This window comes from Pantherophis guttatus, chromosome 5 (assembly GCF_059756535.1).
Source record: "Pantherophis guttatus breed Tessera chromosome 5, ASM5975653v1, whole genome shotgun sequence".
NCBI lineage: Eukaryota > Metazoa > Chordata > Lepidosauria > Squamata > Colubridae > Pantherophis > Pantherophis guttatus.
The window spans coordinates 56,217,505-56,328,599 of record NC_142067.1 but is presented as its reverse complement, the minus strand read 5'-3'; the positions used below and the strand labels follow the sequence as shown (position 1 = coordinate 56,328,599).

The 111,095-nt window shown below is 38.6% G+C and overlaps 3 protein-coding genes across 3 annotated transcripts; all 3 read right to left on the bottom strand.

Annotated features, from left to right (window-relative positions):
- Positions 1-5,655: 5,655 nt before the first annotated feature.
- MX1 (MX dynamin like GTPase 1) lies at positions 5,656-36,983 on the bottom strand. The gene is made up of 14 exons (XM_034423962.3): positions 36,825-36,983; positions 35,095-35,181; positions 34,055-34,247; positions 32,712-32,858; positions 27,456-27,610; positions 26,357-26,495; positions 24,035-24,233; positions 23,596-23,674; positions 23,043-23,165; positions 21,450-21,591; positions 12,404-12,553; positions 11,653-11,729; positions 10,759-10,980; positions 5,656-8,695 (listed from the first exon to the last, which is right to left on the bottom strand). Exons 2-14 carry the CDS (start codon positions 35,143-35,145, stop codon positions 8,465-8,467), a joined length of 1,908 nt encoding a protein of 635 aa, XP_034279853.2. The 5' UTR covers positions 35,146-35,181; positions 36,825-36,983; the 3' UTR covers positions 5,656-8,464.
- A 2,134-nt stretch (positions 36,984-39,117) lies between these two features.
- Positions 39,118-68,755, bottom strand: FAM3B (FAM3 metabolism regulating signaling molecule B). The gene is made up of 8 exons (XM_034423963.3): positions 68,412-68,755; positions 55,394-55,531; positions 53,532-53,655; positions 53,097-53,155; positions 48,609-48,659; positions 45,465-45,552; positions 42,045-42,177; positions 39,118-41,547 (listed from the first exon to the last, which is right to left on the bottom strand). Exons 1-8 carry the CDS (start codon positions 68,434-68,436, stop codon positions 41,455-41,457), a joined length of 711 nt encoding a protein of 236 aa, XP_034279854.1. The 5' UTR covers positions 68,437-68,755; the 3' UTR covers positions 39,118-41,454.
- A 5,528-nt stretch (positions 68,756-74,283) lies between these two features.
- BACE2 (beta-secretase 2) lies at positions 74,284-108,834 on the bottom strand. The gene is made up of 9 exons (XM_034423964.3): positions 108,064-108,834; positions 89,669-89,757; positions 87,236-87,452; positions 85,160-85,288; positions 82,471-82,605; positions 79,834-79,935; positions 79,095-79,244; positions 77,911-78,079; positions 74,284-76,596 (listed from the first exon to the last, which is right to left on the bottom strand). Exons 1-9 carry the CDS (start codon positions 108,379-108,381, stop codon positions 76,343-76,345), a joined length of 1,563 nt encoding a protein of 520 aa, XP_034279855.2. The 5' UTR covers positions 108,382-108,834; the 3' UTR covers positions 74,284-76,342.
- Between the last annotated feature and the right edge of the window lie 2,261 nt (positions 108,835-111,095).

Genomic DNA, 111,095 nt, shown 5'->3' with positions numbered 1-111,095 from the left:
TAAGGAAATGTGAGATAGAGCCGGCGAGGGCAGGTAGAGCCCTCTGCGAAGTCCCCAGAGTTTTTGTTTTACTCTTGGGGATGAAGCAGGATGAGCCTCCCTATTCAGCTCGCCGCTGCTCCGGGCTTCGGGAGAACTCTGCTTTTTGCAGAGCCAGGCGTTGGGACCAACCCAATCAACGAAAATTAATAGATTGCTTGAATAAATAGGATGAAATCCGGATTTGGGACCCTAAATCGCAAGTATTTCTAACAATTCTTTGAGTGATTTTAAAAGCGAAGAAAGAAAGTTTAAAATGGCGACTGGCTGAGGCTTGAGAAGAAGAAAGCTGAAAGTGAAAGTCCTTCCGCCTGAATAGTTCAATATTTTACAAAGTATCTGAAATAATAGCGCTGGTTAGAATTGAAGAGAAAAATTCTCATTTTATATTTCTTCCTTCTTAGAGACTTGATATTGTTTGGAGAGAAGTCTTTTCTTTAAAAAAAAAAGAGTTTGTGTGGCAGAATGATGTTAAAACTGACAAAGCCAGACAACCAAGCTGTGGGGGGGGGCTCTCCCATTTACAAATCATATGAGCAAGTTTTGAGCTTGCAGATCCAGGAGAATGGTTTTAAAGACCTAAAGGAATTTGTTTTGGAGGAGATGGCAAGACATGATGAGATTGTGAATCAGAATCTTGAAAAATTTAGGCAGGAAATTAAAGAGTTGGTACAACGAAAGTATGCTAATCTGAAACAACAGATTATAACAGCTTTGGAAACCTTCTCAGAAATATTTACAAAGATGGTTAAAGATACCAACTTAGAATTAGAGTCTAAAATGAAGGAAGCTGATGATAAGATTGATAATCTGGACAATAAAATACAAAGAATTGAAAATGATTTGATAAATATTCAAGATAATAGCTCAGAAGTAAAATCTAAAATAAAGGAAGCTGATTACAGGACCTATAATGCAGATAATATAAAACAAAGGATTGAAAAAGAAGTTACAATGATGCAATACAGGTCCATGGAATTTGCGGTCAGAATAAGGGGACTACAGGAAAATAACAGATGATTTGAGAAAGATGTCTGCTCAAGTTCTGGCTGGGATTTTAAAGGTTAGTCCTGAAGAGGTATCATGTAAGATTGATAAGGCCTACAGAGTAAACTCTTGGGTGGCAAAGCAAAAGCAGTTGCCTAGAGATGTGGTGATTTACTTTACTGATAAAGGAATAAGAAATAATATTGTGCAAAAGTCTTTTAACTCCACTCTAGAAATGAACGGAAGGAAGATTTGGATATATAAAGAGTTGCCGCCCAAGATATTAAAAGATAGAAAGGAATTTGGATTTTTTGTGACTGAGCTAAAGAAACAAAACATCCCATTTAGGTGGGACATTCCAGTTGGTATAATATTGAGATACCAACGAGAAAGTTATCAACTAAATACTGTTGAAAAAGTGGAAGAATTTTACTACAAGTTTCTTAAAATGGATCCAACATCTTTATGTATGCTTTCAGTGTTGGGAACACAGGAGGGGAATAAAGAAAAGCAAAATGAACAAGAGATTAAAACTCAGGCTAAGCAGATGGAGATGGAGGTGGTGGAAAAACAACAAGTTACAGAGGCCCTTCTGGACGAGCCACTTTTGGATTCTCCTTCAGAGGTTATAGTTGGATTACCTATAAATATGAGAGAGGCGGCTTTGGACTTTAATGAGATGTCTTATCAAGCTACAGACCAGCATGGAAATCAATCAGCTGATATACAAGTCCTAGAAAGACAACTAGGATGGAGATCTAAACCACAAAAAGCTAAGAAAAGAAGAAGCAGGTTCTACAAAACTAAAATTTTTTAAACTAAACAACAGTCTAATGCCAGTTACTTAAGAGACGATAATATAATAAGCAGGATTTATAGATGGCTGACACATGAAAATATAATTGAGGCAAATTATTGACTTATACTATTTTGAGAAGAATAACAGATCTCTGCAGTGCTGGTGCTTTCGGGATGTGGAAAATGGCCTTTGATTAAGTGGATTGGAACTCTTTGAAAAGTATTTTGGACTCTTTGAAAAATGGATTATGCATATGCTGAGTTATAAGGCAAGAGAACTATGGGATTGGGGCATGCAGAAGATCTGGCTGTTACCCCAAGGCGGTGGTTGGAATTAACAATCTAGATAAAACACTACAGAAGATATTACATGGAATATAAATATAAAGTCACTCGGGTGGTTTTTTATATACGAAAATACTTATTATTGATGGGGGCAGATGGTAATGGAAGATTGAATATACTGTTGGAAGCTGAACCTGATGTTACCCTAACATGGGTGATGGAATTAATAATCTAGTTGAAAGACATTACAGAAGATACTATATGGATTACAAATTTAAAGTCATTTGAGTATTTTATTTATATATGGAAATATTTTTTAGTTATGTGGTGTGGGCAGAAGAACAAAGATATTAAAAATAACATGTATGGTAGACCTGTAGGAAAATGGGTGGAGATAGGTTAGGTTACTGACTGTTTAGTTTAGGAAAAGGGATGTTATGTTTAGATATAAATATAAATATACGTAAAAGATGTGAATTAAGAGATATATGTATGGGGGTGGAAAAAATGAGTAGATTATGAGTTGAATAAATGTTAAATTAGGATTATTATATAGTTATATAGCTGAAGGTTGCTTCGAAAGGTATAGTATAGGGGGGATATAATAATAATGTTAGAAAAGAAATGGTTAGCATGTGGGGGGGGTGTAAAAGGATGGTAAAGTATTATATAATTTGATATTAATTTGGATTTTATTTTGGAGAAGCCATTGGGGGAGGGGAGGGGGAGGGGGGGTTAGCGAGGAGAGAGGGGGAAAAAAGTGGGGAAGAATCTGTATTTGAAAAACTTTTTCAATTAAAAATTTTTTTTGGTATGCTTACATACCAAATGCACATAAACATACAAATGCACATACAACATTTCAAAAGGCTCTTGTGGGTGGGAGGCACTTTGGATTTCAACTCTTGTGAAACCCTTCCCAATCAGAAAGGCAACTAGTGATGCTGCCTGAGGTGAGTAGTGGGAAGTTACTGTTCAACACATATGAAGGGAACCTAGGTATGAAAACTTCTAGAGGGTTCAAAGCCCTCACAAACTCTTATTTCTAGCTATTCTTATACTGGAGGGATTGCCTTTTTCCAAGAGTTTTTCTACCTGTTCAACCAGATTGAGCAGAGTGGGCATGCTGCAGATCCCACCAGCCAAAGAGTGTCAGCTGGCAGGGACCAGAAGATAAGCTTTTTCCTCAGTGGCCCCTGCTCTAGGCAACATCCTCCCTTGGGAAATTAGAACGCCCCCAACCCTGTTAGCTTTACATAAGGCCTTAAAAACCTGGCTATGTTCCCATGCTTGGAGTGCTGAATGTGTTAAAGGTCCCGTTTCATGGCTGATCTTACTCCTATGTACTGTATATTTAATCTGAATGTTCTTACTATTTAGTTTTTGTTTTAAAATGTTTTTAGCAATTTCTATGTCTGTCTATCATCTATCTATCATCTCTCTCTCTCTCTCTCTCTCTCTCTCTCTCTCTCTCTCTCTCTCTCTCTCTCTCTCTCTCTCTCTCTCTCTCTCTCTCTCTATATATATATATATATATATATATATATATATATATATATATCATCTATCTATCTATCTATCTATCTATCTATCTATCTATCTATCTATCCTTGTTTTCCCCAAAATAAGACCGGGTCTTATTTTCTTTTGGACCCCAAAATAATGGGAGGCCCACTTCTGCTTGCTTGCAGCAGGCAGGAGGCCACATGGTGTGCCAGTGCTGCTGCGAGGCAGGGGTGTGTGTGTTGAGCTGCCCCCCCCACGCCCCACACCAACTTACCTCAGGGCCCCCACAGCCAGGCCACCCATGCATACTACTTGGCCTCCTACTCTATTGTGGCCACAAGCAAGCAGAAGAAGTGGGTCAGCAGCTATGTGGACTCCTGCTGCACATGGCTGATGGTGCTGCCGCCGTGAGGCAGGTGTCAAGGCATGGATGGCCTGGCTGTGGGGGTGCTGAGATAAGCCAGTACAGGGTGCATGGGGCAGCTTCACCCCACCTCACCTCATGTCCATGGCACCGCAAGCAACCAGACAGAATGGGCGGGCAGCCAGCTATCCAGGCTCTTAAGTGGGGTTTATTTTGGGGGTAGGGTTTATATTTTACTAGAAGAGTACTCAAAACTTCTGCTCGAAATAAAATTCCCTATACCACCAGGCTTGAAATTTTAGGTCTGGATAGCCTCGAACTACGCTGTCTACCTATGCTTAGTTAATAAGATTATTTACCAAAATGTCCTACCTGTAAATGAGTACTTTAATTTCAACCGTAATAACCCAAGGGCTATCAGAATCAAACTCAATTTAATTTGCTCTAATCTTGATTGTAGGAAATATGACTTCTGCAATAGAGTAGTAAATGTCTGGAACACTCTACCTGATTTTGTAGTTAAGTCTCGCTAATCCCCATACCTTTTACCTTAAACTGTCTACTGTGGAACTTTCATGTTTCTTAAGAGGTCCCTAAGGAGGCGTGCATAAGCACACCAGCGGGCCTACCGTCCCTGTCCTACTGTCCCCATTTATATGTAATCATTCTATGTGTTTATGGCTATGTTTTGCCTATTTATATCCTTTTATTTGTGCCAATTTTTTTCATGTGTCCATGTCTATGTCTATACCGTTACTTGTTTCCTTGTATTTGTTGGCAAATAAATAAATAAATAAATAAATAAATAAATATTAGGTGCATGCATAAAAACATGCTAGGTTTTATTTTCAAGATAGGTCTTATTTTCAGGGAAATGGTATGTCTGCCTTCATCTTTATTATTATTACAATTACAACAATTAAAGTAATTGTAAGCCATCCAGCGTCATTGGCTGAAATGATGGCTATGCAAAATGAATGAATGAATGAATGAATGAATAGAATGAATGAATGAATATTTGAAACTTGCTATTCTACTGTTTAAAAAAACCTGAGTATTATTTATACTTGATGCTCACATAAAGTTTTAAAGATATTGTAATAAAATGGGATAAACATTATATCAAACCAGAATGCACAATAAAGACAGCATCCTTTATTCCTTCATTAAATGTTCAGATAAAGGGCTCTGACCTCCTGCCTTAAAGATAAAAACATCTTTACCCAGGATGTTCTGTGACTCTAGAGCTTCATTAAAGAAAAGTCTTCTCCCTGGTTGCCACTTAAAATTCCCTGGTTGCCATTTGCTTAGTCAGTGTTATTATTCTCAGGTTGCAGATTTGGACAGGGTGGGATGGTTGAGAGGAAATGGCTTAATTAAGGCTAATTACAAGGCAGCCACAGTGTTTCTAGCCACTGTGCAGCTCCAATTTACAAGCCCTGTCAAGTCCACAAACTCATATTGGCCACAGAATTTGCAATTCCTGTATCTGTTTTGATTATGTTCCTCCTTTGCTTGAACACGTGTTGGGTTGATATATATAACATGTGTCTTTCCTACTCTCCAATTCACATTCAGCTGGGAGATCTGAAGGAAAATTGTGCATATTCCCAGTTGGCCAAAAGCCTGGCTAGTTAGGGGATCCCATTGTGAAGAAGTCAATGTCCACACAAGACTGAGGAAAGACAAAACTTTATTTCTGTATTGAAGCAGAAGAGGGAGAAACCTCTGGGTTTCATACCCAACGAGCACACCAGAAATCAGGCAGAACTATTTTTAGATAATTTGCTACAGGAAACAAAAATAATTACATTAAAGAATTAAGAATTAAAAAGAATTAAAGTTACATGACAGTTACACATGTATATAAAGCAAAATCATTCCCATTATACCATTATTTATTTAATTTTGCTTTATTATCATATAAATTGACTACCTCTAGCTGTGTTTTTACTATGTTAATAATAAACTATATACACCAGCGGTTCTCAACCTTTTCACCATGGGCCCCCTTTAGATACCTTTTTATGGCATGGACTATGGCCACGGACCCCCCCCAAGATTTAAATCATAACGTTTTTTTCAAGTTTTTGGACCCCATGATGATATCACGGCTCCCCAGGGGTCCACAAACCACAGGTTGAGAACCACCAATACACACTACACATACTAATTTGCACACTGTTCAGGATTGCAAAGCATATTTCAAAGTCTCTACAATTTCAACATAGTATATTTTATTTTTGTTCTCCTAAATGTAACCTTAAATGAGATTAATGTACAGGTTTTATTTTTCACTGGAATAAACACATTTCATGCAAGAAATTGTTTAATTTCAGGTAATATCTTTGGTGGAAGTATGTTACAGATCTTACTGGAATGCTCATTAGAATAACTGAATTCAAAATACAAAGAATGATCTGGAATGTTCATATTGTTTCTAAGTGTATCTCTCAGATGTAATATCAATCTGTGATTTTTGTCACTTAATTCTGCTTAATGTTTTGTCCTGTATGAATTTTCATTACCAATCTGAAGACAGTGGTGAAGTTTAAATGTTGTTCCATATAGTAAGTTCTTGAAATAATGATATATCAGAGGTGTAAAGTGGTATTAGAGCTAGGGTGACATTATATGATACAAGCAACCTGAAGAGGGCACTGAAACCATTGAGATTTTTTATTTTTGCAATCTACAATATTGCACAAAAACAACATTGTAAGTCATTTCTTTTCTCTCTTCATACTTTTCTTTTTCTAATTTTTGTTCTATATTTTTATTTTATAATGAAACTTAATAAAATTTAACAAATAGAACTAGAATTATATTGTTGCTGATCTGCTAATCAAATGTAACTTAAAACTCCTACATGTGAGTACTGACAGGATCCACTGAAGTCAATAGGACTCCTCAGAGAAGCAAGTAGAGAACTGCAGTATTCTATTTCACTTGGTCCCTGTTGACCTGCTTAGCCTACATTTTAAAAGATTAAATCAGTTATACTTTGGTCTAGTGTCCTGATTTAACTTTTTAAAATACTTTTGGCCTGGATGATTGAGTCTTCACTGACATTTAGCCTACCTATTTACTTCCCAGGCTATATGCTAAAAAAATTAGATCCTGAAGATTAAGAAAATGTAATATATATTTTCATTTAGAAATCAGACTATGCATTGAGACAGATAACACAACCTTGTCAATAGATCTACTATGAAGAAATGAAAACTTATGGCCCTTCTCCGGGGTCCTACCATGATAAATGCATGCCTCAGCAGTGTGCTTTCCCCTCATGATATTGGCTTCAATTAGTCCCAATACCATGAGTGAGTCAAGTGTTAAAACATTCTTAGCAATACCAGTGTTAAAGTAGCATTTTCTCCTAGGATGCGTAACATGTTTTGCTTCACCAGTCATCACATAGAAATGAGCAGTGGCAGATTGTACCACAGAGATACTAACTGCCCTTTCAGGTAATAGACACACCAACTTCCCTTCAGTCTCAGGTCAACATTACCTGCTGTCCTTCTGCTACTTTGTCCTAAAATAGTAAAATACAGTGGCTCATGAAATAATCCATTTTCCAGGACTTGATAAATGTGAAATGATATAGTTATTAGGTTAATAGTTTATTTATTTAAACTACTTATATGGCCATCTGCCTTACATAGTGATCCTAGGTGGCCCACATTAAAGTAGAATAAAATGAAATTAACCCTTTTTACTTGACACATCAACCAGCTATCAGCCTCCTTAATCAACTTCCTCCTAACCCAATGCTTGGGGAAGAGCCAGATCTTCATGGCCTTCATGAAGGCTAAAAAGGTGGGGCCCTTTGAATTTGAAGTGGGAGGCTGTTCCAAAGTTGAATGATAGAACCAATACCTTTTCCCCACCCCACCTCTGTAATCACCTCCCATTTATATGAAGGAGCTTATCAATATTTGTTGGCTATATAATGAAAAAGGATGGGAAACCCTAGTTTATGATTTAGTTTTCTCTCTTTTAATCTTTCTTCAGCTTAGGTTACAATACAATACATAGACTACATACAAGGAGGAGTGTAAAAATGATAAGTGTGCTGAAGATAGCGTTATTCTTTACCTCCTACAACCTTGGAACTGGGGGAAGGAGGTTATTTCTGCGGTTTTGAACATAAAGCCAAGAATAGGCATTGGCATTGGGGACAGCGGACATTATGTTAGTATAGTTGTAGCACATGGACAGATAGCATATTGACTCAATAGCAATGAAAGGTTCACAGTAACTAACAGTGATTTTATAAGGTGCATGTAAAGTAGCAAATACAAATTCTAATTCTCAAAATTGGCCTTTCTTTGCCAATTGTGGTTCTAAATTCAAGTTGAGGAGCATCACTGAATAATTTTACAAATGTTAAACATAAGTTACAAATACCCTTAATACAGTCATCTAACAGAAGCAGAGCTGCTACCAGAAGTTTTTATACAGAAATATTAGCCATCCTATTTAAATAAAGAATTTTTTCAAAAGCAGTCGAGCTTTATGAAGTCGTCCAATCCTTTCCTTTAAAGAATTCCTTATGTTGACAACATCCTTTCCCTCATGAAAGAGAATTTCCAACTGATCTCCGCTTTGCAAAAGCTGCATCATTGCATTCTGTAACCTCTCAGCAAAATCCCTGAACATGTATAACTGTATGATCATAGGAATCTGACTACCAAGCCGGATTTTTGCACTCTGAAAGCAAAGTTAAGGAGAAAAAAATTATTCCAGGGTAATATAAATGGCTGGAAACATATCGATATCCCATAATCTCTCCCTACCAGTATGTTAAGGTTTATACTAAAGCCTTGTCTCCTGTGAAGCTGTATCCTATCACAAATGAAAATCAAGCAGTTTCTGTTGGGAGATGCCTACTGCCACCACCACACACCCCTGCCAGAAGATACAGCCTTTTGTTTTGTGTACATTTTACAACCATTTGTTAAGTGACCATTAAAGTTTCAACAGCACTGAAAAAATCCTCAATCAATCAACCCAGCATCCCCACAGTCACGTGATCAGAATTTGGCAATTGGCTTTTATTTACAACAATTGCAATGTCCTGGGATCATATAATGTGATATTCCATTTGTGAAGTTCCCAGCTAGTTTTTGGCAAGCAAAGTCAATAGGGGAAGCCGGATTCACTTAATCGCTGCAGTGATTTGCTTAACAATCATGGCAAAAGTCATAAAATTGGGTGTGAGTCACTTAACAACTGCCTCACTTAACAACTGAAATTGTGGTCATAAATCACTTAACAACTACCTCACTTAACGACACAGTTGTGGTCATAAGCCAAGGACTACCTATACTCTCCCATATTCAACTCTTTAATAGAGAACAGGAAGTTATACTCAAGTTTCTGGCAATGCTCTTGCAGATGCTCACTAAAATGCCCTGCTATCTTGCAGCTTCAAAATTGCAAAAATGGAATGTATTTAACAATATTTCTATACTGAGGGGTAGAGAAAAAAGAGTAAAGAGACCCTCATAAAACATTTATAAATGAGAGCCAAGGTGGTGCAGTAGTTAGAATGCAGTATTGCAAGCTACTTCTGCTTATCACTGACTGCCAGCAGTTTGGCAGTTCGGGTCTCACCGGCTCAAGGTTGACTCAGGCGTCCATCCTTCCAAGGTGGGTAAAATGAGGACTGAGATTGTTGGGGGCAATATGCTGACTCTGTAAACTGCTTAGAGAGGGCCGTGAAGCCCTGTGAAATGGTATCTAAGTCTAAGTGCTGTTGCTATTGCTCCAAGTACCACTTTTACAGAAGCTGCAAATCTGTTTACATGGACTTTCATGAAGCGGATGGAGCACAGCAAGTTTCTGCAAGCTAACTCACATGAATTCTTACAATATAATAGATATAAAGATTGTAGAGTTCCTTTGTCTTCAAATGTACTCTTCAAATACTTAAAGATTAATTACATTTTTGTTCAATTTTTTTTTGTTAGGTAAGCATACCCAACTATCATTTGATGTTCCTCATAGAGCTCTATTTTCAGGCACTTCACTGTATCAGTAGCCCCCTCTGACCTTGCTCTAATTCACCATAGTCTGTTTTGAACTCTGGTACCCAGACCTGACATAGTATTCCAAGTGGAGTCTCAACAGAGTAGAGGGGAAGAATTATTTCCCATAGTTCAAATAATTCTACTCTTCACATATACACTTTGTATTTTAGTGTCTGGAAAAATTGTGGCATAAAAATTTAATTTAACCTGAAGAGAGCCTCAAAAGCTGAAATCCTGTGTCTTTGCAGCATTCCACCCATGTCAGGAGGCCCCAAGTAAAGCAGTTCTTGATTAATGGTACACTATATCAGTATGTATGTGTGCATGGGGTAAATGTATATACTGTATGTGTTTCTGTGTATATGCCAACATATTTCAATGTCCACAGGTGTTATATGATTCATATGGACCTGTTAAGCTGACATTTACTAGCCCTACTTAGCCCTGTGCTAATGATTTGATCATGCAAATACTGCACCCTAACTACGTTTATGAAACCTTTGCATTTTTGCTCACTTAAACCTGTAAAAAAAGAATATCTTAATAAAAGTAAAAAGATACTTTTTACTTCAGTGAAATAATTAATAATAAGTATTGAATTTTGAGACCCATAGATATATCCGCAGGAAAGGTGATATATTTTAAAAATTACTAAATTATGCCTATTAATGGCTAAGTAAATGAAACACGCAAAGGGGATTTTAAAAGAGACAGAAATCACTCACAAACTATTGAACTTACTTTATAGTAGGCGGTGATATGGTAAATCATTTCCTCCACTGAGCACTTTTCTGTAAAATCAGCTAAATAAGGAACTGGAGTGATTTTTGTCGCTCTTACTGTTCTAAAATCTTCACTATATACACTGTCCTGGCAGTAAACCACATTTTCAAGTTTAAACTGAGTGTGTATCATATTTTTTGCTTTGTCTTCTTGTGTGAGCTTTAAATCTTCAATATTGTTCTGCATAACAGGAAAAAAAAAACGGTTTGCCACATTTGTGGGATTATGACAATTATATGGTTCCTTAGGTATTATATTATGTTTTTTCTTCTTTTTGCTAGTTTTACAGAGAATTTATTATAGGGTTTTTGTGGATCACTGTTAGTCATCTAGAATTTATGTGCATTTCTCTATCCCCAACTTTTATTTAAGTATATTAAACTTCCCCAGCACAATGCTTTTCAGGAGGTTTGAGAATTACAAAAATATCATTCTTATCCCTGATGGCTCATTTACAGTGTACAGAGTTAGAGCACAATTTCAGTTTAGCAGCATTACAATTGGGAGGTTTCCCCACAGTTCACTGTGCAATCTAGACTGTAGTTCTACTCTGCCCTGAAAACAGAAAATAAGTGTAATTGGAGAGCAGATAACTCAAGACAGTGAACCAAATTAACTCTATACCTCAAGTAACACCATCCATCATGTCATCAATGCAATTAACTGTGCAAGGACATAAATATAGATTTATTCTCCTTAGTCAGACATGCACATACACAACTACATCTGAAGTGGACAATGATCCATGAAATCTTCCAAAATAATGAATTTGTTTATTATAGTACTTTATTGTTTTCACTTTAAACTACATGGCTATGCTTTTGGAAATTCATTGCAAGTATGGCTAATTACCTGAGCAACTTTGCAGAGAGCACAGAAACTACTGAAGTGTTGTTTAGCAAGTTCAATAAATGCTTCCCGCACAAGCTCTAGAAAAAAAGAGGCAGCAATTTAATGACAGGATCAACTAAAAATATAGGTAGATCCCAACCATACACCATATAATAACTGGACATTCAACACTTGGATATTGGGATTAAAGCCTTCACACCCCCTTTGATCTACATAAATAAATATTAAAATCAGGAGAAGTGTGTGATATTAGGCATAAAAGAATTTTTTTCTACAGATTTCTATTTAAATCCAATATACTATATAAAACGTGTTTCAGAGAGGGACCCTGGAAAAATCTGAACAATTCTGTACAACATAGTTTAATGTAAAAGTGATTTATTAACTATACATCTTACATTTTAAGTTAAAGGCAGAGTCGTGCCAGTGTTCCTATGTCAAAACCAAGAACTCTAACACTCTCTCTCTCTCTCTCTCTCTCTCTCTCTCTCTCTCTCTCTCTCACACACACACACACACACACACAAACACACCATTCACTGAGATAACCCAGGTTCTGCTTCACACTCCTTGGGGGTCCCCAAAGCCACTTTACATAGCAGACATATCCAATACAACTGCCAACCCAAGAAGCACAAAAGCCCTTCATAAAATTATACATTTTTCTAAACAAAACAATGCACACCAAAAACTGCAGCTACTGGACAAAATATTCTTAAGAGTCATTCACAAAAGTAGAATTAGAATTTACCTGAAATGTCTTTCAACACTCCATATGCTGGATATTCTAATCGTTTAATTTGCCGTCTTACAGAGTTCTCAAAAGTTTTGAAATTGACAAACCCTGGAAGTTCTCTGCCACGGGATATATTTCCTAAATTTCCACTTCCTTGAAGATTTACTGCAAAATAGTTTTTTTCTTTATTTTACAAATATCTGTATCACTCACATGAAAAATTCTAAAATCTAAAATGTGTAAAACATCATATTGAAATAATACTCAACATCCCACAAATTCAACCCAAACAATCCAATGTATAAAAAGCAAAGCATATCCCACATCAACTTCCCCATATCTGATTATCAAATACCAACGAAAAAGAAGCCTTTCTATTGCTTTATGGAACTCCAGCAGCAATGGAATTAGGTAAGTCTCTGGACTAAAACCTTCCACAGATTTTAGACAGCTCCAAGAAAAGTCTGTTTCCTAGTCCATTTTCTTTCTCACAGTTTATCTCACAAAACAAGCAGAATAATTCTAAACTTCCTAATTTAACACAGCTGCATCATATAGGCCAGTGATGGCTAACCTTTTTGCCATCGCGTGCCAGGAAGGGGGGGCGGGGGAGGGTCGCACACGCACGTGCCCATGCGCATGCGTGCACAAGCCCCTCCCCCCCGCTCCTGGCACATGATGGCCTGGTAGGCCCGTTTTTCTTTCATACCTGGTTCCAGATCCTCTCTGTGTATCTGGGAAGGGAGAAAACAGCCTTTCCCACTTCCTTGGAGGCCCTACGAGGCTGAAAGTGCCCATTTCCCCAACTCTCGCTGGGACAGGAAGTGACTTTTTTTGCTGTCCCCAGCTTCCAGAACCTCTCTAGGAGTCTGTAGGAGCCTCTCTAGGAGCCTCTCTAGGAGTCTCTGGAGGCTGGGGACAGGAAAAAACATCACTTCCTGTCCCACCGGGAGTCGGGAAATGGGCCCTTTCAGCCTCCATAGGGCCTCCAAGAGGGTGGGAAAGGCTGTTTTCGCCCTTCCCAGATAAATAGAGAGGATCTGGAGCCAGGTAAGAAAGAAAAACGGGCCTTCCCCTCCCCCCCACAAGCCCTCCAGAGGCAGGAAACAGCCTGTTTCCCTACTTCTGGTGGGCCCAGAAGGCCCGAAAATCAGCTGGCCGGCACGCGCATGCGCCCCAAAGCTGAGCTGGCGTGCCCACTAATATGGCTCCGCGTGCCACCTGTGGCACGCGTGCCATAGGTTCACCATCACGTATATAGGCTTTATAAGTGACTTGTACTTTCAATTGGGCTTAAAAGCTTATTGGCAAAAAATATCAGGTATTGCAAATATTGCAGTTATAGTACAATAGCTGGATCCATGTGCCAGCAATCTGGCCACAGCATTTTGTACCAAAGCTATCTTCGGCAATTGTCTTGGGGATGATTCTGAATGTTAATATTCAAAAAGTATTTGGACAGTTAATTAAACTCTGGTCATAATAAGCACAGCAGCATTTTAAAATTGCTTCCTTATTTCTTTTATTGGCCATACCTCATCTATGGCTAGAAAGAGAATGGCCCTTTCTGCTTTTATTTATTTGTTTGTTTGTTTGGTTACGTATGTATGTATGTATGTATGTATGTATGTATGTATGTATGTATGTATGTGTTAAGTTGGGTGAATGAGGACGCAGCAAGCCAGGCAGTGTGTGACAACAACTCTTTTATTTAGGGTGTGAATCCAGCAACTGACCTGGGGAAACAGCTGCCCTTATATACCTTGCAGCTGTAGTGGTCAGCCAATCAGCTGATGGTCAGTTAGTTTAAACTTCCCACCAAGAAACCTATTTACATAACACTCCTCCCCTCCCAGAAGTCACTTGGGGTGAGTATTAACATACAAAGTCCCTCAGGTGATCAGGGCGTGTACGTATCCTGGTCGACCTGCGCAGTTCAGTCGGAGGGGAGGTGTCGAGCAGGTCGGAGGGACTCCCTGTCTCTCCCTGCTCTGCCAATGGAACCTCCGAGACTTCTTTGTGAGCGGCAACTTCTCCGGTCGGTCGACCCTCTTCGATGGGGCGGCACTGGATGCCCGAATTGACAGCTAAGTCCTCCACTGCACTCGGGCTTGATGTAGTTTGTGGTTCTGGTTGGTAGTCAGGGAACGGTTCCTTGAAGTTTTCCTCGGCATCTGCAGCTATTCGTTTCCTCAGTTGATCTATGTGTCTGTGCCAAACCTTCCCATCCCCCATGTCTATTCTGTATGATTTGGGCCCCGTGATTTCTGTGATTGTTCCTGTTTCCCAGAGTGGGCCCTTCCCATAGTTTCTGGCATAAACTGGAGTCCCTATGGTGAACTCCCTGAATTTCCTCTCGCCCCCCCCCCTTGAAACTGTTGGGGGAGTAGTTGGGGTTTAGCCTGTCCAGTACCCCTCGGAGCTTCCTTCCCATTAATAACTCCGCCGGGCTTCGGCCTGTAGTGGTACAAGGGGTGGTGTGCTGGGCCGTTAGAAATCGATCTATTCTTTCCTGCCAATCCCCGGGGCCTAGGCGTGAGAGGGCCTCCTTGGCCGTTCTTACGAATCTCTCAGCCTGTCCGTTACTGGCTAGATGAAATGGGGCAGAGAGTACGTGTCTGATCCCCAGGTCCGCTAGGTACCCCTTGAATTGTGTGGCCATGAATTGTGGGCCGTTGTCCGAAACGAGGACATCTGGTAACCCGTGGGTGGTGAACAACTGTCTCAGTTCTTTGATAACTGCGTCGCTGGTAGTGGCCCTCATGAGCTTGATCTCCAGCTACTTGGAGAATGCATCCACTATAACCATAAAGATCTGTCCATGAAATGGGCCGGCGAAGTCTATGTGAATCCTGGACCAGGGACCCTGGGGCCTTTTCCATTCCCACACCGGTACTGTCGGTGGATCTGGCCTAGACTCCTGGCAGGATTGACATCTCTCCACCCACTCGGTAATGTCTTTGTCCATGTTAGGCCACCAGACATAGCTCCTGGCTAGCCCCTTCATTCGAACGATCCCAGGGTGCCCCTCATGCAATAGAGTTAAGATCTTTTCCCTTAGGCACAAGGGAACAATAACTCGATCGCCCCATAACAGACATCCCTCTTGCATGGTTAGTTCCTCCAGTTTGCTAGCGTACTGTTTAAATTCCCCACCCTCAGTCTTTTCCGGCCACCCCCTCGTCACCCAACTTGTGACCTTCCGAATCACATGGTCCTTGGTTGATGCTCTCGCTACCTCTGCTGATGTAATGGGTCCCGAATCCAATACGTCTATCAGCAGGATTGGGATGCCGGGTGTGGGGTCTTCTAGCTTGTCTGGTAGTGGGCATCGGCTGAGTGCATTGGCGTTGCCCATGTCCACCCCTGGTCGATGTACCAGGCAATAAGAGTAGGCTGTGAGGAAGATGGCCCAGCATGTCATCCTGGGTGATAGGGCTGCCAGTGTTGGTCTGTCTCCTGCGATGAGACCCAGAAGCGGGCGATGGTCAGTGATTAGGTCGAAGTCCCTTCTGAATAGGTATTTGTGGAATTTCTTTACCCCAGAGATGGCGGCGAGGGCCTCTTTGTCCAGGTGGCTGTAGTTCCGCTCGGCGCTGGAGAGTGTCCGGGAGTAGTAGGCGATGGGTGCCTCTAGGCCGTTTGGAAATCTATGGCTTAGAACAGCTCCCACGCCGAAAGGGGACGCATCACAAGCTAAAACAAGGGGAAGCGTAGAGTTGTATGAAGAAGCTCTCGGCTGACAGCAGTTTTTTTATGTTTGCAAATGCAGTAGCCTCGGCCTTCCCCCATTTCCAAGTGGACTTCTTAGTTAACAGTCTGTGCAGGGGTTCAGCCACTGTTGCCTTGTCCTTCAAGAAGATTGTGTAAAAATTTAAAAGTCCCAGGAATGCCTGCAGTTCCACTTTGTCTTTTGGGGTGGGGGCCTCCTGGATTGCCCTGATCTTACTCTCGGTGGGGTGTATGCCGGTGCCGTCTACTCGGTACCCCAGGAACTCTACTGAGGGGACTGCGATCATATACTTGTTGCGTATGACTCTGAGTCCAGCACTCCTGAATTTTTCCAGGACTTGTCTGAGCCTTCCCCCTAGTTGTTGTTCGTCTTCTGCGGTGATGAGCACATCATCAAAATATGGGAACGTCTCCACAGCTGGCGCAGTCGTTCTGGGGTCCTTGTCGGTCCTGCCTAGACTGCTCGGTGCGGCAGACCCCCTCATCGGACTCCCCTTCGCTCTCGGTGCTTACGGCTTCACGGTGCACTGGCGCCAACCTCTGCGTTGCCCGGCCATGGATGGTCCCTTGCAATCTTTCGGCGGCCTTAACTGAAGATTCTTGGGCTCTGGCTTTGTCTAGTGCGATATGCAGGGTCAGGTTCGATCTTGCGAGTAGCCTCCTCTGTAGCTGGCCGTCCCTCACTCCGCAAATTAGTTGCTCTAGGAGTATTTCATCCAAGTCTCTGTATTTGCACTGATTTGCGGCCTTACGTAGGGCAGCGACGTACTCACTGATCGACTCTCCGTCCTGCTGCAGTCTTTGCCGGAACTCGTATCGCTGGACGTACTTTGAAGGCCTTGGGCCATAGTGGTCTTTCAGCAGGGTCTGAAGAGTTGGACCATGATATGGTGTGGACCGAATTCGGCTCCGATAAGGCTTCGGCCATGTCGAACACCCATGGTCCGCAGTGGCTCAGGAATAGAGCCTTCTTCCAAACGTCCAGTAGTCCTTGCAGGTCATTGGCCACCATGAAGCACTCGAAACGGGACATGTAGGATCCCCACTTCTCTTCCTTGGGGTTGAAAGGCGCTGGCGGTGTGTATGCAGACATCGTTTTGTGATTCTCCGGTGCTCCGCTCGCTCGCCTGGCTGGATTCGGGCATTCCGCTTCTCTCTCAGCTTGTGACTTCAGCTCTTCTCGTGGCCTCAGCTCTGTCTTGGCTGTGGCTTCAGCTCTTTCCTTGGCTTCTGGCCTCAAATCCCACCTTCGTCGCCAATGTTAAGTTGGGTGAATGAGGACGCAGCAAGCCAGGCAGTGTGTGACAACAGCTCTTTTATTTAGGGTGTGAATCCAGCAACTGACCTGGGGAAACAGCTCCCCTTATATACCTTGCAGCTGTGGTGGTCAGCCAATCAGCTGATGGTCAGTTAGTTTAAACTTCCCACCAAGAAACCTATTTACATAACAGTATGTATGTCGTATAGTGTAACAGTATACAACATTAATACATTAAATTCACAAAACAGCATATAAAATGTGTATGAAAATATAAAACACCAGAACTATAAATAGTGGTAACTGGGTACTTGTTGGTAATTCATTCTGGAAGATGCGCCGAATACTAAAACTGACGGGTACTGAGAAAACCATGTGACCTGCTATTTTTGCGGGAAGAAATAGTGAGTCATGAGGGAGCCAACATCAGTAAGTTCTTCCTTGTGCATCGACTACTGAGAAAGAAACTCTGGGACAAGATTTCTGCTCCAAAACATGTTGAATACTGAATTCAATGAGTTTTGAAGCAGTTGAGTGCTGATGTATGACTATATTTTAAAAATGCACAATACAAATAATGAATAAAATTAAATTATATATAAGCAGTTACTAGAGCGACTAAGCCTATGGCCAGATATCTAGATCATTTAGCTATCGTACAGCAGTGTCCTCAAGATGATGTAGTTCTTGCAGGGATTCAGTGAACCTTCTGAAGGGCAATATGCATTGCAATATGATGTAATGTTTGTGGGACATTTCCACAGTCAGTTAGAATTATCAACCAATCCCCCCATTTGTAATTTTAATATTGGCACCTGCTATAATTGATTTGAATCCAGTTGAGTGTTGTCCAGTTTTGTTTTGTTTTTTTGGAAGAGCAAAGCTGATGGCAGGTTATTCTGGATTAGACACTATATTAAACAGATTTGGGTTAGAAGTTGTCCATTCCTTGCACTATGCTATCTCAATGTCAAAGTCTTCTCTGACCAATTGCTGTTTCCACAGCAGGTTCTAAGATTGGAGCCTGATTTTTTGATCGCCACAATTTTAGAGTATAGGTAATAATTGATTTACCTCACATTTCTGCCCTTCCTTTTTTAAGGCCGATTGTCTTCTAAGTTGTCGAAGTGGCAGATTAGATAGTACCAGTAGCCATTCGGAAGGCATTGGTTTAATATTTCCTGATAGTAGCCTCATGGTGTGATTTATGCTGGGTGTCCACTCCTTTTGTGTGTGCACTTTTTAACAATACAGGGTTGCAATACTCAGCCACCAAACATACCAAAGCAAGAGCTGATGTCCTAAGAGCTGTAGTACTTGTTCCCCAGCTAGTTCCAGAAAGTTTATGTAGAATATTATTCCTGGATTTTATTTTATCCATGGTTTTTCTTAAATTCCTCGAAGGAATCACTGATTTTCTCAAGCTTGATTGTTCCTACTTCTCAGCTTTGGAAGAAACTTAATCCAGTTGAGTAATACTCTGGACTTGAAGAACCAATTTGCATGCCTGAAGGGATATCTTTTCCCTTTATTGAACAACACAGTCTACTACAAGTAAAAAAAAAAAAAAAGGTAGTGACTTACTTGACTCATGCTCAATTCCGAATTACCGTTTCCCCCCAAATAAGACATCCCCTGATAATAAGTCCAATTGGGCTTTTGAGTGTATGGCAATAAGGTCAAGCGCTTATTTCAGGGCTCAAAAAAAATATAAGACAGGGTCTTATTTTCGGGGAAACACGGTAGTACATGAATACTTCCATATAGTTTTCTTGGCAAATGAATGGAAATGATTTGCCTTCTAGGATGTTTCTCACTTCCTTTTCTACTATGTATCCTGGAGTCTCCTATTCAAAAAGAAACTAATCCGATCCTGTTTAGTTTCAAATTTGAGATAAAATTGGCTAGATACCACTATTTTTTTTTTTGAGATATAGCTATAAAATCAATTTCTTTTTCACACCTTATACACTTATGTGTTTAACAGTTCTTAAAACTCAAAGCTGTTCTTCTTTTATGTAATTTTGCTTGCGCCACATAAAGATTTTAGCAGATACTTTCCCATGAAAACAAATGCAATGGATTCAAAATTATGGCCTGTGTATACTGCTATGCAAGTAATGTTGCACAAAATCTACACACCCATTTTTTTAAGCAGACACAATTCTGATTTTCTAATTTTTTTTTAAATTTGATTTATATGCCGCCCTTCTCCGGAGACTCAGGGTGGCTTACAATGCATTAAGCAATAGCCTTCATACTTTTGTATATTTATACAAAGTCAGCTTATTGCCCCCACAAACTGGGTCCTCAATTTACCTACCTTAGAAAGGATGGAAGGCTGAGTCAACCTTGAGCCTGGTGAGATTCGAATTTACAGTAATTGCAGACAGCTGGTGTTAATCACAATGCTATCAGTCTGCTGAGCCACCAGACTCAGAAATCTTGCTAGATTTTAGGATACAGAATTCTTTTTCAAAATCCCAGGAACTTCACAAAATCATGTGAGATTTGGTAATCTCAACATTTTGATAATTAAAAATTTATATTTTTAAAAAATATTTAACTTGGGGTCCTCTTGACGCCTCCTATAAAATTATATGTGCCATGAATTCCTGAATTATATATGGTCCTCAAGTGTTTTGAATGACTATAGTGGCACAAATAAGGACAATATTTGGAAATCATTGCTCTAGAAAGTCTGAAGAATAAAGAGTAATTTTGCAATCTTTTCAGTTCGTATCTATCAAGAATTGGGTCCAGGCAAAAGGTCTATGACTCAAGATTGCTCTAAGTCGGGGATCGGGAACTCGTGGCTCTGGAGCCGCATGTGGCTCTTTAATTCCTCTGCTGCAGCTCTCTGCCAAATCAGTAAACTTCTGCAGTTCGGAGAACCGGCTGATCCCACCACTGGCTGGTCCCATCCCTCCCCTCTCTCCTCCCCATCACTCCTCGCCTGGCCTGAGAAGGTAAGGGCGACAGCGGGGGATGGAGAAGCAGCTGGATCCCATCTCTTGCTGGGTCTCACGGATACTTCTTCTTCGATTATGAATTACTTAGATATATCTAATTGGTTTTGATAAAAATGTTGAAATGTACTATTTGGAACAATTAGTAAAGGAAAAACTATCTGAGATTGGAACAAGAGAATTTAAGAAAATAATTATAAGATAAAGTAGGCAAAAAAATTAGATATAATACAGGTAGTCCTCGATTTATAACAGTTCATTTAGTGGCTGTTCAAAGTTACAACAGCACTGAAAAAGTTACTTATGACCATTTCTCAGAGTTACAACCTTTGCAACTTATTCATGTTTATGACTGTTTCTGTGTCCCAAGGTCCTGTAATCACCTTTTGCAACCTTTTGACAAGCAAAGTCAATGGGGAATCCAAATTCAGTTAACAATCATGTTACTAATTTAACAACTGCAGTGATTCACTTAACAACTGTGAAAGGTTGTAAAATGCAAGAAAGGTCGTAAAATGGGACAAAACTCACTTAACAAATGTCTCACTTAACAACAGAAAATTTGGGCTCATTGTGGTGGTAAATCGAGGATTACCTGCATACAGATTGAACAATAGGAAAATATATGCCTGAACTTGCTGAGATGTCTAAACTGACTGATCAGAGAAAAAATATCTATGTTTATTGCTGACTGGAAACCCCTTATGGCTTTTTTGCATAAAACAGAAAAAATGAAGTTATGATTTATAGTTTTAATGATTAAAGGATATATTATAAAAAGAAGAGAGTTAGATTGTAATTACATAGTAAATTTATTATTGTACTTGTTGTAAAGATTGACAGCTACTTCTTTGTACCCCCCTCTTTTTTTGCACTTTTAGCTCTTAGATTTTTTCTTACTTTATATTACTTTGTATTAGTTTTTAATTTTCCTTCTTATAGATTTTCAATAAAACTTATACAAAAGTTATATATAGAACCTCTCATACTAACAAGCCTACCTGAATGTGTAGCAATACAAGCATATCCAGAATTCAAACTTCTACTCATGCTGAAACTAAGCATCCACTAAGAGAAAAGCACATAACCAAACTGAGTTTACCTTTAGTGTTATCATTAATTGTATCTTGCCATTCATTAAATTCCTTTCGAATACGTGTAATTGTTCTACTTTTTTTTGAACATTTTTCATCCTCTTCTCCATGTAAAATTTTTAAGAGGTCTTCATTAAAAGCCTTGATTTTCTGGAAAAGATGCAAAATAACATAATTGCAAAAATAAAATTACCAGCTAAAATGGTAATGCAAGCTAAGTGTTCCAGGAGGATAGTAACTCTCCATGCAATTTCCAGGAACCTTAAATATAAAAACCTGGGTATAAAGTTCTGAGAGATCAGTCCTAAAGGAATTAGAATAGGTTGGGAAGTCCCAGATGCTTTGCTATAAGGCTGGCAAGCAAGTAAGTGGCTGCTGGTAGTTGGGGGTTTGTGAGAATTGTTGAGGTTAGTGTCTTGTTTTGTTTTGTAGCATTTTTAGCACTATCTTTTGTATTTATAATTTTATTAAGTTTCAAAAACATGACTAAAAGGAAACAAGGAAAAAGAATCAGGTAGCAAGCAAAATAAAACTGAAAAAAAGAAAAAAATGAAAAAATTGCTTCCAACTTTTTTCGTACAGATGTATAGTAGATAAAAAACATACTCAACTCATATACCCAAAACTAACAATGTTTACATTACTTATATAATTCCATATAATTCTAATCATCAAATCCCAAAATCAAAATTACATTTGATTTTCTCACAAAAAAATTCAAAAGTGGCTTCATTAACAACTCATCACTGTCTCTTACCATACAACTAGATGCTTCTTCATTTCACACGGTGCCACGTTTTCTATCAACTCATCTCTAAATCCTCAGCTATCTTTATTAATTAGCAAAGATGAATAAGAAATCATTTCCCTGTCACTCAACTCATCAGCTGATTGGGAAACCTCCATTTCCATAATATGCTCATGAAGAGAGAGAGCATGTGGATTGATTTCATGTTTCCTCCTTAAATCTGGAGAAAGAAAAAGCCACCCCACCCCCAAGTTATTGCTTCTGGTGCGAGAAATGGTGATTTAACCATCTCCAAAGGGAGACAGCGTCCAGCACCTTGTGTGTGTGTGTGTGTGTGTGTGTGTGTGTGTGTGTGTGTGTAAAGATAAGCACACAGAATGACACTTTTATTATTTGAATGGATTCAAAGATGTTTATGGACAATTAATGTCAATGTAAAGGAAAGAGGGTTTAGTAAAGGAAAGAGATTATGAAATCAGAAACATGTAATGCAAAATGTACAGAATAAAGAAGAATAAATTCAAATGGACAAGAACAAGCGGCCATTTTGCATTTTTAAATTGTGGTTTGGTCTTTCCCTGTACTCAGATATCAATAACTCCTCAGGTTCCATCCCCAATTGCCCCCCTCCCCCAAAATTCTATCATCCTTCAACGCCAAAAGCAAAGCAATAACAGAAAATATAGTGACAAGCTCCTGATGATACAGTTGTGTATTTTGGCCATTTTATACATATAACACAACAGTAAATGCCTAGCAACAATACTGACTAATTAACAAGGATACAATTTGCTTCATGATCAGATACAAACTCACTTCTGCCTTTATTTTTTAAATCTATAATTAACCTTACTTGCACAAAAAAATATTTCTTGTCCTCCAAGGATTCAGGAACACCTTCACCATACTTCTGAAGTTTTTCATGCGTTTTCTGGAGGCTGATTTCTATTTGATTTTCTAAAGTTGGCAGCGATCTCTGCAATAACAATAAAATTAACTAAAGGAAAAGTGTAAAACTGTAATCTTATGCAAATTCAGAAATTTTAAATATAGTGGATTGACAGATCCATCTGACATTTTGCAGTAGGAAGCTACCAATTTTAGCAGCTGCCAAGTGATATAACAATATTTACATGCACACAAACAAACCTGGTCCTAGGAATCTCTCTTACAGTATGAATCAGATGTCTAGGAATAGAAATATGTATACATAGCCATTATGTATTGATTTAAGAATTCAGTTTGAGTAGGATGCAAATTTGCTTCATCCTTTCTACAAAGAGAGCTAATTGGGATTCTGATGCATGTATCTCTATGCAGCACAATCAGAGTCATGGTATGAAAATGCACATGTAACACAAGGATATCTTTCCTATTCAACCTGAAATGAATTGAGAGTTCCTTACCTGAATGTGCTCAGTGAGCTCTTTTGTAAGTTTTTCTGCCAGAAATGGGATAGTAGCTCTGCCTTCTTCCAAAAGAAGACTGGGGGAGATCAGAGTGAATAAAATTCAAGAGTTACTCAATAATATTGAAGTTACCATTTGTATCATCTCAGTGTTCCTCAATGTCTTTCAGATGGACAGGGATTATATGCTCTATAGGCAAGCTGTGAGATCAAATAATTTGATGGTAATTTGAAACAAAGTGGGGAGTAAGCATCAGTCACTAACTAGAAGTGCTAAAGCACATGAGAGAAAAATATCTCTGCCCAGTTCACACATGAAACTTCACCAGACTTTAGTTTGTATACAGGCACATTCATAGAGACATACACACAAACTATGATGTATAAAGGAGCACATTTTGCTAAACCATGTTCTGGAATTATTTTCTAAATCCTACCTGAAAAACTTGTGCTCTTCAAAAAATTCTCTCTCTTTCTTGATTGCATCCTCCAAGCTCAGTTTATTAGTGAGGTCGCTCTGCCCACGACATTTAACAATCATGTATCCTTTTTTCAGAGGCACTCTTTGATTCCGGACAACATCAACGGTCTCATTCTCAGTTCCTTCATCGATCAAATCAGGCTTGGTTAGAATACCTATGAAATCATCGATGGAAAAGAAAGACATGCTCGTTTACTTGAGAAAGGCTGAGGCTTAATCTAATGAAGGCTGCTTCATTCCTGAACCACATTCAGTCTGAAAAAATGAGTGTCCCTAAACACGCACACCGCCAAGTAGCTATTCTTTCCTCACTCCTTGAGGAATAAATGTTGAATAAGTGGGCTTTCAAGTAGCTTTACCATTTCCAAGGCCACTGTAACTTTGAATGGTCATTAAATGACCAGCTGTAAGTCAAAAATTACCTGTGGGCAGAAATATTGAAAATTAAAGAGTTCACAAACTTTTAAGCACCACAATAGTTTTTCCCTCTAGAAATATCTGCTGTTATCCTTTTCCAACTCAAAGTGAATTTTGAATAATTCATTATTTTAAAAAAATAAATTCCCAAATATTTAATCTTTTTAATCATGTTAAAAACTTTTTTTTACTATATTTATTAAGTGACTGGTTTCTCCCATTGACTTGGAATGGGACTTTGCAACCATCCCAGCCATGTTGGTTGCCATGTTGGTTGCAAATACTGATCATATGACCCCAAGACACTGCAACTGTTGTAAATAGATGCATTGACAAGGGTTTGAATTTTGATCACATGACTGCGTGGACCCTGAAATAGTTGTAAATATAGAATAGAATAGAATTCTTTATTGGCCAAGTGTGATTGGACACACAAGGAATTTGTCTTGGTGCATACGTTTTCGGTGTACATAAAAGAAAAGATATATTCGTCAAGAATCATAAGCTACAACACTTAATGATAGTCATAGGGAAACAGTCAATATAAATCTTAAGAATACCAGCAACAAGGTTACAGTCATATGATAACAGGTCATAAGTCATTCTTTTCAATGCTGTCATAACTTCTTGTACAACTCAGAAAATAGCTACCCCGTAGTAGCATAGTAATGGGGGGGGGGGTGTAGAGGGAGGCTAGGTTTGCTCACATAACACCTTTGTTCTGTGGGCTGCTTTGACTTCCATTTTCCTTCCAGATGCAATTCAAGGTGCTGATCATTACCTTTAGCACCATGCATGGCACAGGGCCAGGTTATCTGCAGGGCCAGCTTTCCCTAATTATATCTACCTGTTCTACCAGGTTAAATAGGGCAGGAAGCACACTCCTAGTCCCTTCCCATAAATATTACCATCTTGTGGGAGCTCAGAAGTATGCCTTTTCCATGGCAGCCCCTGCCCTATGGAACTTTCTGCCTCCTGAAGTTCAGCCGCCCTTATCTTCCTAGCTTTTGGTAAACCTCTGAAGCCCTAGCTTTCCCCCTAAGCACTGGAATAAGATGAGGTGACAGCACATCAGAGGTCTGACTTAGCGCCATGTTTTTGTTATTTGTTGTTGTTAGTTCTTATCATTTTAATATGCTTTTATGCTCATTTAACCTTTAATTGGGAGGCAGCCAGGACTGGTTATAAGGAGGCAGCTATATAAATGTTTTAAATAGATAAATAAATATAAACTTCAAGTATTCACTAAACAAATGGTTGCAATTTCAGGATAATCTGTATGAGCATATTTGAAATATATAGCTGTCAACATCCAGCTTGAGTATCCAAACAAAAGTCCAGGATCATTTCATTTCTGAAAAGCTTATTGTTTATTGAATACATTGCATGATAATGGCGAGGTAAAACTAACTGAAATTCTCAGGCACCAGTTCACATATTAAACAATGAATTTCCCAGCCCAATCCTCATGCTTCCACGTAGACCATGTAAACAAGTTCTCTTTATTATGGGAACCATCTGCCTTCTTCTTCACACCTGTTAAGAAGTCCTTGAAAAGTTTCCAGACTCTCAAAAATTTCAGTGGAACTGTAGAAATTTCGTTTTTCCAACTAACCCATGTAATCAACATCTCCCGCTCCTTACTCTAATGACAAGTTGAAATGAAGAGACATGTAGCTGCCAATGTTTCATTCTTGACAACTGCATCGATAAACAGAAATTTAATAAAATCAGACTTCCAATAACTTTTAAGAATTTTTTTTGAAAAAAACCTTACATTTCCAATAAAAAAATATTTTACAATAGTATCCTACTGTATTTCATGAGTAGAAAAAATATTTTAATAATCTCATTAACTTACCAAGTGTTCTCTGTCCTTCGGGATCTACTGTTTGAGCCATTTTCAATGCCTCTGTAGTAGCAATATCAACATTACTTGGAACCACAACCAAATTTATGGTTTCTTGTTTGGTAATATAACTTTGAATTAATTTCATGATCTGTAATTAAATTGCATTTTATGTCAGGCATAGGTAGAGGATAAAATGATTTTCAATGAAGCTTGAAAGAAGAAATAATTTATTCTATCAAGGCTATCATAACTATGCATAAAATTATTATGTATTATGAAAGTATTATGTAATGTATAGTACATAATCTGCAACTTACTTTAACACCCACCCACCAAATTCTATTTCACAGATGCTGCTTCTATGTGGAGCATTCAATACCTGTGAAGGAGGAACAATGTGCCTGTCCACTTTATCCAGATATTAAGTATCCTCTGTCCATAGGCTTATATATGAAGAGCAGGAAGCCTATGCAGGGGAACACTGTAGGGTTCCATACATCTGGATATCATGATTACTAGGCTGGGGATATTATTCAGTTCCACTGGCATTCCAAGGTGTATTAAATAGACAGCATGAACTCAGCATAATTTCTGGAGTCCGTTTACTGAATAAAGATCAACCAAAGGAAAGATAAATTCTATAGATAGCCCTCACTTAAGGACCACAACTGGGACAGGCAACTCAGTCATTAAATGCCACCATCACTAAGCAGAAACTCATGTGATCACAACACTTAAAAACCTTAATTCTGATTTGGTCTGTCTGGGAAACGTCACCTGAACACAACTTAATTGTTTTACTTCTGCATCTCTGTTAACTCTGCTTGTCATAAGCCAGTTGCAGAGCACACAAATGGTAATCACGTAACTGCCGGATGCTGCAATAAATGCATCTGTAGCAAAGCTATCTGTTTTACACCATCGTAACTTCAAATGGTCACTAAATGAGGCAATCAGTAACAGACAACTATATGTACATTTCATTCCTGAAATATGTAAAGATCTTTCCTAGCAGAAATTAGGAGTAAACAATGCTGTCATATCTTCATGCCCCTAATTCAGTTGATAATCAGATACCTATCACTTTATAAAATCTTTTTTATTTTACCTGATTGCCAATGTCTTGTGGTTGATTACCTACTGCCACTCTTGTAATTCCTGGAAGATCAATTAAGGTGAGATCTGGAACATCTGGAGAACTAATTTCCAGGGTAATTAATTTGTTGCTAATACCCAGTCCTTCGCCAGCTATTGCATTCTGGGCTATGTTATGTGAGGCAAAACAAAGCAACAGACTCAGTTATGGGAAACTCCTTATATAGAGCAGTTTTATCAAACCATCATTTGTTCTAAAAGACCTCTGAAGAAAACAGACTAGCATATATTTTTAAACAGGCTTGTTTCCTGTAATAGTTTTAAGTATGTAGGTACTTCTGTGTACTCAAATGTAACTATTTATGCTAAAATTGTTTCATAACACATAACTTTTAAACTTTACAATTAGATACATAGATAATACAATACTATATTTTTAAAAAGTCAAGCTGGAAAGCTGTGCAAGCATTTAATAAATATTAGTAGAGGGGCCTCCTTACTGTGCTAGCTTTTTAGCTAGCAGTATTATTTCTGTTTTCATAGCTATAATAGATGATCTACACAGAATAACTTGGGAAAGCAATGCTAGCTAGCATTTATTTTATCATGATTCATAGCAAGGCTGAAACATACCCTAGCTTAATTTATTATTGAAAACCAGGATATTAGTGCCTGGTCAGCGAAAAAGCAGAATCAAAAATAAAGGATAATTGTGTGACAATTAAAAGGAATGACACAAGGAAAGTAACAAGAAAAAATACATCTTCTAATGTATAGAATATAAAAATATTCTATCTAAACTATTTCTCAATCAAATAATAATAAATAATTATTATTATTATTATTTTATTTCTATACCGCCCTTCTCCCGAAGGACTCAGGGCGGTGTACAGCCTATTTAAAAACAGAATAGACATCAATTTAAAATAATTTAAAAGTATTAAATAAATTTGGCTTAATTTAAAACCCCAAAAATTTAAAACATCCAATTTAAAATTATGTTGCTAACCCAGCCTGGCAGAACAATAGGGTCTTAAGTGCGCAGCGAAATACCCGGAGGTCAGAAATCTTACGAATTTCCGGGGGCAGTTCATTCCACAGGGCTGGGGCTCCCACAGAGAAGGCCCTCCCCCTGGGTGTCGCCAGCCGACATGACTTGGCCGATGGCACCCTGAGGAGACCCTCTCTGTGGGAGCGGACTGGCCGGTGGGAGGCTATTGGTGGCAGAAGACGGTCTTGAAGGTACCCGGGTCCTGTGCCATGGAGCACTTTAAAGGTGGTGACCAACACCTTGAATCGCACCCGGAAGACCACTGGGAGCCAGTGCAGCTCGCGCAGGAGGGGTGTCACGTGGGCGCAATGGGTTGCACCCATAACCACCCGCGCGGCCGCATTCTGGACCAGTTGGAGCCTCCGAGTGCTCTTCAAGGGGAGCCCCATGTAGAGAGCATTACAATAGTCCAACCGGGAGGTAACAAGGGCGTGAGTGACTGTGCGCAGGGCGTCCCGGTCCAGAAAGGGCTGCAACTGGCGAATCAGGCAGACCTGATAAAAGGCCCCCCTGGCCACGGCCGTCATATGCTATTCTAAAGACAGCCGTGCGTCCAGGAGGACACCCAGATTGCGAGCCCTCTCTGTGGGGGGCAAAGATTCACCCCCAATAGTCAGCGATGGCACCTGCTGACTATATCGGGACGCCGGAAGCCACAACCACTCGGTCTTGGAAGGGTTGACTCTGAGCCTGTTCCTCCCCATCCAGACCCGCACGGCCTCCAGGCCGTGAGACATCACATCAAGGGCATCGTTGGGGTGGTCTGGGGTGGAGATGTACAGCTGAGTGTCGTCAGCGTACAGGTGACACTTCACCCCAAAACCACGGATGATCTCACCCAGCGGCTTCACATAAATGTTGAACAGGAGGGGCGAGAGGACCAACCCTTGCGGCACTCCCCATGCGAGATGCCTCAAGGTCGACCTCTGTCCCCCTGCCAACACAAACTGCGAGCGGTCGGAGAGGAAGGAGGAGAACCACTGCAGAACGGTGCCCCCTATTCCTAACCCCCTCAACCGCCGCAGCATGATACCATGGTCGATGGTATCAAAAGCCGCTGAGAGATCTAATAGGACTAGGACAGAGGAGCAACCCCTGTCCCGAGCCCTCCAGAGATCATCCACCAACGCGACCAATGCCGTTTCTGTGCTGTACCCCTGCCTGAAGCCCGACTGGCACGGGTCCAGATAGATAGCTTCATCCAGGTGTCGGGGAAGCTGTCGTGCCACCACGCTCTCAACAACCTTCGCCACAAAACGAAGGTTGGAGACCGGACGGTAGTTGGCTAATTCAGCCGGGTCCAGGGAAGGCTTCTTGAGGAGGGGCCTCACTACCGCCTCTTTCAAGGCGGCAGGAAAGGCACCCTCGCTCAGAGAAGCAGTTATAATCCCCTGGAGCCAGCCTCGTGTAACCTCCCGGGAGGCCAGTACCAACCAGGAGGGACACGGGTCCAATAAACACGTGGCGGCACTAATCTTACCCAGAACCCTGTCCACATCCTCAGGAGCCACAGGATCAAACTCCTCCCAGATAACATTCTCAAGACCTGCCCTCGTCTCCTCCCGTGGACTCATCCAATCGGAGTCCATGCCATCCCGAATCCGAGCGACTTTATCATGCAGGAATTGCACAAAATCCTCAGCACGATCCTGCAAGGGATCTTCCCGCACTCCCCCCCCGAAGAAGGGAGTGGGTCACCCTAAACAGGGCGGCTGGGCGGTTCTCTGCAGATGTGATAAGTGCGGAAAAATGGTTAGATTTTGCCGCTTTTATCGCCACTAGGTAGGTCTTGATATAAGACCTCACCTGTGTCCGGTCGGAATCGGATTGACTAGTCCTCCAAATGCTCTCTAGGCATCTTTTCCGACGCTTCATCTCTCTCAGCTCCTCAGAGAACCAAGGAGCCAATTGAGATTGGCATCGGGTCAGAGGCCGCAAAGGCACGACGCGGTCCAAAGCTCCAGCGGCTGCCCTTTCCCAGACGGCCACCAGCTCTTCAGTCGAGTCGTGTGTCAGAGTCTCAGAAAACGGCCCAAGCTCCGTCAGGAACCTTTCGGGGTCCATCAGGCACCTGGGACGGAACCATCTGGTCGGTTCCGTCTCCCTGCGGTGGGGGAAAGCAGTAGGAAAGTCCAGGTGGAGGAGCGAATGATCTGTCTATGACAAGGGTTTGATGTCTAGATCCCCTCTATAAGATCATTCAACCACTGACCAGAGATAAAAATCAAGTCCAGAGTGTGTCCCCCTATGTGCGTGGGGCCTTGAACTACTTGGGTCAGGTCCATGGCCGTCATGGAAGCCATGAACTCCCGAACCACCACTGACGCCTCACCCGCAAATGGAAGGTTGAAATCCCCCATGACAATAAGTCTGGGGGTATCAACCGCCACCCCAGCAATGACGTCGAGTAGCTCGGGCAGGGTCGCTGCCATGTGGCAGGGAGCCAGGTACGTGGTCAGCAAACCCATCTGCACCCCACGGCCCCACTTCACACAAAGGGACTCACATCCAGCTATCTGAGGAACAGTGGTCTCCCTCGGACAAAGACTTTCCCTAATAATCACCGCCACTCCCCTACCCCTCCCCCGGGCCCTTGGCTGATGAAATGCATGGAAACCTGGCGGGCACATTTCGACGAGGGGGACCCCCCTCTTGGCCCAACCAGGTCTCTGTAATACCTGCCAGGTCCGCATCCCCCTCCGAAATAAGATCACAAATGAGGGGGGCTTTATTAACCACCGACCTGGCATTACACAACAGCAGCCGTGGACCCTGGGCCTGAAACTCTGCGCAACCCAGGACACGAGTTGCGCATTGGGGGCCGGAGTGTGCAATCGCTCGGAGACAGCGCATGCGCACCCCCGACACTTGATGTGCCCCCCTGCGTCCGCCATACCTGCCCCTCCCACTTATCACATTGATGGAACTGCCCCCGGTTAGGTTACCCTTCTCGCCTCCTCCGCTGCGCCCAACCAACCCACCACCCCGCACAGTAGCTATATGGACCCCCCCCGGTCCATCTCTACAACCCCCTCCCCCCTTCCCAGGTCCCCTTAAAAACCCCTCCTCCCTCCCAGACCCTTTTAAAATACAAGATGAAAATTTGACTAAAAAACCCCACAATCTCCTCCTCGCTGCATGCCTCATGTGTATACTCTCTCACAATGCTCTCACAATCTAAACATGCTTTTGGCAGCTTGATTAAACTTGACTCTAATCCAGGGGTGGGCTGCTGGGGGTTCAGGAAGACCTCTAGCTAAGATTCTGTGCAGTTTGGAGAACCCCCAAATCCCACTCCTGGCTGGCCATGCACACTCTACCCTGCCCCTCCCAGGAGTCCCCACATGGCCCATTTTGGGGTGTACAGGGTGAAAAATGGGCCTACTGGAAGTTCGGGAAGGCTGGAAACTGGCCCGTTTCCAGCCTCCAGAGGGCCCCCAGAGCCTGGGGAGGACAAAAATGCCCCTACCTCCGCTGTGGTGCAGGAGGCAGATTAGGCCATGCCCACCCAACAACTGGGCAGAGAACCCCTTGCTAAAAATTTTAAAACTCACCCCTGCTCTAATTATCTCAATTTCAATTTTGGTAATCTCTCATTTTACATTTTAAAAATTTCATACACTAGAATCTGTTACTTCTTAACCAACCCCCCCCCCCCCCCAAAAAAATACTATAGCAAATGTTTTCAAGGGAAAAATGATTGCAGCACAGGAAACCTGTGGGTCAGGTCCATGGCTGTTAGGGCGAAGAGAAACTCAGTATTCACTAAGGTGGATGTATAGATAATTTGTGGCATGTTCAACCATAGAAGTATGGTTGTCTGTCATAAATCAAGAACTACTTGTACTCTCATGGCTGTGAAGCAGAATTTGCTTATGGAATGTACAACATGAATCTGAGAGTAGAAAAGAAATATATACCCCCTTTCTTTTCTCAGTGAACATTTTAAAGTAAGATTGTGAAAATATAATACAATTTGAAATTTCTAACAGCAGCAAACATGATTAAATATTTAGATTAAAAGTCAAGGGAATTAAAATCAAATATCAAATGCAAGCAAAAATATGTTTAGAAGTGAAACCACTGTAAACTACTAGTGTAGACCTTCATTCTACTTCTATCCTTCACTACAATTACAGAACTATTGTAAGCTAAAATTCTATATATACTGATCATTTTAAGGAAAACAAAACCCCTTCTATTGTTACTGAATGTTACCTCTCCTAACTGCAGCTTCCACCTCTGATGGATCTTTCAGTTCCACTTCTGTTTCTAGATACACCATTTTCCCCTTCCATTCTTTATTATTATTATTATTATTACTTTTTTTCATCTTGAGCTCCAAGGGGCATCTGGTAACAATCCCTGCAATGTTAAAACATTGTTCTTAATTTTATAGATATCATCTATTTTATTAGATATTTAACAACATAAGAAGAGAAGCAGAAAGAAAAATAACTGCTAAATACTGTGCTGTCCATTTCTTGGTTTCTGGTTTGTTTTTTTGCATAGTTTTAATTTTTTTTAATTTGCATAGTTTTTATTTTAAAATTTAAATAATTTTAAATTTTAAAATGTAAATCTATTCTGAATGCAATTCAGCTGTGTGCTAGGTAGTAACTGTCTTTGGATATGATTACAGGTGTTTTTGATACACGCAGAAGCCATCTGGTTTGGAAAATTAGCACAAAAACTGATTTGGATTCAGTTGAAGCTAATATGAAAATAAGAATGAAAATAAGTAGAGAATGGCCTGATTTGCCGTATTTTTCAGAGTATAAGACCCTCCGAAGTGTAAGACGCACCTAGCTTTTGGGGAGGAAAACAAGAAAAAAAAATCTGCCTCTGCCTCCCAGCAAATTGCCTCCTAGCAGCAAACAGCCTAGTCAGCTTTTTTGGCCTCCGTGCATCACATTTTTGGCCCATTCCAGGTGGTGGGGGCTGCCGCCGCCACTGCCTATCCTCACTGCCTGGAACTGGCTGAAAACAGGATGCGTGGAGGCCGAAAATGGGGTGCATGGAGGCCAAAAATGGGGTGTGCAGAGGCGGTGATAGGCGGTGGCGGACAGTGACGATCCCTGCAGCCTGGAACAGCTGATTGGTGGTATTCCAGGAGGCAGATCCAACCACCAATCAGCTGCTCGTGCTAAATCAGGCTGTGCTGAAGCTGACCAGGCTGTTTGCTGCAAGGAGGCAGAGGCCAAAGGGTGGGGGCTGGCAGGTGGATGGGGCTTCAGCAACATAAGATGCACAGACATTTCCACACACTTTGTGGGGAGGGAGTGTGTCTTATACACTGAAAAATACGGTACATGTTTCAATTAGAAAAATATGGAAGTTCATATTTGTTCTAGGCTCCTGAAGTTCACAAAACTAATTGAGCATCTCTCAAAAGCTTCATTCCAATTGAAAATCTGTCTACAGCAGGTGGTTCTCAAGACGAACTATAAACCCCATTCCCCCAGTAGAGCAATAAGACTTGTAGGCCAACATAACGGAATAGTACCAGCTGGAGAAGTCTGTTTGCATGCAAAGAAGAAAAGCTTTGGGAAAATTCTCACCACTGCCTCTAGGAAGGGCAACTCCAGACAAGGCCTCTAGAACTGAACTTTTTCCAGAGCTCTGATCTCCAATCACAGCAATTGCTGGCAACGCCAAGTCCTTTTCCACTCCAAGGGCTCTTAGTGAATCAATGAGGTCAATACAGGGACGGACCTTCTCTTCATATTGGCTGCACAGATGATTTTCTGTTTCCTAAGGAAACAAAACAAAATACAAAGTTGCCTCCTCTACTGACCTTGGAATTTACTCTTCCTTAATTTGGAAATCTCATCCCAAATGAGCTGGAACGGTGTTTTCTGTGAAAGGAATTACTAATACAGAAGAGGTGATGAACATTTAAAAAAAAACCCTGCAAGATTGCACCTTAGTTTCCTTTTGCTTCATCAAAATAACTCTTGTCAATTCAGTTGAGGTACAGATTCCTAAACACTGTTTAGGAAGTTAAGCTGATGACTGAGAAGAAAGGTACAGATAGTCCTTGCATTCTGGCTGCCTTGGGCAGCAACTGTTCAAAGTTTCGGCAATGGAAAAAAACCACAACTTTGGGACCAATCTTTGCATTTACAACCACTGCAGCACCCCATGGTGATGCGATTGCCATCTGTATGCTTTACAGCTGGCTTGTGACAAGCAGAGTTAATAGTGAACATATAAATAAAATCATGTCATGGTCATGTGATTTTTCACTTAGCAACCACAGCCCTTCACTTAATCACCCAAGGGGAAATAAATCTATCATGGTCATGTGATTTTCCACTTTCAGTCCCAGTTGTGGTTGCTAAATACTGACTACAGGTATAGCTTTGCTGTCTTTACTGCTTTAGGATTGTTTATTTTTTCCAAATATGATTTTATACATATATACATACATTAAAGTAGTATGTAGACCTACTGCTGTCATCTCCAGTTTTCTCCATGACAAGAACCCTGTGAGTGTAATTTCGGCTGAGTGAGAGCAACTGCCTCCAAAATCACCCAATCAGCTTTCATGCCTAATTGACACCATAAAATATAATCTGGACATATGGCATAGCAGTACCTTTTTGAACCTTTTATTCGGAGAATACTCAGTATTTCTGGATTTCTTCATGTCAGACTTTGTAGTGTCTATGCAGCAAAAAATGTTCTGGAATAAAAACATTGTTAGTTCATAAAAGATGCTGCCATTCTTGGCAATAATATCAGTGACATCCCTCACTTGATCCTTAAGATTCTGTGGTTTTGATGTCCACTTTTAACTGCTTTTATCAGCAGCTAATTATAATTTAGAAAGTACACTACCAGAGTAAATTGCATAATCAAAGCATTAAATAAACATCTGTCAATATTTGTAGCATAAATAGTGCATTGCCTCAAACAAAAACAAAAAAAGCTCTGGTGCTAACCTGTTAAAAACTGAATTCTGAGTGAATTTTTATTTTATTTTATAAACAAACAAACATACAATGCATAATCAATTCTTCAGTGTATCATCTAGGTACATCCTTTATGTTGACTTCTTACTCCTCTGATCTTCTTAATATTTTCCATTCATTTGTTATAACATTCTCCCCACATTATTCATTTATTATAACATTCTCCCCATATTTCTTGCTTACTATTAATACATTTATCTATCTTCACTCTCCCCTTTCTTTTTCCATTGTTTCATTGCAACGTTACCCTATATATATCTCTTCTCTGACCAATGGTAAAATTGTCCCCATATCTTAAAATATTCTGATTCCTCTCTTTCATTAATTATCAAAGTCAATTTATTCATTTCTGCACAATCTAATATTTTTTAAATTACTTCTCCTTCTGAAGGGATTTTCTCTGCTTTCCATCTTTGCGCAAATACTATCCTTATGCATTGTATGTTTGTTTATAAAATAAAAAAAAATCATTCAAAAACAAAACAAAACTGGATTCTCTTCAGTAAAAGCATTTTTGTTGAAATAAGCAGCTACAAGCCACAGCTACAAGGTCTCTAAAGATTGTCTTTAGTAGTGCTAAAAAGCATCTCCAAACATTGGTCCTACTGACAGCTTCCCCTTCTTACATTCAGTTAAATGCCAGGCAATTAATTTAACGGCAGGCAAGCATCCTCAGAAATGCAATTTATATGAGATTATACAATTTATTTTCAAAGGGCTTGAATCCCTGCCTTCCTGCTAATTTATTTACTTCCTTCCTTCCTTTATTTATTTTATTATTTACTGCTAATTTATTTACTTCCTGCTATTTTATTTACTCCAAATCCCACCACTCCAAAAGTTCATTTGCTGCTTTCAAGATCAAGCAGAAACTCTTATACACTACAAGAACGTTCGCAGGTTTAATTCTAAGTAAGCTCCATCGCTGTGACTTTTGATCTACGGTTCTACCTTCGCTTGTTCTCTGAGATCAAGTATTGCGGCTTATTAAGCAAACCATGGTTTTACAAGGCACGTAGCTTGCACAGGAGCGCTCTCTACAATCTGCAAAGTCAGTGATTAGTTGGCAATTCAGTCTTGTTCCTGATGCTCAAAGGATCTCTGCGCTCATCAGTGGGGAAAACCCAGCAACTTCGGGACTCTCCTCTTCTTGTTATTCAAACACTTCGAGGCATATTATGTCGGACCCCCTTTCCCTGGCCCCCAAACCACCTAGATAATTGGGGGTCCTCCGGCAGTCTTATTTAATTCCCTTCGCTGAAACGAACTACATCCCGCCAAGAACAAGACTCTCAACGCCAGGAAAGGTCGTGCAATTTGAAATCCCTTTCATGCTGTAAGACCATATTCTTACCTTTCAGGCTCTGAGTAGGGAGCGTCGGAGAAGACGATGCTTTCCAAGCGCAGTTCGGGGGAAGACTACGGGATCGGCAACACAGGAATGACCCATCCCATTCAGTTTCTCGATGAGGAGAAATCGAAACTTACTCCGGAAACGAAAGAAATCGGCAATACCGAGAGCTTTCTGTTTCCCGGGAAACAGCGCTCGCTCCCTTCAAGGGCCAGTTTCGTTTCTGATTGCTAATGTGAATCAGTTTCCGAGATCTTGCGGAGAAGGAAGAAAACGAAACCCCAAAACCACTTCCCCCCCACCCCCAGACCTCAACTCCAATGATGATCACCTTCTCTCAAAAGGATTAGCAATAAATGACCCCATTCTTTGCTTTCCACATACTTTTTAAAGTATTTTAAAAACTGCTAAAGGTAAATACAGCAAATGATTAAATATTAAAAAGTGTGAAAATAATAAAGTAGCAGTTTGTGATGGGCTGGCTGCTAGAACAAAGCAAGGTTATGGCAGATACTTGAAAGGAGACTTGGAAGCTTGTAATTGTGGAGTCTGTCTGGCAAGAACAAAGAATGCTTATTCATAGAGAATATGCAGACTTAACACTTGTAGCAATTGTAGGTGGTTTGAGGACTGATAACAGTAGCAAAGAGTTAGACATCCTGCATAGTTTAGTTAAAAATTAGGAACAGAGATGGCCTGGAGTAAATAGAATGTGTATTAGATAACTCCTTGAGCATTCATTAGCCAAGGTTTAGGAATAGGGATGGCTACAGACCAATAGAACAAATTGTTAGATCATTACTAAAATGTTTATTAGATGATATTTCTCATTATCCTGCCTTGTCTCGCCTTCTGCTTTAGTGAAAATGTATAGAACTTTCTTAATTCTTTGTTCTGGGCTCTTGCCATTTTGGCCAGGACCCCTTTTCTTGGAGCACTCCAATAAAAGAAAAGAAAACCTGCACCTCAAGTTTGTGTCCTTTATTGGCCTCAGCACCAGGTTCAGACCCGAATTGGGAACATTTGTTTAGTCCACCACTGAATTCTTAAAGAGGCATAATTCATATTTTAGTTCCAGTAGTCCCTCTTCTAGTCTCTTGAAGAGACTAGAATCATTGGAAATGTGGATTTACAGACGGCTGTTACATATAAGTTGGGTTGACAAAATCAGAAATGAGGTGATAAGCCACCTGGGAAAGCCAAGGGAAATCATCAAAACCATAAAAAACGATCTCAAGGCAGAAGAAGAAGATCATAGCTTCAAAATCTAAGGAACTGCTTTGGACAAAACTCAACATCACTTTTTCATGTGGCTGTTGATAAAAATAGGATCACCAACATGATCACCAACATCCAATGATGGATATGGCACAAGAAGAAGATCGGCTTTTCAACTTTTCAAGAATGATCCTGCAGATTTAGTTATTCTTTATCCAGAGCAAAGCTGGCTTTTCAGAGCTGCAATCAGAATAAGAGAGTAATAGAGTTGGAAGGGACCTTGGAGGTCATCTAGTCCAACCTCCCCCCCTCAGGCAGGAGACCCTACACCATTTCTGACAGATGACAGTTCTTGGTTACCAACTGCTCATCCAGAGACCAAAGTTATGATGGAAATGAAAAAGTAGGTCCTCAAACCTGCACCCATCATTTTATCACAGTATCCCACAGTATGAGCACTTTGTAACCAGCATGCATTTATAATGACTGCTGTGTCCACACACTCACCTGATCACAAGATTTGTAAGCTTCACTGACAGCTGCGTGCAAGAAAAATCAATGAGGAAGCTGGCAGTAATTTGTAAATTGTGATCATACATTGTGCTTAACAATCTATTGTGTTTTGCTTAATAACTGCAGCTAAACTTACATAGTAAATCTGCTGCTGTCTTGTGATATTTCACTTAATAAACATGTAGTATATTGAAGGAGTTGCTGGGTCCATTTGCAGTTATTATGTGCGGACTTCATGTATTCTACTGTTGCCAGCTCTGACTTTTCCAAAAGAAATTCTGGCAAGAACTGGCATAAAGGGAGAAGTAATTGCAATCAGTCAAATTTATTCTGATTTAGCAGTCTAAAACCCACTCAAATGAATTGTTTCTTGTTACTCCTACAACCTATTTATGACTATTGTAGTTATTTCTGCTGTGGAGCCAAAGTCTTCTGGGCTAGGGATTCATGTCCAAATCCCACCAAGCAGAAGAAAACCATAAAGATCCTGAGGTCATTCTGCCACTACTCCAAATACTGTTAGCATCAATTGTATACGATAGTCACAAGTAAATGTATGACAAAATAGAATTTAAACATGAATAGTTTATTGTTCTTACCATATCTAAAGCAATTTTTTTTGGTCTTTTAATGATCCCCATAATCCCTTGCATGGGGTGGAGTTGGGGCAACAGAATGGAGTTGAGTGTTTACTGGCTGGATGCTCTTCCTGTCACCAATGCGGAGTTCGCGGCAGATATATTCTCATTGTGCCCAGAGAGAGAAATATCTGCCTCTACCTAGGATTGAACTCACAGCCTCCTGATTGTGAGGTGACAGCTCCACCACTAGGCCACTGCACCACTCCTTACCATATCTAATGCAATGCATATATTAAATATTGTAGCATACTGTGAGATTATGAAAGGTTCTTATAACTAGGTGTGAGGATAGGGCACTAAAACAGAAAGTGATTTTTTTTAAAGTGATTTTCAAACTAGCTTCATTGTTGATTTGTTGATTGCTAAATTGGCGACACATCCACATGTCTCTTAAATGCAGCTTAAATATGTTTCAGTAACCCTTACTTATTTATTTATTGCTTATTATACCTTATGATTCATCCGTGTCTCATTCCTACTTCATCACTGAGGTCTCCTCACTGCATATTCATTTGATGTGATGTGATGTTTTCCATCTTCTCCCTACCCAATCCTTGCTACCATGGCTTAGAGTGCTTCGGCAGCAACCATGATGTTGACACAGTCAGGGCTGGAATCTGTCCAGCTCCTCCTAGCTGCTTAATGCTGCAGTATATAAATCCATACTTTTCTGTCCTGGCAACTGCCTCTGCAATATTCAAAAGAGTACGCGGGGATTCCCTTGGCAAAAGTTGTTAAATTATTCCTTTAAAAATGCTATTTACATGAATTTGGAATAATGCAAGTCTGATATTTTTCAAAGTGACCAGGGCTACCATTTTTACTGCATTAAGGTTAGGGAGCAGCAGGGAAATCAAGCTAAATAAAAAAGAAAGGGGGGGGTTTCACCTGTCACTATTTATCAGCAGGCCAGCTATCAGCTGTTTTTAGATAGAGTAACAGAGATCGGGAGAAAGAGAACAAGCAAATGAGCAAGAGAGAGAGTGAGGCAAAGCAATAGAGCAAGTGATAAAATGTAAATGAGACCCAGAGGGCATCCACAGAGTTTTCCCATCAAATGACAAAAGCAGCATTGCACTATTGCAATATAAACTCTACATATTCTATACATGCATGCAATCTCACAGTGCACATCAAAAGGGCAGAGCTTGCATTGCAATGGCACAACACTGCTTTCATTATTTGCCTCTCTTTGAGCTCCTCCCACAGATGCCTGTGTTGCTTCTGACAGAGCACCAGAGAGACAGAATATGAGAGAAACAGAGGAATCCAAACAGTGAGAGAAAGAGCAAGACAGGGAGAGAGATGAGTGAGCAAAAGACAAAGCCTTTGTTTTCCTTTTCTTGGAAGAAAACCAGGAGAGCAAAGAGTTTTAGCAACAAGCCAAGAGAGAGAAAGGTAGTTTGTTGGATGGGATGGAATGCTTCAGCACCTCATCAATGAAACTAGTAATGATTTGGGGGTAAATCAGGAAAGGCAAAAAAGCCTCCACTTACCCTGCAGATCAGGTTCTGACAGATGGCTAAACCCAGAGGTCTAATGGTCTGTTAAAAATGACCTCCCTCCCCAAATCTGCTTATGCTGGGACAGCAGTTGGTGGATATTTTCCCTGCCATTAAGAAAGCCATCAATAATTTTTCTTTGCGCCAGAGGAAAGCTATCAAGAAAGTACCACCCCCCTCGTCTTGTTTCATGGTAGAGATCTGGTATTTTGAGACAGGGCAAATTACATGGGCACACTTTTGTGCCATCTCACAAGCCAGAGGCACTTAAACTGTGTGCATGGATGGGCCCCTTTTAGCTCTAGTGAGCTTTCTGGCATGTACACACACAGAGACAGCAATTTTACAAATGCACATTTGCAGGGCACTTCTTTGCCTTCAATGCATTGCTTTTCTAAGGGACAACATAAAACATCAATAGGAAAATACTTTTCTTTTTCACCTTTTCCAAGCCTGGTGTGTGTCAGATGACTAAGATCATAATTTCCAAAATTCTAGCTCTTTTGTGGTGGCTGGAAATGATAGGTGTTGCAACCCAACATCATGAAAGGAAAAGATAAAGCAGGTGTGGGGGAAGGGGATGCGTCTATAATTATTTACTATTCATGATAAAAATCAATTCTGCAATTGAATCCAGCATTTCAAATTGATTTTATCCAGAATTTTTTTTTTTGTCCACAGCTTTAGACAGCCAGCTTTTGAGGGTAAGTAGCACCATATAAATAAATATGCAGTGTGCTGTTTTGCAAACATTAGAATTCAGCTCGTTAGGTTTCTTGGAATACAGCCTTCAATCTGGATTTCAGCTGGCCATCCATTGTATCGATTCTTACTATTGTCAGAATGAATTATCTGTTTAAAAAGATACATACAAATTGTAATTCAATGTATGGCTTTGTAATACATTAAGAAAGGAAATATTTCTGTTATTTGCTAAACAAAGGACGCAGGATGGCTTTAAAACACACCACAAAATATATCTTTCTGACAAATATATTAAATCAAATTCCCACATTAACTGTTTTTGGTGAGACAGAATCTCAGCCCAGGAGAGGTTTTTCCACACAGTAATTTTTCAATTACTGATTTGTTCAAAACAGAACAAGAACCCATTCCTGCTTTTCTAAGGAATATCATTGTTAATCCCAGCCATAGAGGAAAAAAGGAACACTTGTTAAGGGGGCCTAAGTGTTGGATGAGATCATCTGGTCCTCAGAATTGCTGGGAGTTTATCATTCTGTTTTATAACCTGATCTAAGTAAATGGCAGTTAAGGAAACAGACACATCACATGCAAAAATTACAGGATTGTACTCTTATTTGGGGGTTATTAGTTTAAACAATTCTTACCTTTTCCTTTTGTATATTTTCTGGTAGTTTAAAACCTTTTGCAGCTAAAAACACCCAGCCTGACCTAAACTTCAAATTCCGTATTTCCTTACTTCCCAATTCTGCTATTGCTTTTTTACTGTCCTCTTTTAACCTGGAAGAAATAAGAGAATAACTTGAATGTGGTCCTTTTGTGATTCAAAAGGAAAATCAGCAGCTATTATGACCTATTGTATATTCCTGTTTATATATAAGGCAGAGCCACTTTCTGATTATCTAGGACCAAAAAGAAGTTGTAGCAGTGGTGGGTTGCTACCGGTTCGCACCAGTTCAGGAGAACCGGTAGTGATAAATTGGCGAGGGTCGTAGAACTAGTATTAATGGCTGGCTGGCCACGCCCTCAAACTGGTCCCTGGGTCGCCGCCCCACCCAGTCACTTCCTTTTCCTCCTCACCACCTGGTGAGGCCTTCCTACGTGGTGCCTGCCTTCCTAAGCTGCCTTCCTACGTGGTGCCTGCCCTGTGCCCCAACTGAGCTGCCTCCTCCTGCCTACAGGTAAGTCGCGCTAGCCACCCCCTGAGCATGTTGTGCCACCCCCACCATCCCCATCGGGCTCGTGATCTTACCTTCCCTGCACCTTACAGGAGTTCACCCATGCCCCGTTTTGGCTCCCAGAGGCTGCAGGGAAGCTTGCTCAGCCCAAAATGGGGTGCAGGGGTGCGTGGGGGCCCTGTGCCCTGTTTTGGCTCCCAGGGCTTGCAGGGAGGCTTGCTAAGGCCAAAATGGGGCACAGGGGGGTTGCGGCGGGCCCCCTGTGGCCCGTTTTGGCTCCCAGGGGCTGCATGGAGGCTTGCTAAGCCCAAAATGGGGTGTGGGGGTGTGGCTCCCCCCTGCACCCCATTTTGGCTCCCAGGGGCTGCAGGGAGGCTTGTTAAGCCCAAAATGGGGCATGGGGGTGCTAGCAAGACTCCCTGCAGCCCCCGGAAGCAAAAATGGGCTGCAGGGGGGGGGGCTTCAAGGGAGAAAGAAACAAAGAAATCCTCACACTTTAGGGAGATCCCCACATGCACTGAGCTTGAGTTGAGAGCTTATTGTAAGAGGCTGCTAGCTATCCTTGCTAAGGCTTAGCTAATCAACAGTGCAGCTCTAAGAATGCATGATGATCAATGGGCATGTTCTGAGTTTCAAAACGTCTGGCTTTTCTTCCTCCTACCAAAGACCTTCTGGGGTTCTTCACGGAAAGGGAGAAAGGAGAAAGAGAGGGAGGAAAAAAGAATGAGAGAGAGAGAGAGAGAGAGAGAGAAAGAAAGAAAGAAAGAAAAAGAAAAAGAAAAAGAGGAAGGAAGGGAGAGAGAGAATGCAGATATCTCTTAACAGAAGCTTGAACTTGCCTGAAATTAGATCAAGCCCTACATCACTTAACCCAATGTATCAGATTAAATTGTTATTGAATTATTTTTGGTATATATACTACATTCTCTTGTGTAATTTAGTTACAGTGTAAAACTAGTTCATTATGTCTCAAAATAAAAGGGAGATCAAAAATCCTATTAGTGCCATGTTAATTCTGGAATCCCCAAAGACGTTTCCCATTGTATTTATTAAACAAATTTATATAGCTACCCAACTCACATACAGCGACTTTATCACATTCGTGTTCCTTTCATGTAGTTCTCAATTTGTCAATCTCCTTGCTACTCTATTTCCTCCACCAAAATTCTATTATAAATAATATTACCACACATTACAGTTCTAATTTTGTGTATTTGCGCCAATAATTTTCAGAAAAAGATTTATTCCTCTCTTACATAGTTATTTAGAAGTAGCTTCATATGTCAGTTTACTTTTACCATCAAAAAAATGTTTTGTTGCATTATATGACTGCAAAAGCCTTTTAGCAGTTTCATGTAACAGGAAATATCCAGTAACAATTTTGAAAGTAGTTGTCATAGCCACAAACACCCTCTCCCCAGAAAGAGAGAGAAAGAGAGAGGAAGGGAGAGAGAGAGGAAGGGAGAGAGAGAAAAAAAACTGTGTGCTATTATTTTTAATTGTTCCATTATTTATCATGTGTTAATATTTTACACTGTCCCTACACCTAGAGTGATTTTACTGCCTTTCTTTTGCCCAGGGCTACCACATATTTTTCACAAGAAGCACTCTTGTGATCTTTGACTTTTACGCTTGCTGTCAAACATCAGCCATAATACTAATTACTGTTTTGAACAATATGCATGAATGGCTATTTTATATGTGAAATTATGACTGAAATATTTCTGCACCTACATTGGTTCTCACTGTCAGGACGTTTCTCCTTAGTTTTAGGAGAAAAACTAACTTCTCTCTTTGTTCAGTTTCCATCCATGGCTTCTTGTTTTGCCTACTGGTGCTTTGGAAAATACATTGCCTATGCATTCTTTCTGGCAGCCCCTTAAAAGCCTGTTGCCTATCACACTCTTGGGCAAAGCATGTCAGCCATTTCCTCCTTTCAGTGGTCCATTAAAGTACATCTAGAGTATGTAGATAATAAAGTTGAAAAAAGGTGAACAACATTTTTACAGAACTATAGATACGTTGAGGCTGGGTGTGGCAGGGAATGGCTGGGAGGGGAGGGGCCAGGTGAGGGACCCCTTGACGTGAGTGACATTGAGTTGGCCATGCCCACCCAGTCACATGACCATGAAGCCACTCCCACCGTTACATGACCAAGCCATACCCACAAAATAAGCCACGCCCACAGAACCGGTAGTAAAAAAAATTAGAACCCATCCCTGAGTTGTAGGATAGCTTTCTCAAAACTGACTCCATCCAGATGTGATCATTATAGTTGAGAATTGTTAGTGTCATGCTATCAACAAGTATGGAGGACACCCGGCTTGAAAACCCTGATCAAATATTAGAATCTATAATCCAGCATCAAATTTACAGGAGACTTTCAGATTCAAGAAATATGAAATCAGGAAGCTCAAGTGCTTCACTCTTTTAACTCCTTCCTTCAAACTTGTGCAAATGAGAAAAATTATAAAGGATACAACAAAAATATACAAGAAATAATTTGGAATATTAACACTTCTTACATAATGAAATAACATTATTAATAACATTGCCCAATTAAAATACTGCAGTTAGTAACCTTTTAATGAACGGAAATGTAGTATATGTATTAGTAAACATCTCTGTGGAATTTACCATATAATATCAGTACTATTCAAAAATGGGAAGTCTTAGATATCCCATTTGAAGCAATGGCTTTGGAGAAAAAGGCAGCATTTAAAAGATTACCTAATTGTGTTAGAAACAAACTTATATCGTAATTATGACAGAAAATCCATAGCAATGGGTATTTAGCAAAACTGGAGAGTAAAACTGATCATAAATTGATAATTTTTGTCTATTTGTATGTTTGTAAGACTGAATAGAAGTCTAAATCTGTTTACTTACTGTGTACTTCCATCATCATGGGTCACCATAAAGATTAGAGATTTCTGTGGAGCTTTACTAATAAAATCAATCATTGGTCTAGAGAATTCTGTTGGTGGGGGGAAAAAAATCTTAGAGAAATACATTATAAATGAAATATTTTCCTATCAAAGCCTCAATTATATTTGTTTCTGAGAAGTGAGATCCAAGACATCATATTTCAATTTCCACAGATGGGAGAGCAATCCCTCCTTTCTCTTGCACACCTTTCTCTTGCACCAGATACCGTATTTTTGGGAGTATAAGACGCACCGGAGTATAAGACACACCTTAATTTTGGGGAGGAAAACAAGAAAACAAGAATTCTACCTCTGCCTAACAGAATTTAAGGTGGCGCTGCTTTACGCCGCCCTCCTCCTCCTCCTGCAAGCGAGAGGTGCCTCAGAGACTCAGCTGGGAAAGAGGGCGTCGATTACTTATAAGTTCTTTTCCAGAAAACTTATCAGGGTGCTCCTGCGATCTGCAGGGACTACTCGTTTCCCCCAAAGAGACCCCTCGCATACTCTGGGGGGAGGGACAGAGCAGAGCCTGAGGAACAAACCTTTTTGGAACGGTCTGGGAGGGAATCTGCCCGGCAGCTTCAAGGAACAAGGCGGGTGCCACGATTTGTAGCTGGTCAGCCCTCTGGCCACCCAGCAGGCAGCTTAGGGCAGACAATGTTCGCAATGACTTCACTCCCCAGCAATGTGAGGAGCCGCCGCCTAAAACCTCTCCACGACCAGGAGCCAAGCCAAGCTGAACGGGAGCCCCTAAAGTGAAATGTCCCTCCTTTCCAGCCATTGCTGTCTGGATTCCCTAATGCAATTTTCAGAGCCGCGTTTCAGGCGGCGGGCGGCCAGTTCCCCTGCAATCGGATTCAGGGAGGGGATTGCAGCGCTGCCGCCTGAAAGTGCTTTTCTTCCCATTGCACATTGTAGAGTTGTGCAGCCAGAGGGATGACCAGCTGCAAACTGTGGGGCTCGCCTTGTTCCCCGAAGCTGCCAGGCAGATTCCCCTCCCCCCCAGACTGTCCCGAAGAGGGTTGTTCCTCAGGCTATGCCCCGACCCAGATCCCTGCCGCCTGGAACTGCCTGAAAATGTCCGAAGGGTGGAGGCCAGTAGGTGGGCGGGGCTACATTCGGCGTATAAGACGCACCCAGATTTTCACCCCCTTTTTGGGGGTAAAAAGGTGCGTCTTATATTCCGAAAAATACGGTAATTTGGAGACACTCTAAAACATGGATAGATGAGAGGCCTTGTTTCATATATTTTCCGTACAAAAAACAATAACAAAAAAAGACAAAAGATGTGTAATTATAGTTTAATGTAGCCCCAAGCTTCTTCTATTTACTTCCCAATGTTGGACCTAATTCCATGACTCACAAATTTGTGATGGGATATCGCAATCCGTTTTTTGTCATTGCTCCTCCCTTTCATCCCCCAAAACACTTACACTAATTTATTATTTATTTATAAATCGTTTTTTTATGGTCACCCATCTCAGAGAATGTGATTCTGGGCAGCATACACAAAACAATAAAATAACAATATTAAAACACAATAACATTAAGAATATTGATATTATTTTAAAAGGCTACGCAAGAACTTTGGATAGGAGCTACCTCAGCAGATCAAGTTTTCCCTTGAGAACCCCCTATTGTGAGCTGACAAATACATCAACTTTGTACTGTACTGTAAGCCATAAAATAGGCAGCTTACACTTTTAAATCCCACATAAAACCTGATATTTCTCAGACCCTCAGCCATGTCCATGTGTGTCATACTGTTCCACCTTGCTTTGAAATATTCAGTTAACCCAAAATGATAAATGTGGCCTTTGGCCACGTGGGTGCCTCCAGGGAATAAAATTTGAAGATGATGGGCAGAATTGAATCCTTGCTCTTTTTATCATGTTTGTATACATAATGAGGGCAGAGGCTTTGATCATGGCGTCATATCCCTTGACTTGCTTTACCTTTCCCACTAACCGTGGACACCTCTGGACACCAAAACGTTCCCTACTCCTTTTGTAAGCAATGGAAAGGTGTGGGTAATTTAGAATGATAATAATATTGATAGAGAGATTCCATTCCATGAAAAAATAGGAACATTTTATTCTTTTCCGCTGAAGGCAAATGAGTAACAGAGGAAATACTTTCTAAAATAGAATTTTAATTAAACATTCAAACAACTACCAGAAAATTTAGAATAGTTTAAACAGTCTGCTCAAAATCTTTGCAGTATTCTGTTCTTCCTGTTCCTCACTTCTCTCTCTTTCAACATTTTGAGACTGATATCTACCTGATAGAAAATAATCCTTATGTGCTCTATTGAAAGTGACCATAATATTTTAATTGTGCTGTATTATCATAAAATAATTCTCATGTCTTTTTCACAAATAGACAGCCCAACTAGCATGTGGACAATGGCTAACATATTTACCATCAACATGTTTACAAACTAGGTTTTGAAATCCATTTATTTCCACTTAGAATACTTGAACTCTGGCCAGTTTTACATCTGTATTGTAGGAAACAATTGTACCTGATCACCGCCCCCCCCCATCAAGTCATTTTTATAGTATGGGAAAAAAACTTGCGTGGACTTGATTTCCACTGCTTAGTAAGCTCCCTTCTGGGATTTACTGTATTTGAACATGGGCTCCTATTCAAATATACAGAAATGAATGGTGAGTAGCCTTCTCTTTCCCCCCTCAGAGCTCTTTAATGGAGATGACATTAGCACTGAAAGTACACCTAGGAAAATAATGCCAGGAAAATTTGTTCGCCCCAATCATCTGTTCTATTTTGCCTCAATAATGAGGCCCGAGAAGCAATTGGTAGATTTCCTGACCCTGGGAGGGGAGCAAGCGGGAATCCACTAATCTCTTTCCTATATAGAAAAAACAGTTTACAAGTAAATGATGATGATGATGATGTCCCATAAGTGAGTCAGGTTAATTATATGATTATATAGTCAGGAAAGGCCCCAAAGCAAATATCCATGATCATGACCAAATGTGCATGGTTGCAGATGTAATACATGTTATATGTATCATTCAGATGTACTTTATCACAGAGATACTGGAGTCATAAACTGATGCTAAACATGAGCTAAGCTTCTTACCTCCTTCCCACATGTCAAAATAACTTGTAGCAACAACTTTTCCAGTCTTATCTAAAAGAAACAATATGTATATATATATATATTGAAACTGGTGAGAAAGACATAGAATAGAAAATTATTTTAGCGTTACATTCAAAAAGCTGCAAACCAAATATTTAGTTTCCTTTTATGAGCTGCTAGAAAGCCTTAATAAGAAGTTGTTCAATTCCTGTGTTTGCAAAATATTGATTTTGCTCATCTTCCACTTGGCTCTAACAATGAAAAAATTCCACTGATATATACAGTCTGACTAGAATACACTTGGCACTGTTATTATTTATAAAATATAAGTCCTTTGATGAACAAACATTTAAGGGCAGCTCACAATAAGTAGTGCAATCACCAGAAAAAAAGGTTTAAATTTGTATATGTCCAAAAAACCATGCAACATAAATAAAACATTTTATAATAACCTTTTGAAAATCAGGCAATCTGCTCAGACGTCATCCCAATACACAAAACACACAAAATCACAGAGTTGACAAGCACATAAAATAAAAAAATATGCTTCATGCTGTTACAATGACCTATTCATCTTTTTGTACTTACTGTATTTCATAATGTCACAACTTAGTTCAGTATATAAGGGGTAGAGTTTGCACTATGATATATCTTTTGTCATGTGTTTCCTGTCCCTAGTTTCCCTTATTTTTATATGGGTCCCTGTATTATAGAACACATATTTGTCAGGCCTCAACAACCAAGAAAGACACATAGAATTACTTCTGAATTCCTCACCTATAGACAGAAATTGTGCCAAACTAAAACAACTATTTGCATTACTACAGATATACTCAGAGGATTGCTAGGAAGGAGACTTCTTTTAGTTTATTTTTATTAGGTTATAAGATAAAATACAAAATACAAAAGTAAATAGGAAGACACAGTGGGGGGGGGAAGGGGGAGAGAAAAGTGGAGAGAAACTGGGGAAAAGAAAAGAAGAAACATTGACTTCCAACTCCCTCTGTTATAGTTTAAAAAAAAACATTAACATCAAACCACAACTTTTTGTTTTTCCATAATAATATAAACTAGCCATTTCTATAAAAACATATCAATCTAACCAGTAAAACCCAAAATCAAAGTTTCATTTCTTTCCACTTCAAGCACAAAGTTCAGAAGCTGTCTCCATATGGAAACAAAAGTACTTATATTCTTTCCTTTAACCAAAACAGTCAATTTAAGCCATTTCTGCCAACTCCATCAGCTTCTGTAGCTATTCGTCCATAGTGGGAATCAAAGTGTCCTTCCGTTTTTGTGCATTGTCTTGCTACTGTCAACATATATAAGATCAAAGTTCCAAATTTTTTCTACAGTCTTTTTCCATTAAACCCAAAAGAAAACTTTCTGGTTTCGTTTTTATTTTCATTTTAAGAATTTACTGTATTATAATATGAATCTTACTCTAAAATTTCTTTATTTATCACGTCCACCAGCTAGGGAGGAGCCTTCTTAACTCTCTTTCTCCTGACCAAACTATCTATACTTTGCTGTTTTGTTTTGTTTTTTGCCTTCTTGAATGCAGCCCCTTCCTCCTGGGAATCAGGCTACATTCTACCACAGTATCTTATTTTAATCTTGATTATAAAACAACTTTTTATTCTTGCTTTTACTTCTAACAGGCTTAATATTTTGTTCATTCTAATATTGTCATAGGATTTGATTTCTTCTTTGTCCCATTGCAAAATGTTCTTCCAAGCTTTAACAAGCCTTTTTTGTAAATCCAGTAGGAAAAAAAAAATGTCCATGTCATTCTCTTGGTGTGTCATTTGTATTTTCTTTTTAAATTTTAAACCTCAGTCAGTATTTTTTATAGATCTAATGAACTATCTTTTTACAAATAATTGTCTTGGCATGTCAGTTCTGAATCCTCTTTTAATACAATCTCTATTTTATCAGAAAAAGATTATTCTACAACTGACATTTCTTCAGTAACATCTTTTAGATAAAGTCTATCCATAGAAGCAGACATTGTTACTGACATTGTTGCTATCACGGCTATCATTTTCTCATTCCATTCTTCAAAAATCTCCATCAGTATTTCTATTGTTAAAATGTTTTGCATTAATTTATAGGTTTGTATATCTTTCCTCTACTTAAAATCTTTAGCTCCCTCTAGTGTCCTGTTTTTAAAACCATGAAACTATTTATTTATGCTGTGACTTGTAAAAACCAAAACATAATCTATTTCCCACAAGAAGCTGTTTGTACCTTATAATTAATTCCAAAGTCAAAAAAGTTTCAATATTCCAATTTTACATGAACCCTTAGTCCAGTTCACAGTGGCCCTGGATAAAGCGGATTATCTAGATCCGTACCAATCAGGTTTCAGGCCCGGATACATCACGGAGACGGCATTGGTCGCACTGGTGGATGATCTCTGGAGGGCTCGGGACAGAAGTTATTCCTCTGTTCTGGTCCTATTAGATTTTTCGGTGGTCTTTGATACCATCGACCATAGTATCTTGCTGCGATGCCTTGAGGGGTTAGGAGTGGGAGGTACTGTTTTACAGTGGTTCGCCTCCTACCTCTCAGGTCATACACAAGCGGTGTTGGTGGGAGGGCAGAGGTCAGCCTTGAGGCCTCTCACTTGTGGGGTGCCCCAGGGGTCGGTCTTCTCGCCCCTTCTGTTCAACATTTACATGAAGCCGCTAGGAGAGATCATCCGTGGTTTTGGGGTGGGGTATCACCAGTATGCTGATGATACCCAACTTTTTATATCCACCCCAAACCAGCCCAGTGATGCCCTTGACGTGATGGCCTGGTGCCTGGAAGTGGTACGGGTCTGGATGGGGAGGAACAGGCTTCGGCTCAACCCGACCAAGACCGAGTGGCTGTGGATACTGGCATCGTGGACTGAATGAGAGGTTCCATCTCTGATTATAGGGGGTGAGGTGTTGCCCCCTGTAGACAGGGCACGCAACTTGGGTGTCCTTCTGGATTCATGGCTGGGTTTGGAGGAGCATATAACAGCCGTGTTATATGGGGGGCGTTTGCCCAGGTTCACCTGGTGCACCAGTTGCGCCCATATTTGGACCGTGATGCCCTATGCACAGTCACTCATGTGTTAGTCACCTCCCGGTTTAACTACTGCAATGCTCTCTACCTGGGGCTGCCCTTGAAGACCACTCGGAGGCTTCAGCTGGTGCAGAATGCAGCTGCGCGGGTTGTAATGGGAAGATCCCGATACTCCCATGTTACACCTCTCCTGTGCAACTTGCATTGATTGCCAGTTGCCCTCCGGGTGAGATTCAAGGTACTGGTGTTAACCTATAAAGCCCTTCATGGCTTAGGCCCAGGATATCTGTCGGACCACCTGCAACCAGCATCGACTTCCCATCGCCCGGTGCATTCCCACAGAGAGGGCCTACTCAGGGTGCCGTCGGCTAAACAATGTCGGCTGGTGACCCCCAGGGGTAGACCCTTCTCTGTGGCCACGCCCACCCTTTGGAATCAACTTCCCGTGGGTCTTCGGCTGGCCCCCAACCTTCGTACCTTCCACAGTGAACTTAAGACCTGGCTGTTTAAACGCCCTAGCCAGGACTGATGGGGTCTACTGTTTTAAATTGGTTTTTAGTCTGTTTTAGTCTGTTTTAATTTGTATTTATTGGGATTGTTTCATCGATGTGAGCTGCCCTGAGTCCTTTGGAGAGAGGGCGGCATATAAATCCAATAAATAATAATAATAATAATAATAATAATAATAATAATAATAATAATAATAATAATAATAATAATAATAATAATAATAATAATACTTATTATTATTATTATTATTATTATTATTATTTCTAAGATCAAAATATTTTTTTTTCTGTTTATTTCAGATTCTTTAAATTCTCAAGCTTATAATTGAAGCTTTCTTTCACTCATGATTAAAGGCAGACTCACTCAATGTTTTCAAACTTGTCATTCGAAAAAGCCTCTAATACCTTAGAAGTAGTTAAGGAGCAATTTTTGAAAGAGATTACAAAGTGAAATTTACAAGTTTAGTGTCTTTTAAAAGTCTCTGCCACAGTTTGGGAGATCCTGTTGTCTCCCAAATCACTCAAATCCACAGAAAATTCTTCTCCTACAGTCTCTTCATAGGGAACAACTGTCCACATGACATGTGAATGATCTCCTGGTCTTTATCCAGAAAAGTTCCAAGGAACTGATCTACTCACTGGTTTCTTGGTTTTTGCTGTGATCTTTGGCTCTGCTTTTGCAGAACCATCATCAAATCACCATACCTCCCCTAGAAGCTCTAGCATTTTTTTAAAAAGAAAGAAACATATAGATGTTTATTTAATGGTATCTGTCAACGAAATATATGTCTCTTCTTTCTGAAATTCCTTTGCACATCTCACATCTTCAGAAAGTTGGAAGTTTGGGAAGTGAAGAAAACATGTGCTAGTGACAGCTTGCATGAACTTGGTTATAGTTCCTAGCTTTTAGGTTTTTACTTACAGTCTACAATTGCAATATTTATTCCTCTTCCAGCATTTCCTTCTTGTTCACTTATGAGTCTGAAATAAATATGCAGTATCAATATATGATAGGCCTTTTCCTATATTATCAATTATATCAAGTTAATTGTTGTGTGACTTCATATTTTAGATAATTATTTTAATAGAGTGATGGAAGTTTCAGAATCACATGAATTTAAAGAAAGGTTTTGCCCTGAAAGGCTTGTCTAGATGAAATTCTCATAAAATGTTAAAGCTATGGTTTAATAATCATTGGTATATGAATCATAAAGCTCTACCTCTGATCTCCTCCTTTCTAAAGAGCTGGGATTTTATCTTCCAGAATTTATAGTGAATATAAATTCTACTGAATAGCTACTGAATGTCAAAGTAGTTGTTAGTTATTTGGAATGTCAACATGGCCTTAAATACTTACAATTTATCTTCAAAACAGATTTTGGGAAATTTCTCCTTCCCACCACCACTGAGCACGCGATAAGCATAATTCCCAGGCAAACACGGAGACCAGTGGTCACATTTCTGTCTTTTGGGGGCTGGCACTATAATAGAGAATAGAGAAGTAATCTTTGAGGCCAAACATTTGCAATTGAATCTTAATAGATACTGTATAAACAGGAGATTAATTTGTTTAAGCAATATTTTATTTTATTATTGCAGATCTTTTTGAAAAGCTTCATTTGTCAAGATCTTGACATAATTATGTTTACATTTTTATTGGTGCAATATAACAACTAGAACTTAATACATCAGTGATTTAACAGTAAAAAAAATCAGATTGATTCTAAACATAAAGAAGAAATAGATATTTTTTTAAAAATTAAAAACATAAATAAAGTAGAGATGTCATATATTAGGGAACCTCTGGTAACAGAAGATAAAATTGGATCATCTCTCCAGACATTGTTGGAAGACTGTAGGAAATGATGGAAATATATTTACAGAAATATAGCAAGCAGCAGAATAAAGACTAGTGGAGGTTTAAACCAAACTGTGCTACGTAGAAAATTTGGAAAACAACACAATTTTCAACAGGATGGAAATTGTAGCCAATTCATAATGTATCATATTTTGGATACATTAAATGAGGGATGAGCTCAATAAGTCTGTGATGCAGGGAAAGATTGGGAAAAATCAAAGTGAATGAGTTTGGTTATAGTGTGAGTGATAGACTGTTAAAACACCTGAGTTGGGAACAGATCATGTAGAAGAAAGACTAGCTAACTAATCTCCAAGAGCTGGTACAGATATCATGGCACATAGTCTCTCAAAACGAAGCCAATCTTTGCTTCAAAGAGATTTTATTTCAGTATCTTAACCAAGATTCTTAATGCATATTTTTTGTGTAATGGAAAGTCTCATGGTCTTCTATTCGTATTTATCGGTACAAGTTAGGGATCTTTTATTTCCATCTCAGACTGTATTCTGAAGAATATAATTTTCTCTGAGAAATTGTCTTGTTATTCACGGTTTCAATTTCCAATACCTAACATGGCTATCTGATGGTGTGCTACAAGCTTTTATTTTATTTTAGGTTTTTCTTGAACATTTTCAGCTGATCAATCTATATTTTTTCAATAGTTAATGTTTATATTTGTCTATTGGCATTTTTAAAAATAATTTTTCAATTTAACTTTTTGGATACAATGATATTTATTTCCTTAGTTTATCTTTTTATCTTCCCAGGAAAACAATGTATTCCTCCCAATTGCAATTTACTCTTTTTTCCCTAAATATTCATGCTGTAATCCAACTGCAAAAATCCAGATGGCTGCAGTACAAAACTGGAGCTTTAACTGCACTGTTTCAGCTGTTTTGATTTTTCACTCTTTGGATTTGGGTCAATATTTACCTTGCAAGCTGGGTTTACTAAGAAATAGAAGTTCCCCTTTAGCAAAACAAAGCACTACCTAGCAAATCAAAATCTAGCAAGAATATAAATTATATAGTGTTGTTAAGATGCAAAATCTGCAAATATGTACTTCCTGCATTCATCTTCCACTTCCTGCTGCGTCTTGTCCTTGAGAACATGCAGCAAATGAAGTGTAGTGAAGGTGGGTAAGGCTATGTCAGTACGTCTGCTTGTTTTAACTAAGCATGAATTGCATTTGTGGGCAGAGAATGCTCAAAGATTTCAGAAACCAAAGGAGACAATGAATCTACATTAGTCCAGCCATTCAAATCTGAGGTAGCATAAAAGAACACAGTCATTTTTTGGCAGATACAAAAATGAAAATGGAGTGCATCTTAAACATATATGTTGGAAATGTGATGACTTACTGGAAATTTTTGGCTTTTCTGGAAGCAACTGGTCAAATGTTAATGCTAATGGCTCTTGAGGTATGAGATATGCCAATACTGTCCCCAAATACCAAGCGCAGACAGATGCAAAGATGAAAGCTCCAAATTTCATAAAATCTGAAAAAACAGAAAAAAACAGGTTAAAAAACCCCAGATAAGGCAAGAAGAAAAAATGGCAATGAATTGATGCATGGATATATTGAATGATATGTAACTCGGTAGATTATTATTGGTATGCTAATTCATAAGCAGAGAATGCATAAAGTAGCTTAAATTAACATATATTGTTTAACTGATGCAGCTTAATTTAACATAGCTGTATGTAGGATGCGAGCAACCCGATTAGATATGTATTCATTTTATTAACTTTTTCTTCAGTGAATATGTGAATCTAGGCCAAATCCAAAAAATTCAGCAAAATGTACTTTTATGTATAGAGCTGCACTCTTGCTCCTGAATATAATACTTAGAATGTTAGTTTTAGTTAATAAAAAGAGAAAATGCCCATTGTCAATAAGGCCTTTTAAAACCAATGTTTCCAAGCAGGTGAAATATAAAGTCTGGGAATTGAGCAGGTAGAGCTGGTATCATCTCAGTTAAAACAGACTCAAACAGGGCTGTGACAGTAGTCAAAAATGTTAAGGTCAGCTAGGTGTAAAGCAGTAAATTATTCATATTTTTGAGACCAATCACAAGGAATAAAGCAGGGGATCAACAAAGCTTATACTATAATAAATGTGTGAATCATGAAGGTCTTTGGGTCATTCCATGTCAAGCGGTCAATACCCATACAAGGCCTTGGAACCTCAAGGAAGAAACCAAACTACAGGCTTGGGATCCTGAACCAAGAAACCCACCTGTGGCTGGTATTGCATGGCAATCAGGTGTGCCCCCTATGGCAATGGGGTTGCTGGTTCAAGTGCCTGAACTGGTAATGACAATGTCACCATGGACCAATGCAATATAATAGTAGTAATGATGTCTATATAAAATAAACAAGACAAAACGATATGACGTACATATGCAGATATGACGGCTGCAGGGGGCCATATTATGTTTCGGGAGTCCGCACTCGTTGTTTACGAGCGATTGCCCACTCCGACCCCCAAAGCACTGCTCGTTTCCCGGGTTGTTCAGAGTCTCAGACCCTGGGTCTACGGTTGATGTTATGTAATGCCAGGTCAGTGGTAAATAAAGCCCCACTCATTCATGATCTTATTTCAGAGGGGGGTGCTGACCTGGCAGGGATTACGGAGACCTGGTTAGGCCAGGAGGGAGGAGTTCCCCTTGTGGAAATGTGCCCGCCAGGTTTCCGTGCATTCCATCAGCCAAGGACTCAGGGAAGGAGTGGGGGAGTGGCAGCAATCATTAGAGAAAGTCTTTGCCCGAGGGAGGTCACTGTTCCTCAGATAGCGGATGTGAGTCCCTCCTTGTGAAGTGGGGTCAGGGGATTCAGATGGGCCTACTGATTGCGTACCTGGCTCCCTGCCACGTAACAGCGGTCCTGCCTGAGCTGTTCGACATTATAGCCGGGGTGGCGGTGGAAACCCCCAGACTTATTGTTATGGGGGATTTTAACCTGCCATCCGCTGGTGAGATGTCGGAGACGGCTCGGGAGTTCATGGCTTCCATGACGGCCATGGACCTGACCCAGGTAGTTCAAGGCCCCACCCACTTGGGGAATCACACTCTGGACTTGATTTTTGTCTCTGATCAGTGGCTGAATGATCTAAGAATAGGGGATATAGACATCAAGCCCTTGTCATGGTCTGATCATTCTCTCCTTCACATGGACTTTCAAGTCACTTCTACCCACCGCAGGGAGACGGAACCAACCAAATGGTTCCGTCCCAGGCACCTGCTGGACCCTGAAAGGTTTCTGATGGAGCTTGGGCCATTTCCTGAGACTCTGCCTCATGAGTCGACTGAGGACCTGGTGGTCGCCTGGGACAGGGCGGCTACTGCGGCCTTGGATCGCGTCGTGCCTTTGCGGCCTCTGACCCGATGCCGATCTCGTCTAGCTCCTTGGTTTTCCGAGGAGCTGAGAGAGATGAAGCGTCGGAAAAGACGCCTGGAGAGCGATTGGAGGACAAGCCGATCTGAATCTGACCGAACACAGGTGAGATCTTATATTAAGACCTACCTAGTGGTGATAAGAGTGGCGAAGTCTAGCTACTTCTCCGCTCTTTTTTTTTTATTGAAAAAGTTTTTCAAATACAAATTTTTCCCCCTTTTCTCCCCCCTCCTCCCTAACCCCCCCTTGCCCTCCCCTCCCCCTGTGGCTTCTTCAGGGTACAACCCAAATTCATAACAGATTATATAATACTTTACCATCCCCTTGCTCCATCCCCCATATGCTGACCCTTTCTTTCTAATAATGTTATTATATCCCCCTTATACTATACATTTCGGAATAACATTCTACTATAACATTATATAATAACTCCTAATTTAGCATAGTAATATTATTATATCCCCCAATTTAACAATTTCTACTCATGATCTACTCTTTTACTCCTCCCCCATACATATATCTCTTAAATCAAATCTTTTTTTTGTATATTAATATAACATTTCAAAGCAACCTTCCACTATAAAACTATATAATAAATCCTAATTTAACATTTATTCAACTCATAGTCTGCCCATTTCCTCCACCCCCATAGATATATCTCTTAACTCAAATCTTTTACATATATTCATATCTAAACATAATATCCCTTTTCTTCAACTAAACAATCAATAAGCTAACCTATCTCCACCCACATTCCTACAGAACTACCATACATAATAGTTCTTGATCTCTTTATTCTTCTGCCCACACCACTAAGAAGTATTCCCTTATATAAATAAAATCCTCAAATGACTTTAAGCTTGTAATCCATATAATATCTTCTGTAGTGTCTTTCAGCTGGATTGTTAACTCCATAACCCATATTAGGGTAACATCACATCCTAATTCCAACAGTATGTTCGGTATCTTCAATTACCATCTGCCCCCATCAAAAATAGATGACTTGATATATAAAAAACAACCACCCAAGTGACTTTATATTTGTATTCCATATAGTGTCTATAGTAGTATCTTTCATCTAAATTATTAATTCCAACACCGTAATAGGGTAACAACCAGATCTTCTGCGTGCCCCAATCCCATAACTCTCTTGCCTTGTAGCTCAACATAAACGTAATAAATTTATCAAAGAATCCAAAATAAATAATTCCAATCCATTCAGTTTAAGGCCCTTTTCACATCCCAAAAGTACAGCACTGCAGAGGTCTGTCACTGTCCTCAGGATAATATAAATCAATACTTTGCCTCAGCTATCTTTTCATATATTCAATCATCTCTTAGATAACTGGCATTGCGCTGTTGTTTAGTTTAAAATTTTTTGTTTTTGTGAGACCTGTTCTTCTTTTCTTGACTTTTTGTGGGTTAGATCTCCATCCTGATTTCCTTTCTATAAATTGTGTATCAACTATTTGGTTTTCATGCTGATCTATAACTTGATCTTGTTGGTTTTGCTTTTGTGGCTTAAGTCTCCATTCTGGTTTCTTTTCTTTGAGTTGTATGTCAACTGATTGATTTCTATGCTGGTCTGTAACTTGATGAATCATCACATTAGAATCCAAAGCCGCCTCTCTTGTATTTATAAGTAGTCCAGCTGTAACCTCTGAAGGAGAATCCAGAAGCTGCTCATCTACAAAGTCCTCTGTAACTTGTTGTTTTTCCATTACTTCCATCTCTTTCTGCTTATCCTGAATTTCTATCTCTTGATGATTTTGCTTTTCTTTATTCCACTCATGTATTATACATGAAGATGTTGAACCCATTTTAAGAACCTTATAGTAAAATTCTTCCGCTTTTTCAACAGAATTTAGTTGACATCTTTCTCCTTGATATCTCAATATTATGCCAACTGGGACATCCCACCTGAATGAGATGTTTTGTTTGTTTAGCTCAGTCACCAAAAATCCGAATTTCTTTCTATCTTTTAATATCTTGGGCGGCAACTCTTTATATATCCAGATCTTTCTTCCATACAATTGTAGAGTAGAATTAAAAGATTTTTGCACAATATCATTTCTTATTTCTTTATCTGTAAAATAAATCACCACATCTCTAGGCAATTGCCTTTGCTTTGCAATTCAAGAATTTACTCTATAGGCCTTGTCGATCTTACAAGATACCTCCTCTGGATGAATCTTTAAAATCCCAGCCAGAACTTCAGCAGATATTTTTCTTAAATCATCTCTATTGTTTTCCTGTAACCCTCTCATTCTGACCGCAAATTCTGTGAGCCTGTATTGCATCATTGTAACTTCTCTTTCAATCCCTTGTTTTATATTTTCTGTATTGTAAGTCTCGTGATCAACTTCCTTTTTAGACTTTACTTCAGAACTATTGTCCTGAATATTTATCAAATCATTTTCCATTCTTTGTATTTTATTGTTCAAATTATAAATCTTATCATCAACTTCCTCCATTTTAGACTCTAATAACTTGATATTTGTATCCATCTTTATAACTATTTCTGAAAAAGCATTAGTCACTGTTACAATCTTTCTTTGTAAGTTATCATACTTTAATTGTATGAATTCTTTAATTTCCTGCTTAAATTTTTCAAAATTCTGGTTCACAATCTCGTCATGTCTTGCCATTTCCTTCAAAACAAATTCTTTTAAATTAAAACCATCCTTCTGAGTCTGTAAACTAGAAACTTGCTCACACAATTGTAAATGGGGGAAACCCCCCCCGCTGCTTGTTTGTCTGGCTTTGTTAATTTTAACGCCATCCTGCCACACAGACAAACTCTTTTTGAAGAAAGAGGACTTCTCTCCAACAAGATCAATATCAGATCTCCAAAAAAAAAAAAAAGAAACTTAGAATAGAAATTTTTTCTTTTCTCTATTCTAGCCAGCACTGTTTGCTCCGCTACTTTGTAACTTGTTACGGAAGGACTTTCACTTTCGGCTACTTCTCAAGCCTCAGCGGTCGCCATTTTAAGCTTTTTTTTTCCTTCGCATAGAAACGCTTATAAAACCATTAAAAATACTTGCAGTTTAGGGTCCCAAATCCAGATCTCATCCTCTTTAATTAAGCAATCTGTTATTTTCATTGAAAGGCTTGATCTCGTCGCCTGGCTCTGCAAAAGGCAGAGGTCTCCCGAAGCTCGGAGCAGGGGCGAGGGAAATAGGGAGCCTCATCCTGCTTCGTCCCCAAGAGTAAAGGAAAAACTCTGGGGACTTCGCAGAGGGCTCTACCTGCCCTCGCCTGCTCTATCTCACATTTCCTTATGGAAATGGAGTTTTTCGAGCCGCCTTTCAGATGTAAAGGCGGCTCTTTACGAGCGACGGGGCTGGCGGTCTCAAGGGACCGTCTGGTGGTGACGGAAGTCAAACCGGAAGCCTGCTACTTCTCTGCTCTTATTGCATCTGCAGAGAACCGCCCAGCCGCGCTGTTTAGGGTGACCCGCTCCCTACTTTAGGTGGGGGTACGGGAAGATCCCTTAAAGGGTCAAGCTGAGGATTTTGTACAATTCCTGCATGATAAAGTCGCTCAGATTCGGGAAGGCCTGGACTCCGATTGGGTAGATCCAGGGGAGGAGACAGGGGCAGGTCTTGAGAGCGTTATCTGGGAAGAGTTTGACTCTGTGACTCCTGAGGACGTGGACAGGATTCTGGGCAAGCTTAACGCTGCCACATGTTTATTGGACCCGTGTCCCTCCTGGTTGGTACTGACCTCCCGGGAGGTTACACGAGGCTGGCTCCAGGGGATTATAAATGCTTCTCTGAGTGAGGGTGTCTTTCCCGCTGCCTTGAAAGAGGCGGTTGTGAAGCCCCTCCTCAAGAAGCCTTCCCTGGGCCCGGCTATATTATCAAATTATCGTCCAGTCTCCAATCTTCGCTTTGTTGCGAAGGTTGTTGAGAGTGTGATGGCGCGACAACTACCCTGATACCTGGATGAAGTTGTCTATCTGGATCCGTTCCAGTCGGGCTTCAGGTCACGATACAGCACGGAAACAGCATTGGTTGCGCTGGTGGATGATCTCTGGATGGCTCGGGACACAGGTTGCTCCTCTATCCTGGTCCTATTAGATCTCTCAGCGGCTTTTGATACCATCGACCATGGTATCTTACTGCACCGGCTGGAGGGGTTAGGAATAGGGAGCACCGTGCTTCGGTAGTTCTCCTCCTTCCTCTCTGACCATTCGCAGTTTGTGTTGGCAGGGGGGCAGAGGTCGACCTCGAGGCACCTTATTTGTGGAGTGCCGCAAGGGTCAGTCCTCTCACCCCTTCTGTTCAACATTTATGTAAAACCGTTAGGCGAGATCATCCGTGGTTTCGGGGTGAGTGTTCATCAGTATGCTGATGACACACAGCTATACATCTCCACCCCAGACCACCCCAACGATGCCCTTGCTGTGATGTCCCGTTGCCTGGAGGCCGTGTGGATCTGGATGGGGAGAAACAAGCTCAGACTCAACCCCTCCAAGACCGAGTGGCTGTGGCTTCCGGCATCCCGGTATAGTCAGCTGGTACCATCACTGACAATAGGGGATGAGATCTTGCTCCCCACAGAGAGGGCCCGCAACTTGGGTGTCCTCCTGGATTCACGGCTATCTTTAGAAGATCATTTGACAGCCGTGGCCAGGGGTGCCTTTTATCAGGTTCGCCTGATCCGCCAGTTGCGTCCCTTTCTGGATTGGGATGCCTTGCGCACGGTCACTCATGCCCTAGTTACCTCCCGTATGGACTACTGTAATGCTCTCTACATGGGGCTCCCCTTGAAAAGCACCCGGAGGCTCCAACTGGTCCAGAACGTAGCTGCGCGGGTGATTATGGGCGCAGCTCGTTACGCCTATGTAACACCTCTCCTACGTGAGCTGCACTGGCTTCCGGTGGTCTTCCGGGTGCGATTCAAGGTGTTATTTATCACCTTTAAAGCGCTCCATGGCTTAGGACCTGGGTACCTACGAGACCGTCTTTTGTCACCAATAGCCTCCCACCGACCAGTTCGTTCTCACAGGGAGGGACTACTCAGGGTACTGTCAGTCAAATTATGTCGACTGGCGACTCCCAGGGGGAGGGCCTTCTCTGTGAGGGCTCCAACCCTTTGGAATGAACTGCCCCAGAGATACGGAATATCCCTGATCTCCGTGCTTTCCGCCTCAAGACCCTGATGTTCCAATAGGCAGGGCTAAACATATGAACATGTGAATGATTTTTTAAATGTGATCTAATTCTGGGTTTTATTTAATTGACCAAACTAAGTAATAATTTTAATTAGCAATTTTATGATGTTTGTGTGTCTATATTTTTCTTGACTGTACACCGTCTTGAGTCCTTCGGGAGAAAGGCGGTATAGAAATATAATAAATAAATAAAATAAATAAATAAATAAAACAATAATGGAATGCGTGTGACATTGCCATAGCAACGTCCTCAACTTTGTCTCTATTTTTAGGGCTTTATACATCAGCGATGAAAAACCAACCCTACTTTTTTAGGGGGTTTGAAACATGGTCTTTCTAATGAGAATGATTTAACAGAGTTTCCAGAAGGTCTTCTTTTGTAAAAGCGGGCTGAAAATACCTTATTTTTGGCATTTTTACAAAAAATGTCAACTTTACACTCAATTTGTAAACTATTGGAAAGCAGTAGGAAAATGAAATTTTATTTCGGGCCTGGCCTAATTTTCTCCCTCTTTTATAAAAGATTTTTAATTTTTAAATATCTTTTAGTATTTTATATATTCAATTTTAAAATTTGGTTTTAAATAGTTTGGGGTTTTAATTTATCTGGACCAAAATTATTTAATTTGATTTTAATTCTACTTTTAAATTTTGTATGTATGTGTTTTATTGTTTGGCCTTGAGTCCTTCGGGAGTAGGGCGGTATAGAAATCAAATCAAATCAAATAAATAAAATAAATAAATATATTCGAAAATCTTGTGTTGCTAAGTTATTACACACAAAGTTTCACGTTTCTCATATCTTTCCTTCCAGAGATATAAAAAGCCAAACTTTAACCTTTTTTTCAAACCGCAATATTTTTTACCAACTTTGCTCCAAATTATCCAGATGGAGATCGCTCATGAGAATGTTTTTATTATTTTGTTTAATAGAGCACAAAAAGTTGTACAAGATGGCCAAGTTTTGTTTCTCTCAACAAAATATTGCCGGAGATATTATGTCTCAAAGTTGCTGGAATCTCAGAGTCATACTGTAGAAGGCTGTGGTATGGGGTCACACAAATGACTATATCTCTGCAAGTATTGCATCGGCACATGTAACATTTTACCAATGTTCATTGGGGACATGTGTGCATGTTCACACAAAATTTCATCAAAATCCGTGATGGTTGAACACGGCAGTTTTCTGAAATCAGACCACTTGATATGGAATGATCCTTTTGTTTATCAGATTTTGTTTTCAGATTTTTTTAGAAAAAATCTGAAAAATCAGAAAAAATAAATTATCAAACTACGTGACACTACCAAAACCAACGCCTAAAAAATCAACACACATACACAAAGCTGTTAGTGAAAGTGCAAGCTGTTGTCAGGCCCAGTCCAAGATTGACATAGAACAATCCAGCCAAAGTTCAGTTCTTTATTTGCTCACACCATATATTCAAAATCTTGCCAGAATAAACCTATACCATTCTACCCCGGATGGTTCTAGGGAGTAGCTATCCTAAATCTCTGTCTTGGATCCAGCTCTGGTTTGTGTTGCCTCTTTGCCCTTCTTGGAATGTGCTCCCTTCTTCCTGGGAAACTGCCACTTCATCATGGTCTCCACCTCCCTCTTCAATCCATCATAGGTACATTTTTTAATTTCCTTATTTGTTTTGAGCCAATACTGACTGTGATTTCAATTAAGATACATATACAGTCTATATGTCAATCAGAAAATTGTTTAACACATGAAATGAAAACATATTTTTTTTTTTAAAAAAAGGCTGAACAATTTCAATAGATACACAAACATACAGAGGAATTACCAACTCAGATCTTTGGTTTTGTTTTGCATTAATTAAGTAAGGTTTCTTTGCTTCCAAGTATTTGAGGTTTAACAGCATAGCAAATCTGTACACAATGCTTTATTGTGGCACACATCTTTCCCATCAACAGACTATTGGTCTGGATTCCATCCTCCATACAACTTCTACCTTTCTCCAAAAGTTATTGTACTGAGATGAAATGTTGCCTCAGTGTGGTTGCTCTTTTTTTAGTTGTATCCAGACTCTGCAGTTAAGGAGTGTTGTTTCTATGCATTCTAAAAGCTTATGGTCCTGGCAGTTGATTGATAATCATGTTACCTGTCTATAATAGCTTTCAGTCTTAAGAAATTGTCATTTTCTTATCTTCTTTTAAACCCATCCACAATCTTAGCCTTTTCGTTTGTAGGCTGGAGTGAGGCTGCCTCTTGACATCAGCACATTCCTGGAAATGTCAGGATACAGTTCAATTAACCAGGCAGCTAAAATGCTGGCATGACTGTTTGCATGTAATTGTGAATGAATGTATGAATAAATGAGCCCATCTCTCAAGTTATTGGGTCCTTTGGCAAAAAGCATCAGCTATGCTGAGCTTTGGGAAAGTGGAATGGGAAGGCTTTCTGACTGCAGCTGGTTTTTCCAGGCATAGACACCAACCCCACCTTCATTCCCTCGCACCTATTGATATGGAAATAATGGCACCAAGTGTGGGTAGGTCATATACTGGGTACATGTTCATCTCAGTATCCTTCTCTCAGTATTTGTGGAAAAACCTGAAGGGGCTACATAGCAGCTTAAGACTTCAGAGCTGTTTTCTCCTATGTCTCTGACCTTCTATCTTCTATTCCTTTGAGTGGGCATACATTATTCCCTACACATTTCTTCTCCCTACACAACAATCCCTTGAAGATGATTAGCAGCCATGCTTAAAAACAGGGCTGTGTGTCATAACATTTTTTTAAAAATAGAATTCTTCATCGGCCAAGTGTGATTGGACACACAAGGAATCTTTCTTTGGTGCATATGCTCTCAGTGTACATAAAGCAAAATAAAATACATTCATCAAGAATCATAAGATACAACATTTAGTGATACTCATAGGTTACTAATAAGCAATCAAATCGTACTAGGAAACAAAACAATATAAATTGTAAAGATACAAGCAACATGGTTATAGTTATAAGTGGGAAGAGATTGGTACTAGGAAGGATGAGAAGAATAATAGTAATACAGTCTTAGTAAGTTATTTGACAGTGTTGTGGGAATTAGTTATTAAAGCAGAGTGATGGCATTCGGAGGAAAAACTGTCCTTGTGTCTAGTTGTTCTGGTGTGCAGTGCCCTATAGTGTTGTTTTGAGGATAGAAGTTGAAACAATTTATGTCCAGAATGTGAGGGGTCTGTAGATATTTTCACAGCCCTCTTTTTGACTGGTGCAGTATACAGATCCTCAATGGAAGGAAGGTTGGTAGCAATGGTTTTTCTGCAGTTCTAATTATCCATGAAGTCTGTGTCTGTCTTGTTTGGTTGCAGAGCCAAACCAGACAGTTATAGAGGTGCAGATGACAGACTCTATAATTCCTCTGTAGAACTGAATCAGCAGCTCCTTGGACAATTTGAGCTTTCTGAGTTGGCGCAGAAAGAACATTCTTTGTTGTGCTTTTTTGATGACATTTTTGATGTTAGGTGTCCATTTTAAGTCTTGAGATATGATAGAACCTAGAAACTTGAAGGTCTCTACTGTTGATACTGTGTTGTCTAGTATTGTAAAAGGTGGTAGTATAGGAGAGTTTCTCCTAAATTCTACCACCATTTCTACGGTTTTGAATGTATTTAGTTCAATATTGTTCTGATTGCACCACAAGGCTAGTTGTTGAACCTCCCGTCTGTATGCAGATTCACCATTGTATCATCTGCAAACTTCAGTACTTTTAACAGAGGGATATTTTGAGATGCAGTCATTGGTGTATAGAGAGAAGAGAAGTGGAGAGAGCACACAGTCCTGGGGGGCCCCTGTGCTAATTGTACAGGTGTCTGATGTGATTTTGCCTAGCTTCACCTGTTGTCTGTTAGGAAGCTTATGATCCATTTACAAGTGTGGTCAGGTACAGCCTCATCTCTAGCAGACGGTTTGTATTTGCCTAATGTTAAAATGGTATTCTCCATCATCTTCTGACAGAAGTTTTGTTTTATGCCTGATTTCTGATGCTTCAATAACTATTATAGTTATAGTTAGGAACTGAGTTCTTTCTAGTTCCTGTTGGCTGCCTTTGGCAGCTACAAGCACCTAGTCTTCTCCCCCTGCCACCCTTAGTTCCTGGCAACTTCTTTGGGCTTGGTCACCAAACAGATGAGATATCTGGCTGTCTTTAATGCCGGACTGGCAATCTGCAAAGCACCAAAACAGAATTACTGCTTGATCCCTATCCAAATGAAACTAGTAATCTCATGTGGCAGAATGATGCTGGCTGAAATGAAGGGGAGGGAAGCCACCAGAACTTCTTAACAGCCATCAGTTGTTGGGAAGCCACAAGAGAGACTGTGTAAGAGAAAGCAAGGGAAAAAAGAGGGAAAAAAAGAGAACAGCAAACAACAACAACAAAACCAAGCAAGCAAGGGATAGACTGAGGACAGAGATTATAATGAAAAACCAACAGAAACATAAGCAACTGAGAAAGGGGAGTGAGCAAAGGTATTTGAAACAAACCAGAAAGACTGGAATAATATCCCCATGAGGAAAATGGTCGCATTTCTACCCTTAAAAGCCACTGCATCCCCAGCAAAAAGTCACTATTTTCAGCCCCATCCTCATGGTGAAGTTGAATTTTAAACCTATAGGAAGTTACCAATCCCTGCTATCAGTCTAAAGAGAGTGTACTGCAGCAGAAGTAAAAATCAACAATTAAACATTTATTCTGAAGATTAATCATTTTTACTGCACAATATTGTATTAATATCTTAAAGTATAGCAAGACTCTAGACCCTGACCTCTACATGGCATTAAAAACAACAACCTTGGTAAGTTATATTGCAGGACAATATTATATTGCATTTTGTGTAACGGACTTTGGACATTCAAGATTTTACAACGTCTTTCATGACAAAGCACCCTCCTTAAACTACAGATCCTACCATTCACAGCTAACATGCTCAAACCATAGAGTATATACTCAGCACCCTCAAATGTGATTGTATGTTATACTCATCTCTACGGAGGGACTGCAATTATTTTCAATTTACTCTGCACTGTAGTATTTACTCATCCAAGACCCATCCAAACTGGATTCATTGGGTTAAAATATTTTGTTCTGCTGTGGAGGAATAGTAGAAGTTGATAGCAGAAGGTATTCAGGGACCAGATATCTGAATACATTTTGGAACGTAAAATAAGGCACTAGTATGTCCTCTGGACTGTGTTCGGTGTTATTAAACCAAGTGTACAAAGTAAAGGAACAATATTTTGTTAGACATAAGAGGCAGAGGAAGTGGGAACTGATTTCTATAGTACTAAAAATACTGTTTTGAGATGGGGAACAAGCCCTTCCCTTTCTTACAAAACTTGCCATGGTAAAAATCAGAGAATCTGTTTGAAGGAGGAATGATCTATAATTATAAACAAAATACATCACAGAATATATTAAAACTGTTTCTCTGTCATGCAGATAACAATACATTTAGAGACAGGTTATCCTTTCTGAATTGGAGATGATCAGACTGCCTCCAAATTCTTGGCTGAACTGCAGCTGCTATGAAATGAGAAACAAGTTTGGTGCCTGCTCCAGCACATGGGTGCCATTTTAATTTATATTTATCTAATATATTTGATATATTAGTAAACATGGAGGGAAAGGCCCACTGAAGCTCTGTTATAAAAACAAATCCAAAATAAAACAGCAAACAAAGTCAGCTCTCTTAGGAATGCTGCTTCAAATAACAAGAAAAAGAGAAAAAGACAAGTTTTGATATAGGGCAAAAGGTTTGTAAAGAATACTCACTCTTGCAGTTGGTCCGCATCAGCATTGTTTTTTGTAAATTCGTAGGCCTCTCCAAAACTATTTTTAGCCGGCTGCAAATCTTGGTAGCAATTTCAGCCTACTGCAGAATATTACTTTTTTTCCTCTTAGCTGGAGGGAAAAAGCTGGGAGCATATTACTGCTGCACCTGGCTGCTGCCTAGTCACACCCTAAATTACAACTGAAGGTGAGCAAAGGGAGGGCAGTCCTACGAATTGGTGAAGAAGGAAGGCTGATTGATGGAAAATGAACTGCCCGAATGTTGCATAATCAGCTAGCTGGGAAATTTTTAAACCTTTCCAACCAAGCTGTTCTACCTGGAAAACAAGTTCTAAAGTAAACTTAGCAAATAAAGGGAAATTGTTGCACTCTAATCATTTGAAAAGAAGTGCCAGCTGGTATGACAGGGCTTGTGGTCTTCAGATTACAATACAAGCATAGATGCTGGCTTGTGGCTTGTTTCTTGGTAAACGTTTAGAAACTTTTCTTTATCCTATTAAGAATGTATAAACTCATGCAAAGTTAGCTGATGATCTCTCTGGCTACTCTACTGCACATTTTCTTTGAAGATATTGGAGTATGTATTTTTCTTCTCTCTTCAGAAATAATTTTTTAAAAACCAAGTATAGCACAAAAATAAGACAAGATTTTTAATTGTTTTGTAAAACTCAGCTAATTTATTATACTCTTTATAATGTATTGATGCTATTTGTACCTTACTTTGAGACGGTCCATTTTCAGGACATGAAATTATGCCTGCTATTTCTATTTTAAAATTGATTGAATTAGCAAAGATGGCAAAATTAACTGCTCTTATTAAAGACAGTGGATTAGACAGGTTTATAAGAACAGGTTTATAAGAAGTTTTTTGTGGATTTTCTACATGTTAAACAAAATGACAGATGACTAACAGGGATTTGAAGATTAGTTTTAACTCTGGGATAACCTGTTGACTGTTTGTTTACACACGCACATGCGTGCGAGCACACACGCACACACGCAGACTTTGGGTCGATTTGGTTATTAAATAAATAGATTTCCACATTAGGAATTTTGTTTATATAACATAGCATTTTTGTTAAATACAGATGGGCAAGTTTATAACTATTTGTAGAGCCATTATGTTAGAGGAAGGGAATATATTAGATTTTTGATGTATCTTTCAGTATTCAGCCATAGTGGATTTTTTTTGTTTTGTTTAATGGTAAATATATTTGATATTAGGCTTTTTCTTCTTTTTTATACATATGTTTTTTCTTTTTGTTGTTAGTGTTGGATATTTGTTAGTCTTTTTTATTTATTTTTTTTTGTTTTTTATTTTATCTTTGGCGATAAAAGAATAAACATGTTTGAAAAAAGAAATTAAGCCTTCCATTTCTATAAAGAAAAAAAGCAGAAAAGTAGCCATTAAATTAAATAAATATAAATTGTTAAATAATATCTAACAGCCTTTTTAATATTATACTTCTTGGATTGAATTATCGGTTTTGACTTCTGAGAGAATCCTAGGACTGTTTCCTCTACCTTGGCAATAATATTACAACAACTAAATAAGTTCCTTAGCTATATTGATATGACACCTCAGTTATGCCATTAACCAGTCTTTGTTGTTGTTGTTAATCATGAAGTTGTGTCCGACCCATCGCAACCCCATGAACAACATTCCTCCAGGCCTTCCTGTCCTCTACCATCGCCTGGAGACCATTTAAGCTCACGCCGACTGCTTCATGACTCCATCCATCTACTGTCCCCTTCTTCTTTTGCCCTCAATTGTTCCCAGCATTAGGCTCTTCTCCAGTGAGTCCTTCCTCCTCATTAAGTGGCCAAAGTATTTGAGTTTCATCTTCAGGATCTGGCCTTCTAAAGAGCAGTCAGGGTTGATCTCCTCTAGGACTGACCGGTTTGATCGCCTTGCAGTCCAAGGGACTCGCAAGAGTCTTCTTCAGCACCATAGTTCAAAGGCCTCGATTCTTTGGCGCTCAGCCTGTCCGTACTGTTTCATGATAAGGATAATCCCATTATTGGTGTGTGTATGTGTGTATGGGGTGTGTGTGATTCCTTGTTTCCCCCAACTCATTATCCTATTTTGACTAAAGACCTTCCAGTCTCTAACTACTCTGTTCATTCAGACTTGCAGTCCTTTATTGTTGGAACCAGTAGGAGGTTGCACCAGTTCTATATAACTGGTAGTAAAACCGGCGGGAAGCTCCACCCACTGACCCCCAACATCACTAAAACGCTTCTGCGCATGTACAGAAGAATGCACGTGTGAGCGAGCGAAGTGAACACATGCACGCGGCCCCACTGCGAACCGGTAGTAAAGGTAAGTAGAACTCACCCCTGGTTGGAACTATATATTTAAAAATGTGATCTCAGATACTTCCCTGCCCCATTTTAAAAAAAATATTTCCTATAATAAAAACCATGCAAAAAGAACCTGACATGTTGCAAAGTGAAGCCCCAGTCTGTAACATATTTATTTGGAATGTTAGAATTGGGCCCCTTGGAATGACACTGAAAATTCTCATTTTCATCAAAATGTCAAAAGCAGCACAGTGCCATTTTATCATAAGATCCGCCCTTTTTATACATGTGCAAACATCATTATGCATGTACAAAACAACCTATCCGTAACTATGACTTTCAGGTCTTTTAACAGTGTTCTCTTTGCCACTGTAACTGAATCCGTCCAGTTTGCCATTGGTTGTCCATTTCAGATATACTGGCCAGTTTTTCTTTTTCCAACTCCCCCTTTTGCATGGCTTGCAGTAACCATGCAAAACTTCAGATGATCACTGGAGGGCAGAAAAGAACTTTGATTTCAGTGCAGCCCAAATCTCTTAGTAGCAATCAGGCTCAATAGAAGTATAAAAGTACATATGTTGTTTGCTCACATTTTGCCTTCAAATTCCTCATCATTTTTAGTGGTAAGTTTGGAGGAGTATGGATCTGCACATGTAACATAGTGCCATATCCCTTTAAGTATCAGATATATCAGACATTATGTGGATTAAGCACAAATATATACATTGAAAACCTAAATCCATAAACCACCTTAGAGAAAAATGCTTTAGCATATAGTGTATGTCTGAAAACAAATTACCCTAGAAAGGTTTTTAATGAAACGCCAAGAGTTCAAAAATCTAATGACTGACATGTATTTTCACAACTAACCTTACAATGGTAGTTCATAATTTTGACAAGTTTTATGGTTTTATTTATCACTTATAGTGCACCGACATTATTCTTACTGTTGTACGAAGATTGAAAAGTAGAGGCATTCTTGCTGGCCTGTTCAACATATGAGAATCAATAACAAATGGAAACAAAATTAGGAGGGAAGGTGAAAGCAAGAAAATACAGATACCAATTTTTGATGTTACATAATCTTGGCAATTTGAGTGTTCTCTGAGCCTGGTTGTTTTCTTGAGAACATTTCATTACCTAAACGTCTGCAAGAAAACAGCCAAGCTCAGAGACTACCAAGAACCCCTCATTTCAAGCTTGAGCTACAAATATTCACCTTTCTTGGCTATTTTATTACATCTGTACATGTGGGCCTCCCTGTTTTCAGCTATACATGCATAGGTAATCTCCTGCTCGCTGATATCAGTTTATCCTCTATCCAATTCTGCAGTCTCAAGGCACAATATGTTTATCCCTCTTTGTATAGTCATATAGTCACTGCACAAACTTCTAAAAAAACCTGAAGTTCACTCTGTACGGGTTAACTGTCTAGGTGATAACTGTGAGCAATTTTATGTGCAGGACACTCCCAGAGTTCATTTAGAGTTCATTCCTATTCTTACTATTAAACAACTGACTGAAGATTTCCTAAAATAAAAGGGACACTTGTTTAAGCTATTTAAGAGTTCACATGTCCAGCCCACCTCACTATAGAAGCAACAATAACTGATTGGATGGTCCTGTCAACACACTTACCTTTGTTCAATTTGTCCTTTAGAAAAATAAGGCTTGTTTTCTGATTGTTTCCACATTCTATTGCAGACTAAGTATTATTTACTAGCCAAATTCTTTTCTTTTAACCATTCTAATTTGATAATTTTGTTTCAGTAACTAGCGTTTTTAGAACATTAGTTTTGAAATTATAGAGTTTATATTCAGCTATTTTCTTCTCTCTTTTTTTAGTGAATGAAAAGTTTTAATCATATATGACGTTAACACACAATGAGTAATACAGTGGATATCATATGGAACAGATGGTCACATATTATTTAGAGTAGCCAATTTTGGTCACAGAAATGCCTTCCTTCATCAGTATTGTGGATAAGCAAGATTCAAAGTTCTTACTGCCTTCAGGTACTTCACAAAAAGAAATGGTGTAAAAGGAACAAATGATATAAATTCCTCCAAGAATCATTGCCTATTCCAACTAAGATCCAATAATCTTTACTGAAGATGAAATCAACTTAGGAACAGACTAAATAAGCAGAAGTTAGTTGGCAGAAAGAGGGTTATAGGCATTAAGTTATTTTGGATTTCAAGCAAGAATATTCTATTCTATTCCTAAATAGAATAGAATTGCTGGAAAGCTCTTTAGATAAGCGCATCTATCTGCAGTGTTGATTTCATTTATTTCCAATGTGTTGTGGATTGAAAGGATGTTGTGATAATTCAAATTGCTATAAAAATTTCTAAACATTTACTTTCAAATCTTGTACTTACCTTGGTTGTGAACCAGAAACAAACGGACCAGCACCTGTCCACCCACCACACTTTGACTAGCACTGTTTTAGATAGAATTAAGACATGTATAAATCTTTACTTGTAAAAAAATGGTTTAAGAGCCATGGAGTTTTCAATTCACTGCATTTTGCCCTAAAGTACTGTAAATATGTACATTACTGCAATTTAGGTATGGTTTAGTCTTCATTAGACGAACACAAAATGTAGAATGTTTTATAAACTGCCACCATTAAGGAATAAAATCTATTAAACTTGCACACTGCCTACCTCTCAACAATTCTGGGTGATGCACAATAATCAATGCAATTAGAATTAAAAAAATAAAGCTAAAAGATGGCAAGCAAAATGAAATAAGATGGAATATAAATGCTTTGTGTGCTGTATCTTACAGTATATAATCGGATCGGTCCATGAAATCTATTTAGATAGAACCATCAAAACTGAATGAAGATGTTAGTTTCACCAAAGAAGCTGATGCTAAAAAGACAGTATTTTGAAAGGACCCATTTGGGCTTGCTCCCTTAGCTGCAGTCTACAAATACAGGTAGTCCTTGATTTATTTTAAGGACTGTCTGAAGTTACCACACTGAAAAAAAAATGACTTATGACCATTTTTCGCACTTACAACCACTGCAGCATCCTCATGGTCATGTGATCAAAATTCAGATGCTTGGCAATTGGTTTATACTTAGGGTGGTTGCAATGTCCCAGAGTCACATGATCCCCTTTTGCAAACTTCTAACAAGCAAAGTCAATGGGGAAGCCAGATTCATTTAACAACTGTGTTACTAACTTAACAACTGGAGTGATTCACTTAACAACTGTGGCAAGAAAGGTTGGAAAATGGGGGTAAAATTCACTTAACAAATGTCTTGCTTAGCAACATAAATGTTGGGCTCAGTTATGGTTGTAAGTAAAGGACTACCTGTACTAGTCTATCTCTCCATTGGGGTTGCCAGTCATCTTAAGTCTTACAATGGATCCTATTTGTGCTTTCATTTGAGTCTGCTGCTTGTTTTCATTGAAGATAGATTGAAGATTAAGAATAGCTGTCTCTTGTGGAAACCATGACACCTTTCATAAAAGTAGCACAGAATTCATTGAACAAAATCAGTCCTTAACTAATCAGTAAACATGCCCATGGAAATTTTTTACATAAAAGTTTATTTCAATTTAATTACAGGTATAAATAACCTTTATGATAAAGAAAATGTCAGTTGAAATGTTTGAAACCTTAAGACTTTTCACCTTCCATGTTAAGCTTGCACACTGTGTTTTGAGGTTAAAAATGATCTTTGGCCACTGTTGCCCAGCATCTTTTGTGACACTCAACAAGCTGCCATCTTTCTTCTCGGTTTAGATGGATGTGTTGAAACAACAATGCAAGCAAATGTCAGAAAATACAAATTTTGTTAGCCATATTTCAGCAACAAAGCTTTCCCTCTTTCTTAATGAATCAATTATTGCTTATTTTTTCAAGTATTTGCATTTATGCCATTCAAGCCCAAAAATGGTATTCCAAAACAAAGTGAATATGGCACCAATAAAAGGACTCAAAAGTTCAAAAGTAATCCGAGAATAATACATTTGCCATTGCAATAATTTTTCTTTCAACATCAGCACAACTAGTAAAAGGTTTTGTGTTCCCTCATGGAGATAATGGCTTACTCCTTACCCTGTGATCAGACTCTTCAACTTAGTATAATTTTAAAAAAGTAATTGCAAAATATGTGAAAATAACACTACCACCACAGTAAGTTTTTTAGTATTACAGGGTTTTTTTTTTAGTTAAGAATCATATTTATGGGTATTGTTTTAAATGCATGTTCTCATATTGTGAAGGCCTTTGGCACAATTGCATCGGCAAAGACAGAGGAGAGTTAGCATAGAGAAAAATATGTGAATAAGTTCTCGCTAGCATTGTGTTTGCTATATTGAAATGGTGATCAATAAAAATTGTTATTGTTGAATAAAGTAATTAAACATCTGATCATTTATGGGTCTTCACCTTTCTCAGCCAGGTCACAGTTAAGTGAGTCATTTAACCGAAGAAATTCCCCTTCAATTGCATTGTTACAAATTTGATTTCTAGTCATTAGTCTCCACAAATTGGGAGGGGGGGAGAAAGAGAGAGAGGAGAAAGAGAGACTTTGCTTTATATCTATGCTGTTTCTGCAGGATATGTGCACAAAGGCTCAAAGAACCCTTTCAAAGATTATTTATGCATGAATTCAGAAAACCAAGACATTTATGTGTGCGGTAAAGTTGTAAATGTTAAAATGTCATGAACTGGGAGTGTGTGTGTGGGAGAAAGAGAGAGAGAGAAGTTTTAAAGGGATATTCCAGTTGTGCTGAATGTGGGTAGAAGGCGATCTGCATCTACGTCAATCAGATCTACCTATATCTTACTGATGAATCCCTGAAGAGAGGCACTCTTGTTTCATACTAAAGTTACACAATGGGTTTGGTTTCTGTGTTTTTCCCTGCTTCACCTTTTCAAAGAATCACAGAATAAACCATTAAAAGAAACAGATCATTTTCCAAAGAGGAAAAAAACCCTCATCTTTTAAAAAAATCTGTCTTATATTCCCCCTTTTAATTATCAATCTCTCTTTCTGCCAGCTACTGATGAAGTCATGATTCACCAAGGAACATATATTTTTAATGCAAAAAAAAAAAAAACATTAATCAAAGAAGAAGAAATATTTCTGTTCTTTATGGCAAGTCTGATGAATGGCTTATCTCAAAAGAATATTTTGTAGGTTTTTGTTTTGTAGAGACGACAACCTTATTGGAACTATAAAAGTTTTAGCTTTTTTAAAAAAAGAAGTGTTGTAATTGGTACAACTGTATATCAAGCAAACAATAGAGTAGCATTTGAAATGGCTATATATTAACATAACTAAAATAATTGTTGAAGTATTAAATTTATGTTAAAGGAGAATTGGAGGTGATTTGGTGATAGACCATAGTATTTTTATAGAGTGAAGTCTGGATTTTCAACTTTGGCTAAAATACCCTAACCGTGTGCCCTGCTAGTCTGTTCAACTACACCTCCTGTAAATCTCAGCTTATATAACCATGCTGATTTAGAAGCACAGGCTGTAGTCTTAACACAACTTAAGAATCTCAGGGTGAAGAAAATGGAGTCATTCTTCATTCCCTATCAGAATACATAAGGATTCTTCACAAGTTGATCAAATTCTTCATTTCCATCTATGCCGTACTAAGGACGATTCATCGTTTACAGTGTCACAGTCAGCATAACGATGACGACACCGTGATGGAATAAGCAGCAAGATGATGAGTATGAGAAGTACAAGTCCACAGAAACTCATAAGAGTGTAAGACACAATCCACAAGATTGGTTCATGGAGAGATATAGTTGATACACAAGTGCCTGCTACATCTGTGGTAATGAAAGGGCCTTCAATTTCAGATACTGGAGAACCATGCAGTTCTATATAAAAAAATTAAAGAAAGATAAATACTGAGAGAGCAAACAAAAAGCATATACATGTTAAAAACTATAAGCCTATAAATGTTTAGAATTAAATGCCACTATACTCTCTGTTAAATTCAAGCTAAGGAAAATATGCATGCTACAAAAGAAACACCATATCTACATTCAGGATACTTAAAGGGAAAATGAGTTGAATTCAAAGCTATAAATTCTTATTTCACAATATTAAAATATTTTGTTGTAACAACTGTTTTCTATGATCTGTAAAATCAAAGAAATCATTTCAATTCTGTGAAACCTTTTCCTGCGTAATGATTAATGTGAAATTGGAAGATATTCTAGACATTTAGAAACAATTTATTTAGCACTGCAAGATGGGCCTTAAGAACATTATTTTTAAGATAAAATTTGCCTTTTCATTTACAAAAAACATCTTCATATTTCAGAAGAGTAGCAAGGCTACTGATTCACATTTTCCTTCCTGAGATGATTCAAGCGATCACTTCTCACTACCAAAAAAGTCAGTGGTCCATTGTTTATGTTTATGTGTATGTCTTTATGTGTAGGCACCTATGTGATTAAGTATACAATTTTTTTAAAAAAAATAATTTGATATCTAAATAATTACTTTGTTCTTGAAACACAATGGATTCTTTTCTTCTTTTGATCAATATAAATAGAGCATCTTTCATGCATAAGTTGTTTTTATCAATTTCATCAGTTTCAACAGGAAAGCATTTAATAATCCACTGAAAATGAAGAAACAGATCCAAAGTTTCTGTAAGTGTTTGAAAGAAACTGAGTCCCTCAATCCATCCTAGGAAATTTACAGGAAGCCTTCAGAAATCAAAATTGCTCTGCTTGATCTATTTGGCAACATTGTTTGGAAGATTAAAAATCACAAAAACACATAGAAAAATAGGGTCTCCAGTACAGAAGCCACTTCTATTTGTGACCCTCAGGTTTGAGTTTTAAAAATATTTTTTTCAGTTCAAAAGGCACACTATAACCCTTTGGCATTTCCTCTATTTATAAAAATATGTTTGAACTTTAACATGAGCCCTAAAAGTATTCATAAAGAAGTTGATAATTGCAGGCCATTGTTTGAAAATAAGTCAACCTAGGTAACAAAAAGATAAAAGGTAAGATGAAGTGGTAGGAGGATCAGGAAATGGATATTCTTTTGGCTGGCCAAACTTACCAGCTATTTTGTAAATTAAGAAGCCACCCTCCCATCCGGATAGCCAATTCCAAATTGAGATTCCTGCTCTAATATCTGGTTCCCTCTCTCTTGTTTTACCCATCACTTACCAGCACAAGAACTTAATGCAAATCCCACTCTCTTTTGGGCTCTATCAAAGATGACATAGAATCCTTCCATCACTGTAGCCCCAATAACCAAGGCATTGGAGGAAGAGGAAATACCAAACCGATAGCAGTCTAGATTCTGCCCAATCCCTAGAATCTGCTGAATGTAAAGCTATTTTTTTTTTGAAAGACATAAAAGATGATTAAAAAACCAAACTATACCTCAATGAACACTGAATAAAACCAAATGATTTTTTTTAAAACTGTAAAATAAATGCAAGGCTTTAAAAGCAAGAGCAATCACCATATACCAGTCGAAATGGTCAGCTTATATTTCACATAGACATTTAAATACCTTCTGACTGGTATAATTTATCCAGATTTGCTTTAGCTTAAATATGGCTACTGTGGTGATAAAATGCAAAGAGAATTCTACAAAACTGAAACAGCATCATTAAATAAAAAATTGAGCAGTCAACCTTGTTAATATCTAGATGGGAGACAACCACAATATCTATTGTTGTAAATTAGGTTACAGTAAACTAAAACCTGGAAAAAACATTCTGCAAGAAGACAAAGGCACAGCATTTTCATATGATGCCAAACAAAACAATAGAGGAATTGAGCGTGTCTCAAATGATCTTTGCCCTTTTCAAATTAAGCTGCTAGAAGGGCTGTGTAAAGGTTCAAGGTTGCTTCATTTTGACAGAGGATTGAATAAAACACTTCCAAACTATTTGTGAAAATACCCCATGCTCTTCCCCACGATAAGCAAAGTGGCCATGTTTTGTCCTGAGGCCTCCTGAAGCTCCAGTAACTGGACAAGGCTGCTGTGCATCCTGGCTTTTATCCACACACAACAAAGGAGCAGGAACTGCCATGCTTCCAAGTCCCGGTCATTTCTTCTCTTTGATAGGGAGAACTGTACTGTCTCCATGACATGAAACACCCCATCAAGGTAAAGCTAAGCCACCTCCTGCTGGCTTTGCTGTTGTCAAAAGACCCACCAAGACTCTCCCTGAATGGGAATAAGCATCACTACTGGAATCTTTAAAAAGACACACAAGCAGCAATATTTATAATGGGATGCACATGAACAGCTGTCAGCACTTAGTTTAGCACATGATTATTCCAGGTCCATCTTCCTTGTCATAAATATTAGTAACAGTAAATTAAGAGCTCCAGACCTGTGGAAGGATAGTGATTCGAAAGGACTGGCTGGAATTAACATCTCTCAGATAGATAGAGATCTTAGGAAAGAGGGTCCAAGGATTTTCACTTTTATCCCAGCAGGCAAGCTGTGTGCCACTCCAAAATCCAGATGTGAATTCTTGGATCTATAAGGAAAAAGGAAAAAAACAAACAAAACCAAACTCTGTCCCCACCTCAAATGTTTACTGTTCAGCATCTATACAAGGTCTCTCTATTACCTGACTTCAGTGTTTGTTTCAGTTTAACAAATTGGATCATAATGGTGCACCAGTCTCTTAATCATGGTGTTTATTCTCATAAGAAAAAGTAGGTATACTTTTAGATGTATATATGTTTCACTGTATTTATTAATATGATCCACATTTTGAACTTTATACCATGTGTAGAAAATCAATCTTTAAAACAAATACAGCTATGCCTTAAAAATAAGATTAAATACATATCCTGTTTAGGGTTACCAGTAACAAAATAAACATTTTATCCCTGAATCTGCTGCATACATGAAGTTTTTAATACACTGAGACCATAGATTTTTATAGCACTGAAATTTAACTTATATATGCCTCCATCAAGTCTCCACCCAAAAAGGAGAAAAAAGAATCTAATTTAGTTACAATCTTTTGATTACAAAATAACTCCCATCGTACTATAAGCATTGAAAATAATTCCTTTAAGAACTTAACATGGGAGACAAACTCTTAAGCCATAGCTTACCAAAGAAGTCTGTGTAATGGCTCCCACAACAGCATTAAAGACATTTTCTGGCAGCCGCAAGAGAGTTGTTCCACTGTCCACAATTGCTTTGTCTGAATTGTACTGAAAGGGGGGGGGAGGGAAGAAAACACTTGTCATAACAATTAGCAAGTCAATAATAAACGTTTGGGGGAGAGAAGGTGAATGAAAACATATATTGAAGGGCCTGAGCAGTATCAGATCATCTGAAACTTAATTCATACTATGAGGAAATAAGGTTTTTGAAGTATCTTGACTTGAAGAGTAAGGTAAGGTATTTCCTAGCACAACAACCCAAAAGGAATCATAAGACCATCCTTGACCTCTCTTCTCAACTGTCCCTATAGTATAAATTAACTAAGGGCATCTTGATGGACCTCATCCTTTAAATGACCTTCTTACCTGAAAATGAAAGAGATGACTTTCCATATCTAGTTCATTTTTATAGCAAAGTAAAGATAAAATGATCACAAGCAACTATGCCTATCCAGTCTGTAGGACCTACTTTAGATTTTTTAAAAATAGAACTCCAAGTTCTTCTACTTGGGGACACATAAAAAAGAAAATGTGATGGAATTATTCTTATGGAGATTGATAATTCTGCTAACTAGTAAAACTCCAGTTGTATTGGTCTTCAACTCACAACTAGGTCAAACTACAATGATCTGCTAGTATCAGAGGAACCAAATAAAGCTATCTAGTTGTTGAATATATTAGAGGTATCCAATATTTTAGAGGTGAAGAACATGCAAAATGATACACTTGATTTGTCACACATTTAAATTTAAGGAACAGATGAAATGTCATTATCTGTACAAATCTGCTCCAACACCACTCAATTTCCACTCCGTTCTCTTTCCAATTTCCCCGGCACATTTTCATAACCATAAGAAATCTTTTTTCCCCATAGATCTTCTCCCTCTTCCCCTTAACTCTTTGATCTTTATATACCATTAAAAAGCATGGTGCCTTTGAGCATATAATCAAAAGTAGAACTTTTTTTTTTTCAATTCCAATCCTTCTAAGAGCATGCATTATTTTTGTCTCCATATTCTATGCTGTCTTTTTTGAGCAGTCCAAATGGAAGCATCTATTATTTTTCATTGTCATTACAATTCACTCAAAGGTGGAGAAAATAACTGGTAATCCTCGATTTACAGCAGTTCGTTTAGTGACCATTCAATGCTACAATGACACTGACTTATAACCGTTTTTCACAGTTATGACCTTTCCCCATGATCATGTGATTAAAATTCATATACTTGGCAATTGGTTCAACTTATGTTGCTGTATCCCAAGGTCATGTGATCACCTTTTCCAACCTTCTGACAAAGTCAATGAGGAAGCCAGATTCACTTAACAACCGGGTTACTAACTTATCAACTTGCAGTGATTCACTTAACAACTGAGGCAAGGAAGGTCGTAAAATGGGGAAAATTCACTTAAAAAATGTCTCACAACATAAATTTTGGGCTTAATTGTGAAGCAAAAGTAATCAAGAGCCTTAAGATAAACTAAAGGCTCTTTATATTTATAGTGGGATAAATATGCATAATTGGTGTCATTTTATTAGTAATATTAATTGATCACATCAAAATTAGACATGGACCCAAGTGTTAATATTTCCCAATCAACTGTATTAAAGTATGTGAGGAAGAGAAATTGAAACCAGAAAAAGACCTAACACAAACTAAACTAGGTTAATCAATTAATTTAATTTATCAAAAATCTAATCTTAACAATGGTATTTGCTTTTATGCAATTTAATTTCAATAAACTTGCACTAGAAAAAAATCCCACTGAACTCATTACAGACTAAATCTGTACAGAATTTGTAAACCTGCCACTTAAATTTCTATGTTATACAAAGAAACAGGTATAATACAAGACACTTCCAAAAGCTTTGGGAATTCACTTAAAATTCAGATATATAGAAATGGTGCTACAGAGCAACTGAAAAGATAGAGTATATCTGAGAAGCAAATATAAGCAATCTGATTTCTTTTTTTATTCATTTAAATTTATTGGCTGTCCAACTCTGGACTTTGGGTGGTATAAAAATAAATAAACAAACAAACAAATATTCCTAAAAATATAAAATCATATAGACATCAACCACAGGCCTTGGATTTTTAGTTTAATTGATACGTATACCCCATATCATACTTTGCATAAACTTCTTCGTGCACATCTAAGATTATACATTTACTACTGCTCAACTTTTATTTGTCACTCAAATACTAATTGGCATTGATTTATTTAACACTATTTTTATATAACCAAGTTTGGTTAGGCTTGTAAAACAAAAATAATAAGTAAAGTCAACAATGAAATAACTACAGTAAAATGGTTACTCATTTTACATATCAATCTGTTTCCCAAATAACCATTAAAAACATATTAACTAGTTTGAGGAAGGATAATAAACAAGTTCTTGGCAAAATATTATGACAACCATAGAGAAGGACAATTTTCAGGCCTATGTTTCTTTGTATTCATGCAGAACTTCATGCCCCATTCTGCATATGCAGAGAGAATCCATGGAACAGATCCCACATATGTGAAATTTGTCATTAAGTAGAAGAATATTAAATTATAATTTTTATTTATTAAAAATACCTCTTTGCAGTCCAAGTTAAGGTTCTGGCCCCCAACTTCAAATTTCAGTATTTCAACTTGATAATACCACTCTTTTGTAATAGGTGTATACCAAATTTTTCCCTTGTATAGGCTTGGTTCAATCCCACCGAATACCTGAAAAAAAGTTAAATTTACTGCATCATATAACAAAATATAATTAAGTTACAAAATATACAATCTAACAGATGGTCTTCAAAATGATTCAATTACAGTAATAAATATATAAATACATAAATTCAATATGAGATCTGATTTTTCAGAACAGTTAGTCAATCAAAACAACTTTTAAAAAGTTGATGAGAAATAACTAGGCTTGTAAACAAACTACTTTTTAGAGAGAGAGAGAGAGAATACATTTAAGAAAGGAATATAGGATTTAAAATAAAAGCCTTACAATCTAAAATGTTTTTTCTAACAACATTAATGGACCTGTACAAAGAATTTGAAAAAGGGACATCGCAACATTCTGAGGTGTGAACAAAATATTTGAAGCATTAAGGTGATTGCCTCTTATGTGTACAGGTAGTCCTCCACTCACAACAGTTCATTTAGTGACCATTCAAAGCTACAACATCACTGAAAAAAGGGACTTATGACCATTTTTCAGAGTTATGACCGTTGTAGCATCTCCACATGATCAAAATTCAGATGCTTGGCAACTGACTCATATTTATGATTTCTGCAGTGTTCTGGGATCATGTGATCATCTTTTGTGACTTTCTGACAATGGGTAAATCACTCACTTAACAACCATGTTACTAATTTAACAATTGCAATGATTCACTTAACAATTGTGGCAAGAAAGGTCGTAAAATGGGGCAAAACTCACTCAACGAATGTCTCACTAACCAACATATATTTTGGGTTCCAATGTGGTTGTACGTTGAGGGCTACCTGTACATACAATTATATCAAAGGCTTTTTCTGGTTGTCAGCACATGTCTATACACATTTGAAAGCAGGGAAAATCAAAGGAACCACAGCAAACCTCCTGAGGACACAGATTCTTTAACTTTTTAAGAAGGGGTGCTTTGTAAAGCATCTCTTGATAATACTTCATCTGAGTTAGCCTAAACAACTTTTCACTTTTAAGCCTATGCATTTAAAGTTATGGCTAATAATCTGGGCTGCATATCAATTTCAAAAATTACTTGGACCCAAGAAGATTCTTGTATCATAAATGTTATTAATATAATTTAAATAGTTCCTCCATCTCTGAACAATGAATAGCACATCATTTTCAAACTGTTCCATTTCTGTGCATTTGTTATGCTGCTATAATATATACAATTCTAGTTGATTTCTAATCGGTTGAATACCAGAGAGGTCATCAACTAAAGATGTATGCCCATGTCTTTAAGAGACTGCCCTGTGTGGCTACTGGTATTCCTTTCACAGCTGAAGAGGGGAATTTTTGTCTAAAGCTTTCTCAATAGTTGGCATTCCTATGAAAAATAGGGCAGTCCACAGATCTGTTCATCAGAGGAAGATGGAGAAGGCAATGAATCTACTAGATTTAAAGACTTCCTATTTTGAAATTTCACAAAGCTTGCACACCTTTCTCCACACCTTTCTATTGTTAAGATGAAGCAGTGGAGATGAGTTCAGGTAAGGCTGCAGAACAAAGTTCAATGATATTTGTGACTTCTTACTACATTTATTTCTTCAGCTGACTGAAATGTCAATCCAAATGTTGACCATGTAAGGAGTAGATGTCCATCCATACAGGGTAGTCATTCTTTTGTTGAATTGGGAATTGGGGAAGTTGTAGTCCCAATATGTCAGCAAATTAAAAAGCCGGATGGGCATTTATATTTTTGTGTATCATCTAAACATTAATTTTAACTTAAGAGATCAATGAAAAAAAATCAGATCACAAATTTGAATAAAATGGGGTTCTGCAACCCATTTTTGTGTTGTTTGCTTTTTAAAAGTAGCTTACTGGGAGGAAAATCATCACTAGTAGTACAAATGTCTCTATGTTATGTCCTTTTAAATATTAAATAGCTTTGAACTATATATTCGTCTAGTGTAATTCTAGGAAAGCAAGTACCATTGAACTTAATGGGACACATTTTAAAAATAAAATACAGATAGGATTATTACTATTTTCCTCGCACAATAAATTACATTTAAAATACTGAATTTTAAAGAAAAACAAAATGAACAAGAAGAAAAATTCTTAACTTTCTTTAAAAAAAACAAAAGAGAAATTATGGTTATTGTGTACAGAATGTATGCATTTGAAATTATGTTTCAATCTATGTTTATGTTGAAACCATTACGGCTCAGATCTTATTGTTCAGTTTTCAACATTATTAAAAGCAAAGTACTGGAAGATTGATAATTCAGTTGTGATTGTCCAGGTTATACATTGACTCAATAATTTATGAGAGTTAACAAAAGAAAAGATATCTTTAAACTTGAACTTTAAAATCCATCAGATATATTTGGGTCACTATTAAGCTAATTGTAAGAAATAATAATAAAAGTTATGACAAGTCTATATTCCATCAATTTAATCATCAATTAGGAGAATTTAGTAAACTGCCATAGCCATACAGTTTCTAAAGGATATGAGAAAGATGTCAAGTGATTGGATTTAATTATATTTAGTAGCCTAAGAAAATGCATATTTTCTCTAACATTCAACCTGACAGATACCCACAAGACTACCTCCATTAGTACCAGTCCCAGACACAGGCAAACTAGGTCCACACATCTGCAGGGAAAAAACATTGGGAATCTTGGCTTGATTCACAATAGAATCAAAGAAAGTCTCCACAGAACTTGAAGGCTGTTAAAAAAGAAGAAGAAGAATTGCAAAACTTCCGCTGTACACAAATTGAAGCACTGTGAATAAATTGATAGAGAGCAACCCATGCAGAATACTTTTGCTGGATAAAAGGAATTTTAACAATGAATTACAAATTTATTAAATTGAGGTTATTAAAACCTTAAATTTATGCTATACATTAAACATTGAAGGTAATTGCTAGCATTCATTTAAATCCTTTCATCTATTCATTTTTTATTGGTGTCATAGCTTTCTTCCTAAAAATCTTGATTCAAATGTCTTAAAATTTGCCACAATATACTGCATTGTACAGTATATAAGGGAACCATTCTTGCTTAAATTTTGATAGTTCTATTATGGTTATAAATGGTCAATTTTGCCATTGCTGTATATTCTCTAATTTTGGTCTTCCAATCTAGGTTGTGGCCAGCACTTCCAGAAACATTTCCAGAGGAAATTATCTATGTATTCAAGTTGTGGTCAATTAGGCAAATAAATAGAGGGGAAGAGGAGAACATATTATTAGAAAATTTTCCCATACAATTTTTATTTATTTATGCTTCCTAGTTGTTTCTTTGCATGTCATTCAACTGTTACTATGCAATATAGTTAGGTTTTTTTTTCTATTTGTATTTCTTTATTTTAATAATAAAATAGCTAAAACTTCAGTACAATTGGCGCTCAGGTTATGACCACTCATTCAGTGATCATTTAAACTTGTGATGGTACTGAACAAGGGGACTTGTGACCAGTCCTTGGAGTTCTAGCCAGTGCAGTGATCCCACTGTCATTTGATCACAATTTCAGATGTTCCCTGCTTGCTTCCCACAAGTATCAGTGGGGAAGCTGACAGCAAGTTGGAAGTCACAGTTGTGTATACTTCCACACTTAATATCTGCAACCAGGATTGCCAACCTGGACTACCAGAACTGAATGACACAGTGACTTTATGGCCATGTTGCTTAGTGATGACAGTTCCAGTCTTAATTGTTGTTGCAACCAGAGAACTACCTGTACTTCTTCTCCTTCCAGAAGTATTTGGGAAGCTCGTAAGCTTAGATGGGGGATGTCCCTCTATGTTACACTGTCTATGGATTAGGAGGTAGTAAACAACCATCAAGTAGTAGTAATCATCCATAACCATATCCAGTCTCTTTTTAAACCATCTAAATTGGATGGCCATTTTTTAATAAGCTGGCAACAAATTTCACAGTATAAAAAGAATTTCCTTTTCCATATAATTATTTCAATACATGATCTTGTATCAAAATTAAGTGAGACAGAGGATGGGGAAAAAACCCACTTCCTGTCCAAGTTATCTAGGCCAGACATGATTTTATATACTTCTATCATGCTCATCTAACAATAAAGAACTCAAATGTGATAGTCTTTTTCTTTTTAAAACAGGGGAGAAGTAAAGGTGTCCTAATCATTTGGCTGTTCTTTTTTCCCCACCTTTTCTAGCATTATAATATCCCTTTAAAGGTGTGTGGTGAGAACTGTGCACATGTGGCCTCATGAACTTTAATTTAGTTCCCATTAATTTCATTTCCTTTAGATTTAAATACAGATAATACAATTATTTCCCCTAATTGCATTTAGTAATTTGGGGGTAAATTTTGCAGGATGGGAATACCTGTAGCCTTGGAACTGCAGGTTCACCTCTGTCTCATAAGAATAAATGTAAAACCATTTTAATGGTTTAAATGATAAAATAATTTTAATGATATAATATTTATCATTATTGAATCAGTATGTTGCTGATTTCAAAAGCTAACTAGGGATAACTTGGATAGTGCTTGGATGTGAAATCATGCAGGAATACTAGCAATGTAGATTAGGATACAAATCAGTAAAATCATAGAAGCAGCTTTGAAACTTTTATTTGCTCACAGTATCTGCTTTTATTTTCATATAAAGAAACTGATGAATAAGACATCCAGTTACCTTAGCCAATATACTGTATGCCAAACCAAGGATCCCTTGCCATTGAATGCCTTTTAAAAAGAAATTTTCAGATTGAAAAATGGTGGCAATGTTGATGATATAAGTGCCATTTATTCCTTTAGGCATTCTAATGACATCTGTTCCAAGAATTCCAATCCAACTTCCCTGGGTATATTTAACAGTAACCTCAACATTCAGTGATTTGTATGTGTTGGATCTAAGGAAAAAAACAAAATGTTATAAACCAAGTTATTCCATATTCTGTGATAAAAGCATGATATACACAGTCCACCTTCATTCTCAAGAATAGCAATTATATCTATTATGTAAAATCAGCAAAACCCCACCAACTAAGCAATACAACCAGCCAAGCAGTATGTGGTACAACCACCATTTTCCAGATACCACATCAGTCAGGCAAATTTTTCCTCTCCATATATCCTTGCATACATTTCAGTCTTTTAATTTATATGCAATAAATTAGTTCCACCACATAAAGTAAGACTGGGGCTAAGGACTTCCTTCATAAATGGCTACACCTCCCTACATTTTAAATCTTCATTTTTGCTGTGAAAATATTATGCACAAATACCATTTCTTGTAGAATGTTGGGTATCATTTACATTCCATCACAATTAAGCTTGTCCTGTTACTAGATGCTTTGCAATATCTGAAATAGAAGCATGCAACTATTTCATCTTAATTTAATTTAATTTAATTTAATTTATCACATTTCTATGCCGCCCAACTCCCAAGGGACTCTGGGTGGCTTACAGCAAAAATAATGCAAACAATGAACATAGAAAAATTATTTAAAAACATTATAAAAACATTTTAAAAACATTAAAAACCCATGCACATCATTCATGGCCAGATCTCGCAAGATTGCAACAGCGAGATCAATGGCCCCAGCCTGCTGGAAAAGCCAGGTCTTCACCGCTCTCCAGAAGGCCAATAGGGTGGGGGTAGTCCGGACCTCAGGAGGTAACTGGTTCCAGAGAGCTGGGGCAGCCACAGAGAAGGCCCTCCCCTGCGGGCCCACCAGCCGGCATTGTTTAGCTGACGGGACTCGGAGGAGACCAACTCTGTGGGATCTTACCGGTCACTGGGAACTATGCGGTAGAAGGTGGTCTCGAAGATAGCCTGGCCCTGAGCCATGTAGGGCTTTAAAGGTAATAACCAACACCTTGAATTGTGCTCGGAGACCAATAGGGAGCCAGTGCAGCTTGTGAAGAATTGGTGTAATGTGATGTAAGACAACATGACCTTTCACTGCATTAGTAGTGCACTTTAATAAGTGCAATTTTAACTGCCTTATGTCATTTTTATTTAATGCCCTTCTTTGCCAAATTAGTCCTTTCTCTAGCATGTAATTTCAGTTGGGTAACAAATGACATCCCTGCTGCCAAACCCCACATTTTTCTGTTCATTTATCAGTGCAGAGTTGAAGTATTCATTCACTATTTCAATAATTTATTTATTAAATGTATTTATTTATTAATTTTTATGCCACCCATCTCACTGGTACAATGACTCTGGGCAGCTTACATTATGATACAATATGGTAACATTGTTTCATTGTATACAGAACACATACACATTTCATATAAGCATGTATCCATATGTGGCACTGCAGTCAGTCACATAGGGAAAAAAAGAAGAATGTTGTTGCCTATTTACAAATTATAACTGTGGCATGCCAAGCTTCTTGCGAAGGAATGTTGACCTGATTCCCAGGAGGAAGGGAGTGTTTTCCAGAGGAGCAAGAGACATCACAATTTGGTATGGGATAAAAAGGGTAAAAATGGCTCCTCCCTAATAGTTCCTAGAATATTTGTTTTATGGTGCAACTAGTTTGACATGATTTTTATCTATAGGTGAGGAACAATAGGGGAAACTGCTGAGAGAATCACAGTGTGTCTTTCTTGGCTTTAGGAGCCTGACACTTCTCAAACAGTAATAGGATGGACTAAAGATTCTTTTTTTTTTTTTCATCTTTAGAACACTTATTTTCTAAAGAGAAGACATTGCCATGCTGGAAGAATCATATCATATGTATCAATTAAATAATTCTAATAGAGATACACAACCGGAAGTGTGCTGGAATACTTAAATTAAGAAATGGGGAGGTTGCATCCCATTCAATGTTCTGTAAAGAAAAGCTTCTATCTAACCTTTGCTATTTTTTTCCTGACATTTCTTACAAACGTCAATACAATTTCCTAAGGCAGGGGTCCCCAACTCCCCCAGTCCACGGACTGGCACCAATCTGCACAAACAAGCAAAGCCCCATCTGCAGGATGCAGGCAGCATGCAAAATCATGTCCCCCTCTGGTCTGCAGAAAATCCTTTTTCCATGGAACCAGTCCCCAATGCCCAAAAAGTTGGGAGTCACTGTCCTAAGGAATGGGAAGTAGAGATCAAAACACTTACTTTTCTCTGTCGAAGTATGAGGTCAGATCTGTATTTGGTGCACCTGAAACTGCAAAATTGCTGCTTCCTGTGTCAACTAGAATATTTAGCTGTTAAAAAGAAAAGAAAGTTATTTTTGTATTATATTCAGAGAAATTGATTTTTTAAAAAGCTTTTGACCTACGTGTGAAATGCAATTTAAAAATCATTACTTTTTCAACTTTTCAACCTTTAGGGTTTGGATGGTTCTTGGCTAATGGAAATATATTTAGATCTTTAAATTTTAAAGTTCTACTAGACCAGTGATGGTTAACCTTTTTGCCATCGCGTACCAAAAGCGGGGGGGTCAAGCAGGGGGGGGTCACACGCATGCGTGCCCACACCCATTTTTCAATGTGCCCCACCCCCACTGTGCATGCGTGCACTCCCTCCACTTTTGGCACATGATGGCACAGTGGGCCCGGTAGGCCTGTTTTTCGTTCTCCCCAGGCTCCAGAGGTTTTCTTGGAGCCTGGGGAGGGTGAAAACGGCCTTCTCCACACCCCTCCCAGAGGCCAGAAACAACCTTTTTCCCGACTTCTGGTAGGCTCAGAAGGCCCAAAAATCAAGTGGCTGGCACGCACATGTGCGCTGGAGCTGAACTAGGGCAATGCTCGCGTGCCCACAGATATGGCTCTGCGTGCCACCTGTGGCCCGCGTGCCATAGGTTCGCCATCATGGTACTAGACTATCCTGTGACCTGTTAGGTCATCCTTTGAGAGAAAGGATGTATAATCTGATGGGATCAGAATGAATATTAAATTTTTATGCTGACTGTATTTTTTTTTACCTCAGTGTTGGACAGTTCCATGATCTTCTAAGAAGAATATATATCATAAGCAGAAAAATAACTGTAGTGGCAAATACACTAAAATAATAAGTCAACATTTACTTAGCTAAATGTATAGATAGAATGATGTGGGTGAGGAAAAAAGCAGTAGGGGTGAGAGCAACTTCCTGTTGGCTTCCTCACTGACTTTGCTATGGGAAAGCTGGTAGGAAACTTTAGAAATCATGATTACATGACCTTGGGGATCCTGCAGCAGCCATTTTTGCAAATAAAATTGGTCTAAACACCTTGGAAATTTAATTTCAAGAGGAGTAATGGTACCTAATTTTTTTTTTTTTTAGCATTCTTTAAATTACTGGATTTTATGTACCTTGACTCAAAAATTATTGGGCTAATCTGAGAATGCAAAGAGACAAATACAATGAGAGTTTAAGTAGTATATAGATTTTGGGTGGAAAGCAAACTTGTGTTGTAAATTCTAAAAGCAAAAGTGCCCTGTTGCTCAGAGATGAATAGGGGAAAGACGAAGAAAGAGGGGCTGAATCAGAAGTATTAGGGGGTAGAAATTTATCATTCTTTCAAATTGTATGGAGAGCATCAAAGCAAGAAATGTGTGGGAAAAGTATAGATTAGTAGCAGCAGAAAGAGTAGAATAATAGAGATAGGATTTGAAGATAGCAACAGAATTGAGAATACAGATTCGGTATTCTGGTCTGAAAAAAAGATATATATTTTTTTTAAAAAAAGAAACTTTAGCAATCTGAATAACACATTTTGTCCTCCTTTTAATTTGAATAAACATCCTGTAAACCATTTAGTTCAGCAGTCATATGCTTATGATTATTACTACATGATTGCTGTATTTCAGGAGGAAACTGCTTAGAATAGCCACACAGCTTTAAGTTGCCTTTACTTGCAGGGATATTGCTTAATTAAAAACCATGATGGGGATTATTTCTTTTCTCCTACCTTGAACTATTAATAATCAAGACATAATTTTACACTGAATTATGCCTGGCCATATGTATAAAGACACATTTATAACTCACTGAAACCCAGAACTTTAAACTTATAAGAAATAAATAATATTTTAGGAGTAGGAATAAACATTCAGGTCAGTTAAGAAAATGTCTGTAATATTTCAAAACTATAATTTATTACCTGGCTATAGAGATTACTAGCAGAGAAGCACAATGGAAATTTTTTGACATGTTCAGAGAAAACCTACAAAGCTTAGAGTAGTAGTAAGTCACTGCAAGTACAAGACATAATTAAGCATTTGAAAATTATTTCAAATATAATGGTTGCTATTTGACAAAGTCCATCACCACACAATAGCTAATTAAAACAGTGCTTCAATTTGACATTATTAGTATACACATATACACACACTAGTGAACTATGTCATTAAGGAAAGTATTTTAAAATAGGCAACATAGTTTAAATCTTGTTCAGTCTGTTGAAGAAATACTTTTTGCACAAGCTATCAGATAAATAAAATTGTCATCTAGAATTAAGCTTAGTCAAACATGAAATCAGCAAACCTACTTTAGGGTTTGACCAGAATCCAAGGATTAAGTGCTATCCAGATTAACATTCCACAACTAAATGAAACTAGCATAGATATTTAAAAAAAAACACAAGAGAATGATCAGTGATTAAGTATTAAAAATTACTGCTCTTGGAACACCAGCTCATATCATTAATAATAATATAGTTGGAGTAAAAAAAATATTAGTGACAGCCTTCCAATTGTATGATCCAGTTGTCCTGGGACAATTAACCCCTAAATTCTCATCCGAAGTCATGTTTGTTAAGCTGGGGAAGGGAAGAGAAACATTTCATCAGAAGTGCCAAAGGATTGTCTGATTGTTCTTCTGTACTGAAACTTTTCCCTGCAAAGGAAACTATCATTGTTGTCATCAGCCATTCAGTCATGCCTGACACTCAGCCACTCTATGGATCAGCATTATCTATGCCCCTCTGTCTTGCACCACCTCCTTCAGATCTGCCATGGTCATCCCGGTGTCATCCTTTATAGCAGGGGTGTCAAACTCATAGCCCGCAGGCCGGATGCGTCACATACTGGCCAAGCCCAGGCCCAGTTTAGTGAAAGGGGAAAAAGTCACAATACGTCACATGACGCTGTGACAGTGCAAGTTTGACACCCCTGCTTTATAGTGTTAAAGGAAAGTATGTAAGTTGATAAATTTCTGCATGTTTTTTTTTTAAAGGAACAGGCAGATATCATTTTAACAAATTACATTTTCCTTTCTTCAAAGATTTCAATAAAAGCAGTAATATTACCTAAATCAGGATTTGCCAAAATGGTCAATATGAACAACAAAAAGTCAATGGGTCTATCTAAGGCAGGGTGGGGAACCTTGGCCGTCTTATGACTTGTGGACCATCTCCCAGAATTCCCAAATGCTGGGTCATGAATTCTGGGAGTTGAAGTCCACAAGTTATAAAAGGGTCAAGGTTCCCTACCCTTGATCTAAGAGCTGCTGCTGACGATTTGTCAAAGTATCAATAACATCTGATAAAACATTTTGATATAACAAATGGTTGAGGGTCAATAAACCATTGGAAAGTTTATGAAGGGATTGATGAACTGAAGAGCTTGGTGCCCCTGACCTAAAAATGGTCATTAAATATTATGATGAGCTGCATTTCTATCTGACTTGTTTAGTGAAGAAGTGGATGTAAGAATTTTACACCAAGTAGTTTGGATCAAATACAATAGTTAGTGCTAAACCTATACTGCTTTTCTGGTAAATCTGATCTTTTATCTGAAGCTCACTAATTACAAAATCTTACAGAAGACTGACAAACATTCTCTGTGCGAGATCCCAATGTTCTTGTGCGAGATCTCACAGGTTTGGAGGCAAGACTGGCAAAATCTCATTAATGATCCTATGAAATTTGGGGTGATTTTTGCCATTATACGGAATGTTGTTTCTGTTGGCTTTCTGTTTTAAAGCCATCTAAGGAAAGCTCACCTCTTCAGTAAGCAATGGTGAATTCTACAAAACCAATTAAGCAGTAGGAGGAAAGGAATTTTTACATAAGGAAATGTCAGCCAGACCAAAATACGTATCTTGCATACTAATTTTCTGGTGGCTGGAGCACAGGATTCTTAATATTCTATAGTTAATAATCAGCCATTGCTGTGAATTATTCTACTACAGTGATTTTTGCAAAAGTGGGAGAAAAAAAGAAAGCTGGTTAATAGGTGGGAAAATTAGAAGCCAATTTAAATACTGCCTCATTTAACACAACAATCACTAATTACATCATCAACCATTCTAGAACAGCCGCTTCCAACCAAAACAGAAGATAAAGCACTCAAACTGCTATAATGTATGCCATTAGCCCAATGCTACTATGTGTTATTGCTCACTTTGAATTTGCAAATATGATCCCCCCCCCCATTCGTAATATTTATATTGGCCTTTGGAGAAACACTGAATTAGTGAATGCAGTTTAGTTGCTGAAGTTTTAACGTGAAATTGTCTGGCTGAAACCCAGAGATGGGACAGTGAGATCCAATCGAGTTCAGTCCTTTATTGCTTACACCTAATGGACAGAAGCTTGCCAAACTAAAGCTAGAACTTTCTTATCTACTAAATAGAGCCTGAGAGGTTCTACAGTGTGGCTGCCCTGAACCTCTTCCCCCCAGCCCTCCCTCCAAGACTGTGCAGTCTCTTAATCCAGCCTTTTTTGGGGGGAATGCTCTTTGTTGCTGAAAGTTTCCCCCTCTTCTCCTGCATATTCTATCACAGAAATCAAGCTATGAATGGGAATCCCATTTTTAGAAGGCAATACAGTTTTTGTTTGTACTTCTGAATTCATATGTTGAAATACAGGTTAAATTATTTTTAGACAATTTTAGACGGAGTTAAGAAATAAAACAATGCAATTGAGGATGGCATTTCTTCATTATTATTTTTTTTTAAAGAACAAGTTGGTTTTCTAGAACAGCACAGAATTGCTTCACTGCATTTTGGACATTCCATTAAACTGCAAAACACATTTTTTATTTAGTTTGTTTTGAGAAACAATAAAAGTAAACCCAAAAATCAAGGAATGTTGTCTTGATTGGGCACATTCCAGCAGCAACCTGCTTTTCCTAAACCAGAGACATTCCACTATGGCAGATTTTGCTCTAGTCAAGGCATCAGATTAGAAACTGGGAAACAGTCCTGTTTTGGGCACAAAGCCAGCTAGGTGACCTTTGGCCAGTCACTTCCTCTCAGCTCTAGAAAGGAGACATGGGAAACCACTTTTGAAAAGAAAAAAATTGCCAAGAAAACTGCAGAAACTTTTCCAGGCAGTCTCTGAGAATTTAACACCAGAAGTGGGGGGGGGGAGGCATCATGAGCTTTTCAGATCATCTTAAAGCCCCAGTCAATCAGCAGGCACTGAAGGAAGTGAACAACAAAATTATCTTTCCATTTAAACTGCCAGATAATAGGCTGATTAAACAGCAAGGCTCACTCAGAGTTTAGTTCCAAAATTTTAAATTCTCAGTCATCCACGTCATGGTGTTCCCAAAGGTGCTTTTTCAAGAGACAACTGGAGTTTGTTTTTCTTTGAAGACATTTTGCTTTCTCATCCAAGAAGCTTCTTCAGCTCTGACTGGTTTCCATTCCCTACCATCCAGTCAGAGCTGAAGAAGCTTCTTGGATGAGAAGCGAAATGCCTTCAAACAAGAACAAGAACTCCAGCTGCATCTTGAAAAAAAAACCCTTTGGGATGGTTACAGTCTCTACTCACATTTACTTAAAAGGAGCTGTTCATTATTTTAAAAGCTGCATTTTTCACACAGTATTGTTTCTATGATTTATAGTGAGGCCAAAGTTAATCACCACTCTCCCACCCTTCATTGTTATGACATTTAAAGCATGATCTTAATCTTGTTTACCCAGAACTAAATACCACTGATTTAAAAAGAACTTCTTTGTAGGGAATTGTGTTATCAATAGAGCCACAAGGCCAAAGAAATAAGATGGAAGTAGGGAGTAAACCTGCCACCAAATATCCTGATACTTTATATTCTCCCTCAGAAATCTGCCTTGATGGCAGTGTTCTTATCTTTTTTGGAATTAAGATTGTAAAGAAGTTTCAACTCCCTAGAAAAACTATTCACACCCAATTTACACATACTGTGATGCCAGAAATACCGTATGTGTATTGCACAATAACTGACTTCAGGTAAATTTTTACTCTCTTATAATGCTGTGCAGCTGGGAAAAAGACAGTGTTTCACAGGCTTCAATCTCATGGCTTAAAGTTCACTAAAAACATTATCTGGTCAGTCACAACTCCAATCACAATTCCTTTATGTTGGATGCAGGAATTTATTGGATCAAAGACTGCAATTCTGATCAATTCAGGATCCAGGTATCTCATCAGCTTTGAAGATTGTGAGATACCCCGCTGCCGTCTCCAAGGGGAAAAGCCAGAATTCCTCACATTCACCAAAAGATAGGGGCATATTTACCATGAAAAACAAAAAATAATGCAATTTCTTTAATGACTAGTTCTCTTACACCTCTTGTATTTCAGGCCTCAGAACTGCAGATAATTTTATATGATAGTATGAAGCATGGGAAAAAAAACCCATTCATACTGCTATGCTTTTTTTTTCTTTCTTTAATTTATATGCCGCCCTTCTCCGGAGACTCAGGGCGGCTTACAATGCGTTAAGCAATAGCCTTCATTCTTTTGTATATTTATACAAAGTCAGTTTATTGCCCCCACAATCTGGGTCCTCATTTCACCTACCTTTGAAAGGATGAAAGGCTGAGTCAACCTTGAGCCTGGTGAGATTTGAACTTGAACTTGCAGTAATTGCAAGCAGCAGATGTTAATAACAGTGCTTTAGTCCACTGTACTACAGGCTCTTTAAATGCCCACTAGTCTATTTTGGCTCTCAAAATAATTTCTAACAAATTTTAAATTCTCATGAGATTTGTAAATTTTAACCATACAAACCCCTTTTACTTACATCCAATTTCTTACTTTCATTTGACAAAACTCCTTGAAGGAACAAAGTTAGCCAATAAACAAATCTTTGGAGCAGTTAATGAAAATCTATTACTAATTATAATCTGTGCTGGAGTAGATGATGTGGAAAGGGCTTGTAAATGTTACCATTCTCCACAATTAACACTAAATTGTGAAGAAATTCTAAAATAATTAACCAAATAATCTTTGATCAACCCTGCAATGTTTGTCTTGCCTAACCCTGAAGTCCTAGGCTACAACCTTCTCCTAAATACCGTAATGATAGACCACAAAAAAAAAATAAAAAAAAAAAAATCAAACCATAGCTCACTGCACTGCTAAATGCTTACCCAAGCAAAGATGAACTATTGCAAATCAAATTGGAGGAGGTGCTCAAATGTTATTGTTTCTCTGGAGAAAATTGCAAAGTAAAAGTAGGCAGATTGGAGTGAGCATTCTTATTAATTTGCAGATCCTTCTGAACTCCTGCTGAATGGGCAGAATAGTTCTGTGTGGAATTTGGCATGGAAGAAGATCTGTATTTGCCATTTTTTTTCCTTTGGAAGTTAGTACTGTAACAGGAAGAGAATCCAGAAATGAAAAGGGAGTGCTCCAACTCTAATTTCAAAAAAAAAAATATTACTATTTATTTATTTATTATTTTTGCCACCTATCTCCCCTATAAGATGATTATTGTGATTTTATAATATTGAAATAATTCAAGTCATTCATAATATTGTGACCTTGGAGGCGTTGGATTGCCTCTATTTAGAACATCACTTTTATTTGTGCAGAGTTGTATTTGTTGCTGTTAGTGGCACAGCAGTCTTCTGCAACCTGACCATTCAGATGTGGGGGGGCGGGCGCATTGGAAGATAATGACGTGAACTTCCTAGAAAATGGAAAAAAGTAAGGGTACTCATTCCATTGGGAGTTCATTTTGCTGTTAATTATATTTTTTCAAACCTAGGAAGATTTGTCATTTTTTTGAGGGGGAGAGGGAGCTGATCTCCCAGGAAAGGAGGGAAAGAGCCACACATAACATACAAGGGAATGAAGTAAAGATTCTCACATTTCTTTGTGGGTAAAACATCCACTCAACAATGAATATACTATTTACAAATTTTTATTCCGTACAAAGTATTTTCTCCTCAGAAAAATATACAAAGTGAGGATGTTTCACATTTTAGTCTCTATTTAATTTGAACTTCTAAGGAAAAAGTGAGAGAATAATTTAGATTTGGATTTCTGTTCTCATCTTTACACACATAATCTTTCCCTCAACCTTACTTGCATGATGAAAAATAGATATTGGAATAGAAAGTTTAGCAAGATTTACAAACTAGGTATTTTAATGCGTAAAAATTTCATTATGAAGATCAAATCTTACAACTTCCAATAGAAGTAAAAGTTTCACATCTGTTCACATAATGTGGAATGCACAAACAAATTCATCTATCTGGTGGCCTCCAGACAATTTGATTGAATTCATGTTGATTCTAGCAAATATCCTTACTGGCAAATCATTCTGTGATGTGGTGACAATCCACATTTTAAGTGGTTTTTGAAAGCAACGCCAAGTAATTTATGAATGTCACTATATATGATATAGAAAACAAATAGACACATAGGACTGTCACTGGAGCAGTTTTCATTTAATTTATATAGGGAATAAACCCCAAGTATGTGTGAAAGCACTTTCAAGTATAGTTTTTACATGCTTACTCTTAAGAAGATCCTCTGAAATATGTTTAGCTCTGGCTACACATGCATGGAATTAGGCCAGTTTTCTTATCTGTTTCCTGGTAATGTTTATTACCCACTATTTTTGTGCAGATACTCTACAAAAATACTGTACTGTACAGATATTGTGAAGCTACTCTGGCTATCTTCATAGACATATCCATAGTTTTCTGCAATAGTTGGAGATAAAACGCCATTCTTTCAAGATGTTATTTGATCCATCAGCCTAAACTTCTCTGGTAGTTTTCTATCCAAGGATTAATCAAACCTGACTTTGCTTCTAAACCCATGCAAGATGAGCCAAGTACTGCTACCTGTTACAGTTTTAGGACATGAACATAGCATAATTATATCCACAACTTAACTGTACTTGTTTAAAACCTCCATATACAAATACAGATACAATCATGTACATGTATACCTACCCACCACTGAATATTTCTTAAAGATACCGCTAAAACCATTTAAAAAAGCAAAGTGGCTTTAATACAATGTTTTCCAGATATTAGTGACTGGCTAAAATAAGAAAGAAAAACAAACAAGCAAACAAACAAAAGACTGATATTTATACCTTACAGCTGCTCTCAGTAGAAAAGCCCAGGGACTACAAATCTTCTTGGATTGGAACAACTCCTACTTTTTAAACACATATTAATTAATGGTAATGAGAAAGTGGTATGAAGTATGTACCGTGTTTATTTAAAGTAACACAAATAGTACAAAACAGTCCCACATTAAATTTGACATATAGCTACAAAATTATCCAGGCTTGAAAAAGTCAGTCTAATTAACTCTTGAATAGTATGGAATTATGAAGCACAGGTGGTCCTTGACTTATGACCACGCTTGAGCCCAAAATTTTTGTTGCTAAGTGAGACATTTGTTAAGTAATTTTGCCCCATTTTATGATCTTTCTTGCCACAGTTGTTAAATGAATCCCTCCAATTGTTAAATTAGTAACACGATTGTTAAATGAATCTGGCTTTCTCACTCATGTTTATTTATTTATTTATTTATTGGTTCGATTTATATGCCGCCCTTCTCCGGAGACTCAGGGCGGCTTACAATGCGTTAAGCAATAGCCTTCATACTTTTGCATATACCTGCTTAGTAGGGTTTTCGGCCCCTCCTAAGCAGTGTTCTTTTTTATACAAAGTCAGCTTATTGCCCCCACAATCCGGGTCCTCATTTTACCTACCTCGAAAGGATGGAAGGCTGAGTCAACCTTGAGCCTGGTGAGATTTGAACTTGCAGTAATTGCAGGCAGCTGGTGTTACTTAACAGCACTTTAGTCTGCTGCGCCACCAAGGCTTGTCAGAAGGTCACAAAAGGTAATCACATGATCCTAGAACACTGCAACCATCATAAATGTGAGTCAGTTGCCAAGCGTCTGAATTTTTTTTATTCAGAAAGTTTTTGTTTTTTTATAAACAAACAAACAATACATAATCAATCATTCAATATATCTCCTAAATACATCTTTTGTATCTTTTTACTCCTCCAATATTTATCTTTCCTTTATTATAACATTTCCCCCACATTTCTTATTTCTCTATTAATACATTTATCTATCTTTTAATTTTATTAAAAATTAGACAACAATTTTATCCCCACACAACCTTCAACTGAGCCCTGGTGGCGCAGCAGACTAAAGCACTGTTATTAACATCAGCTGCCTGCAATTACTGCAAGTTCAACTCTCACCAGGCTCAAGGTTGACTCAGCCTTCCATCCTTTCTAAGGTAGGTAAATTGAGGACCCAGTTTGTGGGGGCAATAAGCTGACTTTGTATCAATATACAAAAGTATGAAGGCTATTGCTCAACGCATTGTTAGCCGCCCTGAATCTCCGGAGAAGGGCGGCATATAAATCAAATTAAAAAAAAAACCTCCCCACCCCACCCCGACTTCCCAGAGCAAAAACAGGGTATAATATTAAACAAGCATAAGCTAAAATATACTAACTTACTACAAGATTCAAAATTCCCTCACGCTCTTTAATTCCTCTTTTAAAAGTTATTCATCAGCCTCCCCTTTTAAAATTCTAAATTAAACATTTTAAAACTTTCTTTAAAGCATATCTCTTTAAAAAAATATTATTTTAAGTTAAACCTTTTAAAATCTCTTAATACCTCAATAAAACATTCTTCAAAATACAAGTTTTTTTTCAAAAAGGCTATCCATTCAATTTTAAATTGACCATTTTAATACTTCAGTAAGTTTTTTTAAAAAAAACTTCAATAAAACATTCTTCAGAATATAACCTTAAAAATTCTATTAATCCATTGGGTTAAATTATATCTAACTCTTAAATTCATTCTTCAAAGTATCATCAAAATATCACTTTCAAAACTTTCAGGAAGCTATCCATTAGCTTTAAAGTTAACCATTTTAGTACCTCGATAATTTTAAAAAGCTATCCATTTTTAATTAAACATTTTTACTTAAACTTAAAAATAATTAATTTCAATAAGCTTTTCAGATTTATTATTAAGATCCTCTCCAAAAGAGATTAATCTTCCATTCTTCCTTTCTTTCTATATTTTTTCCAGTCCTTCTTCTTCAATAATACTTTCTTCTTCAGCATTGCTCCTCCCCCTGCTTTTATTTTCGAAAATTTTTGAATATGGATTTGAGGCTGATGTATCTTTGGAATTCGTTCTCTTCTTAGAATTATCTCCTTTAATTTGAAACCTCCATTTCGACTCTTCCTGCTTATATAATCAGTCACTTCATTCCTTAAAAATTGATTCTGTTTATAAAGCCAAAGTTTGTCACGATAAAGTTTATCAATCTGCAGGGAAGAGTCTATTTGCTGCTTTTCAATTAATTGCATAGAAGCCTCTGCCAAAACCTCTGTTTCCAGTGTGCTAACTTCCATCTTAATCCTGACAGCCTCTTTTCTCTCCTCCAAAGTCACATTAGCTTGGTTAATTTCTTCCTCTTTTCCAGCCAGCAAATCATTGTTGTTCTCCAGATTATAATTTTGAATAGTCCTTTTAATTGATTTTAATATAACATAAGTATGAAAATTTAAGAGTTCTTGTAGAACCTTTACAGTCACAACTTGTGAATTTGCTGGCTCATATAATAATGATCCTCCATCCTTGTGTCAGCCATATTTCAATTTTCACTTTAAATTTATTCAGCTATCAGGTCAATAAGTCCAATTATTTTCCACACAATTTAGAAGTATAAATTAGTTGAGGTCAATACCATAGTCTTTTCCAATCCACTAGCACTTTAAATCTTTTTCTTACTGCGTAATCCAGTAGCTTTAACAATGTTGCAGCATAACAAGCACTTTCACTAACAATAAGTTTCGTTTTCCACACCCTTAGGCACCATCTTTTTTTTTCTTTTCTTTTAAACCGAGTTAAAGTTCAGTACTTGCATTTTTTGTTCTCCTGATTTTGCTCTGCCAGCATCCAGGGTCAAAGTTTCTCATAATCCTTAAATTTGCATTGCTGGTGTGGTCGCGACCCCTTGTTCTGCATAAAGCAGACTCGTCCCGGATCCGGACCACTGAAGGGCTTTCAGGGAGCTCTCACCCTACAAACCCCAGGCTAAAAAAAAAAAACCTGGGGGTCTAGGGGAGCTCTACCCAGACCCTTCTGCTCTTCTCTCCCCCTTTTTCCCCGGGGAAGAGTTTTGAGCTGCTAGAACAGCTGATTTTTGCTGTTCTAGCGGCAAACGGAATTGCGGGGCTGGAGCTCCTAAAGGAGCGTCCATCGGGGATCGCGGAGCCACTGGAAGTTCCAAGCATCTGAATTTTGATCATGTGACCATGGGGATGATGCAACGGTTGTGTGAAAAATGGTCATAAGTCACTCTTTTCAGTGCTGCTGTAACTTCTAACAGTCGCTAAATGAACTGTTGTAAGTTGAGGACTACCTGTGCTCTTTAGCCTGTTTAAGCAATATTGTCTTTGTGAAAAAGGAAGCAAAGGTAAGGATGACTAATAAAGCAATAAAGGGAAATAATAAGAAATTATAAAATATTTTATTTTTCAAATTTTATCAGACTTCATTAAAACTTATTTGAATGCTGGTTTCAAAATTTGGTATTGATATTTCTTCTAATTAGTTAAATGAAATAAATACGGTAAATATAACATTTATTAAATAAAATATTTTCTTAAAATGTCCAAAAATACCCTTAATCTTGGTGGAGGCGAATTAATTGTAGACCTAATAAATCAGGGCACAGTACTATTCTATTAGTGTAGAATAAACCTTATTCCAGGTTCAGCAAGAATTCAGGAAGGAAAATGTACAAATAAAATCATAGCACCACATAACCAAACCTGTCATTAAACATTCAACATAGTCCTTTGATTTATTATTATTGATAACACAAAATGCCTGTTTAACAATACACAAAGTATTTTCCAAATTTAACAGTGCAAGTGGTCCTCGATTTACAAACATTCGTTAAGTAATCGTTTGAAGTTGCAATGGCACTGAAAAAAGTAACTTATGACCATTGCAGCATCCCCACAGTCATGTGATCAAAATTCCAACACTTGTCAATTGATTCATATTTATGGCAGTTGCCATGTCCTGGGGTCAAATGATCACTTTTTTGCAACCTTCTGACAAGCAAAGTCAATGGGGAAGCCAGATTCACTTCATAACCATGTTACTAACTTAACAACTGCTGTGATTCACTTAAGAACTGTCGCAAGAAAGATTGTAAAATGGGGCAAAACTCACTTAACAACTGTCTCATTTAGCAATGGAAATTTTGGGCTCAATTGTGGGTGGAAGTTGAGAACTACCGGTACTTGTAGTTTGTGCTGATGCAGAACAGAACATTTTGCTATCTAGAATACATTACTGTGATTTGTCAATGTCTATAAACATGTGTAATAAACGTGTGTAATCTATTTAAATATTTCTGGATGTAGGACTATTTACATAGACTATTCCACTATTGTACAGATCATCCCTGTTAAAGGGCATCTTGTGCTTCTCAGTCAAGTGTTTCAACCTGTCCAGATTAGGGTGCAAATTCATTCTGTCATCCTGTATGTTACCCAGGCCTTGAAGTTTTATGTCATACATACACAAATGTGATAAGAAGCCATTAATCCTTGGTCCTTAATAAAAATGTTGAATAATACTGGTCCCAAGAAGGATCCCTGCAGAGCCCACTGGTTACTCAATGTGATATAAAGTCTTTAATGCTGACTTTGATTAGCCAGCATTAGCTAGATCCAGTTGTGGATCTTCCTCACTGTGGTGCCATCCAAATCACACTTCAATAGCTTTTCAACAAGAATGTAATACAGAGGTTCATAAAAAGCTTCATTGGTAAGTAGATTATATCTGCAACATTTCCTTGTTCATTACAACTTTGTCACATCATTTCCTACTGAAATTGACATTGAGTGACATAAATACATCATCTCTTTTATTTGCTTTTGAACATTTAACTACTTATAGTCAACTCTATTTTGTATCATAAATATTTTTCTAAAGTAGCTGGAATTCAAGAAAAGAACACAGAATAGGAAACAAAGGTAATACAAAGCAAAAGAAAAATAATACAAAAGCTGGGGCAGCTTTTTATTCTCTAAGCATATGGAAATCAATGGCAGGTATTCAATTTATGTTTATGTCCAGTTCTAGAAATAGGAGAAAAATATCAGTTACAGGCCTTTCAAAGAAAAAACAACACCCCAGTATCAGAGTACTGCTCAGGAGAGACTGAACACAAAATAACAGTACAGGTTGTCCTCTAATTAAGATCACAATTGAGCCCAAAATTTCCATTCCTAGGTGAGACAGTTGTTAAGTGAGTTTTGCCCCATTTTACAATCTTTCTTGCCACAGTTGTTAAGTGAATCACTACAATTGTTAAGTTAGTGAAGTAAATCTGGCTTCCTCATTTTGTGACCTTGTCAGAAAGTCACAAAAACGGATCACATATCCGCAAAACACTGCAACTCTCATAAATATGAGAACTTTCTGAATTTTGATAACCATGGGGATGTTGCAATGGTCATAAATGTGAAAAATGGTCATAAGTCATTTTTCCAGTGTCATCGTAAGTTTGAATGGTCACTAAATGAACGGTTGTAAATCAAGAACTACTTGTACACTGTAGTCAGATCTATATAGGAAATCAAATACAAAGAGGGCATATGACTTTTAGCTCAGGGGGAAGGAACTATGGCTCTCCAGCATTCCTCAGCATTAATCAAGTTGATTGGGCTGCTGAGAGTTATAGTTTGGAACACCCAAAAGGCTACAGATGCCCTTCCTCCTACACTAAGTAGTTAGAAATATTGCAATGATATCTTGGCAATAATAATAATCCTTTCAAATATTCAGACTATGGCTTTAAAATCCAAATCCCCCAAAGCACTCAAAAGGCATTTTCTCCAGCGTTTCCCCATCCATGCTGGCCTCTTCAACCAAAAAAGAATGGAAAATAACATTATTTTTGTTAAAAAAACAACACTTTTTGACTTGTTCATTGATAGAAGTAATCCCAAACAGTGGGTTCAATTTTATAAAAAGTATTTAACAAGTTGAAGAACAGATATAACTCCACACTTGTAATTCAGTGAAAAACCTTTCCAATAGCCTATGTTCAAAACCCTAAAGAACAGAAAAACCCTATATGATAAGACAAATGTACCAAATGATATGAGAAGGAGCACAAGCACCACTTTAGTCAAAAGGATATTAAGAGCTAATGGAACAGAGCAAAACTGAAATAAAAGAAGATTCTCCATTCTTCATTTCCATCCCCTTTATATCAGCAATGTCCTATAATGATCAGTTGAAATATTATAAAGAACCATTATATTTGGGGAAAAAAACGTTTTAAGCCCTGAAGGCTTTCGGGAAATAAGACTCAGCTCTTCAAAATACTTCTTATAGCCAACACAGCTGATTATTATGCACTTTAGAACTGTGAACATTCTGAGGATTAAGAAGTTTATCTTTATCATCTGACTAGTCATCCTCCCCAATGAGACATTAATTCTTCACATGCAATCTCATGACACAGTGAAAAATAATTACTTTTCTAAAACTTCAAAGTATTTAATACATGCAGATACACATATATAAATTACTGACTTTTTTTTCCAGTTTAGCAATATTCCAGTTTCTGATAAAATATCTAAGGAAAAAAATACTTATACAGTATTAAAGATATAATCACTTTAAAAGCCGAGTTTGCATATTCCTGTGTTAAAAAATAGCAGATTATTGATCTTTTTGGTCTATTTAAAAACAATAAATATTTAGATATTTATCTTACATATTATAAGTATGTGTGGGCGTGATATATAGAAATAACTTATTCAGCATTACTATTACAAACTCATACGCTGCAGCTGTAGGACATATTTACCCAAGGAGTAACCCTTACTGAGCTTGTTCAAACCCTTACTTTTGAACAAACCCACATAGAACTATTTGCTAATATATTCTTAAAGTTTGAGTGAAAATAGGAATATTTTAATATGCTGTATCCAACATTGAAGACTTTATTAGCAATGCAGTTCTATGTGGGTCTGTTTAAAAGTAAAGTTCACAATCAAGTAAGACTTATTTCCTGTACATTTATCCCATACCCCTGTAAAAATAGCAGTAGTAATGTTCAATAAGCTATTTTTCTTCTAGGAAAGTTCTTTTAATTCAGTGGCTCTAAAGAATTGCAAAGGAAAGATGAAAGATATAATTTTCATGGAGTCACTCAGTTGATTTGCAGCAATCTCTGTTTTGTTTTCTCCTCAGTCTATCCTATTTGCAAACTAGTTACCATTTGGAAACTAGTAGCAAATGATAAATATCTGAATTGGGATAATTTCTCACTCACTTCGTTTATCACGAAGATCAGTCTTTCCTAGTTACAAACCAACACTATCAACTATAACTCTCACTATTTTTTAATATTATCAGCATGATAACAATCATTACTATGATCCTAGAACTTCTGGAAAGGAGAAGAGGTGGAATTATCTAGGAAATGGTAATGCTGGCCCCCAGAAAAGGGTGCTTCATAATGTAATTCAGGCATTCATCTGAACTTATATGGGCTGAAAGGATATAAACAAAGTAGGGCTGCCCACCTTGCCAACATCCCATTATGCTGCTAAAACGAACCTTGCCTTAAAAAATTATGACATTATTTTCTCAATATTCTCACAAACACAATAAAGTGGAAACATTTTAGCCCACTGGCTTGCAGAAGTCAGTAAGCACAAAGGTCAGATTGTGAGGGTTCTATGCTTATGAGGTAGAATTCAAATTCCAGTAAGTGGGTTGATGTGAAATCACACATCACATACTCACACACATAGAAACTTAGGCCATGCAGTGTTCTCATCCATAATATGGTTTGGTTTCTTTTTGTCTTTTTTTTTTTTTTGGTCTGGCTTAGCAGGATGTGCAACCTGGCCAGAATCCAGCCCGGCACAGGGTGGGGAAAAAGGAGTGTCAGGGACAAACATGAACTGTCCTATCAACAGGAAAAGCTTACCTCACATTTTAGGCACTTTTGTGCTTATGTGCCAACTGTAAAACTTACAATGGCAATAGAATGCTTACAGTTACACAACCAGCAAGCCACATAGAATCAGCATCTACACCAGGATTTTGCTACATAGTTATAGAAAGATTCTTTGTTTTTTTATTTCAGAAGTAGTAAATGCTATAGCAAGGTCAGGGGTTGTGATTCAAAAGGTCATGCAAACATAAACACAACGAATACCAGAATTCAGATTATTCTGAAGTATTATAGAGCTCTTTCAAATTCAGAAAACATAAAGAGCCGTGTATAAGCACATTCGTCACTGGAAGGGGAGAGGGAAAGCAGTTTTGTTGTAGCAAGGAAAGTAATATTTTACTTTTCTGGGGACCAAAACCTTCCCCAGCCAGAAACTGCTCCCATCTGTTTTTCAACTGCAGTAACAGTATATTAAAAAGTATATAGTACAATAAGGTTTCATTCAAATAGACTTCTACTAGGACTTCTGCTATCACTTGGAAGTGAGACACAGCTCCCCAAAAGAAGAAATGGTTTTAATTACAGCCTCATCCCACCAAATACAATTAAGAGATATAGTATAAAGTTCTGGCCATCTCTCTGCAAAACCTCAGACTTCAAAAAAAAAAAAAAAAAAAAAAAGGGAGGGGGAGGAAAAAATGGTTTGGATACCTATTTATAGAGATATAATTAAATGTTAGCAACTGATGTTTTAAAAATGCCTGTTTTAAAACCCCAAATGATACTGAAGTTGAATGACAATAGCATCAGATTGAACAAAGGCATTCAAGGATACATAATGGAGTTTTAAAACATGAAGATGCTGAAAGGATATTTTTTAAACCTCGGTTCCTGTCGGGGGGGGGGGAGAGAGAAAAAAAGGAACAGCAGAAACAACTGCCGCCTTGGAAATCTGTGAGCTTCCCGGAAGCATCGGAGATAGCCTCGAAGTAGCAGCTTCAGTCGGATCTTAGGTACTTCTAAGTACTTCAGAAAGCCCCATCTATTTCTCACAACAGCCTTCGGACGCTTTAGCCCAGTCTTCCCCACCGGGACTCCAGAGCCAAAGCTGCTTAAAGCCACAGTACGCCAGGAGAGCACCTGGCTGACGAAGATTGCCTTAAGCGCTGTACAACACCCCCCACCCCCGCGCGCGCCCGCCCGCCCAGGACCTTGAATCGCCCAGGATAGGGAAAGGGAGAGACCCGCTCCGTGATGCGGTAGCTGAAAGGAGACGCCGTCCCGAGGGCGAACGCACAAACGGGTCAACTTCAGGGGAAACCTCCCTCATTGGTCCACCAGCCCCGCTCCGGCGGCGCCCCTACCTTCTGCGGCGGGGTGCCGAGGAGCAGCTCGAAATAGTAGCCGCGTCCCGAGTCTCCCTGTAGATTGTCCACCATGGCCAGAAAGTTGAGGGAGCCGCCGGGATCCGATGCTAAGGCCAAGCCCGAGGTTTTTGAGAGCGCCGGCTCGCTGTCGGTTCCGCCACTGCTTCGGGACTTTAGCAATACGGGCGTGGGAACCAGGGTGCTCTCGGGGATCACCGGAGAAGACACTTGGAGGCGGAAGGCGAAGCGAGCCCGGCCGCGCTCCGCCACTGCTAGCAGGAGCAGCAGCACGACACACGCAGCCGTCCGCGACATCCCCCCCCGGTCGCCGCAACCCGAGGCAGTTAGAGAGGAGGGAGCCGCTGCCTGCCCCTGCGCTGCTTCTCCAAGCGGCCGAGACGGTGAGAGGCGAGGGAGGCGCCTGGGCAGCCTAGCTTCATGGTGCTCCTTCCCGCAAGTCCATCCTGCGAAAAACGCCCTTGACCGCTCCGAGAAAGAAAGTTTCTTCCCGGAGCTCAAAGCGTCTCAGGACTTTGGTTACCGCTGCGGGGCGTGCCGTCTTCTTTTCCAGACACTCGCCGAGCAACTTCCCAGCGGATGTGACGGGGTTGCAAATTGTTCTGAAGAAAAGTGTCCCGCGGGGCGGTCAGCTCGGCTAACAGCACTCTCCGCCTGGGCCGGTGGGCCAGCCAGCCCTCCCCGTGGCCGGCAAACGCCTGGGAGGCGGAGAAGGAGGGGCAGTTCCCCTCACAAGTTTTCTAAGGGATCGGCAATAAAAGCTAAGCTGGTCAAAGCGGAGGGAGTGGGGGCAGTTCTGTAAAATGAAAGCAGGACGGAGTTGCGACAGCCGATGTGGAAACTTTTCTCAGAAGTTTAGTCAGCTGATTGATACGGTCTTCTCTGATTTTCAGAATACACTTTCTCACAAGCCTGGAGGTCAATTTGTCCTGGTTTAGAATCCTGTAACCCGTGAGAAAGGAGCCGTTGAGGACAACAGCTTTCCTGACCACCACCAGAGTCTCCTGATCATGACAATCATATGGCTCTCATCCAGGCAAGGTCTCTCATCCATTTTGATTGGAAACCCCCATCTCAGCCTCCCATTCCAGCACTTTCATTTTTAGATGTTAGGCCTGGCTATTTGTGGAGTCCTTGGTGCTCTCTGAGCTTGGTATTCGCTTGCAGACATTTCATAACCTGACTAGGTAACATCATCAGTACACCATTTTTAGGTTCTTAGATTTTATTACCCTAGTTATAAACAGGGTATATAACTATTGAACTATAACAGCACAGCCTTGAGCTACATATATTCTCTTCTGTTGGCTGCCTATATACAGCATTTACTCATAGTACCCATCACATACAAAAGGTGTCCTATGTAAGCTGAGGTCATATATTTGAGTTGGTCTGTCTTGCTTGAGCATGTTGTATGAACTCTGGTTGGTTTGTAAATTTATGGATGAGAATAATGTATGATCCCCAAAATTACTGTTCAACAAACCATAGTTAATTCATGGTTGTCATTGTATGAACAAGACATAATATGCTTAGTGCCAAAAGTGTCTTGCAGTAAAACAAGTAACAGTTATGAAGATTAGAAGATAATTATTCATTGCCTAGACACAGTTTTGTCTATGTTTCTTGAACTGGAGAAGGCCATTGTGAAGGAAAAGGGATAATTAATTACCACCTAAACTGACCAAAGTTATATGACAGCATAGGTGCAAAAAATGCCTACATCTTGCCTGTGTCATCTATGCATGACATTCTACTCCTAGTTTGTGGGTTGTGCACTTACAGGTCTGTAAATTAGATATCCTATCTTACATTACAATAACAGAAGCATTCTTGAAGTAAAACTGTGATTTGGTTACACTTGTGACACACTATCCCAAATCTGCCAAAATTGACTGCTAGTGTTTTCACTATTACCAGGGAATGTTGTATATAGCAATGGAGTGACTGAGGCTGGTAATCTATAAGACACATTCTCTATCTTGTTTATAAGTGTGGAATCAAATATAGGACCCAAGGCAAATAATCAAGGCTTACTGCAGTGTTTATTAAACAGCACATGTTAGTGAGATTCTCTCCAAAGAATATTGAGAGAAGGCCCATACCCAACAAGAATTGCTCTCCTACTTGGTGGCTTCCGGTTTGCTCTTCGTAGCCACCAGACGGTCCCTCGGGACCGCCAGCCCCTTCTCCTGTAAAGAGCCGCCTGTACAGCGCAAAGGCGGCTCGAAAAACCCCATTTCCAGGAGGAAATGTGGGATAGAGCAGGTGAGTGTAGGTAGAGCTCTCCGTAGCCCCCAGAGTTTTTTTTTACTCTTGGGGGAGAGCGGAGGAAGCTCCCTATAGCACTCGCCGTTCGCTCCGGGCGTTGGGAGACCTCTGCCTTCTTGCAGAGCAAGGCTACGAAGACAAGCTTTTTAAGATATTTAACAGATTAACTAAAGATGATGAGATCAGGATCTGGACCTGTGACCCTAAATTGCAAGTATTAATACTTATTTCGCAAAGGATATTCAACAAAGTAAAAAAGATCTTTTAAAATGGCGATTGCCGAAACTGGAGCAGGGAAGCTGAAAAGAGAAAGTCCTTCCGTTTCTTATTAAGTCACAAAGTAGCAGAATAAATGCTCCTGGCTACATTTGAAGGGATATGAGCTGGACCTGTAACCCTGAATCGCAAGTATCTCACTTATTTTATAACAATTATTGAAGAAGGAAAAGGAAAAGGAAAAAAGAATCTTTAAAAAGGGTGATTGCCGAGGCTTGAGAAGGGGCGGATAGGGAGAGTCCTTCCGTTTCCTATTGAGATACAAAGTAGCGGAATAAATACTTTTGGCTACACTTGAAAATAAAGCTCTACTTTTGTGTTTTTCTCTTCCTGGAGATCTGATATTGATCTTGGTTGGAAAGAAGTTTTTTTTTTCTCTGTTGCCTCTCTTCTCTCTTTTTTTAAAAATAGTTTCTCTGTGTTGAAATATGGCATTAAAGCTGGACAAACAAGCAATGGGAGGG

Bases quoted from the DNA above. Each gene is read 5' to 3' on its own strand.
- FAM3B (XM_034423963.3), bottom strand. From the start codon at position 68,436: ATGCTGATGCGGACCAACTGCAAGA. The intron at 53,656-55,393 runs GTAAGTCATCAC...TCTCTATTATAG, and splicing joins AGAAAAGCCAAAAATTTCCA to TGCCAGCCCCCAAAAGACAG. The intron at 42,178-45,464 runs GTAAGTAAACAG...TATTTCTTCCAG, and splicing joins CATGATGATGGAAGTACACA to GTTAAAAGAGGACAGTAAAA.
- MX1 (XM_034423962.3), bottom strand. From the start codon at position 35,145: ATGAAGAAATCCAGAAATACTGAGTATTCTCCGAATAAAAGGTTCAAA. The intron at 24,234-26,356 runs GTAAGTTAATGA...ATGATTTCATAG, and splicing joins CGAAGGACAGAGAACACTTG to GTATTCTAACCAAGCCTGAT. The intron at 12,554-21,449 runs GTAAACTCAGTT...ACTATTTTGCAG, and splicing joins AATTAATGATAACACTAAAG to TAAATCTTCAAGGAAGTGGA.
- BACE2 (XM_034423964.3), bottom strand. From the start codon at position 108,381: ATGTCGCGGACGGCTGCGTGTGTCGTGCTGCTGCTCCTGCTAGCAGTG. The intron at 89,758-108,063 runs GTAGGGGCGCCG...TCTTTTTAACAG, and splicing joins TCGGCACCCCGCCGCAGAAG to CTAAATATTCTAGTTGACAC. The intron at 82,606-85,159 runs GTGGGTATCTGT...ACTTTTTTTCAG, and splicing joins GTACTAATGGAGGTAGTCTT to GTATTCGGTGGGATTGAACC.